General features: G+C 38.1%; 4 protein-coding genes across 9 annotated transcripts in view; 3 read left to right on the top strand and 1 right to left on the bottom strand.

Moving 5' to 3' along the window:
* Window positions 1–42,037: 42,037 nt before the first annotated feature.
* Window positions 42,038–73,090, bottom strand: LOC149778371 (sulfiredoxin-1-like). 2 transcript variants are annotated; one of them, XM_089939189.1, is made up of 3 exons: window positions 72,907–73,090; window positions 70,526–70,689; window positions 42,038–42,373 (listed from the first exon to the last, which is right to left on the bottom strand). In XM_089939189.1, exons 1-3 carry the CDS (start codon window positions 73,088–73,090, stop codon window positions 42,164–42,166), a joined length of 558 nt encoding a protein of 185 aa, XP_089795315.1. In that variant the 3' UTR covers window positions 42,038–42,163. The 2 variants fall into 2 exon arrangements, with proteins under 2 accessions (XP_089795315.1, XP_089795316.1); XM_089939190.1 differs by lacking the exon at window positions 72,907–73,090 and adding an exon at window positions 72,509–72,615.
* Window positions 72,674–84,630, top strand: LOC149778370 (von Hippel-Lindau disease tumor suppressor-like). 5 transcript variants are annotated; one of them, XM_089939194.1, is made up of 3 exons: window positions 72,674–72,799; window positions 77,572–77,929; window positions 78,953–84,630. In XM_089939194.1, the coding sequence occupies exons 2-3, from the start codon at window positions 77,587–77,589 to the stop codon at window positions 79,081–79,083; spliced, it is 474 nt and encodes a 157-aa protein (XP_089795320.1). In that variant the 5' UTR covers window positions 72,674–72,799; window positions 77,572–77,586; the 3' UTR covers window positions 79,084–84,630. The 5 variants fall into 5 exon arrangements, with proteins under 5 accessions (XP_089795320.1, XP_089795322.1, XP_089795317.1 ...); XM_089939196.1 differs by having other exon boundaries at window positions 72,780–72,897; XM_089939191.1 differs by lacking the exon at window positions 72,674–72,799 and adding an exon at window positions 73,010–73,129.
* A 5,427-nt stretch (window positions 84,631–90,057) lies between these two features.
* LOC149778369 (uncharacterized) lies at window positions 90,058–124,421 on the top strand. The gene is made up of 8 exons (XM_089939188.1): window positions 90,058–90,165; window positions 114,359–114,583; window positions 115,732–115,780; window positions 116,791–116,951; window positions 117,453–117,516; window positions 118,185–118,400; window positions 119,944–120,057; window positions 121,316–124,421. Exons 2-8 carry the CDS (start codon window positions 114,359–114,361, stop codon window positions 121,528–121,530), a joined length of 1,044 nt encoding a protein of 347 aa, XP_089795314.1. The 5' UTR covers window positions 90,058–90,165; the 3' UTR covers window positions 121,531–124,421.
* An 18,318-nt stretch (window positions 124,422–142,739) lies between these two features.
* The window catches only part of LOC149778368 (peptidoglycan-recognition protein SC2-like), a 10,884-nt gene continuing 9,444 nt past the window's right edge, over window positions 142,740–144,179 (top strand). The window contains exon 1 of the mRNA XM_089938468.1: window positions 142,740–142,814. The gene's annotated coding sequence lies outside the window, so the exon portion shown is untranslated. The remainder of the gene's footprint in view (window positions 142,815–144,179) is intronic.

Here is a 144,179-nt window from a genome sequence, read left to right as displayed (position 1 = left end):
GATTCAGGCGGTAAATCATTATTATCATGGCTGACAGTGACCACAGGCAGTATCCAAAGTTATGTTAATGGTTCATTTACATGGCATATAGCTTCACAGCAGGGTGTTTCCACACCGCGACATATTTTCATTGCTTTTCAGGATTTTGCGCGAATGAGTTTACAAACACGCAGTCACATGATATTTGACAAACTTGGAGTTAATGAAGTTTCTTTGCGGATAAATGGACATCAAGAACCAGCTGAAGATATATTGTTAAATTTTGATCAAAATCACGTAGCGCGTGGATATCATCGTTTGATGTCATTTATGGGACGTGACCAAAATATAGATACTGGTCTACAAATATCACAACTAGATTTTACAACATTATATCCGATTTATTACTTTTCGCTGAAATATCTTGATTTATCTAGACAATCTGTCATTGATATTCACTTTCGAGCTCAGGTAACACAACCTCCTGTTGCCATGGTTGGTCCACCAGTTATTTATGGTGCTTAACAGAGCAGTTGCTGTTATATTTAGCGACAAATCGATGTTGCTTGAGGGTGTTGGTGGACGAATGAGGGTTATTGATGCACCAGTGGAAAATCTTTAATTATGTTATTTGAAAACACGAGTATTATCATAAAATGCCATATCATCACGTTAGTGTCAGTCTGACTCCTGGTCAGATTAAAAACCTTCAATCAAATTCAATAAAAAACTGCGGAATGAAAATATCACTAAAGCGAGATCAGATCACAGGTGGTCAAAATAAATTATCGTTATCAGAACGTCAACTTAAACATTTCATCGGTACTAAACACTCAAAAACAGGCGTCAAACTTAATCTCTCTGCGGGTGCAATTAAAGACTCAGTTAAAACAGGTGGTATTTTTCCACTTCTCGCAGCTATTCCAGCATTAATTTCCGCAGCCGCACCTGCCATAGCAAAAGCAGCCGTATTAGATGCTGTTGGAACCGCTATTGGAATGGCATTAAAGAAAGCAACAGGAAAAGGATTTAAAAAAAGAGGACTGGTTCTAAGATTACCAGGATCTCATCGAGGAAGAGGTCTGAGGCTTCAAAGAACACTTCGTTAATTATTTCAGCATCAAATTTTGATTTACTTGATACTGCTAAACAACTAAAAATAAAAACTGTGTTTTTATGCGAGATCAATTGCCGGACCGACCAAACAATATTGAAACGGGTATCATTAATCTCGATGATAATTCAGGACCCGGTACTCATTGGGTATCATACGCAATTGATCTACGTGGAATCGTTTATTAGCTCCACCTCGTGAGTTTATCAAGTATATCGCGCCACTTCACGCAGCGGTTTGGTATCCAACGCTACCAACACAAACAATGACAGATCCGCCAATATGCGGCAATAAAGTAGTTAATGTACTTTATGCTATATCAAAGTCTTCCACGTCACCTCATAAAGTCGTGCATGATTATACAAGTAACCGCTTCGTTTTGAACAGATCTTAAATTATAATGGTTGATATTTACGGAAGATCTTCTTCTATCAAAGACAAGAAGAAAAAAAAGATGATATTGATTTGTCGAAGTACGCGACTAAAGATGAACTCGCTAATATTATGAACCTGGCTGGAGTTGACCGAGATGAAGTTGTTGTTTTTCAGGACCGATACGGTAAACTAAAAGCAAGCAACATCATGGAATGATATAGTTCGACGAGTACTCGGTGCGGTCACGGATAACATCCCTGTGTTTACTGACGGCGGTAGAATCAGAGTCTCAAGTATATCGTTTACAACCATCAGAGATGAAATTGCAAAAAGTGTTGCTAATCGCTTAAAAAATACCGGAGACATAATGACAGGTGAACTCAGCGTGAACGGAAACAAGATAACAGTGTTAAGAGATCCAACATCCGACGAAGATGCCGCTACGAAAAAATATGTAGACGTTAACTATGGCACCGTTGACGGTAAATTATCCACGTTGCGGGCTGAGTATGACGTCGGCTACAGCACCGTAGATGGTAAATTATCCACGTTGCGGGCCGAGTATGATGTGCACGTAGGCGCTTTTGCAAGATTTCGAAGAAATTTTGAAAATACCGATGAAGCCATAGATAAATTCTTCGGCACTCCGCTCACCGTTGACACAAAACTTTCTGATATCAAAACTAACCTAGACATAACTAAAAAGACACTCGGAGATGTCGTAAGTGGAATTCCTGATATCGTTAACAAAATTAGATTGATTAAAATTCCACCAGGAATAACTCCCGGGCATATTACCAACATAGTATACACGGTGTCATCTGGATTCGCAACATGGTCACAGCAAAATAAAACTCTCAAGTATACCGCAACAGTCACTGGTGTGTACAGACTGTCTGTGTTCAGTGCTGCAAAATTCGAGATTTTTACAACGTATCCATGGCGGCATTCAACCGATAAGTTTTCCGGGGTTGTGACTATCATATTAAATAAAGGAAACGAAGAAATATTTATTTTGGAAGCAGCTGATAAGAAATTAACCGCAACATCTTACTGGTGGTGTCTAGAATTTGTAGCTGAAACACCTCAATTGGTTACTGTATAAAATATAATGAGTACCCCAATCGACGATGCATCGCAACATTACAGATACAATCAAGCACGTGAATGGCAAACAAACTTAAAAGATCGAGTCTAACAATACACAATAAAAGTAAAGAAATATGGAGGACGACTAGTTATTGTCGACGTAATCGTTTATTCGGTATCCGCTATTGTTGCGTCCACCGGCGTATTATTATCAACGATAACAATCATGGCGCCAGTAGCCGTAACAATCTGTATTTCAGCTACAACAACGATTGCAGGTGTTCTTAATATCATCGCAAAAAAATAAGTTCTTGCACGAATGAAAAATTATCAGATTACATGATAAAATTACACACAGCGACGGTAGCATACTCGAAGTTATCTTCGTTGTTATCAGCGAGTCTTAATGATGGAATTATATCTGGTTTCGAGTTTTCAGAAATGATTAAAATATATCACGAATGCGATGGTATTAAACGTACAAATATATTAAATAATGACATCAGTAGAGCTACTTCAACAGATCGTGACAAACACAACTCCACCAAAAACAACAATGATCTCAGTAAGTGCGACTAATCCCGAATTTAACGTCAGTTTTCCAAATTCGATTCCAGTAAAAGAAATCGTACTAGCACAATTACGAGTATATTACAGTTGGCCAAGTATCAGATCGAGATCATTTAATGCTACACCAGCAAATAATTCGCTTGTATTTGCTAATAAAAACAAACCGGATGGAACACCTGACTGGCAAGTTATTGGGATACCCACTGGCTGTTATGAGATTGAACAAATCAACGATGAATTTCACCGCAGAATAAAATCAATAACCGGAAAAGAAGCAAAAATATCAATTAACATTCATGAGCCGACTTTATCTTCTACGGTTGAGATACATTCTCCTGATGATGCCGTTGATATTTATCAATCATCCATAAGATCCGTACTAGGTTGGCCTGATATTGCGCCAGAATATCATGGACCACCAGAACCACGTCGGGATGATTTTATTACAGACGAAAAGAAATTTATAACAATTCCAAAATATAGAGAGAAATTTCCATGGAATGGAGCCGGTGTATATAAGCTTTATGCTTTTATTGGTGAAATAAGATGTTTAGAAGTTTATGAAATGTATTCCGGCCCTGTTAATTCTGAAGTCAAACAATCAATCGACAATATAAAAAATTGTTTTTGTTGTTATCGCAACATTATAACGATGATATAAAACAACAAATCGTTGAGTCAATGCAACGTCTAAATCAATTAGAATCAGATTATGATTATGTTAATTAAACTTTCATTAAGGAAGTATATAACCATATTCTTTCTTTTCCCCGCCGTAGAAAACTATTTATCAATTATTATAGAATAACAGAAAAAGAATATGAAGGGGAAGATTTTGAGTTTTCAGTACCAAATTTAATTAAAAAAACTATTGATACAAATTTTTCTAAAATCATCGATGCATGGAAATCAATAGCTCCACCTCCGGTTGTTCTCAAACATGACAATGATCCATGCGGCGGCGGTCGACATATTTCACCAGGAATCGTCAATATAACATCAACAATCGCGGTTAATCTCGTGTGTGATGTGATCGATGGCAGCTATCAAATAGATCTTGGAAAGTCGATTCAGGCTCAACAAGGATAAATTTTATACACGTACACACCACAAGTCCCCCCTGGAAGTTTAATCGTGCAAGAACCAACTAATCCTGTTTATCTGTGGTGTCATAATAATATGTAAACACGAATAAATTTTAAGTTCACAGACCACCTCGGACGCTTAATTGACCTGCGTGGAGAGGAATTAATTGTGAATCTTTATGTAAAATCGTAGATTTTTATCGTGATCAGAAATATTTTATTATTTTTCTGAAATATTTTATTTTATCAGAAATATTTTTTATTATTCTGAAATATCTTATTATTATTCTGAAATATTTTATTTTTTATGAAATTGATGGGGTGGTTGGTACTCAAAATTAACAAAATCGATTAATTTTGTAATTCTGATGGGGTGGTTGGTACTCAAAATTAACAAAATCGATCAATTTTGTAATTCTGATATGTAGTTAGGTACTCAAAATTATAGAAATCGATCGGTTTTGCAAAAAATACTACCAAAAAATATCTTATTATTATTCTGAAATATTTTATTTATTCTGAAATATTTTATTTTATCAGAAATATCTTTTATTATTCTGAAATATCTTATTATTATTCTTAAATATTTTATTTTTATGAAATTGATCGGGTGGTTGGTACTTAAAATTATACAAATCGATTATGATAAAAAAATATTTCAGAATTAAAAAAATATTTCAGAATAAATAAGACCAAAAATAAACAGTAGCTATGATGAGCGATTATCATTTCATGGGTACCTGAACTGGCCTGTGTGTCTTTCATGAGATCTTTGTCTGACTTTTGTCTTTGATTGAGACTCTGTCTTTGGAAACCTTTCTTATGGTCTTCTCGGCATCTCACGACAGTTTCTTTTAGCCAAACATTCTTTCTGAATGTTTTTTTTTGTCGGTACCCATGTAGAGCTTATACATCCACGCTACTGTTTATTTTGGGAGCGAAATGCACCCGTGTACACCCCCCCCCCCCGATCAAATCCCAGGGCGAGTGCAAAATACGCACTCACCACGTATTTGACGTGATGAGAAATGTACACGGGCTGCTGGCGCCCCCACATATATATGAAAAAATTATAAATCGGTACCGACGACAATATGCCTGTTACGAGATTCGAACCGCTGACCCCAGAATGAGAGTCAGCTGCTCTACCACTTGCGCCATGGTTCTAATCTCCTTGTACATGTTTCAGAAATTATTATCTAGTTTATCCATCACTGAAGAAATCAGTATTAAGTATTTTTTCCTAAAAAGATCACATGTACCGTAATGACAATCACTGACACAAAATATCGGAAAACATAAGGGAGATACTGATACTGATACTCTCCCTGTAAGACAACGGAAAATATAAGGAAGATAACTGATACTCTCCCTGTAAGACAACTGAAAATATAAGGAAGATAACTGATACTTTTCCCATTAGCCACTCTCGACAATACAACTAAATTTTAGTTCTGAACACATGAATTTAGAAGAAATACACCATATAAACGTATTTCTGCTTAACAAGTCAGATTTAAAAAACAATAATATATGTACCCGAAATTAATTCGAGAAACGTTCTGGCTACTTGTTGTTTGCATTATTAATTACTACTGCAGAAAAATATACAGATGAACCAGGAAACCGAACGAATTTAATAAAATATAAATATTGTTTCTTAAAATATATCGTTTGTGCTTAATAAAAAGATCACATGTACCATAATGACAATCATTGATACACAATTACTGAAAATATAAGGGAGATAACTGATACTCTTCCTGCAAGACAACGGAAAATATAAGGAAGATAACTGATACTCTTCCCATTAGCCACTCTCGACAAATCGAAATTAAATAAGTACGGTCTGTCGAAATAATGGTTTCTCAACTGACTTCAGAAATACACAGAACAGAAAAAATATTATTTACAAGTTTATATTTATGTACAATAATTTTCCGCTTACATCGAATGCTTATGATCATATTTATCGTAAACACGTCTGCGGATCCGTGACATGATCAAAGGGAAGTAACTCAATTACATGAGTATACTCAACAGAATTATCCCCATTCTTCACGTAAATATTAATACAGACAAAAAAAATAAAAAAATTAAATAAATAGTTAATAAATATAATTGAGGTAATTACTTGCTGGGGTGATAGTTTATACTCAATAATACTATTGGAAGATGATTCTTTGTTTATATTCTTTAGAGAAAGCAGATTTGGTTATATTTTCTGCGACTTTTTTTACCGACCGCGGGTTAACATAAAAATATTTGCCAGCTGAATTGATTGATTGACAAACTCTCTCTTCGCTAGTCTCTGTATTGAAGGATTAATCGCTCTGGGAATCTTTGTGTACTTACCAGTCCCTCCCCATGCAGAGTTCTCACTGTGTGTAATAACCTGAGGATTACGCAAGGAATTGTTGTGAGGGTCTGCGTCAATATGATCGATCACAAGACCATCTTTGATCAACCCCTTGTGACATTCATACACGAATCGGTGACAGAGATATTTTTTCCCCATCTGCAGTAAACATTAGATAACCAGTATTAATAACAAAACCAACTGATCTCTTCCACCTGCAATTTCTAATCACACCATCACGGTTCGATTCGCGGTTCGTTAGTATAGGATGCTTTACAAACTCCTGGTTTATATTTTGCTCCATATATGTAATATTATTTGTTTAAATCATAATTTGCCTGAAAACTTTTTTAGATAATCCTCTACGGATTGTATAGCGTTGTTATTTTTATAAATCATAATATCTTTTAAGCTCGCGATATTTTTTCCACCACTATTTGCAAACAACTGTGTTTTACCTCGTACTACAACACCACATCGCAGACACGGTATTGGTCCTAAGCTTCCAGCAACAACGCTGTGCAAGTGTTGTCCGCAGAATTCCTTTTTACAGGATTTATTACAAGGAGTTAATGAACCGATCATCAACCATTTGCATCGAGACATCGTATACATAATATTTTAATTTAACTATTTGTTTGAAATATAATATGAACGAATTCGATGAATTATCCAGAATCAAGCCTTGGAAAGCAGATAAATTTAATCTCGACAGGATATTTCCTGACCAACCGATGCGAGATCTGGTTGATCTGAAAAATAAAAGTTTGATTAATAAAATTCACGGCGCCAAGAAAGAATTTCACACAGATGGTGCATCTCATGTCTGGTCAACGTTCAAGATTATTCACAACACCGAAGGTGTCATCGACGCTACGATGAATGACGAACGAGCAGCAACTATCATTAAATATATTGATAATCGAAAATATCTTTTCAGAATAAAAGTTCTCTTGCTAACAGAAACAGGTAATTGGATTATCCGTGACAAATATGATCCTGTACACAAGGGTGAAAAAACTGTCGTACTAAGTAAAGATTCCAAACCAGGAATATTGACTGGCATTGACAAACCGTATTATGAGCGAGCTTATCCTGTGACAGCTGTTATTTATGGAATCTATCCGATAAATGAAAAATCCAGCGTTGATAATCTGAAGCCGATGAAATTTTCAAAAATAAACTGTGAAGCTGAACGAGTAACCGAACATTTTACCGTTTCGACTCGTGGAAACGGTCTAACGGATAAAAGACGAAAAATAATAAACACGTGGGGAGAAATGGTTAAAGATACCCGGGCGTCTATCAAAGATGTGGCTGAGTTAGGAAAAAAAAACTAAAGTTCCCAATAACCATAGCGACGATAACTGGAGAGATTTTGTATGAATCAAAATATAAATCAAAAGGAGCTTCGATTGAAATTATTGATCATAACGCACATGCATGGACTAGCGCAGTAACAGTGTTTCCACGAAATCGAACTGTTAAATTTTACCGCGGAGACATGTTTGATTTCATTAACGAAATAAGTAAAAACGATCCTGTGTCAGTATGGCGATTTCAGAGTTCTAACGACGAATCATGTATGGAAGAAACAAGTAAATTTGATCAGTTTGTGCGACCTAATGGCGTTATTTATCGAACAGATCTTCTTCACGAGAAAATGAAAAATCTTGCGCTGCGATATACTGATGATACTGACGAACTATTGAGCAACTGTTTTACTGTTCCGTCAGTTGCGGCTCATCTTGCTAGAAAGAAAAAATCGTGGAAACCAACTAGATTTGATTTTCTTGGTGACATAGTATCCAGTTGTGTCGAATATGGACACGGTGGACTATGGAATACTAAATACGATCATAAAGATGTTATTTCGGTTGATATGGTCGCGTGTTGTCCCGGAAGTTTTCTCCGGATGGGAGATTGTTCTGTATACTTTAAAAGATTCGGTCATCCGACGCACGAAATGACGCGAGTATCTATAAATGGAGTATTACCGGATTTTGACCTGACTGGATTCGCTTGTATCGAGTCATTCGAGTTTGCTAAAGGACTTCATCCAATTTGTTATGCTTGGTTTGGAAAACATTTTTCAGAAAAAATGTGGGTACCAATAGTACTGTTACGGTATATGCTCGATTGTGCGATATTAATATCGTTGATTGTAAACGAAGCAATTATATCATATCGGAAACAAACCGAAGTTTGGTTACCGCAACAAAAGAAATATTCTGATGATGAAAACCCGGATAAAACCGATTATGAGAATAAAATTACGAAAGATCTTGGCAGAAAAATAATTGGCAATTTCACTCAAGGAGGATCATATGGTCATAAACGACATTGTACAAGATTGATCATGGACGATGCTGAGTTAGATTTTATAATCGCTGATACAACGAAAAGAAATACGTTTATAAATCGAGAAATAGCTTTCTAGCCAAATGGAAATAAACTAGGTACAATTGTGAGCTATATGGAAGGTTAGTCGCCTCAATATACTTATTTAAGATCTTCAATGCTCGCATACGTTTCGATAAATCTATTGTCGATGATAAACATGGTTTCTAAGTTTGCTGTCAGAGTTGCTACGGATTCGTTTTATATCAATAAAAATATTTAGGATTGCTAGAACAACTACATATCGACACTTGTATGATGGGGTTCGTGGAGAATAAAAAAAGAAAGTATACTCGATTATTCAGAATCCGCTGATGTTACGATTAAAGATATTTACCTGATAAATAATCAGATATCAATATTATCATCTGCACCATCGGTGTACGATCCAATAACCAGAAATAAAACGGTTTATCTAAACGGACCAGGAGGTTCTGGTAAGACGACTCGAGCAATCGAATTATTTCAGAATTCAGATATGATTGTTTTAACATCTACACATAGACTCGCGCGAGAGATGAAACAACGAGGAGTGCAATCATGTACCTATCACGGTTTTTTAGATACAAGGGTGACGCATTGACTCCTGATCGAATGGGAGATAAATACATTCCAAGGATTATCGTTTTCGATGAAATATGTACAGTATCATTAGAAATATTAAAAACATTTTTTGATTGGCTATTAACAAGAAATACAGCTGTGATAATGTGCGGCGATCACGGTCAACCACCACCTTTTGTTGGACCATCTCCACATGATTGACTAAAAGATTTTGTTCATTATTACTCGGAGATAACTGATGATCATAGAGTACTTGATCCAGAATTAAGTGAGTTGAAAAAATTAATGAGACTACAGCCGAACAAAACTCAATGTGAAGTAATGCGTGAAGTGATTTCAGAAACCTCTATGAACGACTTTCTGCAAACGTGGAGACCAAAAGATTTGATAGTTGCAAGTAGAAAGACAGTTCGTGATACACTTCAACAGCTGTTGTTTCAGTTACATAAAGAAACGTTTCCAACGTTGCCAGTGCCGTTGTGTTATCGACCAGCAGACACGCGACGGCAGAATATTTACGTTGATATACCAGGACAGACCGAGAAACAAAATCTCGTTTTAAATGAAGTTGTCGCAGTTGATGTCAGTGTTGTTGAGGATGCGCTAAAAATGAACATATCCCCGTGGACGCTAGGATACGCGATGACAATTCACTAATCTCAGGGGTTAACTATTACTGATACAGTTGTTTGGATCGTCGATAATCGTATTGAATGGTCCAACTTAGTTTATCTTGCTGTATGTAGAGTTGGAAGAATATCTCAACTACGGAGAATCATCATGGACTCGTCAGTGATCAATGATGATATTGACAACGATACAATAAGAAAAAAATAAGCTGGTTATAAACAAAGTGACAAAAAAATAAACGCGACTTTGATCTTGATATTGAATTTATTAATACGATGAAACAACAGCAGAATAATCATTGTGCGATTTGTAATTGCATAATGTTATGGCGGTATCTGAAAAATGATCCAAGACAATTTACCGTAGATAGAAAAAATAACAGCCGCAGTCATACACGTAAAAATGTGATGCTGACCTGTCTTGAGTGTAATCGACGTAGGGGTGCTAGTTAAGTGATTGCGGTGGTAATTGTGTGTCTTCAGGAATTACTTGCAATTGTTCACGCGTGAATCCACGTTGAGGAGCAGTTGAATCTAGTCTGTAGATTGCTGGTCTACCAGTAGATCTTACTATGTTAGATATCTTGTGTGTGGTAACACTCCAAATGGGAGCATGTATTTCAGATATTGTATGTAGTCAGATAACTAATGCATCAATATTTTCTTTTGCTTGTCTGTGTCCTTTATCTCTGGAAAGAGGAAATAAAGATTGATGATGATGATGATGATGATGATGGTGATGATGTTGATGATATTGATACATACAGGTATGTATGTATGTATGTATGTATATATGTATGTATGTAAGTACGTACGTATGGATGCATGGGTGTGTGTGTATGCATGTATGTATGCATGTATGTACGTACGTACGTATGTATGTATGTATGTAGGTATGTATATATGTATGCATGTATGTGAGTAAGTATGTATGTATGTATGGACGCACAGACGGACGGACGGACGGGTGGGTGGATGGATGGATGGACCTACGTACGTATGTATGTGTGTATGCATGCATGTATGTATGTATGGATCGATGTATGTATGGATTGATGTATGGATTGATGTATAGACAGAGTTCGATGAATGAATGAACATTCTCTTTAATTTATTTATTTATTTATTTATTTATTTATTTATTTATTTTAATTTATTTATTTATTCACAGTGGAATTGGTTTAACTCCTACTAGCATGAAGCCAGCGTACGGTTTGATAACCTGTTGAACTTAGTTCCAAATACTATGAAATGTAAGTATATTTTCAAGTGTTCACTAAATTCTTTTTCATTTTACCAGATGTTATCTTTTCCTTTGTCGTCTTATTAATAAGTTTCAATGTGGTCATAAATTTAGTCAATTGATTAATAAAAAATAAACGAATAAATGAATAAATAATTTCAAAGCATTTCTCCTTTAATTTCTCCTTGACATTTCTCTTTAAACACAGGGTAATTGCATACTAAGCTCAGAGATTTTGAGAAAAATCCAAAGTTTTATGTACATTAATGGAATTATATCCACATTTAATGGAAAACACAAAGGAAAGCAATAAAAGAAATGTTCAAGAAATTTGACTTCGTTTTAATTAAACATTTCTGTAATTTATTCTAGCCAGTTGCACATTTTATCTTTAAATATCCCAGACTCGTTTGAGAGAATATATGGCGCAGATGGGGAATACAGAAGAAAATGCCCAGTTTAACGAAGTAAATTTGGATCATAAAAGCAACCACACTTTAGCATTACATCCGCAACTATAATGGAACATCCGTATAATGTGAACCAATTCGTACATGGGGTCAGCACGGAACTAAAGTCTTTCATGAAGACCACATGAAGGATACAATTTCTGAAACTAGATATATATAAAGTTAATTTTCCTTGACAAAGTTTTCCAGCTTGTGTTTCAAAATTACATATAATGCATACTTCCAAGGTAAATTTAGACAACTCAAGAACGTAGGAATTATAGTTTTATTCAGGACATTTTATTACTAGGACTTGTGTCTTTAATTCTTAGATTATTTTTGGATTTATTTCGCAATACCGTAAGTTCTTTTTTCTCATTTTTCACTTTGTATTCTAGGGAAATAAATTATCTGTTAAATTTTACAAAGCTTGTTGTCTTCGCTCTTTTTTTGTTACTTATTTTAAGAGCATAATATTGGAGTAATATTGAGTCCATGGGGCCTCAGGTTAGAAAGCGCAATCAGTGACGTTTCTGTATTTAATGAGCGTTGACTGATTACCTGGCCCATTTCTTGTGTTGATCGTGCATTAAAGCAAGGGGACGAGGTCAGTGATTTTTCTTTCGGAATAGAGATGTTTGTTTCGTCTCTGCCTGTTGAGCCTTGACCAGCTACCTGGCTTGCTCCTGTTCCAGCTTGATTATTCAGTGCATGTAGGAAAGGCAATGTATTTGACTATAAACTTCACGCGTACAGCTATCACTTTCAGTATCAGTTATTGTCAGTCGTCACTGTGAACCTTTTTCTAAAACTGACATTTCCTTTTTTCAGCAAATGCACATACTCGGAATATTGGATTGTCTCATTTATACAAAACTTCCCCGTATTTGTTTTTTTTAGAATTACCTTTATGGACAAATTGATTGTCCGCTCAAGGTTTAAGTTTTATATATATATATATATATATATATATATATATATTCTTATATATATATATATATATATATATATATATATATATATATATATATATATATATATATATATATATATATATATATATATATATATATATATTCTTGCTTCGGGAAACAGTTTTATCCATATAGTCATTTATATGGTATCCAGAGATTGACTGCCGATGGGGACCAAATACGACTACGATATTTGGGTTACTTCTCTAACACTAGTTCGTTCTGTATTCTATCTCCAGTCAATATTAGCATGCAGTTAGAAGAAAATCTGAGGGTAAGTTTGTTGATAGATCGGATCTAAATTATCTTGGAAGAAATTAGTTATTTCATGTTTTGGTGATTGCATTTCGAAGATAGTTCTTGTATTTCTCGGGATTCTGGTTATATTTATAGTACCAAGTTCCTCCTGGTTCTCCCCTTACTCTTATGTCGATGCCATCGTTCTTTGTGGTGAATTTTCTCCAATACAAGTAGTTTTTTTTGGTGACAGATATCTGAGTACAACCACCAAGTAGCTCGAAATACTTGAATACCCACAAACGCCGATGATCACGTGTGAAGCACTTTCCATTCCTAAATATCACCGAAAGCCGTGGAATGTTGTCCACAGTGATCTTACCATCAACCAAATCATCCAACGTTTCGCCAATCTTCTTCCCACAATGTTGACCCTTAAAAACAGACCGGATGTTATCGTGCGAGTAGCGTATTTCCGATGGCTTCAACTGCAACATTTTTTTTGAAGTAGGTCTGGGAGTAAGGTTATAATTTTCGAGCGGACCTGATGAGTCAGTTACCTGAACTGTCCCATTTGTTGACCGTAAACAGTTGTGCTGTGTTGTATTGACTTTTTCAGCTGTGGCAAGGTCAGTCGCTTCAAACCTTTCTGGATACCTTGTCACCTCGGGTAAAATCGTTGATGAATTTGAACCAGCTCTTGCTGCAAATGGTGTATTATTTTTTAAACCGCCCTCCAAAATCGACTCACCGAAGCTCTGGCTAGAAAGCGCGGCGAATGACGTTTCCTCTGAAGAAGGGACAGTTGACCTAGCACCACTTGATGATTTTCCGGCAATTATATGACATGTTTCAAGTGTTGATCGTGTACTCTTGTACTCTGCAACAAGTGTAGCCGATACTTCTGTAGTATTCCTCAAACCACTCTCCACAATTGACGCTGGAATACTAGGGTTAGAGGGGTCGATCAAAGACATCTGACTTGAAGCACGTATAGTTATTTTAGCGCTATTTGATAAGCCTTGGACAGATACATGACCATTTTCATGTGTTGAGCGTGCACTCATGTCCTGCATTGTACTACTTCTTTGACTTTTTGAAAGCTCATAACATGCAACGCCTTCGGAATGATTTCTCATTTCGGCTGATACCTGTGATAAATTTGACCATGCTGCAGCTGGTGTAGCGTTGTTTGAACCGTTTTCAGAAATCTTTCCAGGGAAACTCCTGTTAGAAATAACAGTCTGTGATGTTTCTTGTGAAGTATGTAAAGTCGGTTTAGCTCTGCTTGATGAGCCTTGGCAAGTTACCTGAGCTGTTGCTAATGTTGATTCAGAACTCTTGTACTGTGATGTGTGGTTCCTTTGATTGTCCGAATAATTTTTCATCTCCGCTGAAATGTTGGATGGATTTGTGATAAGTGGAGTAAATATTGGCGTAATATTGAGTCCATGGAGCCTCAGGTTAGAAAGCGCAATCGGTGACCTTTCTGTATTTAATGTGCACTGACCGCTTACCTGGCCTATTTCTAGTGTTGATCGTGCAGTAAAGCAAGGGGACGAGGTCAGTGATGTTTCTTTCGAAATAGAGATGTTTGTTTCGCCTCTGCCTGTTGAGCCTTGACAGGTTACATGGCTTGCTCCAGGTCCATGTGATATAGTCGTGTACGGTATTGTATTGCTTCCTCGAGTTGAACAAATGGCAAACTTTTCAAGCATTTCCGAATCATTTCTCATCCCGACTAAACGTTTCGATGTATTGGAGTCCGACAGAGGCGGCATTGGGGGAGATGTACCCTGGTAAGAGGACGAGGTCAGTGACATTTCTTTTGAAGAATGAATGCCTGTATTGTCTTTATTAGAAGAGCATTGTCCAATTACTTGACCCGTTCCAAGCGATAATGATACACTCTTGTGCTGTATTGTATCGTTTCCTTGAGTTTGGGAAATGACACTCTTTTCAACCGTATCCGAATGCAATCTCATCTCGTCTGAACGTTTGGATGAACGGGAGCCAGATACAGCCGGCACTGGGGCAGATGTACTTTGGTAAGAGACCAAGTTCAATGATGTTTCGTTTGAAGTAGAGACATTTGTTTCATCTCTATTTGTAGATCTTTGGTCAGTTACCACACCTGTTCGAAGCATCGAGAGTGTACTCCTGAACTTTACTGTATTGCTCTCTTGAGTTGTGCAAATGACACTATTTCCAAGCGTATCCGAATCATTTCTCATCTCGACTGAACATTTTGATGAATTGGAGCTAGATACAGCCGGCATTAGGGGTGATTTAATCTGGTAAGAGAAGGAGGTCAGTGACGTTTCTTTTGAAGAAGGAATGCCTGTGTTGTCCTTGTTAGAACATTTTTGGCCAATTACCTGACCTGTTGCAAGCAATGATGGGAAACTCTTGTGCTGTATTACATCTCTTGTTTGAGTTATTGTAGCGTTTCCTTGAGTTGGGGAAATAACATTCTTTTCAGCCGTTTCTTTTGAAGTAGGAATGTTTGCTTTGTCTCTGCTTGAAGAGCTTTGCACACTGATTTGATCTGTTCCAAGCGTTGATGGTGCAATTTTGTACGGTATTGTATTGCTTCCTTTTGTTGGGGAAAAGTCTCTCTTTTTAACTGGTTCCAAATGATTTATCCCGTTGTCTGAAATGTTCCATGGTTTTAAATTTAATGGAGTCGAAACCGACGTAGCAGCCTTGTACATGTTCTCCTGCGAGGGCACACTTTTGCTTGTGATCAGATTTAGTGATGTATTCGTTGAAGTAGACGTAGTTGTTCTAATTGTATTTGATGAACACTGACTACTTTCCTGAGCTGTTGCTAGTCTTGATAGTGAACAATGGTAAGAAGACAAAGTCACTGACTTTTCATTTGAAGTAGAGATGTTTGTTTCGTCTCTGGTTTTAGAGTTACGACCTGTTACCTCACCTGCTCCAAGAGTTGATGGTGTACTCTTGCACTTTATTGTATTGCTTCCTTGCTTTGTGGAAATGACACTCTTTTCAAGGGTATCCGAATCATTTTTCATCTCGGCTGAACATTTTGATGCGTTGCAACCAGATACAGCCGACATTGGGGAATATGTACTCTTGAAAAAGAGCGAGGTCAGTGACGTTTCTTTTGAAGGAGGAAAGCTTGTTTTGTCTCTGTTAGAGGAGGATTGGCCAATTACCTGACCTGTTCCAAGCCATGATGGTACACTCTTGTGCTCTATTGTATCACATCTTTGAGTTGTGGAAATTTCACTCTTTTCAACCATTTCCCTATTAAATCTCATCTCGTCTAAACGTTTCGATGAATTGGAACCAGAACGAGTCGGTATTGGGGGAGATGTACAATGGTAAGAAAGCGAATTCAACGACGTTTCTTTTGAAGTAGAGATAGTTTTTTCGTCTCGGTTTGTGGATTTTTGGCCAGTTACCTCAGCTGTTCCAAGAGTTGATGGTGTAAACTTGTACTTTATTACATTTCTTCCCTGAGTTGTAGAAATGACACTTTTTTCAAGCTTATCCGACTCATTTCTCATCTCGACTGAATATTTTGATGAATTGGAGCCGAATACAGCCGGCATTGGGGGAGTTGTACTCTTGAAAGAGAACAAGGTCTGTGGCGTTTCTTTTGAAGAAGGAAGGCTTGTTTTGTCTCTATTAGAAGAGGGTTGGCTAATCACCTGACCTGTTCCAAGCGATGATGATACACTCTTGTGCTGTATTGTATCACATCCGTGAGGTGTAGAAATTGCACTCTTTTCAACCATTTCCGTATTAAATCTCATCTCGTCCAAACGTTTCAACGAATTGGAACCAGAGAGAGCCGGCATTGGGGGCGATGTACAATAATAAGAGAGCGAATTCAACGACTTTCCTTTTGAAGTACAGATGTTTATTCCTTCTTTGTTTGTGGGTCTTTGGCCAGTTACCTCAGCTGTTCCAAGCGTTGATGGTGTACTCTTGTACATTTTTGTATTGCTTCCTTGAGTTGTGGAAATTACAGTCTTTCCAAGAGTTTCCGAATCATTTCTTATCTCCACTGAACATTTTGATGAATTGGAGCCAGATTCAGCTGGTATTGGGGGCAACGTTTTCTGGTAAGAAGACGAGGTCTGTGACGTTTCCTTTGAAGAAGGAAAGCTTGTTTTGCCTCTGTTAGAAGAGCTGTTAGAAGAGCATTGGCAAATTAACGGATTTGTTTGAAGCAATGATGGTTCACTTTTATGCTGTATTGTATCGCTTGCTTGAGTTGGGGATATGGTACTTTTTTCAACCGTTTCCATATAAAATCTCATCTCGACAGAACGTTTGGATAAATTTGAGCCAGATAGAGGCGGCATTGGGTGAGACGTACTCTGGTAAGAAAACGAGGTCAATGACGTTTCTTTTGAAGTAGAAATATTTATTTCGTCTTTGTTTGTAGATATTTGGCCATTTACCTCGCCTGCTCGAAGCGTTGATGGTATACTCTTGCATATTATTGAATTGCAACCTTGAGTTGTAGAAATGGCACTCTTTCCAATCATATCCGAATCATTTCTCATCTCAACTGAACATTTTGATGAATTGAAGCAAGACACATCCTGCGTTGGGGGAGATGTACTTTGAGAAGACAACGAGGTCAGTGAGGTTTCTTTTGAAAATGGAATGCCTGTTTTGTCCCTGTTAGAACAGCTTTCGCCAATTACCTGACCTGTTCTAAGCGACGATGTTACATTCTTGTGTTGTACTGTATCACTTCCTTGAGTTGGGGAAATGACGCTCTTTTCAAACATTTCTTTTGAAGAAAGAATATTTGCTTTGGCTCTGCTTGAAGAGCTCTCACCACTTATTTGATATGTTCCAAGCGCTGAATGTGCACTTTTGTACGGTATTGTATTGCTTCCTTGTGTTGGGGAAAAGTCTCTCTTTTTAATTGTTTCCAAATGATTCCTCTCGTTGTCTGAAATGTTCCATGGTTTTAAATCCAATGGGGTCGAAACCGATGTAGCAACCATGGACCTGTTTTCTGGAACCAGCGAGGGTACACTTTTGTTTGTGAACGCATTCATTGACGTCTTTGTTGAAATAGATGTAGTTGTTGTAATTGTAGTTGATGGGCATTGAATACTTTCCTGACAAGTTTCTAGTCTTGATAGTGCACCATGATAAGAAGACACGGTCAGTGACATTTCTTTTGAAGCAGAGATATTTGTTTTGTCTCTGTGGGTAGAGGTTTGACCTGCTACCTCACCTGTTCCAATCATTGATGGAGTACTCCTGTACTTTAATGTATTGCTTCCTTGAGTTGTGGAAACGATACTCTTTTCAAGCGTCTCTGAATGATTTCTCGTTGCGACTGAACATTTGGATGAATTGGAGCCAGATGCAGCCGGCGTTGGGGAAGATGTACTCAGGTAAGAGGACGTTTCTTTTGAAGAAGGGATACCTGTGTTTTCACTTACAGAAGAGCATTGCCCAAATACATGACCATTTGCTAGCGATGATGGTAAATTCTTGTGCTGTATTGTATAATTTCTTTGAGTTAGGGAAATGGCACTCTTTCCACGCGTTTCCATAAAATGTCTCATCTCGTCTGACATATTGGAGATATTGGAGCCAGAAAGAGCCGAGATTGGGGCAAATGTACTCTGGTAAAAAAACGAGGTCGATGGCGTTTCGTTTGAGGTAGAGATATTTGTTTCATCTCTATTTTTGGATCGTTGGCCAGTTACCTCAGCTGTTCCAAGCATTAATGGTGTACTCTTGTACTTTATTGTATTGCTCCCTTGCATTGTGGAAATGACACTATTTCCAAGCGTATCCGATTCATTGCTCATCTCGACTGAACATTTTGATGAATTGGAGCTAGATATAGCCGGCATCGGGGTAGACGAACTCTGGTTAGAGGACGAGGTCAGTCGCGTTTCTTTTGAAAATGGAATGCCTGTTTTGTCCCTGTTAGAACAGCTTTGGCCAAATACCTGACCTGTTCTAAGAGAAGATGCTACACACCTGTGCTGCATTTTATAGCTTCCCTGAGTTGAGGAAATGACACTCTTTTCAACCGTTTCTTTTGAAGTAGTAATGTTTGCTTTGTCAATGTTTGAAGAGCTTTTGTCATTCATTTGATCTGATCCAAGCGTTGATGGCACGCCTTTGTACGATATTGTATTGCTTCCATTTGATGGGGAAAAGTCTCTCTTTTTAATTGTTTCCAAATGATTTATCCCGTTGTCTGAAATGTTCCATGGTTTTAACTCCGATGGGGTCGAAACCAGTGTAGCAACCTTGAGCATGTTCTCCTGCGTTGGCATACGTTTGTGTGCAATCTCATTCAGTGACATATTTACTGAAGTAGATGTAGTTGTTGTAATTGTATTTGACGAGCATTGGCTACTTTCCTCACCTATTTCTAGTCTTGATAGTAAACTATCGTAAGAGGACAAAGTCACTGACATTTCTTTTGATGTAGGGATGTTTGTTCCGTCTCTTGGTTTAGAGCTTGGACCTGTTAACTCACCTGTTTCAATCATTGACGGTATGCTATTGTACTTTATTGTATTGCTTTCCTGAGTTGTGGACACTACACTCTGTGCAAGCGTATCCGAATAATTTCTGATCACGACTGAACATTTTGATGAATTGTGGACAGATACAGCCGCCGTTGGGGAAGATGTACTCAGATAAGAGAACGAGTTCAACGAAGATTCTTTTGCAGTAGAGATAGCTGTGTCGTCTCTGTTTGTAAATCTTTGTCCACTTACGTCAGCTCTTGCAAGTATTGATGGTGCACTCTTGTACTTTACTGTATTATTTCCTTGAACTGTAGAAATGATACTCTTTTGAAGCGTTTCCGAATCATTTCGTCTCTCGACTGAACATTTGGATGAATTGGAGCCAGATTCAGCCGCCCCTGGGGAAGACGTTCTCTGGTAACTGGACGTGGTCAGTGACGTTTCTTTTGAAGAAAGGATGCGTTTTTTGTCTCTGTTAGAAGAGCATTGGCCAATTATCTGACCTGTTCCAAGCAATGATGGTGCACTTTTGTGCTGTATTTTATCGCATACATGAGTTGGGGATATGGCACTCATTTCAACCGTATCCGAACAAAATCTCATCTCGACGAAACTTTTGGATGAATTGGAGCCATATAGAGGTGGCACTGAAGAAAGTGTATGCTGGTAAGAAAAGGAGGTGAGTGACGTTTCTTTTGAAGAAGGAATGTTTGTTTCGTCTCTGTTTGAAGAATCATGGCCAGTCGTTTGACCTGTTCCAAGCTTTGATGGTACATTCTTGTACTGTACTGTATCGCTTCCTTGATTTCGGGAAATAGCGAACTTTTCAAGCGTTTCCAAATCATTTCTCATCTCGACTGAACATTTCGATGAATTGGAGCCAGATTGTGGCGGAATTTGGTGCAGTGTAAGCTGATAAGGGAACGAGGGCATTGGCATTGGCGTTTCTTTTGAAGGAGGGATGTTTGCTTTTTCTCTGTTTGTAGAGCTTTGGCCAGTTACCTGACCTGTTCCAAGCAATGATGGTGCACTTTTGTGCTGTATTTTATCGCATACATGAGTTGGGGATATGGCACTCATTTCAACCGTATCCGAACAAAATCTCATCTCGACGAAACTTTTGGATGAATTGGATCCATATAGAGGTGGCACTGAAGAAAGTGTATGCTGGTAAGAAAAGGAGGTGAGTGACGTTTCTTTTGAAGAAGCAATGTTTGTTTCGTCTCTGTTTGAAGAATCATGGCCAGTCGTTTGACCTGTTCCAAGCTTTGATGGTACATTCTTGTACTGTACTGTATCTCTTCCTTGATTTCGGGAAATAGCGAACTTTTCAAGCGTTTCCAAATCATTTCTCATCTCGACTGAACATTTCGATGAATTGGAGCCAGATTGTGGCGGAATTTGGTGCAGTGTAAGCTGATAAGGGAACGAGGGCATTGGCATTGGCGTTTCTTTTGAAGGAGGGATGTTTGCTTTTTCTCTGTTTGTAGAGCTTTGGCCAGTTACCTGACCTGTTCCAAGCAATGATGGTGCACTTTTGTGCTGTATTTTATCGCATACATGAGTTGGGGATATGGCACTCATTTCAACCGTATCCGAACAAAATCTCATCTCGACCAAACTTTTGGATGAATTGGAGCCATATAGAGGTGGCACTGAAGAAAGTGTATGCTGGTAAGAAAAGGAGGTGAGTGACGTTTCTTTTGAAGAAGGAATGTTTGTTTCGTCTCTGTTTGAAGAATCATGGCCAGTCGTTTGACCTGTTCCAAGCTTTGATGGTACATTCTTGTACTGTACTGTATCGTTTCCTTGATTTCGGGAAATAGCGAACTTTTCAAGCGTTTCCAAATCATTTCTCATCTCGACTGAACATTTCGATGAATTGGAGCCAGATTGCGGCGGAATTTGGTGCAGTGTAAGCTGATAAGGGAACGAGGGCATTGGAATTGGCGTTTCTTTTGAAGGAGGGATGTTTGCTTTTTCTCTGTTTGTAGAGCTTTGGCCATTTACCTGACCTGTTCCAAGCGTTGATGATGCATTTTTGAATTGTATTGTATTGTTTCCCTGACTTGGGGGAAAATCGCTCTTTTCAACTGTTTCCAAATTATTTCTCTCCTTGGCTGCAATGGTCGATAATTTTGGAGTCGAAACCGATGCAGCGGTCATCAAACAGATCTGCGGAACCTGAGGGGGTGAAGTTTGGCTAGAGATCGCATTCAGTGACATATTTTTTGAAGTAGGTATTTTTGAAGTAGAAATATTTGCCTTAACTGTATATAATGAGCTAGGACCACTTGCCTGACCCGTTTCTGCTGTTAATTGTGCCCTCTGGTAAGATGACGAGGTTAGTGACGTTTCTTTTGAAGTAGAGGTATTTATTTCGTCTCTGTTATTAGAGCTTTGGCCAGTTATCTCTCCTGCTCCAAGCATTGATGGTGTACTCTTGTACTGTATTGTATTGCTTCCTTGGGTTTGGAAAATGCTGCACTTTTCAGTATGGATAGTTAATTTAGGTCCACGTGATGAGTCTTGTCCAATTATCAGACCTGTTCCAAGTTTTGGTCGTGGATTTGGAAGCCTGCGCCTGTGATGTGATGTAGTTTTCCCATGTGAATTGCAAAGTATACTTGTATTATCCTGTTCTGAATCGCTTATACCACCAAAGTAAAATGCTGCTGTTGATATTTTACTCCCTGTAAGCGCTGTAGGATGTTTAGCTTTGGAGGCTGCTTTATTTGCACCACGCTCAGTGTGCACATATGATGACTTTGATAGATAACCAATGGCATGGCTTGTAATTGTGTTTTTTCTGATATTGATAAATTCTGAGTTATTGGCATTATTATCATCATTATTATTAACATTATCATTGATTAGTAATACTATTATTGTAATTACTATTATTATTAGTAGTAGTATTTCTCCAGCCATGGTCTTCTAGCAGTGCAAAACTGTTACCGCTTGTTCGTGTCAGAGCTGATGCAAAACTATTTATTCTTTTTGTTGCCAACACATTGTTCCATAAGTCGATATTTTGATTCGGAGGTTCAGTGCTTCCCCGATTAGTGTAAGGCACGGGCCCTTCAGCTCGTTAAGAATAATTTCGCAGAGATATTCCTGTTGGAATGTTTCTTGAATCAGAGCTGGATAAAGTCGAAACTATTTGTAAGTTTCTGAAACTGTTGTCCACTGATTCAATTGGCTATGTTTCGTCAGCATTTCGGAATTAGACTAAAGTTGTCCACCAATCAAACGTGTAGAAGGTGATAATTGTGAACCCTTGTATTCCGTCTGCGTTATCCTGGACGCTGTTCTATTTGTACAACTCTGTTACTGACACTGATAAATTGTTTTGGCTGAAAACCAAATGCATGAGTTTTGTCTGTTTGCATACGAGTCCGTGTTGTGTGGGTTCTTTATGAACCGCAAAGTATTTTGCAGAACTTGTGATCAATTCAAAATATCATTTTTGCCTGTGTTTCTTCTTCTGTTAATTTAACACTTTCCTCTGTTGCATGTGGTCGATTTCATCTGTGTATTGTAGTTTGTTCGGATGACAGGTATTTATGTACAGTCGTCTACTAATTCAAAGTCTTTATATACCTACTCACGTCGACCGTCAACAGCGAACTACTTTCCATTTATAGCTATTCCAGAAATTCTGCCAATTTGCTCCGCGGTGGTGCGACCATCAGCAAGTTGATCCAGATTGCCCCTTATCTGTTTCCAATAGTTAACATGGCATGGCGACCAATGAAAATTTAGGGCTGTTCAGGGAGTAGAATATTTCTGGCGTGTTTAGAAGAACAAAATTACAAATTATATTTTTATGTCCACACTCTGTATTGCAATGTCACTTGCACCAAATACTAAACAACCAATAGTGCTTCCTCACACCATTAACAAAGATGATCGTATGAGTGCAACACTTTATCTTTTAAAATATATTTAACATTGATCTTATCTAAAGACATGTTGCGCATCTGCGTCATTTGACATTCGGAATAAGGAACAACTTTTATAGGTATCGGTTTCAAGTGACAAATGCAGAGTATCCCACATAATTATACATAGAAGTTCTACTTTCTGTTTCCCTTAAAGGAAGAAACATTGTATAAATGTGACCTCTTATCTCAAGTTAGGTTATCAATAATTATTCAGCGGTTAACCTGAATCATGATGTAGAACATGATAGACAGCTGTGCGATAGTTTTGTAACGTAGCTATATGACATAATACCAGGAAGCAGAACGAGTCTATGATCAATATCCTAATATAATCAGTACGTAAGTTTCAGATTGTTCGCTTGCATCACAATTTCGTTTACACCAAATAGCGCTGAGGGTCATATGGAAAAAGCCACAGACTAAATCAATTTTTAATAACAAAAGATGGGAATTAAAGGGTTTTGCTTTTTATTCCCGCACTTCTTTTTAAAGAGATTGCAGGGCATATGTTTCTTGTCCGTGCATCTGGACATGCGCATCCACTGTTAAACAATGAGAAGAACACATGCATAGACGCTACTGACATTGTTCATAAGTCTTTGTTTATCCCTGAGACTCATTATAACTTGGAAATTATTGAGGTCCCCATCGTATATATACCAACTGGGTATATCAATATGAATTCTAAAATTGATCGCAGGGTCAGTCGTACCCAAAGGAAATTTTTCTTCTCGGGACACGGATGTGGGGAGTTGTTGGGACAAAATGGGGAGTGCGTGGATATCATACAAACAATATGCATTTCCAAATAGTTATACTCGCTCGTAATTGCTTTAAAAATTTGTATCTTTGATATTGGTGCCATTGCGATCTACTAGACTTTAGAGATGAATATTGGCCTTTGCTCAACTTGTGTATGTTTGTTTGTTTAAAGTCTTTCATCCAAAAAGAATAGACACTTTCTGAATTATTCGGTAAAGAAAATGGTATCAATATTTGATAGGCATTTAACCACACAAGCAGCAGCATTAAGTACTCATGTGCCGCATTCACCTAATTTATTCCAAGACTATATTTAGTCAAAGTATTCATCGGGACTTATATTTCTACATTGTTATATTAAGGACCTTACATTAGTGTTTACACTATGTGTGTAATATGGAATTATAACAAATACAAAAGTGTACTGCATGACATATTACCCTCCTTTATATGACAGCTGGACAGCTCTTGGATAGCGACCACTATATAATTATAAGCCAAACCGTAGGATTTGCGCGTTTTCCCAAAAGAAATCAAATACACGGCAACACGTTCAACTATTCCCGTACAGTATCCGTGATACATTGCACACAGTGCGCTTTGCATAATGTGAAAGCCAGTCCCTGTTCACATACAGGTTTAATCGCTAATGTACTAAGTTATATAAAAGTAATTTATATACATTTACTTATAGTAGTGCATGTCAATAATAAGTGCCAAGATATTCATGTAAGGCAGTAAGAAAGTTGTTGTTGTTTTAGTGTTTAATGTCATTTCTCAGCGCAAGATGGGTTTTATATGGCGGTCATTATAAGTGGTGGAGGAAGAACCCGGGAAAATCCAGGAAGGAACTAGCGACCGACGGGACGCTACTGCCAGCTCTCTCAAATACACACACTGGCTGAGCCCGGGACTCGAACCTACGCAGACAGAGAGTTCGATATCACTCATCGGTAACGGCGACAGCTTTAGACCTCTCGAGCATCGGGGGCCATGAAATAAGAAAGCAAATATTTCTGAGCTATGGAACTACCTACTTTCGACTATAACCAAAGTAACTCAAGCAAGGGAGAACGTAATAATTTATCCTTTTGATTTCTTTAAGTCACTTACCTGTACATGTTTTGCAGTTAATGTGTCACAGTTCGAAAACAAGATTTGAAAGAAAACTGCTTTACTTTGTCTATTTATGAAATATAACATCAGACCTATTGAGGAAATCTGTAAAAACCGACGCGTTGTTGAATGAAAAATATTTTCATCAATTTAAGGAGAGGCCATTGATTCCTTTAAACTAATGAGTGCAGAAAGTCTTTATGAAGTAGTATCATTATGAATGTTTTGGAAGTTTATTTCTGGTATAGGTCACTATCCGTCTGCCTCTATCCTTCATGACCGTTGCTCATTTTAGCAAGCAAAACACATACTAAGTGCAACTCATGGATTATTAATCCTCGTTAGTGAAAATGTTATTACTTGACTTTTACTGTCTGTATATCCGCTATACGGTTTATCTGTGGTCGGAGTTCTCGAAGAATTTCCATTTCCGCCAACACTATCTAAAATTCGGCCATGCTAATTATTTTATCTTCGATGGCCACCAGATACAGTTTTCTAATAATGTTGAGATTACTTTGTGCTGCTTCAAACAGGTGACGCACCTATGGTGTTTCATCGTGGTTGCGATTACTGTCACACCAAGACCAACAGTTCTTGCCACGGAAATCCCACATACAGCATCTAGGATCAAACACGTGCGTTTCTATTTCATTATAAACGCGGTTCTCTTGGTGATTTCATCTCGCAGCTGATTTGCTTCGATAATTTTTTTCACGTCGGTAGCATTGAGGGTCAACCATAGTTCTTCTATTATTAATAAAATTGCGTTGTACAATTGCACCAGAAGGCATACCCTATCCTGACACATCACGCCATTGTCTACTACTCACATATACTTTTAACCAATTGCCGACTTTTACTGGCACAAATGTTACAAAATTATTTTAAAAATATATGCCTGAAGAATTTTGAAATTGTTAACAATGCTATGTGGGCTCTAGTGCCCTTGTCTTTAAAACTATGCAGTGCCTGGTGTATTATACCATCATTCCCGTCGTCGCCCAATAGATGTTACTCAGACAAGTGCATACTTGCTGAATAAGATTCGAGATCTTTTTTTTATCTCAGTTCAGTCAGCGATGGAGTAACATATGCATTCTTGAAGGTAACCATCGTGAATATCGTGAATTCCAGTTCGTTGTTGTATAAACATTTCCTAATTGTTTTGGCACCTGGTGATGCAGCCAAAACTTTGAGCATTTGCATTTGCGGTGATTCAGATCTACATACGATAATCTGTTAACACCACTATGATGCAGATAAGCGTAAAGAACTGGAAGAAAATTGCTATCAATATTAACATCCGCTAACAGTTGATTTATCACCACGCCGGTAACTTCGGTAACCTCGTCATCGCGATTAGATTGCATCGTAAAATCATATTCAACAAGAACATAATTTTTCTTGACCCAGCAGAACTAATGATCAGTGCACAAACTGAATTTGGAAACACGGAATGGATTCCACTTTTGGATGGCTTAGGTATTGCTTGCCAGGAAAATTCAATGATGGAAACAATTCGTTTAAATATCCAAGCGTACTTGCAAAATCCAAACTCTCTATGGATCTTGATTACACTCATCCCAATCACAAGTACAACTGCAGATTTCTCACATATATAAATATTTATCTAACTAGAAAAGCTACATCGATGAGCTCGTAAAGGGATACAAAGTTTTATCCTATTCTGTGAATCTGATTGCGTATGGATACCAATCGTACTCTTATCTCCTCTACGTTAAATGGTACACTGATATTGATGATGGGCAGAGAAAGAACTTATAGAGACCATGATGCAGTGTTATGGTAATTCAAACTTTCAAATAAGGCTTTCTCAAATAAACAGTTTTGCTATTTTTGTGACCATCATAACAATTATGTTGTAAACGTAGGTATAAATTCACTTGCAAACGCAGAAAAAATAATCACCAGCTTATGATTAGCCCAAAGTAGATCAAATGACCTATCACCGAGTACTCGGCAAACCCGAATACGGCAAGGCTATGTTAGTTTGTATGCAATAATATCAAATATCTCGGAGTGTTGTTAAATTTCCTCAATAGTTTTTGCTTCGTTGCTGTCAGTAATAGCTTCTCAACTTGTTCGCTGTGTTTGCGTTTCTCTTTTCACCAATTGTACGCTGATTACACCCAAATATACAAATCTAGCCACCCAACTGAAGTTGATGCTACCATCCAAGATGTAGAGAGGTGTATTTCTGATGTGAAATCATGGATGACATGTAACAAGCTGCAGACGAATAATGATAAAACTGAGGCCATTCTGATCACAAAGCAAAGACTTTTTCATTCACATCCTTTACCTCAAACAATAAATATCAGCAACACCAACATTAAATTCACACAATCAGTACAAAACCTAGGTGTTACTCTGGACAGTACTCTCACATTGCACCAACATGCCATGAACATATGCAAGGCTGCATATCTTGAGCTGAGACGCATCAGCTCCATTCGCAAATATCTTTCAGTTGATGCCACTAAAACACTTGTGCGTTCATTAGTACTTTCAAGACTTGACTATTGTAAATCAGTTCTGTCTGGTTCATCTCAATATCTACTCCAGAAACTTCAAAAAGTTCAAAACACAGCTACTCGGATCATACTTAGAGTACCACGATCAGAGCACACCTCCCCGCTGCTCTGTACCCTACACTGGCTATCCATTCGATCCAGAATCAAACACAAAATTTGTTCTCTGTGCTACATTTCACTGTCGGACTCTAGTCCAACATACCTATCTGACCTCACCCATGTGTATACACCAGCAAGATACTTACGCTCCTCCTCTGACAATCGTATACTCATTATTCCCACTATGAAAACAAAATCATATGGACAGCGTTCTTTTGCATACCAGGGCCCAGCAACGTGGAATGAATTGCCCACTGAACTTAGACACAAAGACACAGTGATCACATTCAAGAGGGCTCTCGAACAAACTTAAAGACCTAATAATGTTTCCTACCCGAAATATTGTCAGCATGTTTTTTATTTTTTAATGTTTTTCTAATTTCATGTTGTTTGTTTTTGTAATAATATTATGTTTCTTATCGTATAGGTGTTGTCTAATGTTGCAAAGCGCTTAGAGCTTCTAAAGATTAGGCGCTATACAAAGTCCTCATTATTATTATTATTATTATTATTCTGCGTTGTTGTACCAAATTATATATATCCGCTAAAGATTTGTGAGTTTGGATTCCATGGTTATATAAATGCCACGAAACAATTGTTTGATTAATTTTCCTTTGGATATCTTCATTACTCTTTGTTCATATCATTAGATGTTTCATTCATGTAACTCTTCTCAGATACACAAGGTGATTTTGCATACTATTATATAATTTTTAGAATTCTTCTGCTCACAAGCTTGACTAAACAGGCATCTTTGCTGTTAATCAATATGTAACAAATATGTGTTTGAGTCTCTTAGATAAATGACGCATTGGAACAAAACTGACTTAATTTTTTCTGCTACATTTTTACATGTCAGTCATCTGGTAGATTAATTAATCCCGTTTTGAAGACCTTCATAAATTCCTTTAAAATGATATTAATAATATTATATACAGTGACAGTTCTTCAATATAATATATACTCTCTACTATGTCGTTTGTTCTGCCAGTACAAATTCCATGCTATAGGAAATTATACTCAGCCACTACTAATCTCCTACCAAAGCAACTTAAACTATTCCTGTGTAGGGAAAATGAATAATGCTACTTGTTTTGTTTATGTGAAGTATGATCACAAACAATAATACAGGCCTTACTAAAAACATCACTTTTGTCATCCACGAGTTAAAGGTATTATTTGGCTTGCTTGCCAAAATGAGAAAAGTCATGGTGATAGAGGCTGTGACCGACATCAGGAACGAAACATAAATCCAAAACAATCTCAAACCGACATAATGATACTACTTCTGATAGCCTTCAGTGAAAAGATTTTCAGATTAGCTACTCCTGTGGTGATACTGACTGTCTGATTGGAACCATTTTCATTTATGATCAATTTGTCATTAGAAGTCATGTAATTATGATCATCCATTCAGGGGGGAGTAGTGACAACCATGTTGCCAATAAGGTCATTGTGACAGTCGTATTGGATATACGATTCATACCATTTTCTTTTAGAAACAACTGGATTTCGTAAGCAGAATATTGCTAAAGATCTCATGCTGATATCATCCATTTCGGAGGAATAGAGATGTAACAATATTTTCCAGGTGACCATTGTGGCCATTATTGGGATGGCCGTACGTAGGGTCAGTTTGCATTATATTCATTAAGATCTAGCCAGACACAGTAAGAACTTTTCTAACAAAACCCCATGTCAAATTGACTTTCAGATTTAAGAGAAATACCGACAGAAGATTTTAAAAAGGGTAATTGTGCGGCCATGTTTGAAGTCAGATCGTCACAGTTTTCATTTAAGATCAGCTATACATCGAATGAATTTTTTTCAGTGAAATCGCCATGTTGAAAATATGACCATTCATTCGGGAGTAATAGTGTTACGACTGTTTGTTAGGGTTATTTCAGTAATAATATATTCTGGGTTCGCCTGGCACTAGCTTGAGGTTAAGTGAGCATACAAGTATGGAGAACCTCGGTTGTTTAAACAAACATAAATAAAGGGGACAACCAAGGTTCTCCGATTCGGGTGTTACAAACGGAAGCTCTAACACCTCACACTCAGAAACATACAATGGGAACAATGGCGCCTTTACAAACTCAGCGGAGTACGTTCCGGGAGGCAGTATATGATTAAAATATTCTTTAAACATAAATTATCGTTATTTGTTAATAAATAATTATCTAACAGTTACTCAAAACATAGTGACGAGATAAAATAATCAGTACAATGGATGAAATGAGTGTATATCGATATCATCCAAAGCCGCCATGTGCTTTTGACGAGGGACCGTCTGAAGACTACGTAATCAGTGGAAACAAGATACATCTACGCACTATTTTACATATTCATAAAAAAGCAATTAAGAAAAAATTGTGAGAATGGCATAGCAAAAGTTATGACAAAATGTTCAAGATGGCCACTGTGGAGGCCATACTGGATGGTAATACTACTATCAATTCAGGATGGGTACGGATAACAAGATTTTCAAGATATCCGCTGTGGTTGCTATACTGTATGCGCAAGTGGCACTATTTCGTTTAGGACCAAAAAGGCATCGTTAAAGGTCTTCTGGTAAAATGCTCATGTCATATTTGTTTTTCCTTCAGGAGGCGAAGCAATAAGATTTTCAAGATATGTGATGTTACATATATCACACATTAGATCGGTACAATCGGTATTAAAAACCACGAAGGAATCTTATGAAATCTTCTGGTGGAAATCGTATGCTTATATTGACTTTCCGTTTTGAAGCAGTAATGAAGACAAGATTATCAACTTGGACAATGTGGCTGCCATATTGGATGTCTGTTCGGGACCATTTTCATTTAGGACCAAATAGATGCCATAAACGTCTTCCTTTAAAAACCCATGTTGATACAACCATCCATTCAGTAGGAATAATAATAACAAGGCTTTGAAGATCTTGTGGCTTTACAGGATTGTATGCAGCACGAATTTCATGAACGACTAAATGGACATAAGTCGTATTCAACATCCAATTGGCACCTTTTTCATTATGTGCCATATAAACATTATATGAAGCTTTTGGGTGAAAACCATATGTTAATATGACCATACATCGAGAAGGAGTAGCGATAACAAGTTTCTGAAGATGGCTGCTGATATGTAACATTTTCATTTAGAACCAATTAAATTCTTTAAGAATCATTGTAGTGGTCTCTCGTGTGGACATGATCACCCATTCAGGAGGAGTAAATTTAACAATATTTTCAAGATGGCGGCTATCACAGCCATATCAGATATCAAATATTCATGACAAACTAAACCATGGTCTGAATGCATGTGCAAATTTTAATTTCAGTAATTACAACAAATCAGTTCTTTTATTATATGACACGCAGAGCTAAAACCAAACGAGTTCAGCATTATATCACTGGACAGTAACGAAGCTACAATCACAACTCGATTCCAGTCGCGCACGTGAAGCCGACAAGTACCTCACGTAGGCAAAATAATTGCCTGTTTTTCATCTAGTTTGGAAAGGAGAAACGGAAAGCGAATTTAGAATCATGTTCATTCAAATAGTTAGATATCTTACCAAAGAGCAGTATACATAGTAAAATCATGTTGCTATTTTCAACGCACGATGATGACGATCATGAAAAAGTATTTGATTTAGTGTATAGTGTTCCTAAGGTTCTAACTACCTGGTTTTATTTTAGATCGGATAAGAAAATTGTAACTGAAGGTGAGCTGGGGGGGGGGGGGCGGTATGTTTTAAATCTGACATTAATAAGATGTACTATTGACATCAAGATCACATAATTATAGATCTTCAGCTTTCAAAATATGTACCATGGCCCCAAAAACACACATCCAAAAATCCCTGCAAGTCTTTAACTGGGGATCGTTCACGCGAGAGTTACATATTAATCATATCTATAAAAAAAAACGTCTTTGTCCACGCATATAAATAAATTTTTAATTTACAAACTAATACAATGCAATACAATATCCAGTCATTAAAAATAATATAGCCCTTCGTCTGATATATAAAAAATATTTATAGAAAGAGAAACAGCATCTGTTCAGTGTTTGACAAAGTTAGATATACATTGCATTACAAGTATTTCTCACTAAACATCAAGTGGTATAATTGACCTTTTTCTTTCTAATTATGTCAGTGAAGTTAGAAACTGTTTTATTCTCAAATACTAATATGTTATAGCTTAGGTTATAAGTTAAAATAACATTGATTTGTTCTTCTAAATGATTACATAATCTAGCATATCCTTTTTGTCTATGTAGTTCACTCATACTTTTCAATAACATCAAATTGGAGAAAGAGGAGAGAAACAGAGACAGATGCAAATACAAATGCACAAAAAAGGTAATTAGGTACAAAGCAGAAATGAACTCAGTTTTGGACAAGGCCAAGTCCAGCATACAGTGTTACATTACAATTGCATGTAATGAAATATTTTTTTAAAAAAACTAACAAACAAACAATTAAATTAAATATACATAACACTACGGAATTATGTATCATATTTGAGACTGGAGAGTTATATTTTAAATTCTTTACCGTATTTTCGCGTATATAAGACGCGTTTTATATAAAATTTGACTTACCGCGGACCCTAAGAGAGTCTTGTATTCGTGGGCGTCTTATCTAATTATTTATTTTACAGAAAACGAAATCTCAGCCAACAATTTTAATAATAAACATTTACTAAAAATACTGTTTGTCTTGATTTAAAATCAATTTATTCATCTTCATCGTCATCAGTTTCTGCTTCAAATCCATCGAAATTTCATCGAATTCACTCTCGTCGCCGAATCCCTCCATAGCCGCTGCTAATCGATTCTCATTGGCGTCCGTGGTATCGGATGCAGCCTAGTCGTCGTCCGAAGAACTGATATCGGCGGCCGGTTCTGGAATTATCCCACACTTTCTGAAGCATCTGATGATTGTTGTTGTTTTCACTTTCTCCCATGCCCAGAGAACCCGATTACACACCTCTACGTACGTTGCACGACGTTGTCGACCAGCTGGCGTGAAGGTGTGCTTAATTCTTTTTCAGCAGCTGTTGCCATGCACCTTGGCAAACTTGACGATGTCTAATTTAAAATTAGCCGTATATGATTTTGGATTCGTCATTGTGAACATTTTATAAATTTTATAAATGCTCAAGAGATTGATCCCACGTATACCCTATATACTGATATATACTAACCCCAGCCGCTGAAGCGTATGCATAGCGGCCTAGGAGAAGATAAGATCAAACGATAACCGTCGCGGCCCTTCCTCAAACAATTCTTTGAACTCCAGCCAAAACGGTCAATAAAGCCTTGTTCAAATCAGGTGAGTGATGGAAACATTGGAGATATTTGCGTTTATGACAAAGGAAAGTACCGGTAGCCACTTTGATGCACGTGGTTTGAAAACGGATGTTTACCGGTACATATTTGAACAAAACAAAACAACACACAGAATTATTCAAAAGATTTTACTAACTTTATTGGAACAATAATGTAATATTACTTAACAAAAAAATATTAGATACAGATCAATACCGTAAGTAACTTGTAAGTTATTAAAAAATCAACGCTTTGTCATCTGCAGTTGATATAGGGTTTGCTCAGTTCGGCAAATGGCGAGGCCGAGTTCGTTTTATATTCGTGAGCGTCTTATTTAAAATATTTATTACACAAATCGTCAAAACCTGCATCTTATATATGGATGCGTCTTATAATTGGATGGTCTAATATCCGCGAAAATACGGTAGCTCCGTTGTTATCACTATATTAAACGTAAATGTACTCTTTGTCGAAATAGTTTAATTTATTATAAGGCCAATGGCAAAGGTGAAATCAACAACTAAGTAGGTCAAGAATGACACGCGAGTACGAATGAGGGTTAAGTAAACAAAGCTTGTAAGTTATAGTGCAATTGCCCAATAGAGAGTTAACACGCGCGCTTTAGCATTTGATTGGTTCAGTGAGATGTGAATATCAAAACATGGCTATTTATGTATGTTGACGACCAAGTTATTATGAAATGGAATAGTACGATTCAATTTATTCTAGAAATCAATGTGAATCAGAGATTGTTTATTTGAAACGCAAATTTACACTATATAATGACTGTTCGCACCGTTTATTTTATTCTTGGTATTGATGCTAGAATTCCAAGAGTCACTGAGAGGAAAATAGTGATTGATAATTACAGTTTCGTTGGATATAGCCGAGTGGATAATCATTAGCTTAAACAGTCAGTACTTCAATGATTATGTGGTTTTATTCATTATGTATTATTTCATTGGGGATTGTGTGAAACATTCAAGGACTTCAGTGATATTCTTCGTTCACGAGATTACATTGACGTAAAATCATTTGAATGAGCAATTCTGTTAAATTCAGTGGTATTATCAAGGTCATACATATGCACTTTAGTACCTTCCTTCGGAATATCTTGGAAAAGGTTTCAGATTAGCGAGAAACTGAAAGTACAATTAAGATTACATTTAAAGAGTTTACACACTGTAATTTAATTCTAATTCTTTCACTTCGTTTGATTGTCTAAACAAAGTAATATTTTGGAAAACTTTAATCTTGTTTGGTTTTCCAAAATCTTGGTATTAAATTTTAAATCCTTAGACCTAACACAATAAGTTCATTCAACTCAGAATACTATCTATCTATCTATCTATCTATCTATCTAAGAGCAAGAACAGCTTCAAAATCTTCTTTATCTGTTTGTTAATATTAATGTTAAATGTGTCGGGCTCTATTCAAAGCAGGATTCAGAAAAATATACAATTAATCCATATGAACCCGCTAAGTAATTGGCAATCACGACTATTTGCAATACACGTTTAACCACCATATGTATCTTTAAATTGTACAACATTGAATAAATAAACACTTAAGAATGTAATAATTTAAAAAGACTTTCTAAGTGTATTATCCAAGGTCGTGTCTTTAGACTTTCTTGTGATAAAAACGATATTGTCAAAATAGGGTAGATGACATAAAACGCAATTAAGATCATCATTTGGAATAATATTGTTTTGAAAATCTGATATGGAAAATATGCTAAGGCAAGATAATAGTAAGCATATAAAAGTTACCGAAGACAGATCTACATATTACCTAAAGCTCATAAAGGTTTTGACCATGCATTATCATTAAATTATCCAGAACGACAAATATAACATTGTAATGCATATACGGAAAACCTATCCAAATTTATAGATAGCATTTTAAAACCTCAATTGAAATCACCTCCTTCTTACGATAAAAAAATACTGATTAAATTAAAAAGTTGAAATCTCTAAAACAAATATCTCATAATTCCATCTTTGTATATTTAGATTTAGCATCACTATATAAAAACAAACCTCATGCAGATGGTATAATTGAGGTATGTAAATATGTTATTGATAACATTCCTAATAATAACAAACTCTCGAGTGAAGACAGCTTTGAACAAATAAAAGTTATCATGGAAAATAATTATTTCTAATTTATAGTTCAAATTACAGCCAAGCAATGGGCATAGCGATGCATACATCAATGTCTCCTTCATGCGCTTTCCTTTTCATGGGTAAATTGGAAAAATATTTTTTTTGAAAATTAGAATTTTGATTCTACTCTTTGGTTATGATTTTACATGATATCTTTATGACCTGGAACCGTTCGTCAGAAGATCTACGCAAGTTAGATGACCGCGTAAATACGTCTTACCTTACGCAGTTTAATTTACTTATACTCGACATGCATGGTATTTAGATGTGAATGCGTTGAATCATTCTGACAGTACTATCTCTGCAAATGTTCTTGTCAAAGAAACTAAAATCCTGCAGTATGTGGGATATTCGTCATGTCGTCATACGTCATGTAAAAACGGCATTCATTATGGACAGGTAAAAGATGTCGACGTATTATGTTCAAAGCAGGAATTATCCTATGCGTGTAATTGATTAGGTTTTGAATAAAACCCGTATAATTACTCAAAGTGACGCTTTAAACACGAGAGATTGAACGAAAGAGAGAAATATAATTCCTTTCATAATGCAATATGATCCTTCATTAGGTAATACAGGCATCGTAATTAATAAATATTAGAGTTTCTACAAATTATCAAATAAAACAGTATGAAAAGACTTCCCAAATTCAAGCCCCTTCATGTTTATAGAAGACCTAGGAATTTTCATGACTTCTGTATAGCCAGAACTTAACCTACTGAAAATATAAAGAGATGTTTTTCATCATCTAAATGTAACAAACATTGGTGTTCTCAGGTACAGGTATTACAGTAAGCAACAACAGCAGTAGCCCCGGTATAAAAGAGTTGTTTCCTTTACGTTAAAACGCTCACTACATATATGAACTGATGCAAATATATTTGATAATCTGAAAACATTTTCAACATGCAATATGTTGGACAAAACTTCAACAAGATTATAAGAAAATCAATAATCACCACCTTCATAAAAAACCTGTATGGATCCTAATTTATCCTCTAATGTCTCGATATATTTTAAAACAAATAATCACTTTACGTGATATTTCTTTCAAGCCAGTCTATATTGGGCATGGAGAGATGAACAGACTGATTAAAGAAAGTTACAAGATTCATCAGTTACTTTGTATCCCGATGACGTAAATACTAGGGCATTATGTACAGTTGTATAAAATGTTAATAAAAGAAAATACTTATGTTGTGTACATACACATCAGTAATAAATATATAAGCATCTCCCCTTAAAAACACCAGAGGGCATATCGGTGCAACTCACTTCCGGATAGTTCAATCAATTAAGATGGCAGATATAGATCAGTAAAATGTAACAGACCGCTCACATTATGCAAGCAGGATCGATATCTCACCATCTTAAAAAGAAGTTCTATCAATATTCCATCAATTTTTTTTAACATCTTTAAATTTTTTTGCACTAACTTGCGCTGCTCCCAGCTTTCAAATAAATATTATCTGCCCATTTCAGAACTTCATTATCTTTCCATTACTACCTTGTAGTTTGTATTATTTGATTGTGCGAAAGCGTATCGCTGCGTAAAATGTTCTTGCAATTTATCTCGCTTCAAGAATAATGAAAATATGTTTATTTTGTACAGATTCAATCATAGCAGTTAATGGAGGTTGAACGACATCGATAATAAATTCTAACTTCTTAAGTTTTATTTTATTATTGATTTAGACTGTTGCTTTTCTATTAATGTTCATTATATTTTTTTCAAATAACTTGAGTTTTTTCAAAATGCACAAATGTCAACCACGCTTGAACAGACAGGCGCACGTACGAGTCTCCTTGATGATTATTTTAATTTTATTTCCTTGAACGGTTGGAAATTTTAGAGTATACAATTTGGAGAAATATCGATGTTAGACACACTTTGCATGTATAGGACAATTGTGGCTCTCACCTATCTGTCTTTATGTCTATCTTCTTTCATCTGGTGTATGGGTATGTATATCTTCGAATGAATGTGTGTTCGCATACGTATATTACATAAACATACTTCTGGTTAAAAACGAGTATAACATGATGCTAAGAGAGAAAGAGTGACTGATAGATAAAGACAACAAATATGAATATTTGTGAGTATCCATTTATTATTGACTTATAGAATATGTTCTTACAAGCAGTCTCTTTTTTAAATCACACTGTTTGCAATTTTACATCCGGTCACGTGGATCAATATTGATTTAAAAGGCGAACCAAAGTAATATGACGGAATCTGTGAAATAACTGGATCTTTAAAACTTACATATTTGATGCAAGGAAAGTTAAACAGAATTAAACAAATTTTAAGAAGGCTGTTCTAGATGAATTTGCTGGTGGCAATCAGAAATGTTGTCTAAAGACCCCAGCAAATTTGAGAGTTATTACGTGTCAGCATAAGCAAAGAAAAATCATGCTGAAAGTTATTGCATGTACTGTCCGATATTTAATGTTTCAAAAGTCAAAAAGAAAATGAAACAAAAAAAAAAACGTCATTGGGCATGTTATTTAATATGAATATTGTACAATATTTACAACCAAACATGAATAAATGTTCCGTCTGAATTAATTACACTCATTTATCGTTATGATAGCTAATGTAATTATTGCTTTGTTAAGTTCCTCTGAATACATTAAAATACTGCGTTTCATTTATAATAAAAAAAATATTTCTGGTTTAAAATATTCAGCATTACAAATCAGCTGACGTATCGAATTCGTGTTATAATTTTCTTATCGAACTTGTGTTATAACTTTTTTAACACGTGTTATAAAAGAACTATTAGCCTTGCGAAAATAAGTGAGAAAGAAGGATATATCAACATATGAAAAATGCAAATTGTTGAGATTGTTTTCGTTAAAGTTATATAACCAAAAATGTGCAATGAATGTTTAAAATCGGAGAGCAGAGTGAAATGTTCCTACAAATGTATCTGAAATTATGGATAATGAATTTATATTATCAAGTATGGACAGTGTATTTAATTTAATTATTTGATATCATTTAAGTATGGAAAGTAAATATTATTTAATTATCTGATATAACGTAAGTATGGACATTGAATCTAATTATCTGATTTAATGTCTATAATTATTCTCCTAGTATAAACAAAAGATGTTTGGCATATATAATTGATTCATTGGTTTAACCATAATGATCTGTAGTACAGCTAAGATACCTTCCTTTGTTGACTATGTTTCGCTAACCAAGAGTAGAACGGTGAACTATCCGGAACTGGAAATTTTTTGTGGGCATGCGCATTGGAGCTAAGGGAGGTAATTTTAGGCGCTACGATCAGTAACTCTGTTGCAACCGTGAAACATATATATATATATATATATATATATATATATATATATATATATATATATATATATATATATATATATATATATATATGTATATTTAATTTAATTATTTTGTTAGTTTTTTTAAAAAAATTCACTATATGATATTGCAATGTAACATTGTTTATTTCACTTGACCTTGTCTAAAATTAAGTTCATTTCTGCTTGACCTGATTGACTTTTAATTTTTTTTTTAATTTCATATATGTAAACAACTAATAATAGCGTCATTAGTATCTATGTGTATGAGCTTATTATCAGGATTATTATTCAGGTAAACAATAAGTGGTAAATATGCTGATCAGTGTCATGGTATTGGAGATTTCCATGTGAATTTTATAGGCTATTGTGTTGTAAGTAAACAAGGCTCAGTAAATCATTCTAGAAAGTTATTTTCCATTAGATAATGGTTGCTTTTAGAAAATGTTGATGTGACCTTAGATCAAGCAGAGAACTATATTATCTTGTGATTGCGAGAATTTTGCCAGTCGTGTTTTAACATCTGGCACGTTAAGTTGTATTATATTGTGACCAGTTTGGGCTGAATATTATTTTCTTCAAATTATTGAATTCAAGTAATTATTTTCTCTGGAAATACAAAAGTGTTCTGACAAAATCATTGGATAAAGACATTCATTGGAATTTATAATGAAATCAAACCTGGAATAATATTAATGTGATTCAACAAGATATTGTTGACATATCAGCACTTCGTAGAATATAACAGATACGTCATCGCCTTCAATTTTGGAACTCTTAGGGATTTGAGCTGAGTTTTATTTAGAACATTTTTACTAGGACTTTTGTCTGTAATTCTTGGATTATTTTTGGATTTAATTCGCATTTCCGTAAGTTCTTTTTCCATTTTTCACATTGTATTCTTGGGAAATAAATTACTGTTTAAATTTTACAACCCTTGTTATCTTCACTCTTTTCTGTTAATTATTGTAAAAGCATAGACTCGTAACAATTATTGTAGCCGACACATTTTCTTTTAAATAATTCTCTAAATTTCTATAACAATGAAACATTCGGGATGTAGTTTGCGCTAGTTTAAATATACTCGATACCCGGTCGAGTCATACCAAAGACTTACAAAAATGGTACTAACAGCTCCCTCGCTTGGCGCTCATCATTAAGAGGTTAGTGTTAGGACTGGTTGGCCTGGTGTCAGAATAATGTGACTGGGTGGGACATCATGCTAAATGTCTGCGGTATGATGCCCCAGTGCTAGACATCACTATACACTGTCACACTGCAGACATCGTAGCGATATGACTAAAAAATTGTTGAAGATACGTTACAAATACAAATCGCACGCACACACACACACACACACACAGAGATACACACAAATATACATAAAAGAACAGATGTCGTTATGGTTCATCGATTTCTATGCCAATACAAAATATTTACGAGCATCCGCAGCAAGTTGAAATAAACTAGTTGAAAAAGTCAATTTAAAGGTTTAATTCCAGTAGAAAAGGACATTTAAGGTTTTGCAAACACAACGGTTTTTCTGTTTTGTTTGTTGGACATGCTCGTTAGAAACTAATTTGGAACTTTTCGTTGTCAGTTAATTGCATTTATCGCAATAAATCCCTGACACGTGATCACTTGCTAGACTGTTATTCGCCATATGATTTGTACTCTCTCTCTCTCTCTCTCTCTCTCTCTCTCTCTCTCTCTCTCTCTATATATATATATATATATATATATATATATATATATATATATATATATATATATATATATTTGTGTGTGTGTGTGTGATTGGTGTGAGATAATTGTTCACATTTTCAAATGCCATTTTTCTCATTAGTATCACGATAAAATGGTGATCTTTTCAGTTTAGCATCATTAAAACCATTATTATTTTAATAACAAATTGTGTAACATGAACCACAAGAAAGTAACAAGATTATTTTTTAATACAGTCTTGTATAAATTAGTTCCATCTAAACACCGATACTACCAATATACCAGTTGGATGTCTTGTTCTCACACTCTCAAAAGCTTTATGCCCATTGAAAACATCTTTAAATTGTACTTTCCTCTTTGACAACGTGTAATCAAATCTAATTATGTCAAAATTCATTGCAATATTTAAACACATAAAAATACAATAACTCTTGCAATCGCCATTGTTCGATGGTCGTATTTTGATACAATTTTCATTTCAGTCAGTATTGTCATATTCATTGTTTGATTAGCTTTGGTATCGATCTTAATCTCTTGTTCTTCTCACTTCCAATATTATCATCCGTATCAAACAACCATTTTTCGGCTTTATTCTCTTCTCTAGTTCCTTCTATTTCTAATCTTGTTTGATTGACTGTACTGTACTGACCACATGTAAAGACACCGTAGAATTCTTTACACTTTGATTTACACACCCAGATCGGTTGTATCGGGCTCAAAGGTAACAACGCTACTATAAATAACCACCTAGTCAGTATTACGGCTGTTTTATTGTTATCGTTCGTCTCTTCCAAGTATGGAATCACTGGTTGTGTACAACACAGTCATGAGTGCTGAAATCTTTATCTTCGAACTTTTGTCACATGCATCTCGTAACAAAATAAAGAGTTGCAGATGAAGGTATAAGTGTATCTAGACACCTGCGTGATTGGCACCAACACCGTTTTTTTTTAAACTGTTTTTTTTTTAAATACTCTTGTACTTTTATAATGCAACTTCCTAGTAAAGAACACACTACTGGGACATTAACACTACCGATTGCAAATATATGGAGGAAAGAAAGAAAGAAAGATATATGGAAAGATTGGGTCATATGTGGCAGAAGCCATTCATCGTGGAAATGGGTCCTACTTCGGTATCTAGTAACAAATGCCAAGGGAGGCAATCAACGCAACTGAGGAAAGTAGTGCTGCCTGCTTCCCTCCATTATCTACTTACATAATTATTCATGTAATATTTTGAAAATTTCAGCTATTTTCAAGCTGAAACAGTAACATTTTAATTGAAAAAAGAGACAGTAAGCAAATTTAGGCACAAGGACCCCCTTCTCCTTTTCTAAGCATCGAACGTTAGTAGAATGTCACTGATCCGCACAGAGAAACGGAAAATCCGTTTGATCAATGAACACGTATGGATTTTATTAAAAGCAAAAAATGAAAGCCATCGTAAAAGTCCGCACTTTACTGTGGTTTTTTTTTTTATTCCTTACATTTAGCCAATCGAGAACAGATCCTCCAAGCATTATTCAATTTATATATGTACATATACGGTGTTTTCTTCCTTCTCCCGACCTCATAACAAATCTGGGGTTGAACCACCTAGGTACACTCTCAAGTCCGTGACAGTAGAGTGGAATAATTTGCATGGTATTGTCTCGAAACCGAGTCTTTTATATGCTTCGTATCGATGACAACCTCCAAACGAGTAGAAATAGTCCCCTCCTTGGCGACCTTTAATCCACAGCACGTCAATGGGTGGCACAAGGTTTGTGGAGTGTGGATTCTATAATAATAATAATAATAATAATAATAATAATCATCATCATCAATGTCGCCATCGTCGTTGTCATCATCATCGTCATCATAACAACAATGACAAGAGACAATGATATAAACGCTAACGATATGATAGTGAAAATGGTAACGAATAAAATGATGCTAATAAAGACTAGAAACTAAAGTAAAACTATATCCGAACTATTTTCTCTATATATTATTAATAACAAAATCTTAACAAAATCCTTTCCTTAATCCTGAAAGAAATATTAAAAACATCTAGAAACTTAATAGATGTTCTGCACATCAAAATGTCCAAATATAATCTCTCCGCTTATATAGCCCCGCCAATAGTTACATAAATCCAATAAATTTTATTCGGATTGCATTTTTCGGTAGAAGGATAACTATACCCTCAGTCTCTTGCTCAAAGTGTTCTGATTATTTTCCGGATGGAAGCCACCTCGAATCTTGGTCCAGAAGGGTCATAATTAGGCCAGACATCAAGCAAGTGCACATGCGCTACAAAATGGGCTATCAAGTAACTCAGGACTGTTACAACCAAAAGCTTCCTTGATACTGACAAAATTCCCTAAAGAATGAGAGCAACAGATTCTTGAAGATTAATACGGTAAAGTAAAATTTCACATTTGGACGGCCGTTGCATCCATTCTACTCTGATTAAGGCCACTTGATGCACAATGCTACTATATAATCAGCTAACCAAGGACCTGAACGGATTCTTGGTGGGATTGATTTAATTTAAGCTGACATGATACATTCCCTAATGGCTACCACGAGAGACAGGAGTGAATATCGCTCTCGATCAAAGAGTATAATGGCAAAAATCGAAGTCTAATGTAATGAATATAAAGTCACTATTCATTTGTTACATGATCGTTATTTGAATTACTTAAGACTTAATGGGTAAAAAAGCAAAACTCCATGAAGAGAGTACCATTAACATAGTCCTAAAATATGTTTCAAGTACCACGTCGTAGAAAGTGATCACAGAAGCTGACGAAAGAGCAATACTGTGCTTTCTTGGGCTGTATGGTGACAACTGTGTAAAATGAATTAGACGATTCGCGTTTCTAATACTTCCCAACGTTGCAGGTTTCTAATGGAAAGCATTTTGTTTTATTTAGCAAACGGAGCTGTGCCCTATTTGCTGATCTTCAAGCTATAAAGGCTTTTCTTCTAATTTAAAGGAAATTAAATCAAAGGAATGACAGTACTGTAGTGATAATCGCTATTAAATAGTGATCTCAAATAATAGATGGTGTGTACAGTGAAGTTTCCAGCTGTTGCCATTAACATGTAATATGGTACACGGACAAAAGTTACACACGAACAGCTAATAAGTTGTACTCGAAGATCTAATAAGTGACACACATTACAGCTGAATGCTAGCTTTTCATCATTGTGCCAGTAAGGTGATCGATCAACAAAACGCCAGTACTGGCATATTACTCTGGTAACAGAAAACAGCGAAAGCAACAAGTTTTGTAACATTAAACAAATAATTTATTTCTCTAGATACAAAGTGAAAAATTAGAAGAACGTTTTTTAGAGTAATGAGAATAAATCCCAAATAGTAATAAACGATCTATCACAAATTCAAAAGTATAGAGTTCCGAATGAATTTCAGTGGGGTTCCGAATGAATTCCAATAATGAATGTGCTGATATGCCCGAAGCCTCGAATGTGTTAATGTGTCGGCTGTCTTTATGTATCACAATGATATAATCCGAAATGGCCTTGAATGGATATATAGTAATTCCGAAACAGTGGTTTAGTCCTAAATCCATGAGCACTTTGTAATTCCAGTGAGTAATTCAAATAAATAAACCCTCTCCAATAAAAACTGAACACAACAATAGGGCTTATTACACCTTGGATGTAAAAGATAGGAATGGGTAATTATATTTACCCTACCTTTATGTAAAAACTAAGACATAAAAACCCCGCAAAAAACAACAACAAGACCCTCCCACCCCGAAACAAAACAGGCTGCGGGTAATTTTCCCATTAAATTCATTTCCAAAACATTCCAAGCTGCAAACAAGGCCATGTCTTTTACTAAGCAGGTTTTTCCCAAGGGGAATAATTATGTCATGGACTCAGAAATAAGCAAATATATTTACCGCCAAGAGATGATAATCTAAATATATAACCAACAATGATAGCTATGTAATATATGTTTACAAAATAAATGCCAATAGTGAGGTAGGCTTTTACAATCTAGTCATGAACAAAAAATTAAACACATAATATAGATATAAATAAGAACTAAAAGTATAATATGTGCTGCCATGACAAAGACGCTCTTTGATTTTGTGCATCAATAATAAACATTAAAGCAAACGTTTGATACATGTTGACAATGGCGTGGAGTCGATACGATCACCAGAAGCACATGCATGGGAACCAATGATACGTTATTGTGTATGGCGTACAACAGACTACAAGCCATTCAATGTGTTTATTTGGAACTTATTTTGAGCCACTGTTAAACTTGATGCAGTACTGTTCAACATACTCATTTTAAGAGTTTGTTATGCACTCGCTTCCTTATAGTGAACCTCAAGTGTTCATATCCAGCAGGCTGATTTTTGGTGACAAGATGATATCATAGAAAACGGTTATAACAGTGCAAGTGTCCATATCAGGCTTGCTGATTTGGTGACAAGTTGATATCATAGAGGACTGAGATAACAGTGCAAGTTTCCCTATCCATCATGCTTATATGGTGAAAAGTAGATCTTATAATATATATAGTAATGGTTGCACTACAGTACAGAATCGATGTAAATATATATAGTAATGATTGCACTACAGTACATAATCAATGTAAATATATATAGTAATGATTGCACTACAGTACAGAATCAATGTAGATATATATAGTAATGATTGCACTACAGTACATAATCAATGTAAATATATATAGTAATGATTGCACTACAGTACAGAATCAATGTAGATATATATAGTAATGATTGCACTACAGTACAGAATCAATGTAAATATATATAGTAATGGTTGCACTACAGTACAGAATCAATGTAAATATATATAGTAATGGTTGCACTACAGTACAGAATCGATGTAAATATATATAGTAATGGTTGCACTACAGTACAGAATCAATGTAGATATATATAGTAATGATTGCACTACAGTACAGAATCGATGTAAATATATATAGTAATGGTTGCACTACAGTACAGAATCAATGTAGATATATATAGTAATGATTGCACTACAGTACAGAATCAATGTAAATATATATAGTAATGGTTGCACTACAGTACAGAATCAATGTAAATATATATAGTAATGGTTGCACTACAGTACAGAATCAATGTAAATATATATAGTAATGGTTGCACTACAGTACAGAATCGATGTAAATATATATAGTAATGGTTGCACTACAGTACAGAATCGATGTAAATATATATAGTAATGATTGCACTACAGTACAGAATCGATGTAAATATATATAGTAATGGTTGCACTACAGTACAGAATCGATGTAAATATATATAGTAATGGTTGCACTACAGTACAGAATCGATGTAAATATATATAGTAATGGTTGCACTACAGTACAGAATCTGCATTGCCAATCAAGTCAAAGTATACATACATATATATATATATATATATATATATATATATATATATATATATATATATATATATATATATATATATATATATATATATATATAGTAATGGTTGCACTACAGTACATAATCACTGTAAATATATATAGTAATGGTTGCACTACAGTACAGAATCAATGTAAATATATATAGTAATGGTTGCACTACAGTACAGAATCAATGTAAATATATATAGTAATGGTTGCACTACAGTATAGAATCAATGTAAATATATATAGTAATGGTTGCACTAAAGTATAGAATCAATGTAAATATATATAGTAATGGTTGCACTACAGTATAGAATCAATGTAAATATATATAGTAATGGTTGCACTACAGTATAAAATCAATGTAAATATATATAGTAATGGTTGCACTACAGTATAGAATCAATGTAAATATATATAGTAATGGTTGCACACACAGTGCAGAATAAATGTAAATATATATAGTAATGGTTGCACTACAGTATAGAATCAATGTAAATATATATATAGTAATGGTTGCACTACAGTATAAAATCAATGTAAATATATATAGTAATGGTTGCACTACAGTATAGAATCAATGTAAATATATATATATATATATATATATATATATATATATATATATATATATATATATATATACATACATATATATATAGTAATGGTTGCACACACAGTGCAGAATCAATGTAGATATATATATAGTAATGGTTGCACTACAGTACAGAATCTGCATTTCAATTTTCTGACATAGCACATATCGCTACAATTCATCCTTTCCCATAATTCTGCCTAGCAGTTATCGCCTTCTGTCCGAATCAGTTAACAATAATCGTCAGTAAATGGATCTCCAAAGATAACAAACCCACTTCAGTTAATTTGTATTACACTGTAAGAATCAGGCAACAACTAAATAAAGGGCGCTTGGTTTCATCGGACCTTTGGCTTAAGTTTTACTTTGGTACGTTTGGTTTGATCTAATGTTTTTCCGCTCATTAACAAAAGTTTGATGATCGTCCGCCCTGTCAATAATGGTGTCCCATGAATATTCGATGAAGCATGTCTGCCAACTTCTATTTAAAAGATAATCCAATATAAAATATGCTTCAAGTTAATGTCAGACTTATTAGTTGGCCATTCAATTGTCCTTTCAGTTCTAATTCAGCTAGTTATATAGTCTCATCTCAGGCGTGGAATGTTTAAGCAGTATAAAATCTCCACCAGAACTTTAAAAATGGAACCGTTTCCTAGGCGCCAATAAACTCATTACTTACATTCAGCAAGCACAAACCGTACAAACAGTAGAAAGGCTTTTATTCGTCACTGAATGATAGAAACCTATTAAATGACAACTACCTTTAGGCACATAATTTCATGGAACATTTAAATCTTGAAACACTTGGAAATACATGTCATGAAGGTTACTTTGATGCTAAATGACAGTTCTGCCTAATATAGGATATCACCACGAAAAGCTACAAAACTAGACTGTTCATTGTTACAGTGCATAGTGACTGGCTAATAATGCAAGTTGGAAGACATTAGTTGAACAACTTTAACTATGAGATATTCCTTGTTTATTGACGAAGTGGAATTAGCACGACAGCACATATACAGGCTGAAAGTAGTGAATGGGGGCACTTTAACCTCAATGGGAATTAGCATTAAAAACACCCCTGGGTCACTTTAGCCTCAATGGGAAATATAACATTACGAAAACACCTGGGGCACTTTAGCCTCAAGGGAATTTAACATGGGAAAATTTTTTGGGTCTGTTGAGCCTCAAGGGGAATTTAACACGGGAAAATTTTTTGGGTCTGTTGAGCCTCAAGGGGAATTGAACATGGAAAATAATCTTGGGTCTGTTGAGCCTCAATGGGAATTGAACATAGGGAATAAATTGTGGGACTGTCTAGGGACAAGGGGAATTGAACAAGGGATTGTTTTAAAAATAAAAAAGATGGGATAGGCAATTGAAAGTCTATCTCTTTTCGAGAGTTGTGGGTGGCCCTGAAAAGGGCCTATGGGTTTATATATGCCCCTAACATAAAGGGCATCTGTGACTTCTTCTTGTCCTTAGGCTTCGTCTCACTGTAGGACCGTAAATCAGGACTCTTTTGAGGCATCCTTGCCTCTCCGCATAAATCCTACGTATCCATAGGTTGCTGGCGGTCCTATGGACAACTGTCCATTCGGATCGGACGTACATCGGTATGTCCGTCCTGAACATCATTGTTGACACAAGGGTGGAAGATTCAACGTCAGTCCACATGCTGAGGCGACGAGAACAGGTAAATCAATGCAGTGAACTGCGCTTATTTATAGGTAGAGGAAGGATTGAAACGGATTGAGTTCACTGACCAATCCAAACACGCCTTACAAAATTCAGTCAGCTCGCATCCAATCCGAAGAGAGCAGTCTGTGACGTCACGTGGTCTATATAGATTCGCTAGCGCCTGTGTGCAGTCAATCTATGCGACAGTTATTCAACATGACGGAAACTCAGAAAACGATCAATTGGGGTGCACCAGCAATGGAGACTACCCAAGGGAACCCGGACTTACTTTCAGAAGAGGTAAATTGGGATTTTGTGGATTTTCTTACCTCGCAAGAATTTGTTCTGGAACCTTCGTCACCTTCTTCATTACCGCACGTGGAGAATTTTAGACAGAGACAGAAAGAAGAATTGGAGAAATTTATACAACGACAAAAGGAAGCGGAACAAGCTTTTCTTTTACAGCAACAACAGCAAGAAGAGGTAAGAAAAAAACAAGAAGAAGAAGCAGCAAAGAAACAAGAGGGTGAAAATCAAACGGTCACGGTACTGTTAGACATTTTAGCGGAGTTAAGAAGTCTGAAACAAATGTATCAGACTTCTTTATCACGACCGAAGAGAATACGACCTTCCCGAAGTAAACACGCCAACCCTGTGACTAAGCCTACCGTACCACCCTTAGTGATTTCAACCAAATCATCATCATCAGAAGTAGGCCTCGGCCGTGGCAAAGGCTTAAGGCAGTTAAAGTTGATTGCTTAAACTCACCCCTACACCAAAAACCAAAGGCCCTTTTCAGGGCCACCCACTTTTCTCGAAAAGAGATAGACTTTCAATTGCCAATAACTCAACAAAAAAAAAAAACAAAAAAAAAACAAACCATTTTACCGCTATAGTACGTGTATATGAGTGCGTGAGTGTAGCTTCTTATTTAAAACCAAAACTCAAAGACACTTACCTTTTTATACCTAATTTATTCTTTTATAAATAGTTACAATCCAATTCACAATTCACAACAGAGCACTTTAAAAAGTACATTCACTTCTTCTGTCTCACTGTTTAGTCTCTCTGTTTTTTAAATTTCTTCACCGTCACAGTCTTTTCCTCCTCTTCCTCCTCACTTTCTCCCTTCTTCTTTTCTTCTCCTGTTTCTTTTTCTTCACCTGTCTGCTATCTTCCTCCTCTTCTTCTTCCTCTGAAGAATCCCTCTCTTCTTCTGACTCCTCTTGTTTCTTTTTTGGGCAATCTGGAGACCAATGTCCTTTTTCTTGACAATAATAACAGGTATCTTGACTTTTGTCTCTTTTAACCCCTGTTTTTCTTTTTTGACGGTCTGGACACTCTGAAGACCAATGCCCTTTCTTCTGATAGATATAGCAAGTATCTTCACATTTATCTCGAAAAGAAGGAGAGTAGTCCGAAGGCTGGTCTGAAGAAAATTTTCTAATGACCCCTCGCAAAGCTCTGATGAAACGTTCGATTTGGCTAGTCTCTTCCATGGTTGTGCTCGGTTAGAGAGTGAAATGAATAGTGAAAGGACAAGACACACACTCTTTTATATACGCTGGTCTGCCATGACTATAAATTAGTCCATGCTTTTTAAATTTTAGTCATTTAACGTTTTTCACTCAAGGTGAAACGATCCAGTTCATTTGAGAAGAAAGAAGAAAGTAAGAGGCAGAAACGTGATCTATCGCCTCGTACCAGAGCTGAAGTCTTGGCACAAATTCATGCCAGTGATTTTGAAGAGGACATGAGTGAACCAGAATCCGAACCCTCTAAACAAAGTTCACCACCCTTAGTTAACCCTGAAAAGTACTATTCCATTCGAGAGACAGAAAAGCGCTCCTCTAGAAAATTTAGAACCACGGCTTACAAATACAAGGTGAAGTTTAAAGATTTCAAGGCCGAAGTACCGTTAGAGAAAGCAGAAGGGTTCATCACCGGGGTGTGGGATTCTTTACTCACCACACTCAAGCGACAATGTCAACCCAAAGAAGACGATCGCTTGAGACTTTCCATACAACACGACGGTTTGAAATCCCCTGTTTGGATCGAGTTTAGCAGCCCTGCAGAATTGACCGCTTCCAAAGTCATGGACAAGATTCATCACGTGCAACAATCCAATGACCAGTTTGACATCACCGATGGAAAAGCCACATTGGACATGACCCACGTCTCTCCTCCTCAAGGGACTGGCCGCAGAAAGATCTTATTGGTAAACGACCTTAGCAGCACCAAAAAGAGTCTCGTCCGAATTAACAACCCTCAAGACCAGATGTTTTTAGACAGGGCTATCGTAGTGGGACAAACCTATGCTAACAAGAATGACACGGCAGAATGGAAAAGAGCCTGGAAAACTATTCGACAATCGGACCGAGCCAAACAACGAAGTGAAGCAGAACTTCTGTTGCAACAAGCCGGCCTGTCCAAAGACACACCCTGTGGCATTCCTGAAATGCAAACATTGCAAGATGTCCTAGCTCCACGCTACACCTTGAACGTGCACCCTCAAGAAATGCGTGGGCCTCTGTTGTTTCGAGGGAAAGACTTTAAGGATGGAAAATACATTCATGTCTATTATCACGATGACCATTTCGATACCATTACCACTATCACCGGATTCCTGGGATATGCTTATTACTGTGAGAAATGTAACCATGGTTATAACAATCGAGAACAACACAAACATTGTGGATCGAAATGCTCAGGATGTTTGGCCTCTCCACCCTGTCTGAACGAAGGGCAAGAACCAGTGCATTGTTCTGCTTGTCTGCGCACGTTTGTCAGCCCTGCCTGTTACCAACAACATCTGAAGACGCAAGGTTCACAGCAGAAATGTACTTGTCAACTCCTGAGATTGTGCCCTACGTGTGGACAAGGCATACGTACCAACAGTGCCAAGGCACACGTATGTTCAGGAAAGAAAAAATGTTACATTTGTCACCACATCGTGGACTTGGAACACCAATGCTACGTGCAAAAATACCAACCCCAACCAGAGAAAGAGGATGGTCACAAGAAGAAAGGCAATTTCATCCTTTTCGATTTCGAATGCATGCAAGAGACTGGCATTCACATTCCTAATTTCTGCGTGGCTCATCGAGCGTGCGAGAAGTGCATTCAAGAACCTATCTTCAGTCATTGCCCTCACTGCAGCAAGATTCCTAGAGGACGTGAAAAAATCTTTCCGGGACCGAACACGCTAGCCAATTTTGCCCAATGGGTCTTAGACCCCATCGACAAGACGTGGAGCCAAGAGGACATCGAACGTTACGGAGATTGTCATCGTCATGCCACGGTGATGGCTCACAATTTCTCCGGATACGATGGACAGTTTCTTTTGAGATACTATACGGAACAAGGCACCGAGCGTCCTAAAGTCACTTTCAACGGAGCCAAAATCATTTTCATGCAAGTGGGACAAGTACAGTTTAAATATTCGATGAGTTACTTGCCCATGCCTTTGAGCCGAATGTCTAAAACATTTGGAATGACAGAAATGGCTAAAGGGTACTTTCCACACTTTTTCAATACGGAAGCCAATCAACACGCCGTTCTACCCCATTTACCTGAGGCTCACTATTACGACCCTGACAACATGCGTACCAAACAACGAGAAGCTTTCTACGCTTGGTACCAGGCTAACGCCTCGGACCCTTTCGACTTTCAGGAAGAAATGTTAAAGTATTGTCGTTCCGACGTGGACATTTTACGACGTTGCTGTGGAAAATTTCGAGAACTGTTCATGGAACACGGAGGGGTCGATCCTTTGAAAGAAGCTTGCACCATTGCCAAAGCGTGTTCCTTAGTGTATCGACAACGATTCATGCCTGAAAACACCGTAGCTGTCATCAGTCCTCAAACGACCAACTATGTCAAACGTCAATACTCGGTCAAAGCCCTACGTTGGTTACATTACTTGTGCGACAAGGAAGACAAATGGATTCAGCATGCCCGCAACGGAGGGGGCGAAAAGACCATCGGAACGCATTCGGTCGATGGATGGGACTTAGAAAACCCCAAGATCGTGTACGAGTTTAACGGTTGCTTATTTCACGGATGTCCTGTTTGTTACCCTGACCGTGGCACTAAAAATCAGTTTTTGCAACGAACCATGGAAGACTTGTACCAGGCCACTTGTCAGCGACGCCTAAAGTTAGAACAGGAAGGATACCAAGTGTTGGAAATGTGGGAACACGAATACGATCACCGTTTGAAAACTGATCCCGAATTTAAACGCCTCGTGGAAAGTTTCAAGTTCATGGACCCCCTGAACCCAAGGGATAGTTTGTACGGAGGAAGGACCAATGCCACCTGTTTTGCTGTACCAAGCCGACGAAGAGAAAGGAGAAGAAATCAAATACTTGGACTGTGTTCGCTGTATCCCTACGTATGCAAATATTGTCGCTTTCCTGCAAGGCACCCACAATTGTTCACGGAACACATCGACCTGAAAAACATTCGACAATACGAAGGCTTGATCAAGAGCAAAGTTTTGCCTCCCAAGGACTTGTACCATCCCGTCTTCCCACACCATTGCCAAGGCAAATTGATGTTTCCTTTGTGCCGTACTTGTGCCGAAACGTGCAACCAAGATCAGCCTTGTCAGCACACCCAGGAAGAACGGGCTTCGACGGGAACCTGGGTCAGCGTAGAATTGTTCAAAGCTCTGGACATGGGATATCAACTGTTAGAAGTGTACGAAATTTGTCACTTTCCCAAGACACAACAATACCACAAGGGTGACCCCACGCAGAAAGGCATTTTCGCAGACTACGTGGATGCCTTTTTGAAACTGAAACAAGAAGCCAGTGGCTATCCTTCCTGGTGTCACACTCCCGAAGACCAAAAGACATTCAAAGAGAAATACTGGGCACAAGAAGGCATTACTTTAGATCACATCGAGAAAAACGAAGGCAGGCGATCGTTTGCCAAAGTGATGTTAAATTGCTTGTGGGGTAAAATGGCACAACGTCCGTGTTTACCCAAGACGGAGTATTTGACAGAACCTTCCCGCTACTTTCAGATGATTCACGACAAAACCAAATTCATGAAACACGTGGACGTCGTTCGCGAGGATTTGATCTTGGTCAATTACGAAGAAGATCTGGACTTTGTACAAGACGACCCTTTTGGAAATGTCATCATTGCGGCTTACATGACAGCTCACGCTCGCTTAAAATTGTACGAAGCTTTAGAACTGTTAGGTGACCGCGTCCTGTACTTTGACACGGACAGTTGCATTTACATCCATCACCCGAGTCAACAGCACCCTGACATCGAAGGAGACCGTTTAGGAGCCTGGAGAGACGAGCATCCCGACGACAAGATTCTAAGTTTCGTCAGTGGCGGTCCAAAAAATTACGGCTACGAATACCGGGACCCACAAGGAGAAGTGCACACGAAGTGTAAAGTGAAAGGATTGACTCTGAATTATCGTACCAGTCGTGTGGTCAACTTTGGGGTATTGAAAGAAGCCTTGCAATCTGGAGAGGATGAACATTTTAAAGTGACCACCTATCAGCCCAACAAGATTGTACGTTTACCCACTCACCACATCGTCAGTCGACCCTTGGAAAAAGTCTATCAAATCGTGTACCAGAAGCGAGTGCGACTTCCCAATCATTTCACCTTGCCGTATGGACACGCCGGTATTGGTCTGTATATAAAAAGGAACCCATGGCAAGATCGATAGTTCATTGTGACTACCAAGACCAAGTGAACAAGATGAATACTTTCAGAGAAACGCAAAACAAGTTTAGAAAGGCACAATTCAAGTTTGGGGCTTCTGAAGTGGAATGCGATTGTGAGCTTTGCGATGGGAACGACGCTGTACGCTGTGACCTTAGTGATGCCGTAAAGCATCATGGGAACTTTGTTCTCACTACCCCTATCATGGAAAGTGATGCTGTGCGTGTCAAACCTGAGGGATGCGAAAGCGATGCCTCCCGTCCTCTTGGACACTTTACTGGGTTTCGTTTTAAAGGCGGATGTTCACCTTCACGTTTACCCCCCTATGGATGTCATCCAGCCCTGAGCAAACTCCTGTCCATGTCACCCAACCCTCATCGAAACGAACCTGTGAAAGACGAATATTCGTTCCCTGTACGTTTGTCGGAATACTGCGACTTTGAAAATCGTCTTCAATCGTTCAAAGGAAAATGGCCTAAGCATCTGGGAGGACCGACCCCCGAAGAATTAGCCAGAGCCGGATTGTTCTACTTGGGCGAAGGAGATAAAGTCAAGTGCTTCAGTTGCGGTGTGTCACTTCACCACTGGGAACCACAATATTCGGCCTACCTAGAACATGCTCGATGGTCACCGAATTGTCATTACTTACCCTTAGTGGGACCGAGACATTGAAGTAACTTACCATAATCTGTTTATGGATACTTTACAAGAGAACATTCGCACTTTGCCTGTGGAGTTGAGAGAAAGGATTTACCGAGAATTGGTCAAAATACAAGTGAAACGTAAAGAACAACTGCATCCGTTACGTCACCAGATGTTTAATCACTGGTACCTGAATGCTATAAATGGACTGATTCAGTTGAAAGTGTTCCATTGGACAGACATTGATCAACAACCCCCTGGTTTTAAAAAGGATTGGTTTGCTATTGATGATTCTATCTACTACAATGTAAGAGGAAGAGTTAACGAATTAACGACATCTTTTACACAATGTCAACTTAGTGAAAGAGGAAACTTCTGAACGAAATGTAATGTGTAACTTAGTGACTAAACGATTTAAATTTGGCACTGAAGTAAAACCATGTCTGTGCAAACGGTACATTTCTTGTGTTAGAAAGAGGATTTAGTATGACCTATTCATCGATACTTTGCTAGAGAACATTCGTGCTTTGCCTGTGGAGTTGAGAGAACGCATTTACCGAGATCAAAATACAAGTCAAACGTAAAAAACAGTTGCATCCGTTACGTCACCAGATCTTTAACCACTGGTACCTGAATGGTATAAGAGAACTGATTCGTCAGAAATTGTTTCAGTGGTCAGACCTTGTTCAAAACTTCCAGGGCCCCTATGATCCACGTGTTCATCATTTTGGTTACTTCGAGATTCACCTAGTGCAACGCATTGAGGAAGAGAAGTTAAAGGATTACCCACATATTTTACGTGGAATCTACTTAGCGGAAGAGGAAACTTCTAAACAAGCTCTGACGTTTCGGTTACAGTATGCAAGATTTAGATTCCCCACTGGAGAACGAAGATCGCTGGGTAGAAAGTACGTGTATTGTTTCCGAAATAAAGAGACCATAAAAACAGGCTGCCATGCCACGACTTATGTCACATGTAATTGAACAGATTCCGTGGAAGGAACTCAATGACCATATTCAAACCGTGGATCATTGCCATCAATTATTACAAGAACTGTATCCATTCAATTTGGGTCGACAAGTGGTGTGTCTTAGTGACTTGTTTTCTGGGATTTCGTTTACCAGCCGATTCCTTGTGCACTTTTTACGAACAGTACTTACCACCCCAATGGCCTTAAATGGTCACGAAAGACTCCTTTTGCTCAAAGCCTTACGTTTTCATCTGGATACTTCTCGACCTGAACAGGAAAAAAAGATTTGTCAACTTTTAGCTACCGAAGACGTGTATGACGATGTGTGTGTAGCTTGTGACTTACACCCCCATTGGACAGATGTCCGTGACTGGAAAAAAGGGGGTTTTGAGGCTTGGACCCAAGAAGTGGCCCAGTATGCACGAGAGTTGTTCAAGGAAAAAAGTCACTTTTCAACCTGTGTTAGTGACAATACCAGAAGAACCCGTCACCAGGACAGGACTGTCGTGGACATCCCTCAAAGACCCTTTCGGGAGGACACTTGTGTGACCTTACCCCCTATAGAACTGGTCAGAACATTACCCAAACATGTTGTACAGACACTTGATTTTATTCCACGTTGATGGTTATCATGTGCCTTTTATCGTTGTACTTAAGCCTTTGGCTTTTATGTATTTTTGTCTTTCGTGTTCATATTTAAAACATTCAATAAACGTGTCCTGAAAAAAGTATATAAACTCTTGTCTTGTTTGTTTTCGTGTCACAAGTGACATTCCTCACACTATGGCTACCTCTGCCGTCTCTAGTCCCTCTTCCTCCACTGTCAAAGTCATCGACGAACACTTAGATCGTGCCAGTTGGGAGGCTTTGTATCTACGCCATCCCTTTAACATGCTCATTGCTGGACCTAGCGGTTCAGGCAAAACCGAATTCGTCAAACGCCTGATCGAACATAAACATCATTTGATCGATTGTCCACCTCAACGCATCGTGTGGTGTTACAAAGAGTGGCAATCCGCGTACAGCCTCTTGCGAGAAAGTCAAGGCGATTCCATCGTGTTTGTGGAAGGCATTCCTAAAGAAGACGACGGCATCGTCTCTGACTCCTGTCAAACCCATTTGGTCATTTTTGACATGTTAGGAGAAGACGAAGAAGAAATTAAACTGTGGTTCACGCGCAAAGGGCATCATCGTAATGCCAGTGTCGTTTACATTACTCAAAATTTGTTTCAACAAAGTGAAGCCCATCGCACCATCAGTCTCAATGCGCATTACGTGGTCTTGTTTAAAAGCCCTCGAGATAAATCGCAAGTGCAAATCTTAGCCAAACAGTTAGGGACACCTTGGCTGACTCAGGCGTACGACGATGCCACTCAAACTCCACACGGCTATTCCCTTGTCGATTTGAAACCTACGACCCCCGATAATTTGCGATTTCGTACCCACTTGTTTTACCACTGGTGCCAAGACGGAGAGCCTATCCTGTACACGTCTCCGTCCTCGACTTAACTTCATTCCACAAAAACAATCTATAAAAACCTCAGACACTTTTCGTCTGTCTCACACACATTTTGAACATGACGTCCCTTCAGTCGCATCTTCCCGTCAAATTGATTCGTGCCTTGTATGGCATCAGTCGAGAAAGAAATCCACAAACACGAGCTCGTGTCTTAGAAGCTAGTCTCAAAGAAGTCTTACGATGGTTCACGGTGACGGCACGTCAATTACTACACGGGATCATTCAAATTCCTCATCAAACCAAACGCTTTTTTGATGGAAGTAAAGTCGCTTTGACCCAACTGGCCGATCCCCGCATCGACACTCAAACCAAAAAACAAATCATTTTGAAACCTGGAGGGAGCGGTACTCTAGGAGGGGTCATCATTCGCTCTCTTTTAAGATGCGATCCTAATGCCCCCAAAGTTCTCCCCAAGAAAAAAGTCAAACGAAGCTCCAAGAAGAAGAAAAAGACCAGGTCCCCAAGGAGACCCGTGTCTCCAAGAACTTCTCCAGTGGCGGGACCCTCCTCTTACCAGACACCACCCCGGAAAAAGAAAAGAAGCCCCCAGAAAAAGAAACAGAAAAAAGGCGCCCAGAAAAAGAAAAGTCCACAGAAGAAAACTAGTCGCAAGAGAGGCACTTCGGCCAGGACGCAACCTTACACTCGCAAAGCACGACCTGCCACCGCGGTGACCGCGTCTCCGGTAGCCTCAGGTTCATTCACTTCTCCGTTGATGTCACCAAGAACTGAAGAGTACTTGGAGACGTTGATCACACCAAGAACTTCTCCGTTGATGGCCCCAAGAACTTCTCCAGTGGCAGGACCCTCCAATTTAGTGGCAGTGGCCGCTGCTCACAAAGTACCTTCTCCCAAAATCAAAGTCCAAGAAAGATCGGGCATGTTACAAAGTTTACTGGATTTGTCCAAGCAAGAACTGGCTCGATTTAGTCCGTTACGTACCCCTGCACGACGTGTCATGCCTGTCCTGAAGTTAATACGACGTAAAGACAATCAGTGGCGACGCGTTCCAGTATAAAAAAGGTGTGTGACCGAGTAAGGGGATCAGTGTTTTGGTGCTCCTGAAGATGTCACCCTCCAGAAAACATCCCTCTTCTAAACAACCCCAAGGAAAGAAAAGGAAAGGACTGCCTCCTCGTTTAGTCAAACATGGGGACATGTTATCTGTCCTGTCCAAAGCTTCTCCACCCCTACGAAAAAAACTCATTCAATCAGCTTCCAAAGAGGTCATCGATACCGTGTGCGAATGTTGTTTGAACGTGTTGAAAGGCACGATCCCTTTGTCCAAACACCAGAAACAATACTTAGGCAAACATCGTCACGTTCTTCGCCAAATGGTTAAAAAAATATTCCCCTTGGCCAAAAGAAGAAGAGGTTGGTCCAACGTGGAGGCATTTTACCCCTCTTGCAAGGTCCCTTACTGAAAAGAGTCTTGGGAACCATGTTGGGAGGACTGGTGGGAGCAAGATAAAAAGGCCCTCTGAAATCCCAAGATCTCAGAATCGACCCTTGACAACCCCATGGAAGGACGAAAACTAGCTTTAGTGCCTTACAAACGATGGATGGAATACCATCGTTGGCAAGAACAACGCACCCCGCATTTACCTCCTAATACCCATCTGAGCGAGATGTCCCAGTTACAACACGAATTTTAGTCCTTGATGGATCGCCAAGATTTGTCCGAAACAGAAAAATCGCAAAAGTACGGTCAACTCTTGCAACGACTGCAACTCTTTAAACAGAAAGCTTTAGACGAAACAGCTCTACCCACTCTGAAAGATTTTAAGACCTTGATGAAAAGTACAACACCATCATCAGTACCACCACCACTACCAGTGACCAAGACAGAAAAGGAGAAGAAGAGGAAGGGTTTCAAACTCCACCAGAAAAAGTACGCAAGTTAACAACACCACCTACCTCCAGTATTGGATGGATTAAAAAGATGATGACCACCCCTTCTTCATCACAAGAGAAAAAGAAAGTGAAGACAGAAGTGAAGACAGAAGTGAAACAAGAACCGATATCCCCTGTTCCGACATCCTCCTCTTCGTCACCTATTGCCGGTCGCACACGCAAAGCATTGCAATCCAAGAAAGTACCCCAAGAGAAAAAGAGTAGCATCTTCCAAGAGTTGGTGCCTTATTAACACACAAACCAACAAATGGAAAAAGTGTTAGCCAACATTTACTACGATCCCTCCCATCCTGCAGGTTACGCAGGAGTTCAAAAATTGTATCGTGCTGCCAAAACGCGACTGAAAAGTCTCCGTTTACTGCAAGTGCAACGATGGTTACAAGAACAAGCTACCTACACTTTACACAAACCCATTCGACGCAAGTTTTCCAGAAGTCGCACCCGAGTGGAAGGCATCGATCATCAATGGCAAGCCGATTTAGCCGATGTCTCCCATTTGGCCAGCTACAATCGCGGCTACAAATATTTGTTTTGTGTCATCGATGTCTTTTCCAAATTTGCCTGGGTCGTGCCCTTGACTTCCAAATCGAGCAGCGAGTTAGTGCGAGCCCTGCAACGGGTGTTGAAACAAAGCGGTCGTCACCCTCTTCGATGGCAAACGGACAAAGGTACCGAATTTCTGAACCAAGCTTTCCAAAAAGAATTAAAGAAACGTGACATTCATTTTTTTACCACCGAGAATCCCGAAACCAAAGCCAGCATCGTGGAACGTTTTCAACGCACTTTGAAAGAACGCATGTGGAAATATTTTACGCATCACCACATTCTGAAGTACATCGACATCTTACCGCACCTGGTGCAAGCGTACAACCAATCTTATCATCGAAGCATTGGACGTGCCCCGCAAGACGTGACTCCCGAGAACGAAGTGTTGGTGTTTGAGCGCCTGTTTGGTACGTCCCCGACGAGGGCTGTCCCCAAGAAAAGTGGAGTGTTGGACGTAGGAGATTGGGTGCGCATTGGAAAAACCAAACGCACTTTCGACAAAGGTTACTTACCTAACTGGACGACCGAATTGTTTCGTGTCACTGGACGAGTGGATGGCCGTCATCCTGCCGTCTATAAATTGGAAGACATGAACGGAGAAGTACTCAAAGGAACGTTTATTTGCCCGAGTTACGACGTGTCACCAAAAAAGAAGACGACGTGCACGACATCGAAAGCATTCTCGAACGCAGAACCCGTAAAGTGGGCAAACGACGTGTCAAAGAAGTCAAAGTACGTTGGAAAGGATATCCACCCAGTTTTGATTCTTGGATCGACGCTTCGCAAGTCATCGACTATAAAAAGAAGTGACCATCATGCCCTTTCACACAGACGCAGCTACGTCGACCACTCCTTCACCTAGTTCTTCTCTGCAAGATTTACAAAAACAACCCTTGTGGGTGTGGTGTCGAGAACGTGTGCCTAAAACGCAAATCGTCGTTTTCTGCCAAATCTTCGTGGTGTATTGTGTCATCGGGGCAGCCATTGCCAATTTGAGTTTGCAACAAGGAGACAAACAATTGTGGACCATTTTATTGAGCAGCTGCATCGGTTACCTGCTTCGCAATCCCTCCCTGAAATTCTCCTCGAACGGGAACTTTGTGTCCAGTGCCAGTGTCAGTCACCACTCCAATAACAACAACAACAACCCTATTTTGAGCGGAGACACGCCTCTGACGTCCAGTAACCCCTCGGACAGCCACAGAACTCTGGAATTATGAGTCACCGAAACCAATTTTACTTAACCTTACCCAGTGACAGTTCCATGGAGGTGTTTCCCAAGAACACGGTGTGCTGTTACACGGCCAAATTACTTCAGAACATCCCATTAGATCATGAAGCCCATTGGGAAGTGGCTTTAGTAGAAATCATTCACCCGACCCAAGTCCTCAATGTCCTTCCCAATCAAAATTCTTTTGATGTGGAAGTTTATGACGAGCAAATGCAACTGTACTTGGATACCCATGGCAAATATAACATCAAAACCCCTGGCACACAAAATCAAAAGTACACCACCTATCAATTGTTCGTTCCCCCAGGCTATTATTTTAGTGGTCAACATTTGGTGAGCACCATAGCCTCCAGGTTTAATGTCGTATTTCTGAAAGCTTTGGAAAGTGTCAACAAAATCAGTGTCACCAAGGAATACCACAAAGCAGCTCGTCGCTTTTTGATGAAATTTGACGGGAGTAAAATCATGTCCATTTTATTTTGTCCTGAATTGTTTGACATGTTGGGCGGAGACATGGACATGAGAATGGTCATGCTCAAGAAAAACAAATTACCAATCATTTACGACAGCGAGTCTTTTAGCAAGTTATTTCGTGCCCCGGTAGAACTGAACCAAGGACTGAATTTGATGTTTGTATACTCCGATGTGGTGGAGTACAACGTGGTGGGACACACCTCTGTGCCGTTACTGCGTGTCATTCCTTTCAAAGTGGATTCTGCCACGGTCACTGACGAGGAAGGTGGAAACACTTACCACGTTCACCGCGAATTTGTACATCCTCACTATTTGCCTGTCAGCAAGTCGTATTTGGACACGGTCAACATTACTATAAAAGGAGATCTGGGACAAAATATTCCATTCACCAAAGGAAAAGTCATGGTGAAACTCCATTTTCGAAAACGGTTCTCTCACGACTCGTAAGTCATGTATCCAGTGTACCGAGGGGTTGCTCGACAGCGAGGACACGGTTTAGGAGATATGTTAAAATCAGCCTTTCATTCGGTGGCCCCGGTGTTGAAACCGATGGTGACACGCGGATTGCACGCCTTGAAAGATGCGGCACTGACACAAGGCAAAGAATTTCTCCAAAATGTCATCGTCGACAAACAAAATCCTAAAGAAGCCTTCATGAGGGCAGGCAAAAATGTCTTGCTGCAAACGGGCAAAGACCTTTTGGGCCGACGAGAAACACCTATAAATGCCCAGCACGCTACCGAGTCAGGCATTCAGCAAGGACAAGGCAGAAAGAGACGACGAAGAAAACACCCTTTCACCAGACTTCACACGTCTAAAGCTACAAAGGCAAAGAAAAGAAGAACCGTCCGAGACTTAGACGTTTTCGATTACTGAGACACAGAGAGAAATGATGCACCGAGAGTCTTGCGCTTGTTCCAAATCGGAACTGGATCTGTTTGCCATGTCCCCCACCATGATGACCATGCAAGAATCTCAGTGGGTGGAATTTCACCCCGTCTCCTCTTTGACGGATTCCGCTCCCATCGAGTTTGAAATCAAAGGTCAGCCCGAAGATTACATCGATCTGAATAGCAGTTACCTGTATTTGAAAGTCAAAGTGATCAAAACGGACAACACCAATCCAGGAGGCGATGCTAGAGTAGCTCCTGTCAACAATTTCATGCATTCCTTGTTCATCGAAGTGGACTTGTACTTGAATAAGAAACTGGTCAGCAGCAGCATGGATACTTACCCAAATCGTGCCTACCTGGAAAATCTCTTGACGTACGGAAAAGATGCCAAGACAATTCATCTGGATGCTTGCGTGGTATGGAAACCTGACACGGCAGGTGTGGCCACGTTTAGTGACACAGTCCTGACAGAAGATGACAATCCTCACAATGTGGGGTTTAACGACCGTCGTAAGAAAATTCTGCAAGGGCGAAGTTTAGAACTGATGGATCGTTTGCATTTGGACATGTGGTTACAAGAAACGTATTTGCTCAACGGGGTGAATATCCGTCTGAGACTGAATCGTAGCAGTGCCGCTTTCCATTTGATGGCCCATGTCAATGAATACAAAACTTTCATTCAAGAAGCCCGATTTTACGTATGTCGTGTGGAAGTGTTACCTAAAGTGGGAAACGACGTCAGTCAGACGTTGAGCAGAACGACCGCCAAGTATCCGATACGACGCGTAGAATTGAAAACGTTCACCATTCCCGCTGGACAGCGTTCTATGATCGAAGATCATCTGTTCCAAGGACAGTTACCCAAACGTTTGATCGTTGGTATCGTCAGGAATTCAGCCTTCAACGGAACCCACGATCAAAATCCTTTTGAGTTTCAACATTACAATGTGTCCAAGATCGAAGTCAGTCGCGACGGCAAGACCTTGTGTACCCGACCCTTTGAGCCCAACTTTGGTGTCGCGAAGAATTATTTGAGATCGTACTTGTCCCCGTACGAAGCCACGGGACAGTTAGCAACCAACACCAATCACGGTATTTCGTACGACGATTATGCAGGAGGCTATGCTTTGTGGGGTTTTGATTTCACTCCAGACCTAGGCAGCGACGAGGGACATTTCCACCCTATAAAATCGGGTCAGATTCGTGTGGAACTTCAGTTTGCAAATCCACCTCCAGATCACACAGTGAACGTCCTCCTGTATGCAGAATTTGACAATACCATAGAAATCAACAGTTTGAGAGAAGTCATTCTAGACTATTAGAAGCCATGGAAGACTGTTATCCCTCTTTACCTAGTGGATAAACTTTGGAGATGGAATGTGAGGAGACCGGGGAAGAAGAAGAAGAATCCCAAGACGAAGAAGTTATCATGATGAAGTCAAGATGGCCAGAACAAGAAGCCCATTTAGTTTCCTGTTTTGCTACATTCCTGGCAGATATAATGAAAGAATTGATCAAGGAAGATTACTATGGATGTCACAACGATCATCCCAGTCAAATTCAACACGACAAATGTTTGATGTTGAGTCGAGAAGAAAAATTGGACGCATATCTGAACAAAGCTTGGGATCACATCGAGATAGAATTCGTATTGAACGAGTGGTATAAAGGCTTGGATAAACATTCTTCTCCTCCATTAACGTCTCTGGAGTGCCGTCGCATCGAATCTCTCTTGGACCAGAGTAAGAAGTCGGATCTAAACGCCTTTTACTTGTCAGACATTTTCAAGCAAAAAGTCAGGATCGAATTGATCACTTATCATTACCTGTGAAGAAAAAACCCCACACAAAACATGGATACCTGGGAACTTTATTACCTTTTGAACCACAGTTCGTACACGGCTTCTTGGAATCCTGTCGTCTGTGCTAAAGATGAACTCCCTCATCGCAAACCTCAAGACCATCTAGCTTATGTGATCAACACGGACGAAAGTCATCTCCCAGGAACCCACTGGGTAGCCGTCTACTTTCCTCAAGAAGGATGTGTGGAATATTTCGATTCGTACGGATTGCCCCCTTGGGAAGACGATATCATTAACTTTATGAGAAGAAATGCTCAGACCACCCGATTCAATAATGTGAAATTACAAGGCACAGATTCCTTGGTGTGTGGACAGTACTGTGTGTATTTTCTGCATCATCGCAGCCTGGGCTATTCCTTAGAACATTTAGTGACTCATTTTGATCCTCGTTCTTCTTCTAGAAACGATGTGAAAGTAGATCGATGGTTTTGTGACCATTATGCTTATCTTTTATCTCAAGCTAGGAAACGTAGTGTCCATCAATGGCCTAATGACTTCCAACAGTGGAACTCACAATTTCATTCACAACGTTGTCAGCCCTGTTTAAAGTAGAGTGTTAATTGAAAAAAATGTTTGCGATTAGAAAAAATGTTTGATGTTATATTGTTGGATTATTGTTAAAAATGTTATAGTTGTTTGTTAGTGTTAAGTGATTTTTGAATAAAAAATGGTGTTTTAAAAAAAATGCCTTTGTCTTTTGTTTGGCTATAGGAATCGTGATTCATGCTCTTTGACTTCTTACTATCCCTCTCATGACACTCATTGAACGTTGCGGCTCGAAAACCGTGGAGGGATGTTTTCCTTCACGTCCGCGCTTCGACTTAAATCCGGCGTAGCCTGCAGTCTAACCATCTCATGATAGTCTGCAGCGAACACAAAAGGAGTAACACCTAACAATGGAGCTAGCAACGGAGATACTAATCCCACAACAGGCGTTGAGCGCAATCCACGGACTAGGTCTGAAGATAGCCTCCGGCTGGAGCTTACGAGCTCAACATAAGAGAACAACACTCTTATTAATATGGGAAGAAAAAGAAACAGAAGAAAGAAGAATTAGGCCCAGGTCTCGACGTGGAGGGAAGAAACAGCAGCAACAACAGAGGGAGCAGAAATTGCAGACCCAGTATGTTAGCAGTCCTACCACAACGAGTACCACAACCATAAGACAGCAGCCGACAGTCCTGAATGTACAACCTATGGTCAACATTAATAGGGCCCAGGACTCTGACCAAGCTGCAAGTTCAACTATAACCTTGTCGGATATGTTGGACAGGCTCAACAATTTGTTAGGCCCAGCAACCCCGACCCTCCAGGCAATACTACCTGAAGAAACCACTACAACGGCCGACGACATTGCAGCCGACTTAGAGGTATCAACATCGACCGAAGACGAGCAGGGCTCACCGATCGAGGAATGGGCAGCGGAGGTAGCAGAAACAAAGGAAGACGAAATAGACCCCTTATTTGAAAAGTATACGCAAATGGGACTTGGTCTACCGCTACATAGTACAAAAATTGCCGGACAGTTTGTCAGAGCAGTCCAGTATGTAGCATTTCGATCCCTGGATTCTTTTCAACCCAGACCATCTCAATGGGGCTTCGGAATCAGAGTACTCCCTCAGCACTACAGACGGGCCTTTTCTGGATACCCACTCGGCGAACTGACTGAAGCCGCTGCATACATCGCCACCCACCACGGTTACCTGTTTCCGGATATCATCAAACATGAAAAGAGAACAGCGGAACAAATCGTACGATGGGAAGAGCGGCGTGGCACATTCCGGGAGTAAAAAAAGCCCTTCTAAGGGATCCAAAGATTGCCTATAATTAACACATAGGGACCCATTTTGACTAGGGTCCCTTTTTGGTTAACTCTTTTAACAAACAAATTGATTACATTGGTACCGCCGTCAAAACTCAAGACTAAAATTTTACCTATGCGTGAAAAAACTGATACAGTAAGTCACATAGACTTACCGATTGGTATTTTATTCTATTTTTTACAAGTATGTACACTACGTACACAAAATTCAAACTTGTTCGATCAAAAGTTATTCAAAATTGACAACTCTCAAAATTCGATCAATTACAGAGGTGGCTCACACATTATTGGCATTATCATTGTCCATTAGTACAACTGGACTTAATTTGAAATAAGTACGGGCTGGCGTTTTAGGAAGTACACAACATCCAGGGCTGGCTTGCTGAGCACCTTTCCTCCTTTACCACGCTCGGACTTCGCACAAAAGTGGCAAGATGTGGAACGATTTCCACTTGCCACAAGACCAGGTGTCCTAATGTAACGTCAAAAGCGGCCAATGGCAGCTGACGTTACATACTGCTTGGGTTGACACCTGGGGCTCTCAATAGCAAACTGAATACATGAGTGTGGGTTTGTACTACTCCTACTCATATCTTAGGCCTTACATTTAGTTCGGTTGGGCACGCAACTACCGTCTACGAACTAACGGCCCAATTAAATAGTACTCTATGAGTACATAAATGCCTGAGGGGTGCGGCACCATTCCTCCCCTCAGGAGTAATCAAAAAGTGCACCGTGTGCACACAAACCAGTGGTACATGCACATTATGTTGCGAACACCACTATAATTCAAATCAACAACAACAACAAAGTCTAACCATCCATTGTCGACTCATCCTCCTAAGAAGATGTGCTCCAAACTAGCTAAGCTAAACGAAGCCTACGTGCATTTGCATTGAGTCAGACACAGTCTGATACCGAAGCCAGAAGAGATAGAGAATGTGAGAATGTTAAAAGTCACTGAAGACCTGATAGAAGAACTCTTCAGAGAAGAAGTGAACAGGGAGAAAGAAGAATGGACAGAGAAGTACAGACTTCAGAAACAGCAGAGAGAGCAGCAACAGCAGCAACAACAGCAGCAACAAAACCTGAACCTGACAGAGGCTTTGTCGATTGTCGTATCGACACCAAAGAGTTCTTCTTCTCTTTCCGAAGAAGCAGACCTATCGTCAGAAAGTCTATTATCAGAGGACGTCGCATTCTTAGAAACTAAAAGATCGCCCTAGCTTCAACTTTACACAAGCAAAAAAACAGCCTTTTTCAGGGCTACCCAATACTCTAGAAAAGAAATAGTAATCCATTTGCCAATGTGTGTATGTATGTAGTGTGAATATAAACACTGACTCTTTTGTGGTGTGAGTGTATGTGTTTGTGTATATGATTGTGTGTTTGTAAGTGCTCACGTATGTTTGTGTGGATAGTAGATTATGATCATGTTTTTCTGTTTGTTTTACGTGTGGGGAGAGTAGATTTGGGGTTTGATTGGATTGCTTTGCGTATGTGGATAGTATATTATTGGTTTAATAAAATTTTTTAGAATAGTGATGGGTAGTATAAAAAAGTGAGTGAGTGTTTCTTTTAGGTCCGCGTGTTGTTTGGTTGTGATCTAGGTAAGATCAAGTTTGTTTTAGGGGGATGTTTTCCATCAAGTCCGAGCTTTTAGTATAAATTAAAAATCGCTCGGCAGTCTAGCTACCCTTGTTGATTGATCAACACTTGAGAATGAGCAGAAGGCTAGCAAAACTGTTGAAACTTCATGTGCACCTGGAATATGCCAGGCACATACTAAATGAACCGGCCGCGGAAGCCATTGTAGAAGAGGGAAGGATGAAAGAGAAGAGAAGAAACAAAGAAGAGGAGGAGAGAAGAAAAAAAGAAGAGGAGGAAAAGGAGAGAGGAATGGCTGTACCACAACCACAAGAAGAAAATTTCAGAATCCCAGAGAGAGAAAATTGGGATTCTGAAGCCACTTATCCCGCCTCTGCTCTCCCCCAAAAAAGAGTGAAAAGAGACTGGGGAAGAAGATGTGTGTGTGGTGCCAGGCTTGGAAGGTGCCATCATTAACCAGGTGCCATGGAGTTAAAAAAACCCAGCCCTTTTCAGGGCTAACCAAACCTTTAGAAAAGAAATAGTAATCGATTTGCCAAGGTGTGTAGGTAGAGTAGTGTGAATATAAACACTGACTCTTTTTTCCGTGTGTGTGTGTGTTTGTAAGCACTCACGTACGTTTGTGTGGATAGTAGATTTGGGGTTTCATTTTAATGCTTTGCGTGTGTGGATAGTAGATTTGGGGTTTGTTTATTGCTGCTTCACGTATGTGAATAGTAGATCATATGAAATGAGAAACGTAGGGGGATGTTTTCCTTCACGTACGCGCGTTGTTTGGTTATGATCTAGGTAATATAAATTTTGTCTTAGGGGATGTTTTCCATCACGTCCGCGCTTTTCGTATAAGAAACCATAGTATTCGTCGTTCAAACCATTCTACAAAGAATAAAAAGAAGATGGCTTCAAACCAACTTGATAAAATGAAAACTTTGCAAGACGTCATGGACAATTTGGGTATGATGGAGCAAATGTTAGTGAGGCTAAACGAGGATCACTATTCTTATAGTCCCCATCGAGTGAAGATGGAGATCAACAATTTAAGAAAAGTAAAGGACATGATCAGTGCTCTGATGAAAGAAATAAAGGAGGAGAAGGAGGATGAAGAGGAAAGGATAAGGATGAGAGAATGGAACGAAAAAAATTGAAAAAGAAGAAGAAAATGAGAAGAGGAAGAAAGAAGAGGAGGAGAAGCAGAAAGAAGAGAAAAAGGAGGAAGAAAAGAAAGAAAAGAAGAGAAAAAGTGTAGGACAGAACATAAGAATCTGGTGGAGAAATAGAAGAAATTAGAAGAAGAAACCCAAAGGCCCTTTTCAGGGCCACCCACATCTCTCGAAAAGAGATAGACTTTCGATTGCCTACCCCATTTTTTTTTTCATTTTTAAAAAATCCCCTGTTCAATTCCCCTTGTCCCTAGACAGTCCCACGATTTATTCCCTATGTTCAATTCCCCTTGAGGCTCAACAGACCCAAGCTTATTTTCCATGTTCAATTCCCCTTGAGGCTCAACAGACCCAAAATTTCTTCCCATGTTAAATTCCCCTTGAGGCTCAACAGACCCAAAATTTTTTCCCATGTTCAATTCCCTTGAGGCTAAAGTGCCCCAGGCGTTTTCGTAATGTTAAATTTCCCATTGAGGCTAAAGTGACCCAGGGGTGTTTTTAATGCTAATTCCCACTGAGGCTAAAGTACCCCCTTTCACTACTGCTGAAGCAAATCATGAAATAATTCCTGCAAAAAAGATGAGGATACCAAGTCTAATGGAGAGTACGAAAGGTCAATGTCAACATCGTTCATTATATACCAAGATACAAACAACCTCGATAGCTGGACATAACGACACTTTGAAACACCCAACGAATGTGATACTATTTCCTTTTTAGAAGTGTATATTCTTGTATATTTAGATGACTATTTCACGACCTACTCATTGTTTCATAATAAATGTTTTACTGACTTTAGAAACTTAAAACTTTACAAATATTCAGTTTTTAAACCGGAACAAATACACATATTTATTTTGTTTGAAGAACAACTTTGGCTTAAATCCAACGACGAATTGAAAACAATCGTGAGACAAAATGCGACAAAATGAATTCGAGTAAAATGTTTCAAATTACAATAATTAAAAAAAGTAATGGAGAAAAATGCATTTGAAAGGTCAAAAAGAATCGGGCTGTCAATGTATGGTGTGTCGTGTTTGCCAGAATAACAATTATTTATGGCGATGTTGTACTGGCCAATTTGAAAGAAAAGAAAAGAAAATTAACAAAGCCAATTTACGGTGGGTTTACAGTGCGCGATATTCAAGTGGTTGTTTATAAATTTTGCAACAAGTTAAAGAACATGTATGGCAACAGAATGAGACTCTTAATGCATGGTGCATATTAGTCAGGTTATATTTAGTGAAATAAAGCAGATAACGTGACATGAATGATATTATCTAATTTTTAGGACACTAGTGACTATATATATATATATATATATATATATATATATATATATATATATATATATATATGTGTGTGTGTGTGTGTGTGTGTGTGTGTGTAATATCCAATAAATGAATAACAAATTCCAAAACTGTTAAAGGATCATTGAGTATTGCTCAGATTAGTGTGGGTTTAAGGTAACTTTTATTCTTGCATAACTGATGAGGATGAAACAAATTTTGTAAAGGTATATAGGGAAAAAGTGTCATTGAATAAAACTAAAATTCTACATGTAGAAGAACTGGCCTTTCAATACCAAGGAGAACGTATAAAGAACGTAAAAAAAGAAAATATATGGACACGCCCCATAAACTTTCTTTGCTGACGATGGTGATTACCGTATAGATAACGACTATAACCCGCTTTGGTGTTGCAAAAATGACATCCTACAAAAAACAACATCCAAAACGAAGGAGCCCGAACACGAGTTGGGGGAGGGGGAAATTACTAAAGAAAAAAGAGAAAACAAAACTCATTTATGTTGATGATTATGATGATAAAGATGATTACGACGATAATGATATTTACGACGTTAATAAGAATGATGACAAACCCTGAGAGTTTCCATAAGGGACTGAACTTTTGCTTCGTCCAGCTCGGATCGGAAAGGTCGTATCAGGACGCGAATCGGGACGTTGTGAACTTCCTGAATGTGTGAAGCATGTATACTTTCTATTGAGGAGCCTGAATACCCAGTACCATCGTCCCCCATGCTGCCTACAAAAGATTTGCATTGGCAAATTTTTATATAAAAAAATCCCACAGACTTTGTTAGATAGAGTCGATAGTTTTCGATTACTCCTTTCACATTTTGGTTAACAAACTTAGAGAAGTTATCATCTTTTAAAAGGAAAGAGTATTCGCGCATTACAAAACAGTTAGGAAGATTAACTTTCCAATATGCATATACATGCAGCCCAACATGATAAAAGATAAAATGCAAACATGTTCAAATTCCTTAAAATATAAATAAAATAAAATACACAGGTAATAAATATAAATCCTAAGATGACTCTATCAGATTTTGTTTACATAAGCCAAATGTGAAATAAACAGTTACATACGAATGAATACGATTCTCTCAAGGAAAAAAATATCCTTGCAAGACGTTTAAATGGCGGATTTGTGAGGAGTGAGGAAGGAAGCAGTGCTAACGAACTATAGAACTACCCCTCCCAACCGGTTGAACAGGATTTTCCCATTCTTTATGATGCCACAGAACCCCTTCCCCCGCACCCTTCTCGGAGTCTCATCAGGAATTGTCCATATCAATATAAATGTTTGTAGGTCTGACACATTATTATTATATATATCAATGATAGCTGATCAGACGCGCATGCAAATTATATATTTACCCCAATGCTGAATTATCGCGGGTACAATACTATCGCGTCAAACGGGATTTTCTGATTCAGTTTGGACACGCATTGTCTAGCGGTTGTTTACAGATGTAAAGTGTTACGAGTCTATGCCTTTAAAATAAGTAACATGAAAGAGTGAAGACAACAAGCTTTATACAATTAAACAAATACTTTTTTCCCTTAGAATACAAAAAGTAAAAAATGAGACAAAAAATCCCAACTGAAATGCGAATTAAATCCAAACAAAATTCAAGAATTAAAGACACAAGTCCTAGTAATAAAAAGTTCTAAGAGAATCTCAGTTCAAATCCCGATGAAATTCAAGATGGAAAGCGATGACGTCTGTAATAACCTACAAAGTGCAGATGTGTCAATAGTCTCTTGTTGAATCACAGACAATATTGTTCCAGTTTTTAATTCAGTATAAATTCAAGTGGATGTCTTTTTCCAAGAAGTTTGTCAGAGCACTTTTGTATTACCAGGAAAAATAACCATTTTAATTCAATAATTTGAAGAAAATAAAATTCAGCCCAAACTAGACATAACATAACACAACTTAAAGTGCCATATGTTAAAGCACAACTGACAAACCATTATCAAAACATCATATATATTACAAATTAAGACGCAAAACAAATCCCTAGATGAGGGTCAAGAATTCATTCTTCTGGAGAAAAAAACAGAAATTTGTTACCAACTAGCACATGCTTAATATTACGTAGTCCAGGTATGACATTGACTCACCTTAATGATTCTTACTCTAAGAAAGAAAACAAATTAAAAAAGAGTTGTTTACCTAAACTGTCACTGATTTCGGAACAAAGTCAGCAACCAAATACAATGTTTCATTAACCATAGCATATAACGAAAAAAAAAAAAAAAAATAACAAATATTAAAAGCTTGCAATTTTTTAAAAATTAAATTAAATATTCATGTCGAAAACCGTCGCCATTATGGATGTAAATAAGTTATAGCACAATTTCCTCTAAAATGTCAACTTTAAAAAAAAAATTACATTGAAAAAGAATGAACATCACTTCTTTGTGTGCAAAGTGCGTGCAATTCCATTGATCATCATATACAAAACTCCAGCCAAACTTGTTATACCGGTATTGGCTTTGATTACGAAATATATTCAGTGTATCGTCTGATATTTGATGATTATAGGTCATACCTAAGTTAGGCAAATACCGCGATAATATAGAATTCTTCCCACAGGCACTTTATTCATGGGGGAAGAACCACAGGCACTTGATTCTGGGGAAACTAATGTATACACTCCGCATATAACACATGGTGAGTGTACACATTAGTTTCCCCAGAATCAAGTGCCTGTGGTTCTTCCCCCATGACAGGTTAATCTGGATTAGCTATCATATTCCGTTTTATTTACATTTACGCGCTTCGATTGACAATATTTTAGGAATATAAATAGGGAAAGTCACAGAAACTTTACGAATTATAGGTAGGCAGCAATATCACAAAGGTTTTAATATGTACCGACAACAACATTAAGTACCGCGATAATACAGTGTTCCAGGCTACGGCTGATTTTTGGATGTGGTATGTTACCTTGAGAATCCAACATGCAAGTTCCGGATTGCAGATTCCAATCACGTGTGAAAAGACGTTGATATATATTGAACTCCTTACTTAAATTTGCGTTCTTTGTTAAAGCAAATGATACAAAGCTTAAAAGTGTAATGAGTAACATATGTTTTGAGGCAGTAATAGTTGCTTGGTCCACAATTGGCATTAAGTCAACGTAACAAGCGGTGAACACCCAATGTTGACCGTAAGTTTTGTTTTGATTGTGACGTTTTAAAGAAAACCGGAAATAAATTGAACGTTGAGAGAAGGGGAATACCAAATGTATGTTTTGTGATTGGCTACCAATAATATGACATTCAAGATGGAGGAGAAGTAATATGGTGGTAACTTAAACACGCAAAAAAATCAACCCAGATGTGTATGTACTAGGCTGAATGCGTACTTGATTGTAGTACTAGAATTGATGCCTGTTATATCCTCAGATTTTATGTTTACTCTGAACAGATGCACCCAACAAAAACAAATTGCATGGCAAAAGTCACGTAGAAGACCGGCTATTATGAAACGTCTGTATCCCTACAACAATGTGATACGCCTTCCTAGTCATACAACGTAAGACACATCACCCGATATTTTTGTTCAGTGGGGTGATGTCACTAAAGAAAATCAATATGGGTTATATCCTACATTGTAGGACTAGTGTTGGTTCTGGTCGAAAATCCAATTTGTATCAAGAAAGAACGATCGTCCCTTTAAGGAAAGTGATATTCATAAAATGTACACAAATATCCACATTTCTAATCTAAACACATATGAAAATGTGATTTCTAAATGTCAACACGAAGACCCACTCCATGGCATTTTTTGAACTTTTAATCCAGAAAATCCTATTTACTATATATCTTCCAGAATTATACAAATAAATCTATAAAAAAAATGGAAATATATACCTTAAGACGAAACTGCATTTGAATCCAAGTTTCCAAATTAGCAGGCAGTTGTCCCACACTAGTCCTACAACGTAAGACACATCCAATATATTTTTTGGGGGGGTGATGGGTCATACAGCTTAACGGCACTGTGTAGCATGTTTAGATGTCTATTAACAATGTAACAGAAGTAAAATTTTTGGGAATATCACACACAACTGGCAACCAATAACAATGCTTTTCTGCAAAGTAAAGTTATAATGTTTTTGCCAGACTTTACTTTCCTGATGTCTTTTCTCTAATACAAATCCTCACAAAAGAAATGGACCTGTTTTCATGTTTCGTATTTCTACATTTCAGTTGGCTGGAAAGCATTGAAAGCCAATAATGCTGAAATTGGGTTAAGTTGAAATATTCTTTAATGAAACGAATAAAAATATATTATGCCTATTGAAACTGTAAACAGTGTTTCATTTCATTCAAGAAAAAAATCCACCACATGAACCTACTTAAACATACTTGGGCATACCTCGACTACCGTCACATTGCAACAAATTCAGATGTATGTCAGCGGAACATGAAAATGCATCCATTTGCTAGTGTCATATTTTCATTCTGCCAGGATAAAGACAGCACAGTATATATATTAATTACACATAAATTAGTGGAAGAGTGTTGATGTAGGCGGCCAGGTGTATGAGATATTCCTGAAACTTTGACTACTCATTCCGATGTCAACCAGCATTGCAGCAGGCTATACAAGGCCATTATTTGGATAGTAAGACATAGTACTAAAACAAAAACAACATGTACTATGTCTTACGTTGTAGGATTAGTCCCACACATACAAAATCGTCCTCTGTCTGCGTGGGTTTGAGTCTCGGATTCGGCCAATGTGGGTACGTGAGAAAGCTTGCCAGTAGCTTCTCGTGGGTTGGTGGTTCTTTCCGGGGTTTTCCCGGGTTCTTCCTCTACTATTAATACTGGCCGCCTTGTATAGCTTATCATGTGCTGAAAAATGGCGTTATACCCCACAATAACAACAAACACAAAATCGTCTGCTATCCAAAATGTCAACTAGCAACTAGAATGGGATTCTCAAGAAATTGCCTGGCATATAGTCTGTTTCTAAATTCTTTGTTATTTTTTTCCATAAACAAGACATAAACTTATTGCATCCTATTCATTGTTGTTTCTCATCAAAGTAATAGCTTATTTTTTTATAAAATGTTGAACTTTGCTAATTTTTTTACAAGATCTGTTTAGTTTGCTTAATATTTCATGACATTTATTGGTAATGTTACGTTGAATTTTGTAAAATGAGCTATAAACCTGACCTAATTATTCTACATAAATGCTCACAGAAATAGTCCAAAGTAATGTATTTTATTTTTGTAGCCTGATGGATAAATATTAGATCTTTTCAATGATACACGCAGAATAGGCCAATGTATCAGGAGTCAGTAAAACAGGTGTTATCCCGTGTGTCAAAAATTTATATTATTTTGAACAGAATATTCTGGTGACAATTGCCTCTTTTCAAATGGTAAGCATTGCAGTATTTTATTTGCATCAATTAGTTGAATTGGTATGCATTTTGCTTCAATGTTGGTACCAGTTTATTACATTGTCTGTTTTCTTAAATCATTGGGCAAATATATTCAGAAAAAATATACAAATCATTGAAACCAAAGCCTAGGTATTATTTTTATTAAAGATTTAACTTTAAAATGCAAATAATATAGGTCAGAAACATATGGGACAATGCTATGTTGTGGAATTCGCGAGATGCGCTTTAAGGTCTAAGCTGTTTTCTGACTCGTCACGTATTTGCAAAAATACAGGAAAAAACAGCAAGTCAGATACTATTTATTTGCCTAAAATTACTATAAGTACGTATACAAATAAGTAAACCATAAATTTGCGATCCTGTCAATGGACTGTTGTAATGAAGCTATATTATAGCAAGTGATTACATTATGGAAATCTCTCCATCTAAAAATAGATGCACTCATGTCTGTGTTGATTCTGTAGGAAAGAAGGGACTGCAACTTTTCATGGTGGGACTATTTTTACCAAAATGGGATTCCTGGACTCCTAGTTTTAAAGTCCTAGCGAGACCTCGGGTCTTGGGGCCCAGAGTGTCCGAGTGGTCTAAAGCTCTCACCGTTCCGGATCACTGCCATCTCACCTTTGTCCGCGTGGGTTCGAGTCCAAGGCTCGTCTAGCGTGGGTATGTGGGAAAGCCTGCCAGTAGCTTCTCGTGAGTCAGTGGTTCTTCCCTGGGTTTTCCAGGGTTCTTCCTCCACCAGTTATACTGGCCGCCATATATAGCCTATCTTGTGCTGAAAATGGCGTTAAACCCTAGAACAACAACAACAACAACAACAACCTCGGGTCTTCTCTGAAATTACATGACTCTTTCTGAACACTGAGTTGACAACATGGTATACAAGCATGACAACTATTTTAAAACTTAATTCTGCCCTTGTTAGACATAGTAATTTAAAGTATGAGACAAATGATTTTCTTTGAGAGGTTGTCTTTCCTGCCAAGATCTTCAATATTTTGAGTATTGTGCGTCCTGTCTCTGGCATCTTGCTCTCTCTCTCTCTCTCTCTCTCTCTCATGTTAATTCAGGTACCTCTGAAAGAAAACTATGGTATCTCCACCATTTGCTGTGCAAATGCCAATATGCGTAAACTCCTACACTTAGATGTTCAGATGTTAATTTCTTATTATCGACATGCACATGGGTCAGTTGTCTCCATGATTCTTAGTTGTTTACTTGTACTTGAGATTGAAATTGTCTCTAAAACCATTTCAATTGTAGTGGTGAAGGGGTTGCTATTGTAATTAAAGCTGCATTACCCATAATTATCAGTATCTTTTTCAACCATTTTAGGGCTTTTTTATTTTTTGATTCATCTCTCTTTTAGAAAATAAGATTTCAATAACCTGAGACCAAAAACTTGATGTATTTAATGCCCATCAGTCCCTTAATAAAAACTCTGCTTTCATTATGTATTTTGTTTTAGTTCAGTAGCTGTTAAAAAGAAACATCTTTAACTTTGAATGTTATGTAAAAAAAAGTGACCTTTGATGGTTTTAATATCACTTTTAATGCATTGGCTCCATCATGCTGGGGAAATTGAATAAGTGCTGTTCCCAAAGACCCACAGAGGCAGCTTCTCTGGACACTTATTGAGTTACCATTGCTTTAATATAAAATGACATAAAAATCTTTCATTCACATCTGACAGTATAGTTTACATTAACACAATTATCTGCTGTCAGGGCATCAGCTACAGTTACTGGGGCAGTCATAATTACTCCACGTTTTTTCACAAAATATGCATTGTCATGTTGATGGTTGCCCACACATTTGAGTTCACCTGCCAGCTAAAAAAGTACTGTCTTGCAATATAAATTATTTGAATACCCTTGTGCCAAATCTAAGCTGTAATTAGTAAACTGTTGCTAATATTGGTTTTGTTGTTATTATTATTATTATTATTATTTTTATTGTCTTTGTTTCATTAAAAAATATTTGAACACATTGGTGGTGTGCAAAAAGAATATATTTCATTGACATATATAGCTATGATGTGATAATCCAAATGCTCCACAAATCTGGAATCACTTTTTATACTCCTGGCTTAAGAAAGAAATAATAATATTCTATACAAACAAATAATAAAGAATAAACCAGCCTTTATTATTGCTGTTGTTAATATTGTTATTATTATTATTCCAGGTACTTTCACACAGAATGGGAACAGCTCTGATGGAGAGACCAAATAAAGGAAGACAACCTTTGAGATCCAGACCAAGCGCCCAGAACACTAGGTCATTTGTTCGATTTTGTAATAAAACAAATCGGCAAGTTGACATTGTTTGGCTGAATTACCAAGGGGAAAATGTACGGTATAGTACCTTAGGCCCACTACAGTTTGTGAACATCAATACTTTTGCAGGACATCCATGGATATCTTGTGACTCCCAGACTGGTGAAAGACTGGTAGTTGAATTGAAAGATGTTTATGAACCAGTCGCTTATGATCTCCAGGAAGGCTGGCCCCCACAGCGAAGGGTTGTGAATATTACTATTCCAGGTAAAACTGATTTTGACTAAATTTAAGTTCAATTGTCAATAATTTTTTTAGATCTTGTGCATATCAGCATTTCATTGGGATTTCTTTTATAAAAATCCCTTACATAACTTTCTCTTTCATGAATGTTATGTACAACTTGAATTGACCAATAGCTCTTCTTAAGTCTAGATATAGTCTCAAGAATTTTGGTGAAATCAGAGCCTGAACCAAGGTGGCATGTTTAATTCCATAAATGAAGGACCATTATAATGTTTATATCATTTAGGAGGTTTTTATTAAATTTAAATGTATTAAAAATAACATTGGGCTTCTCATTGTAAGCCATCTTGGAGAGGGAGATACTTTGGGTGTTTCAGGGTGATGACTTTATATTGGTGATAATATGCTTTAGTTGGGAAATGCATGTGAGGAAATCATGCATTCTCTGGATATGGGAGGTCACAAGGTTGTTCACTGGATGTTACTTCTCAAGAAGACTGATTTATTCATTTTACCATTCAGTAGAATGAATCATAACAGCCTTGTCCACTCATGAAATAGATATTGGTGAGTGCATCTTGCTGGAAAAACTATCATGTTTGCATCAATCATTCACATTACCTGCATACAGCTGTGCCTATTTTTTCCTTGGATAATGACTAAATTTGTATTTACATGGACGGTCAATGGAGTGATTTTTTTTTTGTTGTTGAGCTGTACCATAGAATGTTTCATGTTATTGTACACATGCAGCTCTGATAAGTGGAGTATTTTGTTAGCTTAAAATCCTTGCCATCCTATCTCATGTAGGTAGTACATTGTGTCCACAAAAATGTAATTTAGAAAGTCTGAACATTTGTTTCGAGTGACACCTTATGAATTATCTTCCTTTTACCATTATCTCAACTTTTGATATCCATGACTCAATCTTAGCCTGATAGGAATTTGTCTGTATCAGTCTTTAAGAACTGTAGGTATGCATTTTTTAAAAACTAGAATGTGAATAGTGGTGTCCTCATCATTTTAATTTTTGTTTCATTACAGTATTTTCCCTGCAGTCTTGCTGTCTTCAGTTAGTGAGGAGACTTGTCCAGAAGAATCAGGTGCAACATCTAGAAATCACTGATATAATGAAGGAGGAGCTGTACAAGATGTATGGGAATGTGTCATCATGACAGAAACAGAGACGAGAATACTTGATTTGGCTACCCAAGCTGATGGATCAAAATTCACCATGAGCAAACCAAGAAGATGACTCAGCAAGCTCTGTAATGACAGTTACCAACTATTACCCATCCTTTCCTAGTAAGCAGATTGATTAATCTGGGAAGGAAGTCTGCATGAAAATGGTTGAAGAAAGACTTGAAATAATATTCAAAGGGAAATAATTGAGGAGCTATGAACAATTGTTTAGAGACTTACAATTAAACAGCCATCACTTTCCCATTGATTGGTTTATATTTTTTGACAACACCAGTCTATTTAATGGATGGTTTTCTAAATATTAGTTATCAGAAACCATATTTAAAAAAATACATAGAAACTTTATAAATACTTGTTCATGAAGGTGAGAAGGAACATATAAAAATACTTTTAGATCTGATGATGATACCCTTGTGCCATAAGAGGAAGTCTGTGCATGTCATAATGGTCACCTGGTCACATTGGTCATTCTAATACCCTGAACCCCTCCCCCAGCAAATTTCTCTATAAATGCCCTGTATATAATGATATTCTGCCTTCTGCAGTCAGTGGCCAGATGTGTTCTAACTAAACAGTGGTTCTACCCAATCTGAAGCAGTCACTGGGGCTTATCTGCAGTATCCTCTTGAGGTATGCAAATTAAACAGTTCACTTGTTTGATGAGCAAGGCATTATTTAGATAAAGGCATATCATGTGAATCGATCTTTAAGTCTCATTTCTACTTACAGTACTCCAATCACACTGTCAATCAAACTCGAAGGTGACAGCATGTTGGCTTCAAAAGCAAGAGTTTCTATCCTAACAGGAGAGGATCGAAGTAATGTATGTGTGTGTGATTTGGATTTTTAATGTAGCTTTAACAATGTTTCAGTCATATCACTATGATGTCTGCAGTGTGACAGTTTATAGTGATGTCTAGCACTGGGGCATCATGTGGCAGACATGTAGCATGATGTCCCACCCAGTCAGATTATCCTGACACCATGCCGACCAGTCCTAACACTAACCTCTTAATGCTGAGCACCAAGCGAGGCAGCTGTTAGTACCATTTTTGTAAGTCTTTGATATGATTTGACCGGGGATCGAACCCATGACCTCCCACATCCAAGGCGGACGCTCTAACCACTAGGCCACCAAAGTGGTCTGGATCGAAGTAATTTGTTTCCTGGATGGTTGGAAAAGTAGTTGTGTTATCACAGTAGAAATGGAAGTCACCTTTTGTGCAGTCTGACAACAATAGCTAGATACATCTATTTGCCTGTGAATTAATGCTGTCTTTGAAGAGAAATGGTTGTCTCTGAGAAGAGATATGAGTTATATCTCTTTTCATTAGGGTCAGGGGTCATTCAGTACTCAAAATATGTCTTTGAAGACAGGTGAAGTTTCAGTTCATGGGTCACAATCAATATCCATATACAGCTTCTTTTCATTTTCTGTTCATCATGGGGTTCTCACCTAAGCTGACTGTCTTTTGATCTTGGTCATTTGAGCTTCTGACTAATCCTAATATTGTCTTTTATAGCGTGAATAAACTTTGATTAGTGCATGTTTTTAATTGGGGAGGATTTCACCTAAGACGGATTGAAGTAGGTACGATACAGTAATCTTATGTGGAAAATAATTTGAAAGAGAACACGTACCTGTAATTAAGATTTTGTTGTACAATGCTCATAACACAGCATATCAAAGAAGTGTGTTAAAGAGGTTAAAGTAGAAGTAGCCCCCCTCCCCCATTTTAGGGTCTTAAAATGAGAAGTGGATATTGACTCAGGTTTGTTATAATTGAATCCGTTTCCTTTTTTCCGCTCAAATGTATTTTATTCAGCATGATTCCTGAGATATTGAAAATTGATAATATCCTTGCATATTAAGTAACTCTAAAACAGAAATCAGAAGTATATATTAAAAAAAAGAAAGATTACTTCCTTGACTGTAGTCCTGCCTTGGAATAGTATTAGCTCCAATGGCTGTAATAGGTGAGCTTATGATATTGACCTGACCTGTCATGTATTGTCTTTCATGCCTCATTGAAATGCATACATTTCCAATTTTCAACTTTTATAAATCCACAGCACCTGTTTAAATTAAATTTAGCAGAGAGCATCATTACATGAAAACGTCTCAAAAGGTACTAAAGATTCCAATTTGCTGTTCAGGAATGATGCCATTTATAACCTGAAGAAGAAAAAAACCTGATTAATTTCTTTGGAAATACCTGGAGAAGAGATATTGAGTAGACTTGACAGAAAGGAGCCTTGTAAGAATGCTTTTTGTCTGTGTATATTGGATGAGGATCTGCTAACCAATATGGCTGCCATTGCTATAATAAGAACTAAAAAGAAAACCAAGACAAAATGGGAAACATTTTATTTGGCAGAAATTTCTTAGCGGAATTTGACAACATTTGTCTGTGGCCATATTGGCATGAAAACTTTAAATTTTATTGAAATTAAGTGAGTCCTTGTTTAAATATGACCAGTATTTTTTGTATATTCCTTCCAGTGTGACCAGTATTTTTCCTTTCTGATACGACCTGTATTTTGTATATATTCCTTTCTGATATGCTCTGTATTTTTTAAAACAAAGTATGAATCTGATGAATTTAAACTACCTTTAATGACTTCTCAACAATAACTACTCAACATAAATTGACCAAAGTTTACTGAAGCTTCAGTAATTTCAGTTTCTTGCAAAAATTACAAAGGTCGAATTTAAACTACCTTTACTGACTTCCTGTCAATAACCACTGGACATAAATTGTCCAAAGTTTACTGAAGCTTCAGTAATTTCAATTTCTTGCAAAAATTACAAAGGACGAATTTAAACTACCTTTACTGACTTCCTGTCAATAAGCAATGGACATAAATTGACCAAAGTTTGCTGAAACTTCAATAATTTCAGTTTCTTGCAAAAATTACAAAGGACGAATTTAAACTACCTTACTGACTTCTGTCAGTAACCACTGGACATAAATTGACCAAAGTTTTCTGAAACTTCAATAATTTCAGTTTCTTGCAAAAATTACAAGGGACAAATTTAAACTACCTTTACTGACTTCCTGTCAATAACCACTGGAAATAAATTGACCAAAGTGTTCTGAAGCTACAAAAGTTACAATTCCTTGCAAAAATTACATCAGTTGCAAGGCATTTTCATTGCATTATATATGAAGTTACTCTTTTATATTGTAAGTTTTCCAATCAAAATTATAATTTCTTTTCATGGCTAAAGTTACAGTCTTAATATTTACTACTAGTGTTATGGTATTTGTGAAGTATAATGTCAAAACAATGGCATGTAATATTATGTCCCAGCATGATCATCAAGCTTACACTTAACATGCCATATTAAATTGGGATATTAATGGTAATTATATGTTTAACTTCAATTTATAATATTTTACTGCATGAAAAGACAGCAGCCAATGAGTATATATTATTTCTTGTAAGTTAGAACTTACCAAAAGTGCTTTTTTATGTTTTACAAATAATATTCATTGAATTCATTGGGTGGGGGATGGTACCAGTGATGGTGTGCATTTTGTGGTTGATACAAACAGCATATTTAATGACACAACTGACAGTAATAATTGTATGAAAACAAATGGAATCACTCCTCCAGTGTTCAGACATAAGTATATGCCTCCGACACTTAAACTTGTGTACCATTATCGTATTGTGAGCGGTAAGGAATTTTGCATAGAAAGTGTTATTAAATGGGTACCTAAAATATACTGTATAGTTCTCTCATTTCTGTATACATGTAAGACAGTTGGTCAGTAATTAAATTCCATGTGATAAGCAATTACTTCAGTATGGCATGATTTCTTTTCTGGTATAAATATGCTTTTGGGGGTGGGTGGAGGGGGGGCATTTGATGGAATAAAATGTATTTGTCATGCTCTATATTCTCTTTTCTTAAAGACTGTTAATAACAGCATATCCACCAGCCTTTCAAGTAAATTTTTGTTTGGCAACAAAAGTACTCTAAATTATTGAGTTGTCTCGACTTTATTGTAGTTATCTCCCTTTGGATATTGTTCAACTGATTGCATAATTTGAAACAATAGGAAATGTTTTTAATGGGTAAATCACCACAATAATTCATAAAACTGTTTCAGGTGGTAATATAAATTCTCAGTGACATATAAAAAAAAGCAATTTTAGAATAATAATTTAAAGATTATTAGAGCTGTCTGTTTGCAAAAGAAAGAGGGCAATGCATGGCAACATTTCTGTACTTATGTTATGCAGCTGATCTTATGAAATAAGTACCACTTTAGTCTTGTCATACTTTGATTGATATTGGACATATTTCTGGCACTTTAATCCAAATCATTTCAATTGTAGTACAGGTATTAGTATTTAAATTTTTTTTTTCAATACAATTCAAAATTGCAGGTAAATTAAATTATAAATACCAACTGTACTGTTTTTAAAAAAATGCAACACTAATTAGTCATCTTAAGAAAATATCTTAGAAATAAAAAACTATTACTTTTTTATTACTGTGTTTATACTTGGCTATGGCCAAAATAAAGTATGATATTTTACTGATGCAAGGTCTTGTGGTTGGTTTGCTAGGCCTTATGATATGATTCATATATATATACATATATATATATATATATATATATATATATATATATATATATATATATGTAAAATTGTTTTTATAATATAGGTGTCATTAGAGTCATTTAGTTAATGTCATTAATTTTAAGATCGTATCAATGGGTTGTATGCTATAAGAAGAGTACATGTATGATGCATAGTGCTATTGTCATTCATGAAACCTTGAGGTCAGAGTGCCAAGTTAAAGTAAAAAAAGTCATCAGTTGGTCAAAATAGGCCATTAGTGATGTGAATCGAGGTCAGAATAAAATCATGTGATCAAAGGACTACATTTGTAGTGTAGGGTGGTCAGACTGCCCTAGTTTGTCATTGGATAAAAAATTGAACAGCAGTTTTTGACTTAATCATTGGAAAAGTATTTCACAATGTTAAATTATTATTTCTGAAAACTCCAAGTATTGTTTTTCTGCTGTGTATCAAGTGATTATATTTAGAGAGTTTTGCACAACTTTGTTAATTCTATAACATCACATCTGACTTAGAAGTAATACATTAGGAAGTTAGATTAACTACTACAGTTTTGATGGAATTGCAGTTGATAAAAGAACCATATATTTAAAGACTGGAAAATTAATGACTGAATGGAATTATATCGGGAAAGATTTTAATATGAAATATTCAAGAACATTTTGGGGCTTATATTTAACAGATCTACCTAGAATACTTTTGGAATTTTCAAACATTTTGAATTCTTGTGTAGTGTTGGTACATAAGCGAATTACTGACCACAGTTATCAATATGAATACTTTTGGTTGTATCTGGATTTCTTGGAAGTAATAGAACATTTTAGGAATTAAGGAATTCATTAACCACTGTAAGTTATTTTACAATTCCAGCACTTTGTATTTTAGGGAAATAAATTTATCTTTTCAGTTAGAGAATACTTGTTTGTTTTGCTTTTCTGTTATGTAGTTTACGTTCTAGTTTGTAAGAAAAAATTGAGTGGCTTATCCCGAGATTTGACTTTCATTTTGAATATTGTCAGAATTTGAACATTTTCAGAATTTCAGTATTTCAGAAATTTTAATATTTAAGGAGATTACTATCATTTATGCAATCCATATTTCACTTTATTTTAATTTTTTTTTTGTCTCATAGTTTAATTTCACATAGTTGGGAAAATTTATTGTGAAACCAACGAACTTTCACCATGGCACCTAAAGTAGGGAACCATTTTGTAGATCTTGCTTAGAAGCGGTTAAAGGTTTAGGTTTTGGCCCATTTGAACTTGTTTTTGGACATACTCTGAAGATTACTGAGTACGAGTATTGTGATGATTTTGTTGTGCTTTGTGATACAGTGTATTGTGGTGATTTTGTTTATCCTTTTTATGCAGTGTGTTGTGATGATTTTGTTAGGCTTTATGATACAGTGTATTGTGATGGTTTTGTTTATCCTTATGATGCAGTGTGTTTTCATAATTTTGTTAGGCTTTATTGTTCAGTGTATTGTGATGGTTTTGTTAGGTCTTGTGGCACATTCTATGTTCATTTGATTATTCTGCTTAACTGTGTAGTACAGTCATTACGTATGGATTAAAGATTTTCCCCGAATGGTGTAACAGTACATTAAATACTAGGGGAGGACATTTCCGTGCATGCGTTGCATGCATGTATTTAGCATGCAGCATCTGCTTGATGACAGTGACTTTTAGTGCAATGAAAACAGTGAAAGGCTGCAGTGTACAATCATGCAAGAGCGTGGCAAGAGTGTTTGAAATTTACGATGGTGCCATGGCACATGAAAGAACTATATATTATCTATGCAGAGTTTAAATGTTAGAACATTCCTGTGGACACCGAGCCTGCAGGTTTCGCTACACTGTTGTCAGATGTGACTAAACCACCAATGTTGTATTGTGGCCAGAACTCTTTTGAGTGTTCATTAAATCGCAGGAGGTTACAGCAAAATGGATTCGACAACTGATCTCACCCTCAGACTTGATTATATCCAATGGTGTCATGCACATTTTTTTCGCAGCCATTCATTGCTGGATTTATAATGGTCTTTTTGGGTCTGAGGCAAAAGTACGTGATAACTGCCACGTCATTGATAGACATAGAAGAACTGCACATATCGCATGCAGTCAGTGTCTGTGAATTTACCTCAGTAAAACAAAATTTGTATTGTGCTTCATAACCTGCCTGAATATCATGGCCAGCTGACTATGCAAAGGTTTGCAGCAACATTGATTGCACCAATAAACCTAATTCCCAACGATATGGAGCAATACATGACAGTTAGGCTGGGCCAGCTAGAATTTTTTTATTCGATGCAGTTCCTTAATTCCAGCCTAGGTAAAGTTTTGGGCAACCTTGCAACAGATGGTAATGATCATATTACAATCAATGGTGGCACTTATGAAAGGTTCATTTTACTAACTGGTCGTAGAATCTATGCCTATGAATACTTGAGCGACTGGAACAAGTTGCTGACACTTGACACCAATTGAGGCCTTTTATTGATCGCTGTTTCACAAAGGTATTTCCGCCAAAGACTACACATACGTGAACAAGACTGGTCGCATTTGGGTGCAAAAACCTTGGCTACTATCACGATCTGTATCTATGCACGGATGAGTTACTGCTCGCAGATGTCTTCGAAACGTTTCGTGATACAGCCATGCGCGTGTACAAGCTTCATCCCGCCCGCAACCTTTCGTCAGCTGCAATGTCCTGTGATGAATTGATGTATCAAACCAAGGTCGACCTGGACTTGCTCACCGAGACTGACCAACATCATTTTGTTGAACGTGGAATCAGGGGCGAAATCTCCATGATTAGTCATCGCTACGCTCGCGCGAACAATCCTCTCCTGGATGGAAAGGGCCACGCTATCATAGACAGTCGCATCACGGATCTTTATGCCAACAACCCGTATTTATGGGCGATGATGCAGCTAATGCGAGTTTCAATGTATCGATCCCACAAATGTAGACATTCAAAACCATGATAGTAGCTGCGATATTCGATACTTCCTTTTTGACCTGGAATGTCCAGACGAGCTTCACCACACCCATAACGATTATCGGCCGGCCCCGGTAGTGCTGTCGGTGCACCGCGAGTGGCTGTCACTATATCAGTGTGGAATCATTGATGATTCCACAAGAAAGTTAACAGAATGCGTGAAATATTTAACAGTCATAGGAACTAAGCGAAACTCTGTTGTACACATACAAAACTACCGGTTATAATTGATGTAGGGAATGCGTATGCTGCGAGCCCTCGAGGTGTTATGCTTGTATCAATGTTACTAGATGGCGCCTTGTGTACAGTGAATTCGGATCTGGCACTATCGCAACTAATGAGTTTGTAAAGGAGTCCTTTACACTCGTAAACAACGGTGTGGTGGGAAAAACAATAGAGACCATGCGGATCGTATGCGTCGATAGTGTTAGGGACAGCTAGCAAGATAAACTTATGTGAAGTATTGCTGATTCCGCATTGGCGCCAATAAAGCTATCTAACGGCAGACTCATTGATGTTCATATTAAACAAAAAATCAAAACTGAAACTAACGAAACCTAGATGCGTTGGCGCGTGTGTGTTAGATCTTTCCAAGCTCTTCATGTATGCGTTTTAATACAATTCAATATAACCCCGGTACGTTGACATTAAACTACTGTAAACGAACACGGATTCGTCACTCATGCATGTAACTACCATCAATGTTATGCAGACCTGTGTGGGGCAGCGCTCGCTAACAATATCAACACCAGCGAGTTTCAGCGGAACACCAGCTGTTTAACAATAAAAAGGAAAAAATAGTGGAGAATTCGAAGGATCAATATGCGAGCAAGCTCATAGAGGATTACTTGGGACTGTGCCCCCAAATTTATTCGATTGGTATTGGTGGCTACAAAAAGATTTGAAAGGCACGTACATTGACATGTAAGACCCTTGCATGTTGTCATCGCGAGCAAACCCGTTTACGCAACAGTTACTCGTAAATATCAAACACGGGATCAGATGCATCTTTGAGCTATTCTTTAGATATCTGTAGTTTAGTATAATCATTTTGCAAAACAACCATACTCTTACCAGATTTGCAATTGTAGAATCGGATATACGATGTCGAGTTGATTAATTGATAATTTTAATAACCAAGGCGGGCATTGTTGCTGTTGATGAGAGTGTAACTGTTTAGGTGATGCAAGAATTGCTTAACGTCATAGTCGATTTCGAATCGATTGAACCGCCTGCGATCCCATGGTGATGTTATGCATGGATTGTTTACGTGAGCCCCAAAGATTATCGCAGGCCTAATCGCTTAACAACTTGCAATGCTAGTCGATGATAGCACGAAAGGCGTCGCTGCGGATCGGATAAATACTTGGGGATCGCATGCGTTTCAAGATGTACTCGATAAAACGATTAGCATGGGTGAGTTCGAGACGGCGCTTGTCGAAATGGAAAAGCACCGACATCTTCATGCACAGATAAAGTCGTTAGCTATAACGTCTTCGGAAAGCCCCACTTACTCAGTGGAGTAAATTTCCTTGTAAAACGGAAAATATGTATATAAATGCAAAGAAAACAAGCAAATGATTGCGGGAGTACAATCCCTTGATGGTTCCACCTCTGTCCAGAAAATAAATGGAATCAGCTCAAGCAGATTATATCAAATATGGAATGCTCTCAAATAATGCCCATCTGTATAAAAAAAACGATATGGTATCAACCAGAAAACATCTGCAATTTGTAACTGAAAATATTAAATCAATAATTTCTGAGAGAGAGAGATCTACAGCCCATAATTGATAGCATTAAGTCAATAAAAATATAAGACTATAGGACCTCATTAGTAATAGAATAATAACATTCGTGAGATCGAGAGTAGTATGATAGTTGTTTGTTTGGTTTCTGGTTTAGGTTAAAATATTCTACCCGATAATTCTTTACACTCGTATGATGGCGCCTCATTGTAGCTTTGCTTGGCGGTTTTGCGTGCACATGTGAAGATAAAGTCATAGGAAACGGGGATAAATGGCTTTGACCAAGATCAGTAGCAAAATCTCAGACTGGTATGCTCATACTACTACTGTTGACACAAAATCGTTGACTGCTATGCTCATACTACTACTGTTGACACAAAATCTCGGACTGGTATGTTCATACTACTACTGTTAACACAAAATTGTTGACTGCTATGCTCATACTACTACTGTTGACACAAAATCTCGGACTGGTATGTTCATACTACTACTGTTGACACAAAATCTCAGACTGGTATGCTCATACTACTACTGTTGACACAAAATCTCGGACTAGTTTGCTCATACTACTATTGTTGACACAGAAATGACATATTCACTTAGTTGTTTGATAAAATCCCAATTACTGAAGAATGGTATTGAAAAGAACATTAAATTCAGTATTAGTACGGTGGTCGTGGTGCTATGATGGGCTACGATACTCCGTAAATCGAAGACTGCATTCGACTGTAATATTATGAATCTTTATTGTTAGCCATAGGGATTCAAGGCACATCGACACAAAAATGATTGGCGCAGATTATAGGCCGAATTCTTTTAAAAATGTAATATACATTGACATAAAAACTTGGGTCTTTATGGTTTCTTCTTCCACAGCGAATGCTTTTGAAGCCTAATGGCCTTATCTTATATGGAAATAACCCAACACGTTTCCGTATAGTCTGGGGCCCCGGGTGGCCGAGTGGTGTAAGGCGATCGCCATTATCGATAGGCCCGACCTGACATCTCACCTCTGTCCTCTTGGGTTCGAATCTCGGCTCGGTCAATGTGGGTATGTGAGAAAACTTGTTAGGAGCTTCCCGTGGGTCGGTGGTTCTTTCTCCACAAAATATACTGGACGCCATGGATCACGTGGTGAAAAAGGACTTTAAACCCACGAAACTAATGCAAATCCATATAGTGTGGTAAAGAAATGCAAATTATACAGGAATTATTCGATCATAAGTTAGTCGTGATTTCGAAAGTACTTAACCAATGCGTGATCGATTGGATTTACGAGGTAATTAGTGAAAATTTATTCTGGCAAGAAATTCGTTGAAACACATGTCGAAAAGCTGTAGTCTTTTAATCTTTTTCTCACAGACAATAAAGTATGACACCTAGTTTAAAATCTCATGTTCATCAATATATACACCGTGTTGTACAACCAGAATTTGCGTGTTTGGAATTAAACTGACACACTAGCTCTTCTTTTTATTGTTAATTCCACTGTTGTTGTTGTTGCAATACAACTTGAAAGCGACCTATAGCTTGTGTGTATTTTTTTTTGTGCTCTTGATATAGGTCAAGCAGTACTGAAAGCAAGGCAATATCCATGTAGTGATATGACATTTCGTGACATTTCTCTCAAATCATGACTCATAAACTTTGATAAGCCTGTGAATATTTTCATGTTCACACGTCCAGATAGGAGAGCCTTCTAAGGTAGGTCAGACGATTATATATATATATATATATATATATATATATATATATATATATATATATATATATATATATATATATATAATCAACAATTTTTACTTTTATTGGTTACCACGGAATCTTAACAATTTAGAATGTACACAACACCTCTTTTCGGAAATGTAAATAATTGGGTTTCTAGTCATGGTGGAAACAGCTAGTTTAGTCGAACTTCTGGGTTGTGTATGTTGTTATTTAGGTGATAAAAATCCTATATTTAAGTTTTGAGGACATTCGTGGTGAATGTACTGTCCCAAATTAAGTCTTACCGACTACGCGTCTGGCAAGCCCATACAAGACAGATGAGCGACAGTGCAATCACTATGAACTTCCTATTTTCTCCAGTTCTTCCACCATTTCCTCACTTTCTCAATAATTCCTTTCTTTTTCCTAATCTTCTTTTCCGTCTCTGGCATCCAGTCAGCATGTCCCATTGATCTAAATTTCTCCTGCACCTTCATCCAGTTTTCATTCATTTTTTCAAACTCCTCTTTCTTCTTTCTGTTTTCCTTTTCCTTTCTTTCTTCAGACCACCTTTTACCTTCTGCACTTCTTCTTCCATAACGTTTCTCATTATTTCTTCTTTCTTTTATTGGTCCAGCCCCCACTTCACAAAGGATCACTCTATCCTATGCAATATGTCTTCTAAAAAGACCTTACTTTCATCACATTATCAATGGTCTCCTTCAATGTGCCCACTCTCACACACGAAAATTGAATGAAACCTCTTAACATTTCTTCTTCATCATCTGTCGTACCTTGTACCAGGTCCCTGGCTACGTTCAGGCTGGTCACTTGACTTGTCACAAAGTCTTTGGTAACTGGATACCTCCATTCATTTCTAACCTTTCCACCACATAGGAAACATCCACCATGTAGTACCAACTGTCCTTCAATTTGTTAAACAACTCTTGTCATCTTCCTTTATTTAATGATGAATGGCGCGAGCGATGATGATGATGATGATGAAATTTGATTAGCGTCGCTTACGCATATAGTGCATGCCCGACGATTTAAATTCCACAATAGCGGACTAATTAATTGTTCGATAGGGACGGAAAAAGAGCCTCATCCCGCAACGCTTTAATGCACACAAAGTGGGCTACTTAGTTGAGTCAGATTTCGGGATAATGTAATCCCACGGAACAAACGACGAACAGGAATAGGAGCACCCAAGCTCATCATTTTTAGTCTGTATTAATTGCTTAGTTTATTGGGGAATTACACCACACTTACAGCGCTATCCCAGTATCATGATGGCACGTTCATCGGGGTAGTAGGTTTGATACCTGCTAACATAGTATGACTGAATGTCTGGTTGAGGGTTGGATGGTAGGGGTATAAATAGGACGGGAGCTGGTTCTGACATCCAGAGTTAATTTTGATCCCAATTTCCAGAGTAAATAGCGTATGGTTGAATTTTTAAAGACTGTGTATGTGCTGTTCGATATAGTGAAAAAAGGAAGGAAAGGAATAATAATTTTAAAAAATTTAATATATATTTCTATTTTTTAATACATTTTTCAATATATATATATATATATATATATATATATATATATATATATATATATATATATATATATATATATGGCTCTAAGTGGAGTGTCGTGAGGGGATGATCATAAAGCGTTAATTTTTCCTTGTTTGCCAATTTCTTTCAGGAAAAATAGGAAATTATTATATGTAGAATTGATGTTAGGGTTACTGGACGACAGGAATTCAGGGTAGATTGTTGGGGATCCTATCCGTTTTTGATTTGTCTTAAAGATGTCCAGTTGTGCTTGATATTTGTTGCACTCATTAAATACATGGTGTAAATCTTCTGGGGTTGGGCAGTGCGGGCAATTCACGCCTCTAACATTGTTAATATGGATGTATTTTCCGAAACTGCTGGCCAGTAATGTATTTCCAGTTTTGATTCTGTTGATATCTTTCTGGTTTTGTTTGTTGGCCAGAATCGGCGCTTTTATACTCCTGGATATTTCCTTTTGTATGAGGTAAAGCGTGCGACCTTTTGTACTAATGTCCCATTCTTGCTGCCATTTCCCTAGAATTTTATTCCTGATTATGCTATAGTATTCTTTGCAATTGTACTGGATTATGATATGGTTGCTTTTCTGAAGTTTGTTTTTAGCTGCTTGGTCAGCTTTTTCGTTTCCTAGGATGTGATATGGGATGGTACCCACATAAATTCGATTATCTGTCCTTGTTTTCCATTTGTCTCAGTAACAGGTTGGTCTCTTTGATGAAATTGTCGCGGAAGGTGGAGATGCCGGATTTCAGTGATTTAGCTTAGCGAGTCACTGATAAATGTTGCTTTGCGAATGTTTGTCTATTTCACTCTTTTAATGGCTTCAAGTATGGCCCAGACTTCTGCTGTGTGAATAGAGTAGTTATCTGGGAGTCTAGCTCCAAGCTGTATGTTTTTTTTCTTCCGGTACTACTATAGCGGCTGCTGTTCTAATAGGATTGTTTGTTTTTGATCCATTAGTATAAATCTTAATATAATCTTGATATGAGTTTTCTATGTTAGAGAGTATTGTAGATCTTATCTCTAGAGATATGTCATTTTTAGGTCCAATCCTGGTTGCGCTGAAATTGATATGCACTGTGTTGCATGTCCGTGGTATGGGATCAGGGTATGCGATTTGTTCAGCTTGTATGTTTGGAATGTCAAGATGTTTGGTTAATTCGTGAATTTTCTTTCCTCCTATTGTCTCCGGGACTAACTTACGTCTGAAGGGGATGTTAAATTTTGCTACACAGATCTTGGTTGGGTGTGAGTCTTCATGGATTGATAATCTGGTCGCATATCTATGTAATAGCTCTTCTCTTCGTAGACGAAGCGGGGTTTTCCTGTTAATATTTGTATTTCCTCTCTTGTGGTATTGTTATGCACACCTGTGCATATGCGGAGGGCTTTTGCATGAATGTTTAGCTTTTTTAATAGGTACGACTTCGACGAGGCATACACCTGGCACCCATAATCCAGCTTAGAGCTCATTAATGATCTGTATATGATTAAGAGGATATACGGGTATGGTCCCCAATTTAATCCTTTAATGTTTTTGAGCAGGTTCAAGTCCAGACTTCATCTAATGAGCTCCTAGATATGATACTTCCAGGTGATATGCTCATCAAAGTACATACCTAGGAATTTGGTGGCTTTTACGAATATAATTTGTGTATCTTGAATGTATAGGATTGGGTACTTTATTTTGATCTTGGATCTAGGTGTAAATAGAATTCCTACCAATTTTTCTTTTGGGATTTTGAAACCCCATTTATCAGCCCACTTTCCAATCTGATTTAAGGTCGATTGGATTTCGCTTATTAATTTGTTCCTGGCAGGGTTCCCTGCCCTCCATATACCCCTGTCGACTGCAAATTGGGATAAATTTATTTTATTGAGGTCAACAGCTCGCTCCAGATCATGAATCATAATATTGAAGAGGGTATGACTTTGGACACTGCCTTGTGGAGTGCCATTTTCTAATACGTGGTTGTCCGCATATTAGTCCCCTATTCTTGCTCTAATTTTTCGACCGGTGAGGAATGTAGATATCCACTCGTACATACGGCCGCTGATACCGTAGTGGATTAGTTTCGCAATTAGGCCTTTTGTTCACAATAGATCAAACGCTTTCTCTAAATCCAGGAAAATTCTATTATATTTCGGTCGCATTTCCTTAGCGTTAAATGCTAATTTAACACTCGATTCCAGCCGGAATAACTGATCTAGAATGGAACTTTTATTGCGAAAGCCGCTTTGAATTTTAGAAATTAGGTTGTGATGTTTAAGCCTGTTGTTGCTCTTAGTTTCGGTCACTTTACATGTATTGTCTGTGAGGGAGATTGGCCTATAGGAGTTTATTTCTGTCGGGTCTGTTCCTGCTTTTGGAATTGGAATAACTATTGCTTGTTTCCACTTGTTAGGGATTTTTCCGGTTTTCCAGGAAGTGTTGATTAGGTCCAGCATTATGGTCTCCATACTATCCGGTAGGTTCTTGTAGAATTCGTATCCTGTGCTTTCTTCCCCTGGTGAGGTTGTCTTTTTATTTACCCGGGCAGTTCTTCATTCATTTATGGTAAAGTCTAGGTGTAGAGGATTGTAGTCAATTCTCAAGTCGGTAGATAGTTCGGCGTAATTCTTCTCCGCAAGTTTCCGATGTGTTTAGAACCAAGCAGAACGGTTTTTACTCTTGATCATCTTGGCATAATGTTCTGCTAACAGGTTAGCTTTATCCTTTTTGGAATATGCTCCGGTTATATTTGGCGTAGGTTGAGAAGCTTTTCCTTTCATTGCTTTTATTTGGGTCCATATCTATTTTGCATTGCTTCTATAGTCCAGAGACGAGCGATATTCTTGCCAGGTGTTCAGCATTGCGGTGCGGATACTGCGTTTGGCTGCTTGTTCCTTGCCTTTGTATACTATAAAATCCGTGGAAAGGCCGGTATGTTTAAACTTGTTCAGGACCTTTTTCTTTTCCTTAAGGACTTGTTTACATTCCTCATTCCACGATGGTACGGGTTTTGTATATTTGGATATTATTTCCTCACGTTCTGGGAATGCTTAATTTAGCCGCTGATGAGAGCGCATCTATTACATTCTGGTTATATTTATTGATATCCACATATTGAAGTTCATCTATTTTTATGTCTTCAAGTGTAGTCCTAAATGTGAGCCAGTCTGCCTTATCTAATTTCCATTTGGGAATCCTAGCTCAGTTAGTGATAGGGATAGTTAGGTTTAGGGTGATTATTATTGGGAAATGGTCACTCCCTAGCGTACTGGTTTGGTCCACTTCCTAGTCTGCTATTTCAGCTAATTTGGGTGTAGAGATAGTGAGGTCTATAGCTGCTAACGACCGTTTTCCGGATTAATTCTTGCTTCAGCTCCGTTGTTTAAAATGACTAAATTTGTTCTAAGCAACCATTCTTCTGATAGTTTCCCTCTTTTATCCCTATGACCACCACCCCATCAATCGCTATGGGCATTAAGGTCTCCACATATGATGCAGTTTATTTGGTTATTTGTAAGTTGTTGATAAGTCTTGATTGTGGTGGGAGTTATAATCCCTGGATCATAAACATGGCAAATTGCAATATCTGAGCGTCCTGTATGAATTATTACAGACTGAAATTCAATCGAATCTCAATTGTTAGATTCTGTTTGGGTCAATCCTAATGTTGTATTGGGGATAGAGTTATGAATATAAATGGCTAATCCCCTCCCTTTTTTCCATTTGTTCTGTTTTGTAAATAATTGGTTGCATAACCTAGGATTTTCGGTATGAATATAGTAGCACTAGACAGATGTGTCTCTTGCAGACATATGATGTCTGGTTTATTTTTTTTCTTTATTTGATTTGACTATTAATTCAGAATTGTTCTTAATTAATCCGCGGAAATTCCATTGCCTTATGACTAATGATTGCTTTCTGTCCGTATCACCTTTTGATTTAGATTGGTTATCAGTAATATTAAGATATATTATATAAGGAGCATTGTGAAGATAAAGTTTGTTTAGTTAAATTTACTTAGATATTTTTCACGTAATTCAGATAATAGTCTAAACGTGGGTTGGGTTGGGGTTAAATTATTCTGGGTTATATTTATGATACCCACTATGAATTCTCCGATATACTTACGCAGAGCGCTTAGCGGAAAGTGGTCTATTAAACTAATATCACCTTTATTGTTGACCTCCTTACCATCAGAGGTAACGTGGGTATGGGTTCAAGTTTCTGGTTTTGGTTTGCGTTGCTATAACTTATTAATGGTTCCTTAGGAGATGGTAATCGGTCCTGTTTTCCACTGTCATTGTATATTTTCATATCATCTCCTTTTCTTTTATTTGCATTGCCACTGCATTGTTTATTGGATCGTTGGTGATCTTTTGGTGACATCAAGGAATATGGTTGAATTGGCTGAATTACCATTGTCTGGGTTAATTTTCATTGACTAAGTTTCCTCACTGAGGATTTGGTCTTTTGGTATGATGTATTATCCGTTTCCATTTGATGGATGATTTCTTTTTCTCTGGTGTAATAAATACACTCATCAGATTTTGGGTGATGCGGTTCTCGGCAGTTCGCGCACCGTATTCCTTGATATGCGCACTTGCCGCCATGTTGGCCGCCACAGGTGTTGCACCTTGTTTTGTAAGTGCATGTTCTTGTGTGATGTCCCCATGTTTTGCAATTGCTACAGAATCTGGGTTTGTTAACATAATCCTCCAGCTTGTATTATTGCCCGTTGTTTCCAAATCTAACAAGGAGGGGTGGTGTTGATAAAAATTTCACAAGTATCGATGAGGTTTCTTGTCCTATTTTGTTCTTCGTCATAATTGACCTCTTGATATTAGATCCTTGGTGTGTTAATTCTTTTGTAATTTTGGCACTGGAACTTTGATGGTGTCATCTGCTTAGCTTGAATACCTTTTTTTATGTACAAGTTGGTGCAGATTCCTTCAGAGGCTTCACGTGTTCTTTTCCGGTTTGGTTAGGAGTTTCCTTTTAATCTGGCTGTCGTTGGGTGACCTGGTGTTACAAGCGGTGTGCCTGGTCACTGACACCCTTATGTGACCAATTTGGTCAATTTCCATATATTTGGACACTTGATGTAGCGTGCTACACCATACTATAAGGTAGCGTGTTCTGGGTCTTATTAGTTTAAATTCTCCTCCATGTGCTTTTTGGTTAAGGCTGTATCAATAGTTCTAGTGCTAAGGTTAAAAGTACTTGGGAACCATTACTCGTGATAAATATAGTATGTTCCCTGGGGTGGTATTTCCTGGTTTGTTGATTATGGTATGTGGATTTGCTAGCCATTGTAGGGTTGTTATTTTGTTCTCCTTGGTGATACTGTCATTCTCCTTTGGAGTGCCATTTGATTTTGGCTATGAATGTCGTTCATTAATTGTTAAGTTACTTGGAATATTTTTTATCTTGTTTTGTTTTTGGTTCTGTTTCTTGTTTTTTCTTGGTTGCTGACTTGGCCTTGGATTGACCATTCATAGGGTTTTTTCCCTTGTCGACATATTTAACCGCTTTTACTAATGCTGGTGCAGTTTTTTTCCATGTGGTGGACTTAATGAGGCAATGAGTGTTTTAATTCTGATATCCTCTTGCTCTTGGTAGTATTTTATTACTTTTGATGGTCCAGGTATTTGGCTGTTATGTAGTACTTCCTTTTTAATCCGGTGGTTATTTTTATCTGAGACTGATGGCCTTTTTATACAGTTGTCTGTTGTCGTGGATACATTAACCGTTGTTGATGGTTCTGGAGTCTTTGGAGGTAGAGTATTGTTTGAGTTAACCACGTCAGCGTAGGTTCTGACTGGTGATGTTATTTTACCTTGTTCCAGTATCCCGATTAACTCTTTTGTTGTAGATAGTGGTTGGGCGTTGCTTAGGTGGGCTGGAGGTAAGTTTATCTAATGCGATTGCTTGGTCTGTATTCATAGGGGTATTTGGGTTGCGCTCTTGGCGCGAACTACGAACGCTTTGACTTTATATTTGTAAAGCGCTGACGTGAAGGAAAACATCCTTTACACTCACGCAGAAGAAAAGGTTAAAAACTATTATATATTATCAAAAGCCACAAATATACTATCAACACAGAGGTGAGGAGCAAACACAAACCAAATTTTACTATCCACATGGGAAGAATAAAGAACAAACCCAAAATATACTATAAATAACCACAATATATACTTTCCACATACGGGAAGGAAAAAAACAAACCAAGATATACTATCCACACGTGAATGAGAAAAACAAACCCTTACTATACTATCCACAAAACTAAAATATACTATCCACACACGGGAAGGAGAAAAACAAACCCTTACTATACTATCCACAAAACCAAAATATACTATCAACACACGGGAAGCAGAAAAACAAACCCTTACTATACTATCCAAAAAATCAAAATATGCTTTCAAAAACCACAATATTTACTATCCACACAAACGTAGGCGATCGCTTTCAAAACCAAAAATCTACTATGGACAAACGTATGCGCACTTATGCAAACACACATTCTACTATTCACACAAATGTAGGTGAGCTCATACAAACAAACACGCACACACACAAACCACAAAATCACATTAGTAAAGGAGTGAGTGTTTATAATTACACTACTCCACATTTACACAAATTGGCAAGTTGAATAGTGTCTCTTTTAAAGAGCTTTGATTAGCCCTGAAAAGGGCTGCTTTTATGACTCTAGATACACCTCTTAATGTCGGCTTCTTCCAGGTCTAGTCCCACAAACGCATCGTCTGCTCCAGTCCTGCTCCCAACTGATGCGCGTAGTTGGAAGTGCTGAGGGACGTTGACTGGCTTTACTTTTCCAGTCTTCACTCTGCACACGTTTATGCTGCCTTCTTTCCTCCTGCGTCCGCTGAGGCTCCCGCTCTTGCCTCTGCAATTCTTGGTCCCAGACCTCTATTTATGGAATGTCCTCACCATGCGCTTAACTTCACGCTCTGTCTTAGCATCCGGTGAGGCAGGATAATTTCTTTCTTCTTTTTGTCCTCTTCCTCTTCTATCCTATCTCTTTCTTTGACTGCATCCATGGCCAGCTCATCTTGGAGTCGCAAGGTATATTCCTGGTGCTTCTGGAGTTGCATCAGTTTTGCGAGTCTGCTCCTCATTCATCACAGTTGTTGAATCAACAAGGGGTAGCCAGACTGACGAGCGCTCCCTTTATATGGAACGCGCAGACCTGAAAGAAACATTCACCCGTTTTTTCACTTACAATCACTAACTACAAACACAATCACATACATATTAATTTTGACAAGACACGGAAACGAAGTGCTTATAGACACACTTCTACCAAAGTCAAAGAAACGAAGTGCTTATAGACACACTTCCATTATTTAAAACTTACTAATGGTATATTGACAATAGAATTAGTGTCTCTTTTCTTTAGTATTGGGTAGTCCTGAAAACGGCTGTTCTTGTGGACGAGGAGTTATGGCATTTTTTTATTGTCTAAAATTGCGTCCCCGTCTGGAGACTGTCTTTCCCACATGATAGGGTCTGCTTCTTCGGAAAGAGAAGAACTCTTTGGTTTCTACAAGGCAGTCGACAAAACCTCTGTATGGTTTCTGCTGCTGCTGTTGCTGATGTTCTCTCTGCTTCTAAAGTCAGTATTTCTCTGTCCATTCTTCCTTTTCTTTCTTGATTTCCTCTCTGAAGAGCTCTTCTATCAGGTCTTCAGTCACTTTCAACATTCTGACATTCTCTATCTACTCAGGCTTAGGTATCCGGTTTTGCTTGACACGATGTAAATTCACGTAAGCTTTGTTCAGTTTGGCTAGTCTTGAGCACATCCCCACATGAGGATGAATCAACACTGGATGGTCAGACTGGAGACTGACTCGCTTTATATGGTTCAAGCGCGGATGCGATAGAAAACATCCCTACACTGTTTAAAGTAGGAACGCTAGGATAGTTTGATTTGAGGGTGAAGGATAGAGAGAAATCAATGAGTATGGATCATCATAAAAGCGGAAAATAAACGACAGACGCCTTTTTTTCCAAAACACGAATTTTAATCAAATAACTAACAACCAACAATTAACAATTAACAATCAAACATAAAACATTTTTTAAACAATCAAAAAGTCTAACAAATATTCATTGAAAGAACAACATATTTTGGACAAGTTTGATAACGTTGTGAAGTGAAGCTAGACTTCCAATGATGGAAGTCCTTGGCCATTGATGTACACTACGTTTCCTAGCTAAAGACAAAATATAACCATAATGGTCACAAAATCATCGATCTACTATGTCATCGTTTCTAGATGAGTGACGATCATACTAAGTCACTAAATGTTCCAAAGAATATCCATGGCTACGTTGGTGAAGAAAATACACACAATATTGTCCACACACCATGGAATCTGTGCCTTATTGAATCGTGTCCTCTGGGCATTTCTCTCATAACGTCAATGCTATCGTCTTCCAAAGGTTGCAATCCATACGAATCAAAATACTCCACACAACCATCACGGTGAAAGTAGACAGCTACCCAGTGGGTTCCTGGGCGATGACTGTCGTCCGTGTTGATGACATAAGCTTTATGGTCTTCAGTTTTGCGATGAGAATGTTCATCTTTAGCACATACGACAGGATTCCAAGAAGTAGTGTACGAACTGTGTGGTTCAATCGCTAATAAAGTTCCCAGGTATCCATTTTTTGTGTTTTATTTTTCTTTTTCTTGTTGTTTTTTTATTCACAGGTAATGATAAGTGACCATTTCAATCCTGACTTCGTTCAGATGCTCGTCCAATTTTTCTTCTTGACTCAGTATCAGATATTTATCGTGTTGAATTTGACTGGGATGATCGTTTTGACATCCATACCAATCTTTCTTTATCAATTCCGTAATTTATTCTGCCAGGTGTTTGTCAAAACAGGAGACTAAATATTGTACTTGTTCTGGCCATCTGGACTTCATCACTATGACTTTTTCGTTTTTGTCTTGGGGTTCTGCTTCAAATGTATCATTCCATGCTATTTCCATTGATTATCCACCATTCAAAGAGAGATTACAGTCACCCATTGTTTCTAATAGTATAGAATGATTTCTCTCAAACTGTTGATTTCTATGGTATTATCGAAATCAGCATACAGGATGATATTCACTGTGTGGTCTGGAGGTGGGTGTGCAAACTAAAGTTCAACACGAATCTGGCCGGATTTTATAGGGTGGAAATGTCCCTCGTTGCTGTCTTGGTCTGGAGTGAAATCAAAAGCCCACAAAGTGTAGCATCCTGGGTAAGCGTCGCACGTAATGACGTGAGTGGTGTTGGTCCCTAACTGTCTAATGGCTTCGTACAGGGACAAGTCAAGCAAGTCTTCTGGTGTAAAGTTTGGTTCGAAGGGTCTGGTACACAAGGCCTTGCCATCGTGACTGACTTCGATCAACAATGGACGAATACATTGTAATGCATAGACTCGAAAGGAGTTTCATTCTGGACTCTGTTGAATGCTGAATTTTTGACGATGCCAAGGATTAAACGCTCGGGTGACTGTCTTTAGAAGAGATCATCTTCGATCAAGGATTGATGTCCAGCTTTTACTTCCACGCGTCGTATCGGATACTTGGCGGTCGTTCTACTCAAAATGTGACTGATGTCTTTTCCCACTTTAGGTAACATTTCCACGCGTATCACATAGAGCCTAGCTTCTTGGATAATGGTTTTGTAATCGGCAGTTGCAGCCATCAAATAGAAAGAGGCACTACTACGATTCAGTCCCACGCGAACATTTGCGCCGTTCAGCAAATACTTCTCTTGCAACCACATGTCCAAATGCAAACGATCCATTAGTACTAAACTATGGCTTAGTCTGATTTTCTCTTGACGTCCAGTAAATCCCTTATTGTCGTCATCCAAATGAGTGTTTTTGGCTTCGGTACCATACGTCAACAGATTTTCCATGTACGGTCGATAAGGGTAAGTATCCATGTGGCTGCTGACAGTTTGTTATTCAAATACAGATCCACTTCGCTGAACAAAGAATACATACAATTATTAACGGGAGCTACTAACTCACCGTCCCTTCGATTGGAACAGTCCGTCGATGTGTCTTCCAGGTACAAGTAAATGCTGTTCAAATCGATGTAATCTTCGAGCTCTCCTTTGATTTCAAACTCGATGGGAGCTGAGGCTGTCAAATAGGAGACGGGATGAAATTCGACCCATTGATATTCTTGCATCGTCATCATAGTTGGTAGCATGGCAAACAGATCCAGATCCGACTTGGAACAGGCGCAAGACTCTCGGTACATCATTTTTCTTTTTCAGTGTCGTTTTTTCAATAATCAAAGACGTCTGAGTCTCGAACGGTTCTTTCTTTCTTAGTCTTTCTATCATTTTGTGTGTGAAGGTTTCTGAAGGGGTGTTTTCCTTGTCGTCTCTTTCTGCCTTGTCCTTGCTGTGGTGTCAGGGAAGCAGGAATGCCTGACTCTGCAGTGTTCAGGGTATTTATAGGAGTTTCTCGTCGACCCAAAATGTCTTTGCCCGTTTGGATCAAGACATGTTTGCCTGCTCTCAGAAAAGCTTTTCTAGGGTTTTGTTTGTCAATGATGACACTTTGGAGACATTCTTTACCGTGCGTTAATGCGGCATCTTTCAAAGCGTGCAATCCTCGTGTCACCATTGGTTTCAACACCTGGGCAGAGGAACGAAAGGCCGATTCCAGCATATCTCCTAAACCATGTCCTGGCTGTGGAGCGATGCCTTGCTACACTGGATACATGACTTACGAGTCCTTCGGGAATCTTTGTCGAAAATGGAGTTTCACCGTGACTTTCTCTTTGGTGAATGGAATATTTTGTCCAAGATCTCCTTTCATAGCAATGTTAACAGTGTCAAAATATGACGGGTAAATAGTGAAGATGTACGATTCCACTTCGAAAGGAATGACACGCAGTAACGGTACGGAGGTGTGTCCCATCACGTTGTACTCCACCACCTCATGAGTACACAAAGATCAAATTCAGTCCTTGGTTCAGTTCTACCGGGAACGAAGCTATTTTGCAAAATCCAGATTGATGGTAACGGTTGGTAAAGCTCTACCCATTAGTACGTTCATGTCTCCACCCAAAATGTCATACAATTCAGGACAAAATCTAACACCTATCACTTTTTCCTCTGGAAATTGCATCACTAGGCGACAAGCTACATTTTGGTACTCGATGGTGACACTTTTTTGTTTTTAGTCCAAAGAAATTACCAAGCAGTGCATTCAATCTGTTAGCATTTGCGTTCACCCAATGTTGACCGCTAAAATAATTGCCTGCAGGAATATGCAGCCATAGCGGTACCATTTAATAAGCCCTGTACCGACATCTATTTCTTTTCACGAATGGGGATTTACGTTTGAACCATTTGGTGAAGAAGGTGACGATGTGTGGCTAAGGACTTTTTCTGGTGTTTAGAGAAAGGTATCGTGCCTTTCATGACGTTCAAACAACATTCGCAAACGGTATTGATGACATGTTTGGAGGCCGTTTGAATGAGTTTTTTTCTTTTCGCATAGATGGAGAAGCTTCGGACAAGACGGACAACATGTCCCCATGTTTAACTAAACGAGGAGGCAGTCCTTTTCTTTCCATTGGGTTTAGAAGAGGGATGGCTTCTGCGGGGTGACATATTTGGGTGTTCGGCAGCACAAAAACACTTATTCCGATTCTTTGCCTCATGCCTTCTTTTATACTGGAACGCGTCGCCACCGATTGTCTTTACGACGAATCAACTTGATGACAGGCATCACGGGTCATGGAGGGGTTCTAAACGGACTAATTCGGGACAGTTCTTGCTTGGACAAATCCAGTAAACTCTGTCACATGTTCGATCTCTCTTGGACTTTGATTTTGGGAGCAGGTACTTTGTGTGCAACAGTCACTGCAGCCAACCAGGAGGAGGGATTCACCGCTGGAGGAAAAGTTCTTGGAGACGTGGGTTTCCATTGTTTCATCAACGGAAGAACGGATGTCAAATTGGGTTTGGTAAGCATTCCCAACAACTGAGGCTACTGGAGACCTAGTCAACGTCGCTGAAAGTCGTGGTTTGCGAATGTAAGGTTGCGTCCTGGTCGAAGTACATCTCTTGTTAGTAGAAGCTGTTTTCTGAGGGCTTTACTTTTTCTGAGGACTTTTTTCTTTTTCTGTGTGCTTTCTATTTCTGGGGCTGTGACCTGGTCTTGACACACTGCTCTTTTTCTTGTTTAGGCTTCGTTTGGCATTTTTGAGAGTGGCTTTTTTCTTGGGGAGGACTTTGGGAGCATTAGGATCCCATTTTAAGAGGGAACGAATGATGACACCTCCTAGAGAACCGCGCCCTCGAGGTTTCAACATGATTTGCATTTTGGTCGATGTAGCGATCAGCCAGTTGCGTCAAAAAAGCATTTGGTTTGATGATAAATGTGAATGATGCCTTGCAGTAATTGACGTGCTGTCACCGTAAACCATCGTAAGACTTCTTTGAGACTGGCTTCTAAGACACGAGCACATATTTGTGGACTTTGTTCTGCGACTGATATCGTACAAGGAAAGAGTCAATTTGACGGGAATATGAGACTGAAGGGACGTATTGTTGACCTTGCGTGAGACAGACCCAAAGTGTCCGACGTTTTTATATATTTTTTTGTTAAGTCGACAACGAGAACGTGTTCAAGAAAGGCATTCCGTCTGACACCAGTGGTGAAAGAGATGGGTACGAAATCGCAACAACAAAAAATCGGGGAAAGTAGATTTTAAATCCACGAGTAAATAGGCGTGTGGGGTTTGAGTGGCATCGTCCTACGCACGAGTCAGCCAAGATTTTCCTAAATGCTTGGCTAAGATTTGCACTTGTCATTTATCTCTAGGGCTTTTAAACAAGACCACCTAATGAACACTGAGACTGATGGTGCGATGGGCTTTACTTATATACACTATTTTGGTAATATAAATGACACTGGCATTACGACGATGCCATTTACGCGTAAACCACAGCTTAATTTCTTCTTCGCCTTCTCCTAACATGTCATCGAAAATGACCAGATGGGCTTGACTGGGGTCAGATACGATCCCTTCGTCTTTACTAGGAATGCCTTCCACAAACACGATGGAATCGCCTTGACTTTCTCGCAAGAGGCTTTAAGTCGATTACCACTCTTCGTAACACCACACGACCTGTTGAGGTGGACGTTCGATCAAACGTTTAACAAATTCGGTTTCGCCTGAACCACTAGGTCCAGCAATTAACATGTTAAAGGGATGGCGAAGACAGAAGGCCTCCTTACTGACACGATCTAAGTGTTCGTCGATGACTTTGAAAGCGGAGGTAGAGAGAGAGAGAGAGAGAGAGAGAGAGAGAGAGAAGCAGACGTAGCGATAGTGAAAGGAATGTCACTTGTGACAGGAAGACGGACAAGACAAGAGTTTTTATACTTTTTTCGGGGCACGTTTATTGCAAGTTAAAATGGAACAACACGAAAGACAAAAATACATAAAAGCCAAATGGTTAAGTGCAATGATACAATACACATCACAATGATCAAAGTGGGATATAAACAAGTCACTGTACAACATGTTTTTGGTAACCAAGTTATCCTACGGATAGTGTGTAATGTTGTTAGAGTCTCTATATTGGGTACAGTCACACAGGTGTCCTCCAGGAATGGTCTTTCGGGAATGTCTTTGAAAGTCCTGTCATTGATGGTAGTGGTTGTCCTCGGTGACGGGTTCTTCTAGTACTGTCACTAACACAGTTTTAAAAGTAACTTTTTTGCCTGGACCTTTGAATTGAGGATAGCAACTCTTGGGCATAATTGACCAATTATTTGGTCCAAGCCTCTAATCCCCAAGTTTTCAGTCACTTACATCTGTCCAATGAGGGTGTAAGTCACAAGCTACACACACATCGTCATACACATCTTCGGTACCTAAGAGTTGACGAATCTTTTAATCCCGTAGAGGTCGAGAAGTATCAAGATGAAAACGCAAGGCTTTCATGTATTGTGCTTTTTCGTGAATCATCTGAAAGTACCGGGAAGGTTCTTTCAAATGCTCTGTCTTGGGGAAAGACGGTCATTGTGCCATTTTGCTCCGCAAGCAATTTAACATCACTTTGGCAAACGATCGCCTGCATTTGTTTTTCTCCACGTGATCTAAAGTGATGCCTCCCTGCTCCCAGTATTTCTCTTTGAATTTCCTTTGGTCTTCGGGAGTGTGGCACCAGGAAGGATATCTACTGGCTTTTTGTTTCAGTTTTAAAAAGGCATCCACGTAGTCCGCGAAAATGCCATTCTTAGTCTCGTCGCCCATGCGTTATTTTTCTGTCTTGGGAATGTGATAAATTTTGTACACTTCTAAGAGTTGATATCCCAGGTTCAGAGCTTTGAACAATTCCACGCTGACCAACGTTCCCGTCAAGGCGCGTTCTCCCTGGGTGTGCTGACAAGGTTGGTCTTGGTTACACGTTTCGGCACAAGCTCGGCACAAGGGAAACATCAATTATCCTTAGCAATGGTTGTTGTTGTTATATGTTGTTGTTGTGGGGTTTAACGCCATTTTTCAGCACACGATAGGCTATACATGGCGGCCAGTATTAATGGTGGAGGAAGAACCCGGGAAAACCCAGGAAAGAATCACCGACCCACGAGAAGTTACTGGCAAGCTAACTCACATACCCACATTGGCTGAATCCGAGACTCGAACCGGCGCAGACAGAGGTGAGATGGCTGTGATCCGTAACGGAGACCACTCGGCCACTCGGGGACCCCTTGGCAATGGTGAGAAAAAACGGGATGATACAAGTCCGTAGGAGGCAAGATATTGCACTTGATCAATCCTTCGTATTGTCCAATGTGGTCCAGGTCGATGTCTTCTGTCAGCTACTGCAGGTGTCCTGAGGGAAAGCGACAATATTTGCATCCGTAGGGATACAGAGAACATGCATCCAAATATTTGATTTCTTCTCCTTTCTCCTCGTCGGCTTGGTACAACAAACAGATGGCATTTATCCGTCATCCGTACAAACTATTGCGCGGGTTCAGTGGGGTCCACCAACTTGTAACGTTCCACGATGCGTTTTAACTCGGGATCGATTTTCAAACGGTGATTGTTCTCATCTTCCCACATTTCCACTGCTTGGTATCCCTGCTGTTCTAACTTCAAGCGCTGCTGACAAGTGGCCTCGTACAAGTCTTCCATGGTCCGTTGTATAAACTGATTTTTAGTGTCATGTTGAGTGTAGCAGAGGGACATCCGTGAAATAAGCAACCGTTAAAGTCGTACAGTTTCTTGGTGTTTTCTAAGTCCCATCCATCCACTGAATACGTTCTGATGGTCTTTTCGCGTTCTCCGTTGCGGACATGTTTGATCCATTTGTCTTCCTTGTCACACAAGTAATGTAGCCAGCGTAGGGCTTTGATCGAGTACTGACGTTTGACAAAGTCGATCGTTTGAGGGTTGATGACTCGGGCATGAATCGTTAGCGGTACACTAAGGAACACACATTGGCAATGGTGCAGGCTTCTTTCAAAGAATCGATTCCTCTATGTTCCATGAACAGTTCTAGAAATTTTTCACAGCAACGCCGTAAAATGTCCACGTCGGAACGACAATGCTTTAACATTTCTACCTGAAAGTCGAAGGGTCTGAGGCTTGAGCCTGGTACCAAGCGTAGAACGCTTCTTGTTGTTTGGTACGCATGTTGTCGGGGTTGTAGTCGTGAGCCTCAGGCAAATGGGTTAGAACGGTGTGTTGTTTGGTTTCGGTATTGAAAAAGTGCTGGAAGTAGCATTTGGCCATTTCTGTCATTCGAAACGCTGTACATTTGACTCAAAGGCATGGCCAAGGAGCTCATCGAATCTTTAAACTGTACTTGACCCAATTGCATGGATATGATTTTGGCTCCGTTCAAAATCACTTTAGGACGTTTGGTGCCTCTTTCCGTATAGTATCTCAAAAGAAACTGTCCATCGTATCCCAGGCATTTGTGAGCTATTATCGTGGCTTGGCAATGGCAATCTCCGTAACGTTCGATGTCCTCTGGGCTCTACATTTCGTCGATGGCATCTAAGATCCATTGGGCGAAATCGGCAAGCGTGTTAGGTCCCTGAAAGATGTTTTCACGTCCAGGAATCTTGCTGCAGTGAAGGCAATGACTAAAGATAGGCTATTGTTTGCACTTCTCGCACTCTCGATGAGCCACGCAGAAACAAGGAATGTGAAAACCGGTCTCTTGCATGCAATCGAAATCGATAAAGATGAAATTGCCGTTCTTCTGGTCATCTTCCTCCTTTTGTTTGGAATGGTAGTTTTGGATGTAGCATTCGTTTTTCAAGTCCACGATTTGGTGACAAATGCGACATAGTTTCTTTCCTGAACTTACGTATGTCTTGGCATCATTGGTACGTATGTCTTGTCCACAAGTAGGACTCAATCTCAGGAGTTGACAAACACTTTTCTGCTGTGAACCTTTCGTCTTCAAATGTTGTTGGTAACAGGTAGGGCTGACAATAGTGCGCTGACAAGCTGGACAATGCACTCGTTCTTGTCCTTTGTCCAGACAGGGTTGAGAGGCCAAACATCCTCAGCATTTCGATCCACAACGTTTGTGTTGCTCTCGATTGTTATAGCCATAGTCACATTTCTCACAGTAATAAATGTATCCCATGAGAGCGGTGATACTGGTGATGGCATCGAACTGTTCATCGTGATAATAGACGTGAATGTATTTTCCGCCTTTGAAAGGTTTGCCTCGAAACAATAGAATTTCTCGCACGTCTTGAGGGTGCACTTTCAAGGTGTAGTGTGGAGCTAGGATATCTTGCAATTTCTGCATTTCAGGAATACCACTTGGTGTGTTTTCGGACAGCCCCGCTTGTCGTACCAGGATATCTGCTTCTCTTTGTTGTTTGGGTCTTTTCCATTCTACCGTTTCGTTCTTGTTGGCATACGGTCGTTCACTAATAACACTTTTTCGAGCCCGGTCCCTTGGGGAATAGATACGTGGGTCATGAACAATGTCGCTTTTCCATCAGTGATGTGAAACGTGTCGTTGGGTTGTTGCACGTGTTGAATCTTTTCAAAGACTTTGGAATGTGTCAATTCGACTGGGCTGCTAAACTCAATCCAAACGGGGGACTTCAAACTATCGTGATGAATGGAAAGTCCCAAGCGATCGTCTTCTTTGGCTTCACATTGTCGTTTCAGAGTGGTTAACAAAGATTTCCACACCTCAGTGATGAAGCCTCTGTTTTCTCCAGCGGTACGTTGGACTTGAAATCTTTATAATACACCGTGTAAGTGTAAGCCGTCGTTCTAAATTTTCTAGAGGAGCGCTTTTCCGTCTCTCGAATGTGATAGTACTTTTTGGGATTTACTAATGGTGGTGAATTTTGGCTGTGTGTAGAATCTCTCCGTCTGGAATCTGGCTCAATCATGTTATCTTCAAAATCACTGGCATGAATTTGTGCCAAGACTTCAGCTACTGTACAAGGCGATAATTCACGTTCTGCCTCTTACTTTCTTCTCCGTTCTCCACGACATGATGGGATCGTTTCATCTTGACTGCGAAAAATCAAATAAATACATTTTAAACGCCATGGGTCACGATATATCCATGTCAAACCCGAGTAATTATAAAGGGTGTTTGTCTTCCCTTCCAATATTCATTTCACTCTCAAGAAGAAAGAGCATTGGACTACAGAGTGTCCAGACCGTCAATAAAGCAAGACAGGTGTCAGAAGAGACAAACGTCAAGATACCTGTTATCATTGTCAAGAGAAAGTTCATTGGTGTTCAGAATGCCCTGAGAAATAACAGGATCAAGAGGAAGAGAGGGGTTCTGAATAGGGAGAAGAGGTACCCTCCCCAAAGGAAGAACTCAGACACCTGCAGAAAGAGAAAAAAGAGAAGAAACGAAGACGAGGAGAAAGTGAGGAAGATGAGGAGGAATAACCTGTGACAGTGAAAAAATTCAACAACAACAAAAAAAAAAATAGAGAGAGAGTGAACAAAGATACAGAAGTCTATTAACTATTTAAAGTGTTGTTTTGTGAATTGGATTGTAAAATTTGTACCAGAATAGACCAGACAGAAAACGTAAGTATCTCCTGGTTTTGATTTTATTAGAATATGGACCTACACTCACGCACTGACTCACTCACACACGTATATCATGGGTAAAAAGAGGCTTTTGAGTTTTAATTGATTTTGGCATTTGAAATACTATCTCTTTTCGAGAGAAGTGGGTGGCCCTGAAAAGGACCGTTGTGTTTTTTTTTAAAAAAAAACAAACAAACTCAGGAACGGGACGTAATCATCTTTAACTGCCTTAATCCTTGGACACGGCCAAGTCCTACTTCTGGACTTGCTCCTGTCAATGATCATTTGGTACAAATTACTAGGGGTAGCATCGCAGGCGTAGTAACAGGGCTGGGTTGTTTGGCTTTGTAAGGTCTTAATCTCTTGGGTCGAAACAAAGAATTCTGATACATTTGTTTCAGACTCCTTAAATCTGCTAAAATGTCTAAGAGTACCGTTACCTTTCCACTTTCAATATTCTCCTTCTCTCCTAGACCTTGTATCTTCTCTGCTGCTTCTTCTTCTTGTCGTTTCCTTCTTCTTCTCGCTGTTGCTGTTGAAGGAAAAAAGCTTGTTCTGCTTCTTTCTGGTGTTGTACAAATTACTGGTACCGAAACAAATTCTTGCGAAGAAGAAAATCGACTAAATTCCAATTAAGATCGACCTCATCTGGAGGTAGGCCTGTGTTGACTTTGGTAGCCGTCATGTTTGAAAACTGTGTCGCATGGATTGACTGCGCACAGACGCTAGAGCATCTATATAGGTGATGTGACGTACAGTCCGCTCTCTTCGGACTGGAAGACCGACTCCGTGTTGCGACTGAATTTTGTAACGCGTGTTTGGATTGGTTAATAAACTCAATCCGTTTCTATCCGCACTTCCACAATAAATAACCGCAGTTCACTTCATTCCCTTCAACCGTTCTCGTTACAAGATGTGGACAAATGTAGAATCGTCTACTCTCGTATCGTCAATGCTGTTCCCTACGGACTTACCCATGTATGTCAGATCATCATGGACAATTATCCTGATCATTGATACGAGAGTTTGGGAATGAATTTATGTGGAAAGACAAGGCTGTTTGAAGAGAGTTCTCATCTACGGTCCAGAAGTCAGAACAAGTTTGAGGAAGAGAAGAAGACATATGCGTTGCCCTCTATGTTAACGGAATGAAGTTAACAAAAACCCAAAGGCCCTTTTCAGGGCCACTCATATGCCTCAAAAAGATTTGCTTTCTTGACTAATTTTTTTTAATCACTTGTATAGTTCTTTGTATGTTGTCTGTTGTATGTGTTATCTAAGGCTGTCCCGCCAGTCCCGTTCCCGCCATGCGTTCTAGATTTTTTTCCCGCTTTGGTCCCAATTGAGGTCAGGCCCTTGCTACATTGTTGCTAATTGTCAGTGCTGTGACGTCACCTTACCTGTAATGTATTTTCCAATTGTTCCTAGACAGGCCCAATACTTTTTGTCCCTGTATAGACCCACCCATGTTAAAATTCCCTATGTTAAATTCCCATTGTCCCTAGACTGGCCCACAATGATAAATTTCCCATTGTCCCCAGAGTACTGGGACCCTGTTTTTAATGGTAAGTCGCATTGTACCTAGAGTGTCCCACTATACTACTAACACATGATGGTACTGTTTTGCCTTGTGCAATGTACTATCAAGTGCCATACTGTATTCGTTTGTTTAGCAAGGCATACTCTGCATTTCAGCATGTTCTTAGTCCAGATTTTGTGCTGCTGCGTTCGATTTACATTTTCTGTTTTTGCCTATAAATTTTAGTAGCACAGACATTTTTGTTCTGTAAATTATCTTAACTTGCGATTCGTAATTTACCCAAATCTTAAATTCACTTTTAAGTACTGGTGTATAAAATGGTTTGCTTGCTTATAGTTTTAATGCATGTGATGTGGGTTTTTTCAATTTTATCTTTGTATTATGCTGTGTTTGCATGTCTTGCAAATCATGTTTGATTTAATATATGTATTGATTCTAATGTAATATCTGTAAAAAGCGCATTTGAACTTAGGTTGAATGGTTGTTTTAAATCATTTCGACTTGAAATAAATATTATCTTACCTATATATTAATGTAGATGTAAAGGTCTCGTAGACTACCTTAGGTTGGGGTGGGGTGCTCCCAGTATTATCTTTAATTATTACAGAAGACCCACCCTGGCTCGTTTTTGTTTGAAATTGAAGTAGTGATAGAGGTGCAAAGCTCCGAGCCCCCAGTCAGCGATGCCAACACTTAAATTACTGAATACACAAAAGGTGGAATTCAAATAAACAACAAATTTAATGCCATTCAATGACAGATATTCCTTCCTCAAATGAAATTCAATATTCAACACCCTATCACTCGTCTTTCACTCGACCACGTGACGGCCTATTTCATCATCTGACTTAGTGTGATAGATTTTTCCTCCTGTCCTGTGTTTCTACTCATCTGTAGTATTTCTTGACTGGTACCCAGTACCCCTTCAGTCCAAGAACCACTTCCTTCACCCTTCCACTTCCTCCAGTTCCTTTCTCTCCTTTTCTTGTCTCCCAGAGACTCGTGACTAACTGTACCAGGGTATTTCCTTCTCTGTATCCTACAGCTCCTCCGATCACTAAACGCTTCCTGTCCCAACGCACACAAGGACATTAGTATATTCCTCTAGCTATCTAGTCTCACACTAAACAACAATATATCATCAGATAAGCGATTACCTTCTTTGGTAACGCATTCGTGCACATCGAAATACCCATACTTTCTGATATGGTTTACACGGTATCAACTGCTTATCATGCACATATCAATAGATTTCATCACATCGGTATACATAGAATCTCAATCTTATTATACAGAACAATATCACATAATCAGACGCATTTCTGTACATTACACTTCTACAAAGTGTACACAGATATCCACATATCCATGCGCTGATATATCCTTACAAATCATTATACTCCTACAAAGTATACACAAATAGTCAAATACCCCTATTAACTAATGTTGCACACTGCAACCATTATACAAAGTTATAATTCAATTCAACATTTGCAAATCTAGAATATCACAAGAATAAATGCACGAGGTTACTACGAATTACCCAAATAGCGAAAAACAATATTATTTGCATAAACATTGCTCATATCTCAAAATATGCATGTAGATCAAACACTACAAATTAATCAAACCCTACAAATAGTAATTCTACGTACTAACGATTCTAGTAATGAAGTATACATACTGCGCATAATTAAAGTACAATTACCTTAATAGATTGAGACAATCGAGGAAATGAGTCATTGACCTGTCCGAAGCTCCTTTGTAATTCCCAGAATAACAATGTTTCCCGCCAATTTCCAATGACGTCGGAGTAGCTTATAACTTCCTTATGTAATTCTCGCAAGATGGTTTAGCAAATACTGGCGTTTAGTTTCAAGACACTAGATTTAAACTTGCGATTCCAATGGTGGCCACGCCTTGCTCAATTCCGAGTGGATGTCGATTCACCCATGGTCTACATAATTAGCATACATTCCCCCCCCCCCTCCCCGGCAGTCTGTCAAGGGTGGATTTACGACCCCCACTTGATGTTCCATTGAGCCCAACACCGGCAATGCATGCAACTTACCTGTGAATGGCACGCAGCCAAATAAGGCGCCAGTAACAAATTCATATGTCCATGTTATAAACAACTGTCTTCCCACCCGTCCTTTTGATGTCGGCTTACACTATCGTAACATAAGCCGGCCGGCCAGCTGTGTACACATCGTTTTGACACTCATTGTTCACAAGGCTGACACTCGCAACATTTATGAAGCGAATAATTAGCCTCAGGGTCTAGCATATACATGTTGCAATCTGGCTATTGTTCCTTACTTATAACGTGACAGTACATCTATTCATAACTGGATCAACAGCTTCAAAGTCTTGCTTTGGGTTCACTGGCTAAACATTTGATAGACTACGTGGAATAGTTTTGGACACCATGTTTGCTTTTCACATACGACGCAGCAATATTCCTTAATTCGACAATTCCAGTTGTACTGATACAGTGAGTACTTTATTTTATAACTAATCACAAGTAGAGATCGGACGGCAAATTATTTAATGTTAGAATAAGATTCACCATAAATAACCTTCTTAACCCAATTTATATAAGTCAATGAATACACACATACATATTCTTGACAGGAAAAATTAATGGAAAACTCTGAAACTATATATCTGCAGAAATTAAAAAGATCAGATAGCAGCACATCGAAGAAACATAAGTTTATTGTATTGTATGCTGTCCTGGCTAGCGAATACCGCAGATGCGAAAATGGAAAATAATTATGATTAAAAATTGAGCAGAAGAACCTCAGAGAATATGTTTTTGAAGAACATGTGGCAATTAGGAATTGTTTTAAATAGCTCCTGGAGCTGCTTTAATACGTGGATAGCAAACAAACGGCAGACGGGCAAACTGGAACGATTTTGCTGAAGAACGGCATCGTCTCCAATTTCGTAAATTTTAAAATTTTACATATTTTTCAGATGATTCCACAGTTGTTTGCGTGTCTACTTTTACTTTCATGTGCAGAAAAGGTATTTTCTAAACAATGCGCTTGCGCAAAAGGTTCTATAAATGTTAGAGCTGGACCGAGTCTTCACGACCACGTTCTGACGGCACTTTCTGCTGGAAACTGTCTGCCTTACATGGAACATGACCAGCACGGGACAGATGGTATTACTTGGGCGAACGTTGACTACAATGGCCAGGTGTGTATTACGTTAGCTAGCTACAGAACACCCAAACGGAGTAAACATTAAAACATAGATATGGACCGATTGCTTATTTCATTTTGATGGCGCTAAAATCGATGTCGAGATATAGAATAAAGAAGAATATAGAAATTAGGTATTCATTTTATCTGCAGATCGAGCCAAACCAACCACACATTTTCATACACACACACACACACACACACACACACATATATATATACATACATATATATATATATATATATATATATATATATATATATATATAGAGAGAGAGAGAGAGAGAGAGAGAGAGAGAGAGAGAGAGAGACGTTGAACTAAATGTGCACATGTCACAAGAAAGTAAAAAGAAATGATCCTGACTAGATGAACGGATTTTCAATGCATCAAGATCATTTCGACATTTAAATTGCACACACGCCCACAGGGTGGGTGATGCCGGCCTGTCGCTATTTCGCGGAGTATGTTTTCTTGATTGTTATTTAACATCAATAAACATACAACTTTTCATTAAAATAACCTAAGTTTAGTTATTATTCTCATGACTATTAATACATTTAAACAATTTTAACAAATACAAATCTTGCGGTATTTTTTCATATGGGTGTGGGCGGCAAAAGTGACGTTCACCCTAGGCGCCGTTTCGTTCAGTACAAGCTTGCGATGACACTGCCCACCCTTACCCCCTCCACCCAGCTGCCTTTTCTGATTTATGTGTTTTTATATTTCTTTTTCATGCACGATGGTTAAAAGACCTTTAGACACTTTTAATGAATAAAATAACATACATTGTTCTTTGATCCTTCAGCTTGAAAGTTCTGATTTATGAAAGGGTGCCTAAACTGTAATAAACTCTTTTCCTTTTTCACTTTATCTCTAATATTTCGTGTGTGTGTGTGTGTGTGTGTGTGTGTGTGTGTGTGTGTATGTGTGTGTATTATTTTCTATTCCAAAGACTGGATTTCCTTTGTTATGAAGTAAAATCAATATATCTGCCGACAAGACAATTCATTGAAGAGTGTGTTTGTTTTTGGTGTTTGTCAGTACTTTGAACTAAATTTAAGCTACATAAACTTTTCATGACATGTGCCTGTGATAATAAATATCTACTTCGCTCAGAGTGATTCTCTTTCAATTTACAGAATGCCTGGATTTCGAAAAACTACGTGAACATAGGAGCTTGCATCACAGGTAAGTTTAATATTGGAATAGTTATGTCACACAAGCACGCATTCTAATAAAAATTGCTATACTTCTATTCTTCCAAGAAAAGATAATGGACTTCCAGAAATGGGATTACAGATGCCAACAACACGTTGATTTTTTCAGTCCAAATGCGTCTTCATTTTATTCTAAGAGGCTTTCCACAAGGTGAAGAGATACATTGTTGCTATTTTGTGTACAAGCCACTTAGGTTATGTTTCCTGGACACGTATATACACACCATGAAGCGAAATCTAAATTTTAAATGAAGTGGGCATTATTTCGCAAACATGATAAACTTTCTTCCAAAGAAGAAATTCTAAGTGGACATTGTTGAAATGTTTGGCCTGAATAAAATAATATAGAAGACTGAGACGTCGGCAGAAGACTTTACTTTTGATCGCTGATTAGAAGAAGAGATGCACTTGGTGGCACTCCCTAGACGAAGAGATGCAATTGGTGGCACTCCCTAGACGAAGAGATGCACTTGGTGGCACTCCCTAGACGAAGAGATGCACTTGGTGGCACTCCCTAGACGAAGAGATGCACTTGGGGTACGCCGTAGAGGAAAATATGCACTTGGTTGCAGGCCCGAGAAGAATAGTTTTCATATAAAGTTCCAAATATTGTACATAATTTCTCAATGATAATCCTTTATAGCTTCATCTCAGACTCGAAATGGTTTAGCGTTTTTGTATTGTTTGTACAAGAGGGTCGATTAAATTCTAAGTATCAGGGCTTGATTTTTAATGGGTTGAACATGCCAAGATATCTGCTGGTAAGACTTGGTTTAATGATCAGAACTACCAAAATTTCAAAATAAGAAATGCAAGAATTTCTGACGGTTTATGTTACAAATTAATAACATAGTTAACATGGTGAAACTTGATGTTGTCAATCAGAGCTCCATATCTTGCTTGTCGATTCGTAGTAACTCTAACTGAAAGAAGATGTAAAACAACAACTTATGAATTATTGCGATTTTTATTTGTTGTTAGAGCAATGCGTATGCGCAACAGATGATGTGAACGTGAGGACGGGAGCTAGTTTACACTCCCCAGCCTTGGCAACGTTGCCAACCCATCAATGTGTGACGTACAAAAATCACAGGCAATCAGCGGACGGTTACACTTGGCTAAACGTGGACTATCACGGGCAGGTGAGTGTGTGTGTGTGTGTGTGTGTGTGAGAGAGAGAGAGAGAGAGAGAGAGAGAGAGAGAGAGAGAGAGAATGAGAGTGAGAAATAACGAAATATCACACATGGATGGGCAAACAAGCTATAATGAATCAAAGGGAGAGAAATGCTGTTGAAGGCAAGCATCAACTTTTTTTATCAAGATACAATAAAATAATTTGAAAGCACAAAATAAGACAAATCTAAGGAAAAAAAATATACAAACGATTTTAAAGTGTTTATCTCCTTCATCCCATCTATATGTAAAATCTCAAGCAACCTCTTGTTGGAAGAGAACATTTGGTTCCGCTCAAAGACATAACTTAGAGCTACGAGTCATGGTTTTTCTAAAGCACATGTCCACATTTTCCACGATTTTGCTTCACAAATACGTACACTACTCAAAAGTGTTTTGGAAGAATATTGATGTAACTGCATTTTCAATATAACTGTATGTTTATTAAAACTCGTTCCTGTTTTGATAGGATGCCTGGATTGCCGGAACTTATGTTCATATTAGTACTTGTGCAAATGGGACTAACATCACCTGTGAGTATTTTGTGTCATTCTACTCTTGTTTAATGTATTAACTCTCGACATAAAAACATAAATCAGTAACAGACATAAATTATTTAGTAAATGAAATGGAACATAGAAGTACATAAACAATCTACTGTTTGAAAATGAATCCACTTAAATAATTATGGTTTAGCTGGCAAAAGCATTTTGTTGTCATATATATTGATTTAGGAGATACATTCTATAAAATATTACTAACTGACTGTTAGTATATTCAAACAAAAGTATTTGTTATATGTATGTTTCTCAAGACAATCAATTCACAGTCTGAAATATAACATCGTTGTAAACCAAAAGAAACATAAGCGATGAGGAATACACAAGTTAAACACTGGGTCTTAAACCAAAATTGATAAATTCTAAATGTTCATTTCCTGCTGTAGACATAATATAATTTTAAGAAAACCAAATAATGTGTATAATTGTTTAATGAAGTTTTAAATGAAATTTGTTTTGTAAGGTTTGGCAGGAGTCCCTACTTGTCTACCATAGCTAAAATAGAACTCTTTTCTCCCTGAACTGAATCAGAAATACACATTTTAGTTCTATTCAGAAATGACAAAGTGGAACGAAAGTAACATTCGTCTTTCTTAAAATATACAAATCAATCGTATTCAATATTTGTTCTTATTTCAAAGCATCAGGAGCTCATAATACTGTTCAACTTAACGGCTGTCCTCAGATCATATCCCGTTCGGACTGGGGAGCAAGGGCCCCATCAGAGAATATAGGTCATCTTCCAGGGACCCCTAAATATGTCTTTATACACCACGGTGCCACACCCGGCTGTACTACTAAAGATGAATGCATGACCAGAGTGCGAGGTTATCAAACCTATCACATGGACAGCCACCGTACGTATTGATATCGGACAGCCACCGTACGTATTGATATCAATACTATGACTTAGCAGGGAAGATATATATATATATATATATATATATATATATATATATATATATATATATATATATATATATATATATATATATATATATAATGGCAGCAAAACTTTGTCTTTTTATATTTGAAACTATGGGTAAAACTTGTATGTATAAGTTATTAACATTGACGTATATCTACATGGTTTGAAGGCATAAAAAAATCACTAGTAGCACAGGATTGTAATCTAATGCTTTCAATTCAGTATACTGAAGGGAAACGTTAACTCACATATTTGCAGGTGTAGGCTGAAAACATTTATGTTGGTGATGGACAGTGAAAGGTAAGTTATAATAGTTTTCTAGGAAAAGTTATTTTTTTTCTTCTGAATCTTATAATGTTTGGTAGACTATATTATTTCATCGTTGTTCTTGGAACTGAGACGAAGGTTTGGTTGATCGATCATATTTCTGACATAAATTGATTATATAGTATTACGGTCCGGTTTTACCAGTCTGTTCCTGCACGAACAAAATTTACTTAACTACCGGTATTACAGACATGTTTTCCTTTCTGGAAAAGAATAAGGGAAACTATTTTGCCTTATTTTGATTACGTTTTCCTCACCCTCATTTCTACGTAATAAATGATTAGGTTCATATGCACAAATGACACATTCCTTGCAAGGTCGCACTAAAACAGGGCAAGTTACGTTTGTGCTTTTCTCACCTTGCCTGTGACTAATTTAGTGATCGGTTTGAGTTGAAGAGTTGAGAGCTAATTTGAGAATGGTCTGTGTGAGTTTCTTTTACCATTTTGAAAAGTCGATAAGCGATACTGCATTTTCGGTAATTTCCTATACTCATTATAATTTATGTTCGTTCGTTTTATTGTTGGAAATAAAGATGTTCTCGGGTTATCACGAAGACATAACATTATTATAACGCATCGCTGAAAAGGATGCCAGATGTTTTTCTCCGAGTATTTATGGAATGCATTCGGATAGGTTTCGAACATTCATGGGATGTATCCGGATAGGATTCGAATATTCGTCTGTTATGTTTCAGTTAATTAGTTTATAACCAAAGATTCGTCACACGTCTGTGTCAATAAAGTATCAAATTTATCCACTTTTCTTTGTCTACTTTGGTTTTTATTGACACCTACCGCCACACCACGTCAGGCTGCATTGAAAACATTAATCTCAATCAGCTCAGTCTAAAAAATGACATTTTTAGTGTTCTGACATCATATTAATGTATATAAATTTGGTTTGGAAGAGTGTTTGCAATTCATCTTTATACCATTTCGCCAGAAAGATATTTCTTCTAAGGAAATCTGATCCGCTCCTTTTTCCTGATAGGCATTTGCTATGCATTTATAAACTGAGTGCTTTAGTGACATCTGAAACTGGTAAATGAACTCGATACTCCGAAAATAAGTCTAATTATAAAGACAACTTTTGTTTACTATTCAGCCCTATGTCTCTTATTGTATCTGTTAAATCGATTGCAGAATGGCCAGACATTGGCTACAGTTTCCTAGTCGGGGAAGACGGCAACGTGTATGAAGGCAGAGGCTGGGATGAAATAGGCGCACACACATTGAACTACAACAGTGTCGGTCTAGGTGAAGTTTGCATGCATTGTGTTGCATTTGATAATGTTATTTTGAAATACTTCGAATTTGTAACATTAACAGTATTGTCTCGAGTGATTGTTTCTCGTTAGCTGACTTCTGGAGTGTATTAAATAGACACATTTGAATCATGTATTATAAACGGTTACACCAGCTAAAAGAACTAGATCCCATTTGTATGCAAAACACCTTAACTCTAGAATATGATTTTATTATAACACTATGTGATCGTAACGCTAGACAGGAACGTGCATGAGGTTTTATTTGTTTTTTTTTTGATTTGTCTTTCCGTTTATGGGTTGTGTCCTGTATCGTATTAGTCAAAAAAAGGACATACATTCGCTGTCTATGCTTCCCTAGTTAAGTAATGCTAGAGACTAATCTCCGTAATGAGCGCAACTTTCAAATTTTCTCTGATATAAATCCTGCGAGAAGATCTATGAAAGATTGTCTTTTAAACAACTCCAACAAGTTTGTTATACAAATTACAATATGCTATTTTGAAAAGAAATGCATTTTATGAGAACAGAAAAAGGGTAACCATAGTTTACAGCAGCCAAATGTCTTAGCAGTACTGCATGAAATTCTTCTGTTTGCGTTGGTCCAATAATTTACAAAAAATTAGTATCTAGTAATAATACAGGAATGGAAAACTTGCGGACACTATCGAAGGTCAAGTACCTGTTTAAGTGTCACCCACTGTTCGTTTCTGAATTAAATTTGTTTGTAAACAATTGAAGTGAAGCGGGTACGACTTAGTATGTGCAAAGTACTTATTCAAATAATGTGATGAAGACATGTTTACTTTTGAATGCTTTAAAACATTCTATGTACTCTCTTGTAAACCGATCTTCTTAAAGTTGTAACAGCATCATTGCCCATTGGCTCGGGGACTTTACGCATTCTAACTACACGACGCTGTGAGATGGTTAAATGTAATATTTTAATCGGGATAATGGGAATGCCTCCCAATTCGCCCTTATAATATCAGAATTAAGAGTGCTTTTTGAACCGAAATTAAGCCCAATATTAGGGAATTCAACATTAATACGGACAAAGTCATACATATATGTAATATAATATTATCTTATATTTTAATAAAATAATAATTTAAATATCTAGGAAGCTGAAGCAACCGAATCGCAAGAGCATCAGTACAAGTTTACTCCTATGGTCCTTGATTTTCTTGATTTCTCTTTTTCGTTCTTTGCTGCGTACTACCTTTGTAAATCCTGATCATATATTTCAGGAATTTGCATCGTTGGGGATTTCACGGATCACGTCCCGAACAACAGAACTCTAAACGCAGTGAAACAGCTGATAGCATGCGGGGTAGATAATCACAAAATCTCGAGCAGTTATATCCTCCATGGACACCGTGATGTGGGCCAAACATCATGTCCGGGAGACAAGTTATATGAACTCATTCGTTTATGGCCGCACTATAGTATGCATCATAATTAATTAAACTGTTTAACAACGTCAGCAACTACTGTTCAATAAACTGGGATACATGTGTTTGATCTTTACAGTGAATGTAATGGTGATTTAAATGTAATCATCATGAGAGCAAGGAAATGCCAGGCTTGATTCTGTGACGGATTTAACTATTGAAATTTACCTACTTAAGACCATCTATCCGTGTCAGCAGTTCAAGTGTGTCAGTTATTACCTCTGTATGTGATATAAATATTTAGTTATTTTGTGATGAACATACTTTACTATGTAATTATGGTTCAGTTTCTTCCAAATATAGTACTAGGCTACAGATAGTAACATTTTCTACATAGTCCTTGACAATAGTTTTACGTAATATTCATCAGACGATTTAATTCCCTTGAACACAAAGTGAAAATTTAAAGGTAACTTACATTATTGCGAATTAAATCCCACATAATCCTAAAAGTCCAAAAGTATAGGGGTCCGAATGAATTCCAGTGGTGTACCCTGACAAATAATGAGAAAATTTGTATCTCAGAAATCGACAATGACTATGAAATATGCTCTTTTTCTTGCTATCTTCTTATTTTCTGTTTAGGAACGCAACTCAGCTTTGTTTTGTTTTGAAACAGACTTAATTCGCAAAGAATTACGTTTGCCATTTCATGTCAGTCACGCATGGTCTCTTGGGTATATCCGTTACGGTTTCTTATGAAATTGTTGTGAACAATTCTCTATATTTGACATAATTTTAAGTCTGATATAAGCAGGAATGGATTATTTATCAAATCGCTATTTATACACATTTTAACTTTACCTATAACGTAATAGGATGCGAAGATTTCCAACGGAAAAACCTAGTCTAACAGTAAACAAGGCAGACCCTGAATACTTGCCACGTAAACATTTTGTTTACAACTTAACAATGGTGCCCAAACGATAGCCACATAGACATGCTGTTTACAACTTTCAATCATAAACAAAAGTTAAGAACACACCATAAATTAAAGATACATAGCACCACTGCATCATGATGCTGCATGCTTATGCAGATGTTCTACATGTGTTTTCTAAATGTGAAAATTCTGATTGACATTTTTGATAAGATTTTTCGATACTATTTCTTTTAGGGGAGACATAGCTTACGAGAAATTTTCAACGAACTTTGTCATTTTGATTAATTAGGGCATTAAGGGATTGTGATTCAATTGTTAAGCAAGCACGTAGACTGACAATAGGCACCGACTAAACCTGAAATCACATCATGGAAGATATAATGCATACTTGATCTGGTTACTATATTAATCTAATTATTTCACTCATCTCAAAATTGCAGAGTGTAATATTTATGACCAAGCTTTATACGGAGACCAATTTAATATTGCGTTTATGAATGAAAATCAATTAATTTTTTCCAAACATTTACTTTAGTGTGCAAAGAGCGACGTTGTTGTTGTCGTAGGGTTTAACGCCATTTTTCAGCACATGATAGACTATACATGGCGGCCAGTATAAATGGTGGAGAAAGAACCCGGTAAAACCCCGGAAAGAACCACCGACCCACGAGGAGCTACTGGCAAGCTTTCTCACAAACCAGATTGGCCGAACCCGAGACTCGAACCCACGCAGACGAAGGTAAGATGGCAATGATCCGTTAAGGTGAGCGCTTTAGATCACTAAGACGCGACGTTCCTTCAATGTCCATCTGAGCTTATTAGCCTAAAACATCTAATGATGGTGATGATGATGATGGGAGTCTTAGTTTGGATTTAAACTTCTTTCTTCCTTACCTAATTAAAGAGTCATCAGCTGATACTTCAGTTGTACTAATTATTTAATTAAAAAAACACGTTTTTGAAGTTAATTTGCTTATAGACAAAATGGAAGTTAACACTGCAGAAGAAACAATTATGTATAATATTCATTACAATATTCGTTACAATATTCGTTATAACATTCGTTTGCTTATCCTTCAACCCTACTTCACCAGGCGCCAAGCCACCCCCACCCTCATTACCCCCACGATACCAGTCCGTATTCATATTTAACTTATGTGCTGTGGGTCAGTATTTCTACTAAGTGATGTGAAGTTACATGGACCCTGTAATATTCACTATTTTGAGAGGAAATAATGCAATAAAGCAAGGGGAAAAAAGAAGAAAAAAGTATATAAATGGGCATAACATATTTTAGCGATCAAGTGGATCACTGAAATGCCCAAAATAGAACTTAGCCGTACCGTGTAGCAAGTATGAACGAAATATTGAATACCGAAAGTGCTAATATCGAAGAAGGTTAGAACAATGGTAAAACGTCTGTTTTTGATCGAGTTGAATCCCAATTTCCTCAGTAATAATGACTTTTGTCGATGATTTTTATCACCAGCCCATATGTGTGAGATGAAATACATTGTACATAAAGCTATCCCAAGGTGGTATACATGACGTGTCTGTTCTGGCATGTCATTGAAATAGGTATCTGGACCTGACTTTGAGGGAATGGTCAAGTGGTGTGCATTTACTGTGTATGGTTTACATGATTATATGATTCGTTTTAAAGTGCATATACGCACTGATGCACTTATTTTTATTGTGTTTTCTCTTTTGGTGTATATGAATAATAAATGAAACCTGACCAAAAAAATGCACCACAAGCCATCTCATTCTTGTTTCTTCAAGTCAAGATTTTCCACTATATGTTTGACACCATCGTTGGAATCAAAGTGTCGTAGATCCACCGTGTTGCGCACCGACTCTTGAAATCTGTAACAAGCATCAACGAGATATATCGCTCAGGTTTCGGATTTATTATAGATGAAAAAACTGATCTAATCAGACTATTCGTTATATAAATCTAGATATATGGTGGGAATAATCATTGAGAATTCCTTACAGAGTAATACATGTTACATATCAGTTTGATTTTCTGTTCTTTTTGAGTTAAGGTATTTGTGCACTAGGAATGTCGCTATATTATATACGTAACCTGTGTGCCAAGTTCTTCCAGTATGCAATTGGTTTTGCTTCCTGCTGGGAGTAACACTTTCGTTGTTGATAAAGCACTTGTTCAAAACACTGTTTCGTTTAACTACATATGGCAAGGGTTAAAGCGGTACAAAGTGGATCGTTGACCCTAGACAAGCAAAGCTGGCTGGCACGCATTCCGTCACAAATATACAGGAGCATAAGAGAACCATTATAAGTCTCATTTGCACAAAAAATGAAAAAAGCAGTTGATGCTCCTTAAAGCCAGTATCTTTCATCCAACATATTTGATCTTACCAGTCATATATAGAATACGCATACGCATACCAGATCCATATTCATTATAATTTTTGTGTAGTTATGGAAACCGAGTTTACAACAGTTCAATGAAATGACAATATGCAAACATCGCAAAAAGCCCGACATCACTGGTTTATTTTAAACTTGTTTTTATTAATAAATACAAATATGTAAAGATAAGGGTTCTAACAACCCCAAAATTCATCTCCCTAAATGAAATTTAATTTTGGAAAGAATGAACACAGGTCTTATAGCAAAATCAGTAACATAATTACCTCATATTAAGGTAACGAGAGAGAGAGAGAGAGAGTGAGAGAATTGTCGTAATTGGTTATTGTTCCAAGCTTCTTTAGTATCTATAAACTTCTGAACATGCAAGGATATTGTGTTTATTATTAACACACAAATTAAATTTCAGGGTAACATTTGGAACAAAAGATAAGGGATTGATCAAGTTCCTGCCTTTCAGCTGAATAAAGAAAGAATGTTTTCATTGATACATTTATTACTAGTCCGATAAATCAATCCCCCAAATTTAGGTTGATACTGATGGATGATATGTGGGTATGATATCACCTGTTTCTACTATTTTTGCAATTGTGCTCAATGCAAATCTTTCCGGAACACACATGCGTATTTGTATCTAGCGCGAGATTCAAAATGGCTGCATGAGAGAGGATTGTGCTGTTCTAAGTGGATTTAGCGCAGGAAGCGGAAATTACTTTGCGTCCAGTAATGTATTTTCAATGGTTTTGGTTTTAAAGATGAAATAAAAATTAAGATTGTCTAACATTAAAAGTGAAATAATAAGCTCTTTTGAAAGTATTGTTCTATCTGCAACGATATCGTTGTGGTTTTTGAAGCATTCTATCAGCAGCAGGGAGGGCGAACCATATACACTTTAGAAGGTTCCAAATACCGAAATAAGATCTCCACAAGGTGGGGTTTCAACCGGAAATAACGTCGACTACGTTTCAAGAGGAACCCTCGGAGAGATAAGCCTCTTTTGGAGGTCTCTCTGAGTTAGTCCAAATGTGGTTTCTGGTTGAAAAACCCATTAACGGCGCTTCGATTACAAAAAATGAACCAATTCGTTGTCGTTGCCCTCCCTGCTGCTATGAATTAAAAATTTATGTTATTGATAATGGCAAATATTGGAGAAGCATATACCACTACATTAGCTCGAGAGCGACTAGAAGCAATCAAAAAATTTCTTCCCGTGAGAGATTCTGGAAGACAAAAATTACAAGCGCGGCAGGAAGCACAAGTTGAAAATGCTACAGGCACAGAACAATTATTTAAACCCGTTACAACAGCTAGTGAAAAAGCTGCAGCGGTCACTGAAAGGCCTTTATTGGGAGATCCTAAGGATGACATTAAGGAGGAAGAGGAAAGAGGAAAGGGTATTTTTCCACTATTAAAACAGACCGCTAAGCAAGTTGAAAAAATTGCGAGAACTAAAAGAAACAAAAAAGATTTTACGAGATCTTCCAACTGATATAGCTGCAGCTCAACCTCCGCCCAGCGAAATTCGTACTGAAGTCGCCGAATTAAAAGAAAAGGAAACTGCGCCTAAACCCAAACCAGTAAAAGAAAATATTGAACTAATTGCAAAATTTAACAAGGGTGTTATTGATCACCTTAAACAAACACCAGAAGCACGTTTACCCGCTGTAACATTAGCAATTCTAAATCAAAAAGAACAAATTTTAAAACCAGAGTATGCTACCGTAAACGATACCAATTTCATCAAGTGGATATATCGTGTATACTACAGCAAAAAACAAGCTAGAGATACTGATCCAAAATTTGCGAGTTTTATGGATGAAATAAATAGATTTTATAATAAACTCGCATCACAACCGCAGCCACCTCCATATTCGCCACCTACGCAGCAAATAGAACGACAACAAACGCGGGGACAGGAAACACAAACAGAAGATGATCCTGGTCCTTCAAAAGATATTTTAGAAGAACTTGGCTTCTTCGGAGCTACTGGCGAGGGTTTGGGGGGTGGGTGGTTTTATTCCCTGTCCTAACAGTATCTTCAATGATGCGCAACGGCTAGAAGTTCTCATAGGAGGAAAGCGAGCTGGAAATAACTCACCAGAAATAATTAATGAAACAGCTGATATCTTTCGGCGATTATTTCAAGGTGGTATCATGGATATTGATATTTACCGAGAGTTTATGAATGAGCTCGTTGATGACTACCACAGTGACTAGTTGTCAGATAAATAAATAATTAAATAAAATGATCGTACATATTCTCATCGTAGACCAGTTATGGTTAGGGTGGTAAATTCACGATTGCCAGTATACAGGATGACTTATGGGAGTGGATTCGGTGATGTTGTTCGGGGTTTATTTGCGAGGATGGCCCCTAAAGCAATACCGATCGCAAAACAATTATCAATGAAAGCTATTGACGTTGTTCGTGATAAAGCTTCTGGTGCTATTGGTAACGTTGCCAGTAAAGCGTTCCTGGCAATCAAGGACAGACTAGCACGATTAATAAGTAGACCACCACCACCGGTGAAATTACCAAGCACCGAAGTGATGCCCGCAGATGTCAGTAAAGTAATAAATCAAGCTGCAAATCAAAAACTAGCAGCGCTGATAAATCAAGGGGCTGAACAAATAAATACAAGTCTGGTGTCGGGGAGTGGTCTTCGTTTTAGACGATAACAAATTATAATAAAATGTTTAAACGCGAATCCGACACAGCGTTCGATATAGACGAACCGGTTCTTAAAAATGAATCAGTGCGTGATTTTCAGTATTATTCTTATGGCATACAAAATCCAAATCAATGAGGACGAATTGAATTACAGATTCAAGACACAAGTAGATATTTCTTGCCCGCTGAAGCGTTTATCGAAGAAGAAGGTGAAATTTTAAAAAGAGATAGTACAGAATATGGAGCTAATTTTTTTAAAGTCGGTTTTGTCAATAACGGAATTATGGCCTTGTTTGAAAGCGCCACATATCTCATTGACGGAAAAAAGATTGAGTCAGTTGAGAACAATGTTGATGTGGCTACAACAATAATAGGTTTGGCAAGATATTCTGATGATTATACATGATCAGCTGGTCCATCAATGATGTTTGCTAAGGACACTTCTGATTTTCCTAACAGTGATCAGTACATTATAAGACGTCCAAGAAGCGCCGCCGACGACGCTGACACTAATGTGTGGCCGGTGGTTCATGGCGCTAATACAGAATTTAATTTAGGTTTTCATACACGTAAATTAATGTTGGGTGGTACTCGTAGAAATTTTTCTTGTGCCATTCCGCTGTCGCATATATTTGGATTTTGTAGAGATGTCCGAAAGGTAATTTATGGAGCAAAACATACTGTTGTGCTTTTTAGAAAATCTGATAGCGAGAAGCTGGTGGTGCTGCTGATGCTAGTAAAGTATTACTAAAAAAACTTTTGTTGTGGATGCCAGTAATGACTCCGGCAATTGCTGAAGAACAGCGACAACTTTCTTTTATGGATCAAGGTGGTAAAACGTTGTTATCATGGCTTACAGTAACCACAGATAGCGCTCAGAGTACCGTTAGCGGTTTATTTACATGGCATGCAGCATCACAGCAGGGAGTTTCTGCACCGCGACATATTTTCATTGCTCTTCAAGATGTTACACGAAAATAACTCACAAAGACAGAGTCACATGATATTTGATCCACTGGGTTTTACTGACGTTTCTTTAAAAATAAACGGGCATCAAGAACCATCTGAAAGTATACAATTAAATTTTACTAATAATCATGTTGCACATGTGTATCATCGTTTGACGAAATACCTATCAGGTGATCAAAATATTGATACTGGTTTGCAAATATCACAATTGGATTTTATGACATATTATCCAATCTATTACTTTTCACTAGAGCATTTTGATTTAACTAGACAGTCTGTCGCTGATGTGCACTTCAGAGTTCAAGTGACAAGAGGGGCTATAGCTGAGTACAGTGCAATTACTGTTATACTCAGCGATAACGCAATGTTACTTGAGGGTGTTGGTGGCCGAATGAGAGTCGTTGATGCACCAGTGGAAAACATGTAGACAATTAGATCAATCGCGTTTATTATAAAAATGTCATATAGTTACGTTAATGTCACTCTGACTTCTGGTCAGGCGAAAAAATTACAATCGAAAAACGCGAGCGCATGTGGGACGACGATACCACTAAAAAATGATCAAATTGCTAATGGTGGCCCAAACAAGTTATCGCTGACTAAAACTCAACTAAAACATTTCAATAAAGCGAAGCAAGCAAGCACCGGTGTTCAACTTGATTTCGCTCCAAAAGCCATCAAGGATATGGTTAAAACCGGTGGTATATTTCCACTTCTCGCAGCAATACCAGCGCTGATAGCTGCTGGTGCTCCAGCTGTCGCAAAAGCAGCCGCGTTAGGACCTGTTGGAACCGCTGCTGAAATGGCATTAAAGAAAGCAACTGGGAGGGGATACAAAAAAAAAAAGGATTCGGCCTAAGACTTCCAGGAACTCCGCCTTCATGGCACGGAAAGGGTCTAAGACTTCCAGGAACTCCGCCCTCATTGTATCCCAAGCGCTTTTGACACCGATGTCAAATTTTGATTTGCTCGATGCTGCTAAACGATTAAATATAAAAAAATTCAGAGGTGTTTTTATGCGAGATCAGTTACCACAACAACCGAATAATCCAGAAACTGGAATTATTAATCTCGATAACAGCATGGTCCAGGAACTCACTGGGTTCCTTATGCGATCGATCCACGTGGAATTATTTATTTCGATTCGTATGGGTTGGCACCGCCAGTTGAATTCCTAAAATACGTGTAAAGCACTCCCATTCCAGTTTGGTATTCAACGCTACCAACACAAACACTAACCGATCCACCAATATGCGGCCGTGAAGTAATTAATGTGCTTGACGTGTTATCAAAATCAACCAAACCGCCTCACAAAGTCGTGCACGAGTATACCACTGACCAATTTAACATTTTAAACAATCCCTAAAGAATAATGGTTGATATTTACGGACGATCTATCATCGAAACAAAGAGAAAAAAAAAAAACGCGACGACGTAGATTTATCAAAATATGCGACCAAAGATGAAATCGACAATCTTTTAACGTTATCCGGGATAGACCCAGATGAGGTTGTTACTTTTCAGGACCGATACGGAAAACTAAAAACCAGCAATATCAAATGAAATGACATAGTTCGCAGGGTTCTTGGAGCTACTCCGGATAACATCCCTGTGTTTACTGACAGCGGAAAAATCAGAGACTCAAGTATATCGTTTACAACCATCAGAGATGAAATCATACAGAGAGTTGCTAATCGCTTAAAAAATACCGGTGACACAATGACAGGTGAACTCAACATGAACGGAAACAAAATAGTAGCTGTAACGACTCCAAAATTCGACAACGACACCGCAGACAAACTATACGTCGACAACGTAGACAGTAAATTATCCACGCTGCGGGCCGAATACGACGTTCACGTAAGCGAGTTTGCAAGATTTCGCAGAAATTAAAAAAAAAACGCAGAAGAATTCTTCGGCGCTCCGCACACCGTTGAAATAAAACTTTCTGATATCAAAACCAATATTGACACGATCAAACAAACACAGCAAGATATCGTAAGTGGAATTCCTGAGATCGTTAATAAAACCAGTTTGATTCAAATCCCACCTGGAGTAACTCCTGGGCACATTATCGTATACACGGTGTCATCTGGATTCGCAACATGGTCTAAACAAAATAATGCTATCAAATATACCGTAACAGTCACTGGAGTGTACAGGCTGTTTGTGTTCAGTGCTGCAAAATTTGAGATTTTCACAACATATCCCTGGCAATATTCCACCGACAAGTTTTCCGGGGTTGTTACTATCATATTAAACAAGGGAACCGAAGAAGAATTTATACTGGAAGCAGCCGATAAGACATTAAACGCAGCATCTTACTGGTGGTGTTTGGAATTTGTAGCTGAAACGCCTCAATTGGTTACTCGTAAAATAATAAATGGCATTGACAAAGTCAACAAGGAAGTCAATGACAGCATCAACAACAACATTAGATGCGCAACAATATAGATACGATCAAGAAAGCGAATGGCAGTCAGAGTTGAAAACCATTATTGACGAGTATACGCTGAAAGGAAAAAAATACAAGCGGCGTGTAATCGTGTTGGATACTATAATATACTCAGTATCCGCGTTAGTTGCGTCCACTGGAGTAATATTATCAGCGCTAACGCCAGTAATAACTGCAATTGCGGTAAAAATATGCGTCTCTTCAACAGCGGCAATCGCAGGTGTTTTTAATATAATCACGAAAAAAATATCAACGTGCACGAGCACAAAATTGCACGATTATGGCACGCGACTAAACAAAGTCACGTCCGCATACTCAAAATTGTCGTCGTTGATATCACCAAGCCTCGACGATACAACGATATCAGATTCCGAATTCATGAACATGGCAAACACATACGCAGACTGCAAGCAGTCCAAGTCTCACCATTTGAAAGCAACGAAAATGAATAATGACAGAATTACTTCAACAGATAGCCGAAAATACAAGCCCCAAGATAACTTCAGTGATAACAGTAAGCTCGACTAAACCAGAATTAAGTATTAATTTTCCAACTGCGATTCCGATAAGCGAGATCGCACTAGCACAATTACGAGTATATCACAGCTGGCCCAATATCAGATCAAAATCATCTGGTGGATTACCAGCGAATAATTCGTTTGTGTTTGTACATAAAAATAAACCAGATGGTACACCCGACTGGAACGTCATTGGGATACCAACCGGGTCTTATCAAATCGAAGAAATCAATGAGAAATTACAACGTCGAATAAAAAAATATCACAGGAAAAGAATCCAAAATAGCAATAACCGTTCATGAACCAACGCTGTCTTCTGCAATTGAGATAAACTCCCCTGACTACGCCGTGGATATATATCAAAGTTCGATCAGATCAGTGTTGGGATGGCCTGAAAATCAACCGGAAGCACCACCACATCCACCTGAACCGAAACAGTCTGATCATGTCACTGATAAAAGATCGTATCATGGTTATATTCCAAAATATGAAAATAATCCGTTATGGAAAGGTGTAAATACTAAACCGGATAATAGCGTACTTTATAGCATGTCATCACGTGCTCATAAATTGGAGTGGTATGATGGATTGCCTTTACGACCGTATATCGAGCACGATATCAAAATTACTTTTGAAGATGTTAGTCGCGAGTATGAAACGCAACACAAAATTGCGTCAAGTATTAACCGAGTATCTCCTTGACGCGTCGTCGGCAAAAAATGAAATCATTAAGCAAATAGAAATATTAAATCAAATACAATTTGATATTGAATTTATTCATCAAAGACTTATGACAACAGCAATTTAATCACATAAACCAAGCTTTCTTATTACAAAACAACAGAGGCTGATCTGCCGAATTTTAAATTCCCTAACGATCGTTCAGACGAACTAAAAAATCAGTCATTGATATCATTGATGAGTTCTTTCCTGACATACTCGCACAGTCCAAGAAAACACTGCCACCGGCAACTATTCTCCGACACAACAATGGCCCAGAAGGGCAAGGACGACATGTATCCCCGGAAGTCGTAAATATAACCCCAGTGGGCGCGGTCAATCTTGTGTGTGATGTCATTGATGGCAGCTATAGCACGGACACGAAAGAATCAAATCAAGCCCAGCAAGGAATCGTTCTTTATTCATTCACCCCGAAAGAGCCACCAGGATTTCTGATCGTGCAAGAGCCGATCAATCCAGTCTATCTACGATGTCATAATCCGCTGTTATCAAGAATAAATTTCAAACTAACAGACCAATTAAGGCCACCTTCTGGATTTGAGGAATGAAATAGTTAATATTAATTTACTTGTGAAATCCTAAGGATCTCATCTTAGATTTTCTCAGGTGGATGTTACATTTTGCACGATTCAGAAAGTAATTACTAGTCAAAATCGTGCACAAACGAAAATATAAAAGAAATCTGCAAGTGCACAAAAATATTTATCTTTTACTGACAGACCCTGATTTCTAATTAATCAAGCGAGTATTATATAACGTACCAACACAGGAAGGTTTTCATACACGACAAGCAAGTGCTTGAAAACTACATCAGAAAAGTGTTTACACAGTTTCTAGTCGGCCCAGTTGATTTGGTTATTGATGTATACGGTAACGAGGATTTTTTATTGACACAATCGCTGCTGGATAAACTACAGCGAGAACGTATTTCTATGGTCACGTGTGATAAAGATCAGATTCTAAATTACGCGCACTCTTTCATTAAATCTGATCAACTAAAGGAAATATTAACTAACTCATCAGATTGATGCAGGTCAGATTGATATAAGTAAAAAAAATTAACTCATCAGATTGATACAAGTAAAATAAATATTATCTAACTCATCAGATTGATGCGGGTAAAAAATATTTTTTTAATACTTTCGATTTCATTTCCACGTACTTGACTTTTCCAAGTACCCTTGATGAAATCAAGGGGTCTAACTTTCGTTTTCGATCATTTCACAATCTGACATCATTATTCTCAATTGTCTTACACGAGTATGAATTACCTTCCTGGCTTCGTATTCTTGAGATAATGCTGATCTAATTTTTTCGATTGCACGGCAGAGAGAGACAAATTCATCCAGTCGCTGTTCTTCTACTGCAGCCAGTGATTTATACAACTCCGTCTCAATTTTCTTTATAAATCTATACTGAGAAGGCAGCGTGTATGCTCCGTATTTTTGTCTTTGCTGTAGTATTTCAAAATCAGAAATGATTTTTTCAGGATTTAATTCATCAGGTATATTAATTCCGTCATGTTCTAATTTTTTAATAGCATCAATCAGATCATTGATATTTTCGTAATTCATATTATTATATATACCATTATATATTTAAAAGAAAAATATTTTAGACCAAAAATAAACAGTAGCTATGATGAGCGGTTATCATTTTTATGGGCGAGACTTTTGTCTTAAAGAGACCTTTCTTATGGCCTTCTCGGCATCCCCGTGATCGTTTCTTTTGGCCGCATCCTTTCTGAATGTTTAGTTTTTGTGGGGTGCCCATGTGACTTAGAGCTTATGCATCTACTGCTACTGTTTATTTTGGGGGCGCTTCACAAACATACATCCAGCGAAATCTCTGAGCGAAAGTGAAACGAAATGTTAGGGTATTCAGAAGGCTGTCGGTGTATTGCATTCATGTTTATTTTGGGGGCGCTTCACAAACATACATCCAGCGAATTCTCTAAGCGAAAGTGAAACGAAATGTTAGGATATTCAGAAGGCTGTCTGTGTATTGCATTCATGTACATCCCTCCAAGATCAAATCCCCGGTGTGAAAAACACCCCCCACGATTTTGACGTGGGAGAGAGATGTACATGAACGGCTTCGGCTGCCGCCGCCAATTATAAAATCCTATTTAATCGGTACCGTCGACAATATGCCTGTTACGAGACTCGATCTGCTGCCTGTTGACTCTGCCGGAATGAGAATCAACTCCGCTTGCGCCACGGTCCTAATCTACTAGTATATGTTTCAGAAATTATCATATAGGTAACTGTTGACAGACAGTTAACATTTTGCAGCTCAATTTAAGTTCTGAACTGGATTTGAATTCTAAACATTACCCGTGAAAAAATAACACCTACCTGTACTGACAATTTTTGATTTTATCAAACGCGGAAGTGTTAATGTATTAAAATAGACTGCGATGCAGTGTGTATACAATAAGACGGTTACGCCACGAACTGTATTGGCTGTAAAAAAAATAACTGTATACAGTTCTGCCGCGCTGGATAATATATTACCTGTAAAAGGTAATGACGTGTGTTGCGCAATCTCCTTGATGAAATCAAGGGGGAGGAACTAATTACATGACATATGCTTAACGGAGTTATCTCCCTTAAATAATGCTAAAATTTACATTAAAAAACTCGGATTTTAGCGAAGTACAAACAAAAAAGTTAAATAAAACATAGCAACCTACATCTAATGATATTTGAAAATAATTTTTTGGTTATATTTCTTTGAGAGTGCGGATTTGGTTATATTTTCTGCGACTTTTCGTACTGAAGGGCTGCAAATATCAAAATATTTGCCAGCTGCGCTCATCGATTGAAATATTCTCTCTTCGCCAGTGTCTAAATTTATGGATACAACTGCTTTGGCGTTGTTACCATTACAACCAGTATTACCAGACTTACAATTCTGACTTTGCGTGACAGCTCTTAGATTGGATAAAAAATTGTCTAGTTTGTCGTTGTTGATATGATCGATCACAAGACCGTCTTTGATCTCTCCAAAGAAACACTCGTACACAAAACGATGACAGTAATTTTTTTCTTCCCAGCACCAAACGCTAGATAGCCATGATTATTAACAAAACCAACTGGTTTTTTCAACCTACAATTTCTGACTTCACCACTACGAGACGGTTCATAATTCTTGATGATAAGATGTGGGACAAATTCTTGATACATTTATACAATAATAATGTCACTTGTCTAATTTATAATTTGTCTGAAAACTTAGTTATATAATCGTGCTCACATTTCAGCGCACCATTGTTATTTTTTATCATAATATCGCTTAAGTTCACGATATCTTTTTCCACCACAACTTGCGCACAGCTGTGTTTTACTCCTGACTCCAACGCCACATTGCAGGCATGGTATTGGTCCTAAACTCCACCCTTCGAATACTTTGTGAACGTTCCCCGCAGAATTATTTTCTGCAGGATTTATTACAAGGGGTTACAGATCCCACAGAATTATTTTCTGCAGGATTTATTACAAGGGGTTACAGATCCCACTTTAAGCCACTTACACTGATTGGTTTGAGGCATTATATATATATATATATATATATATATATATATATATATATATATATATATATATATATATAATATTTTTTATTTAAATGTTTGTCTTAAATATAATATGGAGGAGTTTGAGAGATTTTCGGCAATCAAGCCCTGGAAAGCTTCTAGATTCGATCTTGACAGACTAATCCCCGACTCGCAAAGGCGAGCTCTGAATGATCTGATTGATATTATCAGGGACGCCAAAAAAGAATTTCATGATGATGGAGCATCTCACGTGTAGTCTACATTCAAAATTATACGCGACACTGACGAAGTCAGCGTTGACTCTGTCAAGGACACTACAATGAGAAATACACGAGCGAAAACAATTATTGATTACCTCCCCCTTGATGAATATCAAGGTGATCAAAAATATTTTTTAGAGTAAAATTTATCGCGCGAGGAGAAGCAGGTAATTGGATTATCCGCGACAAACGTGACGCTGTTCATGCTAATGGAAAAACTGTCATACTAAGTAAAAATTCCAAACCAGGAGCGCTGACTGGGATTGATAAACCATATTATGAGCGAGCGTATCCTGTAACAGCAGTCATTTATGGAATCTATCCGATAAAAAAACCAACATTAATGATCTTGCCCCAATGAGATTTTCAAAGCTGAATTGTGTAGCTGAACGAGTCACAGAACATTTTACAAATGCGATGCGCAGAAACGGCCTAACGGCGTTACGACGTGAAAAAAATAAACAAATGGGCTGAACGGGTCAAGGATACCGGAGCTACAATAAACGATGTTGCCGAGTTAGAAATAACACTAAGATTCCCAATAACCGTAGCAACGATAACAGGGGAAGCATTATACGAATCGGAATATAATCGGAACGGAGCTCCAATAAATATCATTGATCATATCGCTCACGCTTGGACCAGTGCAGTCACAATATTCCCACGAGATAGAACTGTAAGATTTTATCCTTGGGAGTTTTCCGGGGAGAACTCTGGGAGAAACATGTTTGATTTTATTAATGAGATAGGTAAAAACGATCCTGTGTCAGTGTGGTTATTTTCGAGTTCAGATAATGAAAAATATGATCAATTTGTACGCGTTAACGGTGAAATATACCGTAAAGAATCTCTTCATGAAACAATGAGAAAACTTGCACAGAGATACTCAAAAGATACTGACCGATTACTAACTAATTGTTTCACTGTTCCATCAGTTGCAGCCCACGCTGCCAGAGAAAAAAATTCGTGGAAGTCTACCCGAAGTAAGTTTCTTGAAGATGTACAATTAAGTTTTGTGAATACGGACACGGCGGATTGTGGAATACCAAGTATAATTACAAGGATATAATGTCAGTTGATATGGTTGCGTGTTATCCAGGAAGCTTTCTCGGGATGGGAGAGTGTTCTGAATACTTTAAAAGATTTGGACACCCCACGAACTCGATGACGCGAGTGGCCATTAATGGACCATTACCCGATTTTGACCTGACAGGATTCGCTCGTGTAGTGTCATTCGAAATGGCTAAGGGTCTTCATGTTATTTGTTATGTTTGGTTTGGTCGGCACATTAGTGAAAAGCGCTGGGCACCAATAGTGTTGTTACGATATATGCTTGATTGTAAAATACTGATATCGATGACGGTCAGTGAGGCAATTATATCATATCGGGCACAGACTGAAGTTTGGTTACCAACACCTGAACTGGTTGATTGAGAAAGTGATGATTACGATACATTAATCTCCAACCTCGAAGAGAAAAGAACCGCGAAGGATCTCGGTAGAAGAATAATTGGCAAGTTTACTCAGGGTGGTGCATATGATCATAAACGACATTATGCACGACTAATTATGGACGATGCTGAATACGATTTTATAATCACTGATGCAACTGCGAGAGATATATTTGTAAGTCGAGAAAACGCTTATTTATCTGACGCAACTCGGCTGGGTACAATTGTAAGTTATACTGATGGCGAGTCACCTCATTATACTCATTTAAGATCTTCAATGCTAGCTTATGTTTCTATAAATTTGCTATCGATGATAAATAGATTCCCTGACACTGCAGTTAGAGTTGCAACGGATTAGTTTTACATCAACAAGAAATACCTGAATTCGGTAACTCGTTTTACAACTGATGATGCATCATGTGGTTCGTGGAGAATAAAAGAAGAAATGGTATATGATTATTCTGAATCCGCAGATGTTGAGATCAAAGACAGTTATTATAAATCAGAATTATCAGAAATGTCGAGTGCACCGTCTGTGTACGATTCAGTATCCAGACACAAGACTTTATCTCAATGGGCCGGGAGGGTCTGGTAAGACGACTCGAGCGATTGAATTATTTCGGAATTCAGATATGATCGTGTTAACACCTACACACAGACTCGCGCGAGAGATGAAACAACGAGAGGTTAACTCATGCACTTATCACAGCTTTTTCAGATACAAGAGCGACGCATGGACTCCGGATCGAATGGGACAGAAATATATTCCAAGGATTATAATTTGGGATGAAATATGTACGGTACCGTTAGAAACATTAAAAACATTTCTCGATTGGTTATTAACAAAAAATACAGCTGTGATAATGTGTGGCGATCATGGCCAGCCACCACCTTTTGTTGGTCCATCTCCCCATTTGTGGTTAAAAGATTTTGTTGATTATTATGAAGAAATAACTGATGATTATAGAGCGCTTGATGCAGAATTAAACGAGTTTAAGAAATTAATCAGACTACAACCGAATAAAATTCAAGGTGAAATTATGCGTAAAATAATTTCAGAGACTTCAATGAGCGACTTTCTGCAAACGTGGAGACCAAACGACTTGATAGTGACAAGTAGAAAGATAGTCAGAGACACACTTCAACAGCGGTTGTTTCAGTTACACAAATAGATGTTCCCAACGTTGCCAGTGCCGTTGTGTTATCGACCAGCTGATACGCGACGGCAAAATATTGACGTTGATATATCAAGACTGGCCGAAAAACAAAATCTCGTATTAAATGATATTGTCACAGTTGATATCAACGCTGTTGAAGATGCTCTTCACGCTGATAAATCCCCGTGAACGCTAGGATACGCAATGACGATACATTCAACACAAGGACTGGCTATCTCTGATACAGTTGTTTGGATCATTGATGATCGTATCGAGTGGTCAAACTTAGTTTATTTGGCGGTGTCCAGAGTCAGAAGAATATCTCAACTGCGAAGGATTGTTTTGGATGAGTCAATGGCTGATGAAATTAATAATGAAAACAGCAATGATATATTAAAAAAATTACCTGGTTACAAACAGAGTGACAAAAAAAAATAATTGCGATTTTGACCTTGATGTTGAATTTATTATGACACTGAGACAGCAACAGGGTAATCACTGTGCGATCTGTAATTATGTAATGTTGTGGCAGTACTCTAGTAAACACACACGACAATTCACCGTAGATAGAAAAGATAATCGTCTTGGTCATACACGAGAAAATGTGATGCTGACCTGTCTTGAATGTAATCGATGTCGGGGTGCTGGCACCCTTGGCGCTAGTTAAGTGATCTGGGCGGTAATTGTGTGTCTTCGGGAATTACTTGTAGTTGTTCACGTGTAAACCCACACTGAGGAGCAGTTGAATCCAGTCTGTAGATTGCTGGTCTACCAGTAGATCTTGTTATGTTAGATATCTTGTGTGTGGTGATACTCCAGATAGGATCAGTCATTCTTTTTTTTACCCTTTTCAAGTTCACCTTGTTCATATAAATATCTCACAGTGACATCGCCCAGTACTGGCTGTGTTGAAAAATCACGTCCTGTACGGGTGTATATTTTTTTGGTAATTTCGTTAATAGGTTTCATGTTGGTTGTTCGAGTTATTTCATTATTTAATGCAGCTATCACACCTGGTAACCTTGCAACCCATTCGCGTGATCTCTTGTCGTGATTGAATTCCTTCGCGTACTGATATCCAAATAACCGCTCAGCAAGTGTTCGATTAAATCGTTCAACAATTGCCTGATGACGGTGAATTGCAGTATGTCCTCGTCTGATGGTGACATTATGTCGCTTCATCAGCGATGATACTGGACCTTGAAATTCTTTGCCAGGATCAACCTGTAGCAGCTGTGGCCATCGTAGACCACCTCGTTGATAAATTCGTTCAAAAGCAGAAGCAACCTCAGATGCTGTTTTAGTTGACAATGATTCTGTATCTTTGTATCTACTTGCAACATCAACTACAGTTAGCGCATACTTGTATGTTATCTGGCGTCTTTGGATTTTAACGGTGTCATGAGGTAAAATTAAAATATCAACCTGGTGAACTTCATTAGGAACACTAACATCAAAATGTGCAAAGTGAATTTGTTTAGGCGGTGGTTGGTAAATTTGCCATATTGCCTGTTTGGATAACCACATTTTAGCAATAACGCATGTAACTTTGCTGCTTCAGCGAGTTTACTAATCGCTGTAGTACCCCTCTAGTATCCTCTTGGGGAATAATAAATTGACTCCATTATAATTAATTACAAAGCACCTAGCGCTAATTTACCTTTCATTTCGGATCTAACCAACCAACTAGCTAACCTCTCCGTGAAAGATTTATCAGTGATGGAATTTAGCGCGTGAATTAATTTCATGTCTGCGAGATGCCTATCTTGTAGATTTTTACTTTTATAAGCTACATCATGAGCATGACACGCCTTATCAATAGCGTTTATCGGATACTCACCTGGTTTTGGTTGATCTTGGTCATCAAGTCTGATATCAAGTCTGGTTCCAGGACCGCAGTAATTATATCCTGGGAAGTGTTTTTCTCCTGGGTATTTAGCCCACGGAGTCCCAGGTAATTTTGTTAATTTTGCTGCAATATTACCTCCGTGCTGCTTTATTTTTTTACTTGGCTTTATCTTTGGCTTTGGTTTATCACCTGATTTGGGAATAAATTTAAATTTCTTTGTACCGCTTCGTTCACACTTGCCCGTAACCGCAGATCTGTTATTGCGTGTTGTAACAGTTGTTAGATCACTTGTTGGCGTGCGCGCCCTGCATTTCACACAATATAAATCCATATTTATTTTATATTATTCTAATGGATATCACTGACTTTTCTGCTACAAGGAAACGAGAACCAGTTAAGCATCACGCATCGCTACCAAATTCTGTTCGTATGATTATTATAGGTCCATCTGGGAGTGGTAAAACACAATTACTGTTGAATTTAATAATGAAGTGGATGAAGTGGGATAAGTTGTATTTGGTAGCACCTTCAGTTGATGATCAACGATGCTACGATGTAATAAAGGATTTTAATGAAAGTGCAAAATCGTTAAATGAGAACGGAGACGATGTTGTTGAATTTATAACTGACATTAATGAAGCGCCAAGTATTGATGATATTGATGGATTTATTAATAATTTAGTTGTTTACGATGATGTAATGCTGGATAAACAATCAAATCCAGCTAGGATATTTTCCAGAGGTAGACACAAAAACACAGATGTGATTTATGTAACCCAGCGGTATACACAAATTCCTAAAGTGATCAGGGATAACTGTAATATTCTTACTGTCTTTAACGGAGTTGATACTCACACGTTACGAAATATTCATCAGACCTGGTGTAGCGGTGATATGGATATAAATAAGTTTAGAAATTTATTTAGTCAGGCTCAATTAACTCCACACGGATTTATCTCGATAAATTTACATCATCCTCGAACACGATATCGAGTTGGTCTTGATAAAATTTTTGGATAATAGCAGCAGGGAGGGCAACGACAACGAATTGGTTCTTTTTTGCAATCGAAGCGTCATTAATGGGTTTTTGAACCAGAAACCACATTTGGACTAACTCAGGAGGACCTCCCAAAGAGGCTTATCTCTCCGAGGGTTCCTCTTGAAACGTAGTCGACGTTATTTCCGGTTGAAACCCCTCCTTGTGGAGATCTTATTTCGGCATTTGGAACCTTCTAAAGTTTGTATGGTTCGCCCTCCCTGCTGCTCTATCAAACGACATTAGTGATCTAAAACTTCTTCTATTCAGCATAAAATCGAATCTGAGAAGAAATTATTTTCGGAAACTTTCAATAATTCCATCTTAAGGGAGTGACTTTTCGGGGGCGACACCCAGAATATTATTTGGAGGGGTTGGTCAGTTATTAAATTGTACAGACATAGACCCAAAAATGTTTAGACGTGCAATCCGGTGGGGGTGCAAGTACCATCCCCTCCTCGCCCTTATGTGCGACGCCCATGTGACGTTGGCAGAGGACTGCAAGGCTGCACAATGCATTCTGTATAATCCCGTTCAAAGTCTGCAATCGATCAGTGGACACATTTTGCATGCCAAGCAGTATTTAAAAATTAGCAACTGGTCACTATTATTCTGGCAGTATCTGATCTTTTTAATTTCCATATCCCTAACAGTTTTCCAAATCCCACAGGAAATATTTCATTCTGATATAACTTTTCCTCGTCAACATTAGATACTGTGAAATGCATAAACTTTACCTATTGACCATCCACCCCAAAATAAGGTCTTTTCCGCCTGTAATCTTCATTTTTGATACTGACTTCCGCTACCCGCATTTATTTGTGAGTAAAGTATAATGACTATGTCTTGTTCATTTATCACAAATACCGAAAACATTGAATAGGTCCAACGATGACATAATGATAGAGAGAAGAACTGACATTTTGATCTCGATCTCTCTCTGGACAGTGATACATGCCGTAGTCGAGACAATACTACATTATATGCTATCGATATCGTGTTCGAGGATAATGTAAATTTATCGTGATAAATCCGTGTGGAGTTCATCTGTATAACTGTTGGTTTTATTGTCTGTCCACACTATTCGTCCAGCCGATATAGAACAAATGAAATGGTGTAGTTTTCAGCTGGGCATATGGTCACGTCTTTTTCTTACGCCAGCTCTGGTAAGATTACTTTGAACTTCCTGACATTTGCTCAGCTAAGCGGCCAGGATTTATCTTATCCTGCGATTGTCGTGCAGAAATCGGTTAGTTGCGTGGCGTTCTTGCCAAGATGATAAGACCCCAATTTTGATAACCTTTCTAATATTTCCAAGTTCGTTTTCTGCGATTGTTAAGCTGTCTGAGGTAAGTTTGATGATATATTTGTCTTGCATTTCTATTGATAATTACGTGATTTTTAAAGAAGCGTCATTAATCCTAAGTTGATGTTGATAATTTCATGCTTTTAGAAGGAGCAACATTATTTTGAGTTCCGGTTGATAATTACATGATTTTAGAAGAAACACAATCTTGAGTTACTGTTGATAAATTTATAATTTTACGGAAGCATGATAACCTTCAGAGTAATTTATTTTTCTTATTGCTTGTTCTTAATCATTTTACACGTAATTTGTTATGGACTAAGTAATTTCAAATGGACACAAAGTTCTCAGAGTAAAATAGTGGAAAGTGTGTGTGTGGAGGGACTAGCCGCAGCTTTTGATATGCAGTATTTATGCTCAGCCTGTTGGGTCAGCCAATTTAGGGTTCCGTCGGAACTACTCTCAGTCTCTTGAAAGCCCAAAGGTTTTCAGGCGGTCAGGCTAAACACCCCAAAAACCTGTCTCCTCACCTCCCCGGCCTCGCCCAGACTCACACGTATGCCGTGTAAGGCCAAGAGTTGTGATACAGCAAACTTAGTATCAATCGTGTTGGGTGGTTTAGCAATTTGACTTGCTAGGCGCTGTAGTATCAATCGTGTTGGGTGGTTTAGCAATTTGCCTTGCAAGCCGCTGTAGTATCAATCGTGTTGGGTGGTTTAGCAATTTGCCTTGCTAGCCGCTGTAGTATCAATCGTGTTGGGTGGTTTAGCAATTTGCCTTGCTAGCCACTGTAGTATCAATCGTGTTGGGTGGTTTAGCAAAAACCTGTCTCCTCACCTCCCCGGCCTCGCCCAGACTCACACGTATGCCGTGTTAGGCCAAGAGTTGTGATACCGCAAACATAGTATCAATCGTGTTGGGTGGTTTAGCAGTTTGCCATGCTAGGCGCTGTAGTATCAATCGTGTTGGGTGGTTTAGCAATTTGCGTTGCTAGCCGCTGTAGTATCAATCGTGTTGGGTGGTTTAGCAATTTGCCTTGCTAGCCGTTGTAGTATGAATTGTGTTGGGTGATTTAGCAATTTGCCTTGCTAGCCGCTGTAGTATCACTCGTGTTGGGTGGTTTAGCAATTTGCCTTGCTAGCCGCTGTAGTATCAATCGTGTTGGGTGGTTTAGCAATTTGCCTTGCTAGCCGCTGTAGTATCAATCGTGTTGGGTGGTTTAGCAAAAACCTGTCTCCTCACCTCCCCGGCCTCGCCCAGACTCACACGTATGCCGTGTTAGGCCAAGAGCTGTGATACCGCAAACTTAGTATCAATCGTGTTGGGTGGTTTAGCAGTTTGCCTTGCTAGGCGCTGTAGTATCAATCGTGTTGGGTGGTTTAGCAATTTGCCTTGCTAGCCGTTGTAG

The sequence above is a fragment of the Sinohyriopsis cumingii genome, chromosome 17, assembly GCF_028554795.1.
Source record: "Sinohyriopsis cumingii isolate HCF-2022 chromosome 17, ASM2855479v2, whole genome shotgun sequence".
Classification (NCBI taxonomy): domain Eukaryota; kingdom Metazoa; phylum Mollusca; class Bivalvia; order Unionida; family Unionidae; genus Sinohyriopsis; species Sinohyriopsis cumingii.
The sequence above is the reverse complement of the archived record's forward strand: the minus strand, read 5'-3'. Positions and strand labels throughout refer to the sequence as shown.

Excerpts from the sequence above, each read along its gene's own strand:
- LOC149778371 (XM_089939189.1), bottom strand. The coding sequence starts at position 73,090 with ATGCCAATTGTGGACCAAGCAACTATTACTGCCTCAAAACATATGTTA. Across the intron at positions 70,690-72,906 it reads TTGCATGTTGGATTCTCAAG|GCAGCATGGGGGACGATGGT; the intron begins GTAACATACCAC and ends AATCTTTTGTAG. Across the intron at positions 42,374-70,525 it reads CCCTTATGGAAACTCTCAGG|AATCCACACTCCACAAACCT; the intron begins GTTTGTCATCAT and ends TTATTATTATAG.
- LOC149778370 (XM_089939191.1), top strand. Across the intron at positions 77,930-78,952 it reads TGTGAATATTACTATTCCAG|TATTTTCCCTGCAGTCTTGC; the intron begins GTAAAACTGATT and ends GTTTCATTACAG.
- LOC149778369 (XM_089939188.1), top strand. The coding sequence starts at position 114,359 with ATGATTCCACAGTTGTTTGCGTGTCTACTTTTACTTTCATGTGCAGAA. Across the intron at positions 116,952-117,452 it reads ACGTGGACTATCACGGGCAG|GATGCCTGGATTGCCGGAAC; the intron begins GTGAGTGTGTGT and ends CTGTTTTGATAG. Across the intron at positions 118,401-119,943 it reads CTATCACATGGACAGCCACC|AATGGCCAGACATTGGCTAC; the intron begins GTACGTATTGAT and ends AATCGATTGCAG.